This window comes from Chionomys nivalis, chromosome 15, assembly GCF_950005125.1.
Source record: "Chionomys nivalis chromosome 15, mChiNiv1.1, whole genome shotgun sequence".
Classification (NCBI taxonomy): Eukaryota; Metazoa; Chordata; class Mammalia; order Rodentia; family Cricetidae; genus Chionomys; species Chionomys nivalis.
Genome location: NC_080100.1, coordinates 44,921,408 through 45,057,660, shown reverse-complemented (window position 1 = coordinate 45,057,660; position 136,253 = coordinate 44,921,408). Strand labels below are relative to the sequence as shown.

The 136,253-nt window shown below is 43.6% G+C and overlaps 5 protein-coding genes across 17 annotated transcripts; 3 read left to right on the top strand and 2 right to left on the bottom strand.

The window, feature by feature from the left end:
* Positions 1–30,257: 30,257 nt before the first annotated feature.
* On the bottom strand, positions 30,258–48,548 carry Marveld2 (MARVEL domain containing 2). Of its 4 annotated transcripts, none has more exons than XM_057789688.1 (7): positions 48,506–48,548; positions 44,140–45,291; positions 40,599–40,634; positions 35,249–35,394; positions 34,815–34,986; positions 32,652–32,702; positions 30,258–32,246 (listed from the first exon to the last, which is right to left on the bottom strand). In XM_057789688.1, exons 2-7 carry the CDS (start codon positions 45,274–45,276, stop codon positions 32,124–32,126), a joined length of 1,665 nt encoding a protein of 554 aa, XP_057645671.1. In that variant the 5' UTR covers positions 45,277–45,291; positions 48,506–48,548; the 3' UTR covers positions 30,258–32,123. The 4 variants fall into 4 exon arrangements, with proteins under 4 accessions (XP_057645671.1, XP_057645672.1, XP_057645673.1 ...); XM_057789689.1 differs by lacking the exon at positions 48,506–48,548 and adding an exon at positions 48,232–48,279; XM_057789690.1 differs by lacking the exon at positions 48,506–48,548 and adding an exon at positions 48,126–48,188.
* A 289-nt stretch (positions 48,549–48,837) lies between these two features.
* Rad17 (RAD17 checkpoint clamp loader component) lies at positions 48,838–76,279 on the bottom strand. 7 transcript variants are annotated; one of them, XM_057789453.1, is made up of 17 exons: positions 76,135–76,279; positions 74,827–74,930; positions 72,301–72,558; positions 70,837–70,920; positions 65,330–65,486; positions 63,565–63,701; positions 63,156–63,208; positions 62,903–63,028; positions 62,599–62,668; positions 60,740–60,851; positions 57,030–57,212; positions 55,537–55,622; positions 55,279–55,425; positions 53,775–53,924; positions 52,197–52,317; positions 50,745–50,802; positions 48,838–49,563 (listed from the first exon to the last, which is right to left on the bottom strand). In XM_057789453.1, exons 2-17 carry the CDS (start codon positions 74,866–74,868, stop codon positions 49,296–49,298), a joined length of 2,052 nt encoding a protein of 683 aa, XP_057645436.1. In that variant the 5' UTR covers positions 74,869–74,930; positions 76,135–76,279; the 3' UTR covers positions 48,838–49,295. The 7 variants fall into 7 exon arrangements, with proteins under 7 accessions (XP_057645436.1, XP_057645435.1, XP_057645438.1 ...); XM_057789452.1 differs by lacking the exon at positions 76,135–76,279 and adding an exon at positions 75,640–75,781; XM_057789455.1 differs by lacking the exon at positions 76,135–76,279 and adding an exon at positions 75,393–75,633.
* Ak6 (adenylate kinase 6) lies at positions 75,950–92,347 on the top strand. Its single transcript, XM_057789461.1, has 5 exons — positions 75,950–76,136; positions 78,179–78,271; positions 88,755–88,813; positions 88,921–89,066; positions 91,666–92,347. Exons 1-5 carry the CDS (start codon positions 76,109–76,111, stop codon positions 91,856–91,858), a joined length of 519 nt encoding a protein of 172 aa, XP_057645444.1. The 5' UTR covers positions 75,950–76,108; the 3' UTR covers positions 91,859–92,347.
* Taf9 (TATA-box binding protein associated factor 9) lies at positions 76,089–80,083 on the top strand. The gene is made up of 3 exons (XM_057789460.1): positions 76,089–76,136; positions 78,179–78,271; positions 78,976–80,083. Exon 3 carries the CDS (start codon positions 78,993–78,995, stop codon positions 79,782–79,784), a length of 792 nt encoding a protein of 263 aa, XP_057645443.1. The 5' UTR covers positions 76,089–76,136; positions 78,179–78,271; positions 78,976–78,992; the 3' UTR covers positions 79,785–80,083.
* Positions 92,348–94,587: 2,240 nt separating the features above from the next.
* Ccdc125 (coiled-coil domain containing 125) lies at positions 94,588–133,740 on the top strand. Of its 4 annotated transcripts, none has more exons than XM_057789622.1 (13): positions 94,588–94,741; positions 109,119–109,228; positions 111,535–111,871; positions 116,849–116,907; positions 118,163–118,249; positions 119,985–120,062; positions 121,348–121,433; positions 122,496–122,578; positions 125,035–125,150; positions 126,920–127,027; positions 128,125–128,296; positions 130,563–130,693; positions 132,122–133,740. In XM_057789622.1, exons 3-13 carry the CDS (start codon positions 111,571–111,573, stop codon positions 132,431–132,433), a joined length of 1,533 nt encoding a protein of 510 aa, XP_057645605.1. In that variant the 5' UTR covers positions 94,588–94,741; positions 109,119–109,228; positions 111,535–111,570; the 3' UTR covers positions 132,434–133,740. The 4 variants fall into 4 exon arrangements, with proteins under 4 accessions (XP_057645605.1, XP_057645604.1, XP_057645603.1 ...); XM_057789621.1 differs by having other exon boundaries at positions 109,116–109,224; positions 111,531–111,871; XM_057789620.1 differs by having other exon boundaries at positions 109,116–109,228.
* The last annotated feature ends 2,513 nt before the right edge of the window (positions 133,741–136,253 follow it).

The window sequence follows — 136,253 nt, the reverse complement described above, 5'->3', positions numbered from 1 at the left end:
TTTAGCTCTTGTTATTTACCTATCTGCATCGAAGATGAGGATTTAAATTTCTTAAGTCCTGCTTCCTTTTGTGTTCCGATCTTGAATGTCTGCATTGCCCAGAACTTTCCTTCCTATCCCTTCCTCTTCTCTGCCTCTGATTAAGTAGCTAGAGGTGTGACGCTCCTTTCCATCAGATCTTAAGGCACAATTCGGTACTTCAGGAAGTAAAAATTTAAATGACAGCCTTAATAGATTGCTAATCTAATTAGTAATTTTTCGTGAAGTCATTGCTATAATTATTTCATTGTGACTGTAGTTTTTGAGTGATGCAGATTAAATTCATGTTAACAGTAAGGAAGTCAGGTTAATCCTCTTAATGTTAGCTGTCAGATTGCTAAAATCTCCGCACATTCCAACCCAGATTGTAATTAAACAAGGGAACATTTCCTAATACCCCATCGTTTGTAAACACCTATTATAATGCATTTTGCCGTGTTCTGAAGAGGACTTCATAGGAGGTTTTTGCTGTTGTTATTTTATACTTAAAAATAAATACTATGGGTTGACTGGGGGCGAGGTGCATTTTGTCCCTGGAACACCTGCCTGCCATGTTTGAGGCCCTCTGGTTCCATCCTTGGTTCGCATACCAAACATATGTCCTTGTAAAGTGTTCGCTCAGGGAGTGGTTAAAAGCAGTGACTGCTCTTCTGTTGGGCTTCAGCTTCCCACTCCACAGGGTGTCTCACAAGCCCTGTAGCCCTAGTTCTGGGGACTAGGACGCCCTCTTCTGGCCTCCTTGGGCAGTGGGCACTCAAGTGGTGCATAAACATACAGGCGAATTACCCATACACTTAAGATAAATATTTTAAATAAATATTTTTTTGTTTTGTTTTGTTTTTCGAGACAGGGTTTCTCTGTGGTTTTGGAGCCTGTCCTGGAACTAGCTCTTGTAGACCAGGCTGGTCTCGAACTCACAGAGATCTGCCTGCCTCTGCCTCCCGAGTGCTGGGATTAAAGGCGTGAGCCACCACCGCCCGGCCTTAAATAAATTTTTTTTAAAAAAAATATTTATTTATTTATTTATTATGTACACAATATTCTGTCTGTGTGTATGTCTGGAGGCCAGAAGAGGGCACCAGACCCCATTACAGATGGTTGTGAGCCACCATGTGGTTGCTGGGAATTGAACTCAGGACCTTTGGAAGAGGAGGCAATGCTCTTAACCACTGATCCATCTCTCCAGGCCTTAAATAAATATATTTTTTTTTTATTTTGGTTTTTCGAGACAGGGTTTCTCTGTGGCTTTGGAGCCTGTCCTGGAACTAGCTCTTGTAGACCAGGCTGGTCTCGAACTCACAGAGATCCGCCTGCCTCTGCCTCCCGAGTGCTGGGATTAAAAGCGTGCGCCACCACCGCCCGGCTTAAATAAATATTTTTAAGAATAATGTGTGCATGTAATAATTTTTTGCAGTCACAGGTTGTATAACCATTGCCACCATTTCAAAAGAAACCAGTACCTACTAGTCATTTCTGTTTCCCCCTTGCCTTCCCTAGCCTCCGTTACTATTAATAGGTTTTTTTATGGTTTTTTTTGTTTGTTTTTAGTATTTTGTTTTTGTTTTTTTGTTTTTTGGGGTTTTTTTTAGTATTTTTGAGACAGGGTTTCTCTGTGTTACCCAGGCTGTCCTGGAACTAACTTAATAGACCAGGCTGGATTCAAACTTACAGAGATCTGCTTGCCTCTGCCTCCTGAGTGCTAAGATTAAAGGTGTACCCCACCACTGCCTGGCATATTAATGTGTTTGGTTTCTTTTTGGTTTTTTTGTTGTTGTTGTTGTTGTTGTTGTTGTTTTTTGTTTTTTCGAGACAGGGTTTCTCTGTGGTTTTGGAGCCTGTCCTGGAACTAGCTCTGTAGACCAGGCTGGTCTCGAACTCACAGAGATCCGCCTGCCTCTGCCTCCTGAGTGCTGGGATTAAAGGCGTGCGCCACCACCACCCGGCATTAATGTGTTTTCTATCTCTATTGACTTGCCTATTCTGGACTTTTTTGGTGGGGGGGGGGGTTAAAACAGGGGTTCTCTGTGTAACACCCTTGGCTGTGCTGGAACTTGCTCTGTAACACAGGCTGGCTTTGAACTCATAGCGACCCACCTGCCTCTGCCTCTTGAATGTAAGGAGTAAGGATATACAAAACCACCACCGGGCTATTCTGGACATTTTATACGAATGGGTAATACAATTTATGACTTCAATGTCTTTTACTTAGTATACTCCCTTCACAGCTCATCCATGCTGACCCATGTATTAGTACCTTACTTATTCTTTCTTAAGACTAATACCCCATTGCATGGATATGCCACATTTTATTTACCCTTTTATCAGTTGGTGGAAATTGAGGTTGTTTCTCCTTTTGGGCTATTATAAAGAATACTATTTGTGAACATTCATGCATAAGTTTGTGTGAACATATGTTCCCCAAACTCTTTAGTGAGCTTTCAAGTAATTTTTTTTCATTTCAAGAAGATAACAGCCGGGCGGTGGTGGTGCACGCCTTTAATCCCAGCACTTGGGAGGCAGAGGCAGGCAGATCTCTGTGAGTTCGAGACCAGCCTGATCTACAAGAGCTAGTTCCAGGACAGGCTCCAAAGCCACAGAGAAACCCTGTCTCGAAAAACCAAAAGGAAAGAAAGAAACAAAGAAAGAAAGAGAGAGAGAGAGAGAGAGAGAGAGAGAGAGAGAGAGAGAAAGAAAGAAAGAAAATAACATACACATGGTATTATTTTCTTATTCTTACCTTAAATTTAAACAAAAAGGTACCTTGTGTTTGGAGGAAGGTCGGTTCTTGTCATTTCTTTACAGTCCTCCTGCCTCTGACTCCCAAGTGCTGTCTTACAGCCGCACCACACCCTCCTGACTGTTCTGTTCACTTGTCCACATCACTCATTCAAGAAGACTACTTCTCCCTCTTTGTCATCCTCTTCCTTCCCCTCCCTTCCTCTTCCTTCTCCTCCCAGTTCTTCCACTTGTCTATCAGGGATGGAGATTGAACCAAGAGCCTCATCCATGCCTAAGCTCATGCTCTACCACTGAACCACATCTCCAGCCTCACTGTTTTTCTGAGTCCTTACTCTGCACAGCAGGATAAAGCCCTTATTTTAATTAAACTTGCCTTCTACTTACTACTGATTATGAATGTAAAAATTTTAAAAACTAAGTTGAGCTATGTGAAACTGGCAATAGTTGATTATTTTTCATTGTAAAAATGTCGACTTTATCTGTTTTCTGTTAAAATACTATATGCTGTTTTCATTAGATTCAGATTAACTTTCGAAACAATATTGTAGCATGCAAAGATCTAAGCCTGTTTTTTTCCACTGCTGCCTAATATTGTGCCTACTAGGGGTAGTAACTGAAAGGGTCTACAGAGAAAATTCAGCCTTATGCACATCATTCCTCGATACTAAAACAAAACAGATTGGACACTAAAGGGAGCCATGCTGTATTTAATCACTTATATAATCATAATTTGTAGCAGAGTAAAGTTTTTAACCAAAGAATCCTTTTTGGCTACTTACCATAGTATTATGTAGTATTATCCACTCTTGAACATTATTCAATCAAAATTCACTCTACTCCAGAAACAATAAAACAATGACTTTTATTAATAATAAAACAGTATGATTAATAATTAATAATTTTATTATTTATTAATAACAAACCAGTGTGATTCATAATAATTAATAGAAACAGTAATTGTTTTTATTAGAGGATCTATAAGTAGATTTTCCCGCAAATCATTAAGATTTATTTTTTTTTTTTTATTTTTTATTTTTTTTGGTTTTTCGAGACAGGGTTTCTCTGTGGTTTTGGAGCCTGTCCTGGAACTAGCTCTTGTAGACCAGGCTGGTCTCGAACTCACAGAGATCCGCCTGCCTCTGCCTCCCAAGTGCTGGGATTAAAGGCGTGCGCCACCACCGCCCGGCTCATTAAGATTTAAAAACAAGCCGGGCACAGGCTCCAAAACCACAGAGAAACCCTGTCTCGAAAACCAAAAAAAAAAAAAAAAACAAGCTGGGCAATGGTGGCGCACGCCTTTAATCCCAGCACTCGGGAGGCAGAGGCAGGCGGATCTCTGTGAGTTTGAGACCAGCCTGGTCTACATGAGCTAGTTCCAGGACAGGAACCAAAGCCACAGAGAAACCCTGTCTCGGTGGGAAAAAAAAAAGGAAACAAGAAAGGAAGGAAGGAATCTATGTTCAAATCTCAGTATTGCAATTTAGTAACTGAATTAGATTAAAGAAAAAAAGTATAAAAGCCTTCACCCCATTTAAAGGCATAATAAATAGTACCATCTTGAGCTACTCAGGAGGCTGATCAAAATGATAACAAAGTCAAGACCTGCATGGGCAACCTCCTAAGCTTCTGTCTCAGAAGTGAAACAGGGATAGGTGAGGTGGCAGGGTTTCCTGGAGCTCAGGATAGCCTGAAACTTGCAATGTATCTCCTTGTCAACAAGCATGGCAACCTGAGATGGAGCCTTGGGTCCAGTGCGGCAGAAAGAGAGAACCAGCTCCCACAAGTTGACCTCTGACTTCCACACAAACCAAGGCATGAGTGTGGGCACACACATACAGACAAAATAAATACAATTTGTAGAATGTCAATGCAGGCCAGACATATACCTCAGTGATAGGGGTGTCCACTGGTATTTGCAAGACCCACTCTCCTTAGCATCGCATGAAAAATATAAATAAAATTAGAACTCTATTGTAGTTTGGGAGAGCATGTCCCCCCAAACATACTGTATTCTGAGGCAAAAAAGGAGTCTCAATAAATGTGACAGCTTATTCTTATATCCCATTACATGTTTGTTACACTACTGTGGAATAATTAACACCTAACCAATAGTTCCAAACCCAAGGTCCCTGCTGAATCCCTGCCACCTGCCGCTATGAAACCAGCACATTTCCTTCAAGGCTTCGATCTCTAGTACCAGGGTTTAGAGGGGGGGGAAGAAGGAGACATTAAGATTTTTCCACTCAGTCTAGCGAAAGAATTCAATGTCTGGTGTTTGCTTAAGAGCACCTCAGTTGGAGTGGCTTTCCGGCTGCTGTTATACCAGCTAGTAACAAGGAGGGAGGCGCCCTGCGCACAGAAGGCAGTTTCCAGGACACAGTCGTGGAAGAATGTGTGGGGCAGTTTCTCACAGGGTGCCTGTTCTAGGTGAGTAAGCCACAAGCTGCTCCATGATTGTGTATGAAGTAAGAGCTTCCTGGGAGGGATCCTGGGGAAATAAAGAGCCCGGTGAGTGCTTGGGTGTCAGCACCTAGAGCCTCAGCGAGCAGAATCATTAATAACAACCGCCATCCCGGCCATCCCCGCCATCCCCGCCATCCCCGCCATCCCGGCCATCCCGGCCATCCCGGCCATCCCTGGCCCGGGCCTTCTGCACTGTGAGCTCTACAGTTTGGTCTTCACGAAACTGACAGCTACTGTTGTGTTCCTCATTTTAGGCCTTGGAAGACTCAAGTTCAGAATGGTGCCATCATTTCCTCTTTATCTGCTAAGCCAGGACTCAATCACAGGCTGTCTGATTCCTGAGCTAATTTATGTTCTTAACATTCTTTCTGTGTTTTTGAACTACTAATTATCACTAGGCAAGATTCCATGGTTGATAAATGCTCTGTTCCTTCCTTTGGGTGTAACTTTCTTTTTAATTCCTACACGGCTGTTTACCTTATAATAGCTTATTAATGGTATGTTTTATGCATTCCTTTGTAGGAAAGATTTTGTATTTTCCCAGAATTTTTTTTTTTTCCGAGTCTTGCAGTATAGCTCAGGCCAGCCTTAAACCCACAGTCCTCCTGCCTCTTCCGGCCTGTGCTGGGGTTTCAGGCGTGTGTCTTCATGCCTGGCTGATAAACTTCCACTAAGACTTAGAGGCATTGTTAGAGATGGTTGGCCACCTGTGTGCAGCAGGTGTGCAGGGAACAGTCCTCACCTACCAACAGGAAATAAGTTTGTAAGGTCAGGGTATGTCCCAATCCTATGAGGATATATTTTATATAATATATATATGAGGATAACGTAAATGGGTTTAGTATAGGATGGGATATATTTTATATAATATATATATGAATAATATAGACAGAGATTCCAGTTGACTTCTTAATTTCTTCAGTGTCAGTTATTCATTGAGTAAAAAATTGGCCTCCTAGCTATTTTAGGACCTAAACTTCCTAAATCTTTTTGCTTTCATTTTTCAAGTTAGGGTTTCTCTGTGTAGCCCTGGCTGTCCTGGAACTAGCTCTCTATATATAGACCAGGCTGGCCTCAAACTCACAGAGATCCACCTGCCTCTGCTGCTCAAGTGCTGGGATTAAAGGTGTGCGCCACCACAGCTCTGCTCCTTTCTGAATTTTTAAAAAGGTTTTATTTTAACTTTCTGTGTGTATAAGTGTTTTGCCTGCATGTATGTATTACACTACATTCATGCCTAGTGCATATGGAGGCCAGAAGAAGGTGTCAGATCTCCTGGAACTGGAGTTGTAGCCAGCTGTGAGCACCCTTGTGGGCAGTGGGAATTGAACTCAGGTCATCTGCAAGACCAGCAAGTGCTCTTAACCGCTGAGCCATTTCTCCAGCCCCTCCAGAGACTTTTAGTTCAAAAGAGAAAGGAGTATAAAATAAACATTAACCAAATACTGCAAATATTTTGTTTACATATCTAAATTTAACTTCATAAGACTGTTGACCTTCTATGTTTCCAAATTTTAATAAATAATAATTTTAAAACCTTATAATTTATCACTTAAAAAATCTAGCTTTGGCCGGGCGGTGGTGGCACACGCCTGTAATCCCAGCACTTGGGAGGTAGAGGCAGGCAGATCTCTGTAAATTCGAGGCCAGCCTGGTCTACAAAGGGAGTTCCAGGACAGGCTCCAAAGCTACAGAGAAACCCTGTCTCGAAAAACAAACCAACAACAACAACAACAAAAAATGTAGCTTTGCCAGGCAGTGTTGGTGCACACCTTTAATCCCAACACTCAGGTAGAGAGTGGATAGTAAAGGAAGCGTTTTGTGAGTTCTAGGCCAGCCTGGTCTACAAAGTGATTTCCAAGACAATCAGAGCTGTTACACAGAGGAACAAAACACACACACAATCTAGCTTTAGGAAAAACCACTGCATTTGAGTGGGTATGAAATGGGTAACAACTTGAGCTGGTTGTGAGGGACAGTTCTGATTTTTATCATCAGAACCTCCACAGGCCGAGTTTCTGGTTTTTGGTTTTTGAGGTGCTGTAGGAGCCTGCAAAGGAAAGTTCACTCTGGTTCTCGTCGACAGAAGGTTTGGTCCTAGGGACACATATGGGAGATTTTATTCAGACACAGTGTTGATTCAGAGTTGGGGAAACAGTTCTGTGGCAGAGCCCCCAAGTTTGATCCCCCAGCACAGCAAAAATAAAAATATAACTAAGCAAATATGTAATTTGTGCGGTAAGTCCTGGAGATCCTGTGAGCTCAGGATAGATGGGGTCCCTTGCTGAACCTGGGGTGGGGAAGACACCCATTCGGAAGGACTAATCTGAGAAAGAACAAGATCATTTCAGAGTGACCGGCAGAATGAAGAAAGCAAACAGGCTAACTGGACAGGGGTGACCAGGAGGCCAGGTTGGAAGCAGGTCCCTGGGAGGGGAGTCACCAGCAGCTCCTCCAAGAGGGACACCTGAATTGGAGCTTTAATAGTGAGGGAGCTAGTTATGCAGAGATCCCCGTCACAAACACCCTGAAGTTGGAACCCGGCCCCTTTAGAGAGTCAGAGTGAGGCAGGGTAGAAAGTGTTGGGGGTTGGGGGAGAAGTTCCTCTCTCTGGAATCCAGTTACAGCCTTTGCTGGCGGCAACACAATTAACACCTGCCTAAGGCCTTTTCCCTTCCTGGCCATGAACCTGCGATTTTCTAGGAATCTCACCAGAAACCTCATCCACAGGGGAAAGTCATGTATGGGACACCTTACGCAATACTAGTGGCATCTGGTTTTACGTTATCAGATAATTCCACCCAAGGTATCTCAGGAGTACCTCCAAGACAAAAGGGACAAAAGACAAGGAAGCAAAAAAAAAAAAAAAAAGTGAAACCAAGAATCCTGGTTTTTCATGAAAGCTTATGAATTTTATGGAGTTTTGAATGTCTAGCTAAGCATTTTCCTATTTTCTAAATAATATATATTTTTTTTTTTTTGGTTTTTCGAGACAGGGTTTCTCTGTGGTTTTGGAGCCTGTCCTGGAACTAGCTCTGTAGACCAGGCTGGTCTCGAACTCACAGAGATTCACCTGATTCACCTGCCTCTGCCTCCCAAGTGCTGGGATTAAAGGCGTGTGCCACCACCGCCCGGCTCTAAATAATATTTTAGATAACGCAAGCATTTTCTCTCTAAAGTTTGTGGCTTCGCATAGAAAGGATTAAAGTTGAGGAAGAGCTAAGATGCTCTGAGAGCATCCTGTAACTCCCATGTCTTCCCACCTGAGTGTTAAAGACAGAAGCTGGCCTTGGGTGGAAGAGACCCTGACACAGGACTCAGGAAACACTGGGCAGGAAGATGTTAGAAGTTCTGCCCTAATCACAGGATTCTCTTATTTTTAAAGACTAGAGAAAGAAAGCAAATGTTTTTTTATCCAGGACAGGCACCAAAGCTACAGAGAAACCCTGTCTCGGAAAAGAAAAGAAAGAAAGAAAGAAAGAAAGAAAGAAAGAAAGAAAGAAAGAAAGAAAGAAAGAAGGGAGGGAGGGAGGGAGGGAGGGAGGGAGGGAGGGAGGGAGGGAGGGAGGGAGGGAGGGAGGGAGGGAGGGAGGGAGGCAGGCAGGGAGGGAGGGAGGGAGGGAGGGAGGGAGGGAGGCAGGGAGGGAGGGAGGGAGGGAGGGAGGGAAATAGCATGTATAGCTGTTTATCAAAATTCACAGTATATTGTGAAATGTTTACTTTCTCACACATACGTATTTATACATAGAACACTTTTTATGCCTAATTTTTTGTTTGTTTATCTTCATTTTTCAAAACAGGGGTTTTCTGTGTAGCTTTGGAGCCTGTCCTAGAACTCACTCTGTAGACCAGGCTGGCCACGAACTCACAGAGATCCGATTGCCTCTGCCTCCTGAGTGTTGGAATTAAAGGTGTGTGTCACCACCGCCCAGTTTACGCCTAATTTTTTTATTCTAACACGTACATTTGGTTGTTTAAGCTTTTCTGTGTGTGTGTGCGCATGTGTGTGTGTGCACGTGTGTGTGTGTGTGTGTGTAGGTGTGCCCTGGGAATCAACTCCAGGGACTTGCACATAATTGTGCTTTACCACGAGTTATATCCTTGGGCTCCAAAAGTAATTTTAGATAGCCTGCCTAAGTACTTCAGCATATCTAACCGTCTCTCGAGAACCTGGACCTTCTCTTACGTGCCCAGCTGTGCCATAGCATACTTCCCAAATGAAACGTTGTTATGAGATCTTATCTCATTTATATTGTTCTGGGTCCTCTAAAATCCAACTGCCAATTAGAGACAAGTCCTTGCATTTCTTTGTCATGACTCTTTAGTCTTAAATTTTGAGCAGTTTACTTTTCAGGACTTGGTTCACAGTTCCGATTAAAGCAACAGCAACAACAATACAAATTTGTGAGATGGTGCCATGGCCTTCCTAGGACATTACCTCACAAGGGCAATGGGATGAAGGATAAATTTGAGGGCGTGGTCCTCTTTATAACTACTCTTTATTCTTTGGGACAATACACTGATTCTCCATTCCTGATCCCTTTTGGAATCCATTATTTCATTGATTATAACAGTAGTCATTCTCTAAAACTATAAGATATTATTATCGATAATATCCAATACTGCCGAGGAAAAGAAATTTTTTTTTAGGCAGGGTCTTATAGAGCTCAGGCTAACCTTAAACTTGTGAATCCTTACATGACCTTGAACTCCTGACTCCCCTGCCCCTACCTCCCAAGTACTAGGATTATAGGAATGTACCACCATGCCTGTTCCCATATGTGTGTGTGCATGTGTGTGTTCATGTGTGTGAAGAAACAGAATACCACACATCCTACTTCATTAAAGCATTAATGGATTTTCACCACTTAAGTTTTTTTTCTGATGACCTATCTTCTATTCACCTTTAATGAACTGATCAGTCCCTTCCCTTACATAAGATATATGTCCCTTATTTACTTCCTGTCCTGTCTGCTCTTCTGCTGCTGCGATAAAACACTGACCAAAACCAGATTGGTAAGGAAAGGGTTTATTTGGCTCACAGTTTGCAATTCGTTATGGAAGGAAGCCAAGGCACGAGCTCAGGTAGAGGCCATGGAGGAGTGCTGCTCGCTGGCTTGTTTCCCTGCCTGTCTCACTCAGCTTGCCTTCTTAGACAACCCAGGACCATGGGCCGAGAGTTGGCACTCCTCACGATAGGCTATGCCCTCCCACATCAGTCCTTAATGAAGAAAATGACGCACAGAGATGCCCACAGGCCACTCTGATGGCGACAACCCCTCAACTGAGATTCTTTCATCCCAGAGAACTCTTGCTGTGTCAAATTAAAGAAAATTAACCAGCACCTTACGAAGGAGGGTAAGGGTTTAGGGTGGGGGGGTATCAAAGCAGGCTTTTCTCTTCTGTAGGCTTATAAAATGAGTCATGCTCATAGGACTATTGCTGGGTGAGCAGTGGAGATAAGGACCTCAGCACACCCTCCCTTCCTGATAGACCTGCTTAGCTGCCTGCACAGATGCCCCTCTCTAGGACTTGCTCTTTGTTCTTACAAATTCCTTTGCCTGCAGTGTTCTTCCTCCTCTGTGTTTGGAGGTCAATATTCTAGAATCAGGTGCCTCAAGACTAAGTTGAAGGGCTGACTCCTACTTTTGTTTTCTTTTGTTTTGTTTTTTGTTTGAGATAGGATTCCTCTGTGTAACAGTCCTGGCTGTCTTGGAACTTGGTTTTGTAGTTCAGGCTGGCCCTTGAACTCACAGAGCTCCACCTACCTCTGCCTCCCAAATACTGACTCCTATTTTTTTTTTTAAAGGAAGGCCTTTAACTTTTTTTTTTAAATATTTATTTATTTATTATGTATACAATATTCTGTCTGTGTGTATGCCTGAAGGCCAGAAGAGGGCACCAGACCCCATTACAGATGGTTGTGAGCCACCATGTGGTTGCTGGGAATTGAACTCAGGACCTTTGGAAGAGCAGGCAATGCTCTTAACCACTGAGCCATCTCTCCAGCCCCCTGACTCCTATTTTTTAAGCTTTCTTTAATTTTTTTCTAAACAGTGGCTTCTCTTAATTCTGCACATGTTCCCAAACTGACTATAATCGCTTAACTGTCTGACACAAAATCACTTCCTTTCTTGACTTATATAAGTATGTGAAGGTCTCTCGTCCTAGAAAGTGTATTTTCTCCATTTGTCTCTGTCCCTCATACTTTGCACTGCTGTCACTGTGAGTGAGTGGCTAGCTTTCGGGGTTGTAATATTACCCTCAAGCACACAAGAGTCGAGTTCCCCTGGTAATGGCTTTGATGAGAAACTCTGCCCTTTCCTTCTGTTTGTTTTTTCAAGCATGTTCCCCACAGGAGGGGGTTAACCAGGAAGTTTCCTTTACTCCCTTCCCCCAGACAGAAGAAGAAGAAAAAATAAATAAATAACAGGAAACCAACTCACAGAAAACAATGAAGATGAATATCAAGTATTTGTTCCTTTCGTGCTAGAGCGGTTCTGCATGGCATGGCCTTGGGTCATCTTGGTAGCACGCTAAATAAGCAAAGTTGCTTTGAGCTCTAAGAATTTCCAGAACCAATTGGCCTGTTTTTATAGAAACTCAGGGGTTAAAATACATACAGCTTTTAAGAAAAATAATAGGTATTATTCCAAGTGCCCACAACTATCATCTGGAAGCTGCTTAGGACCCTTGTGATACAGGAACCTGGTCTGGTGCCACAGGTAAATTGGTCACTTCCTCGCTGTGCTCCTACAACCTTTGGACCCTGGGAGAAAAAATAGATTATTAGAATAATGAATAGATTATTAATAAAAATATTGTATAGATTATTATTAGAAAAATAAATTACTATTATCTGTGTGTCACACGATGTTTCTGTAAGTATTATTTGAAACATTCCAAGTTAAATGCCGGTTTTTGTGGTAAAAGAAGCTGAGTTATATATGTTGAAATTTTATTTTCTACTTCAAGACAGGGTTTCTCTGTGGTGAGTCCCCCGTAGGCTTTACAGCAGGCGGGGGTGGGGGTGCGGTGGGGGGTGGGGTGGGGGGGTGGGGTGGGGGGTGGGGGACAAAATGAAACTTGGCTCAACCCGATTTTATTGTAACTAGTGCTGGACCGGGACTTCTAGAATCTAGTGCAAATCATTTTACTTTAAGCCATATTTAAGCACAGCACAGTTTTTGTTTGTTGGTTTTTTTTTTTTTTGTTTTGTTTTGTTTTTTTGTAGACCAGGCTGGTCTCGAACTCACAGAGATCCGCCTGCCTCTGCCTCCCGAGTGCTGGATTAAAGGCGTGCGCCACCACCGCCCAGCTAGCACAGCACAGTTTTTGAAAAAGGTGTACGGTTTAACAAAGAATTCAGTTCCGAGTGTACAGTTTGACATGTTTTTCATTGAAATTCTTTTTTTTTTTTTTTTTTTTTTGGTTTTTCGAGACAGGGTTTCTCTGTAGCTTTGGTGCCTGTCCCAGAACTAGCTCTTGTAGACCACGCTGGCCTCGAACTCCCAGAGAGTAAAAAATAAATTCTGGGAGATATGGGCAGAGCCTGTCCCACCAGACAGCAAAGGATCACCAGGCTGTAAAAGTACATCATTCCAAGCCTCCCAGGAAGAGCGGCTATGCTCCTCATTCTAGTGAAGAGGTGAGCTGTGTGCTTACCTTCCTGGCTTCTCCAGTGCTTATCTGTGTGCACAAGGCCTTCTGCCCCCTACATTTCTCTGCCTAACAGTCCTGGCCGTCCCTGTCCTGGAACTTGATTTGTAGACCAGGCTAGCCTAAAACTCACAGAGATCCACCTGCCTCTGCCTTCCAAGTGAGCGTGCCACCACACACAGCTATATGTTGAAATCTTGTCCCAAATTTCACAATTAGAAATGGGTGACACTGGGGTTCAGAACCCCATATCTCTTTGTTCCACAGACCCTGTGAGATTGCACTGCACTTTAGGTAACTGCCTCCTACAACTGAGAGATCCTGGTGCCCACACCTGCCCCCAATGCTTGATACATGGATGTTGACTATCTCTTTACCTCCTTCTTCCTAGGGCACCAAATGCTAATTTTAAGCTTATATTCATTTCCCCCAGACAGCTGGATGGTTACGTGGCTGATCCCACCTTCAGATCCAGGAGCAGTTTCTATTGGCCACTGAGTCTTAGTGCCCTTTGGTGATTAGACCAGGACTGCACTCCTAAGCCAATCAGCATGCAGATGAACATCCTGCTCCAGGGCTGCTGGTCTCCAACTATAGAGCACCCATGTAAGGATCAAATCCACAGGGAGAGGAGACAAAGCTGAAAGAACTAAAAAAAAGTTCAGCCCCTGCACTAAACCAAAATAATCTTGATATGCAAGTATGGTACTTACTAAATGACCATTAAATGGTATTTCTTTTGTGCCAGGACTTAAAATCTATCTATCTATCTATCTATCTATCTATCTATCTATCTATCTATCTATCTATCTATCTATCTATCTATCTGTGTGTGTGCATATATACACACATGTATATGGATATATATGTGTACATGTATGTATATATACATGTATCCATATACATACACACACACATACATTTATCTCCCAGGCTGATCTTAAACTCTGTGCCACTGAAGATGACCTTGAATTGCCGACCCTCTTGACTCCACCTCCCAACTGCTAAGATTACAGGTGTGTACCACCCTGCCCCTCACACTGCGCTGCTGGAATTCCAGGCTCTTTGAGCTTCTTGTGGCTAGTACTGGTTATCAACTTGTCATGGTTTTGGATCCAGGAAATAACCTTCTGGGAATGTCATAGAAGGATTATCTGGATTTGGTTAGCCTCTGGGTATGCCTATGAGGAATTACCTAGATTAGGTTATCTGAGGTGGGAAGACACCCCACCCCCTCCCATCCCCCCATCCCCCCACCCTCCCCACCCCACCCAAGGCCAACTGAGGATGGTGCTATTCTATGATCCAGAAGCTTGAGTAAATACAAAGGAGAAAAGCATAAAAGTAGTTTCCTGACTGTGGCTGCACTGTGATCAGCTGCCTTACACCCCGCTGCCGTGCCTTCCTGCCGTGATCGGCTGTGCCCCAGGAATGTGAAAGTCAATAAACCCTTTCCTTTCGTGGCTTATGTCAGGGTATTTGTCACCAATATGGGAAAAGTAGTCAAATACACTAGGCAAGCACTCTGCCAACTGAGTTACATCCCAGCCCCAAGGAGTCTAATCTTGCATACAGCTTTACACAATCTTTGCCAGGTGGAAATTAACATCATCCCCATTTATAAATTAGGAAATTTTGGGTTTTCTGTTTGTTTGTTTGTTTTTTGTTTTTTGTTTGTTTTGTTTTTTTCGAGACAGGGTTTCTCTGTGGTTTTGGTGCCTGTCCTGGAACTAGCTCTTGTAGACCAGGCTGGTCTCGAACTCACAGAGATCCGCCTGCCTCTGCCTCCCAAGTGCTGGGATTAAAGGCGTGCGCCACCACCGCCTGACTTATAAATTAGGAAATTAAGCCTCAGAAAATTGTGATTTACCACCAAGTTAGCAAATACTGAATTTTTTTTAAAAAGTAATTTTTTTTAATTTATTTTGTTTTTTTGAGATAGGGTTTTTCTGTGTAACCCTGGCTCTCCTGGAACTCACTCTATAAACCAGGATGGTCTCAAACTGAGAAATCCTCCTACCTTCCAAGTGCTGAGATTACAGGCATGTGCCATCACCACCCAGTTTATTTATTCTTTAAAAGCTTCATGTGAGGGGGTATGTGCATGTGGAATATGTGTGTGCACACATGCTCATCTGTAAGGGCGTATGGGTCTGTGTGTGCACAGAGGCCCCCATGACATTAGAGGTCCTGCTCTACCACGATCCACTTTATTCCCTTCAGGCAGAGTCTCCCACTGAATCTGGAATGCACCATTATTCCAGAGATTCTCCCTTCTCTGTTCTCCCCTGCCACCAGTGCTAGGTGTAATGGTCTGTCCTGTCCCTTTAAGAGACAAGCCCCGCCCACTCCTACTCCCCCACCACAACCACCAAGGCAGGCAGATCTTCCTTTCTGCCTGTTTCCCAAGTCCTTCCCTTCTGTCTCTCTCCCAAAGAGGTAGCTGCTGCTGTGGCTCCTCTCCTCTACCCCCCCTCCTCTCTTCCTCTCGGCTCTTCTCCCTTCCCCGTTTCCCTGTATAACCCACTAAATAAATATCCAACCTCACTCTGCATGGCCTGCCTATATGTTTCTGTCTCTCACCTGCCACCGTGTGGCTCCCTGCCCGGGACCAGCTGCCTTAGGGACCTGCTGCATGGTCTCGTGGTGTGCCAATCTGTCTCTGTCTCTCACCCACCATGTGGCTCCCTGCCTAGGACCTGCTGGCCCTCATGGCCCGCGGACCACTTGGGGGGCTCCCTACCTGGGACTGGCTGCCTTCATCAGGAAGGTAGGCTAAAGTCTTTGTCGTTATTCCCCCAATGATGAGGAGTAAACCCAGGGTCTCTTTCGTGGTGTTCGAGGACTCTATCACTTAACTGCATCGCCAGCCAAGTCAACTGGCTTAGAGCTTGCTGTGTAGCTCAGGCTGCCCTTGAACTCTCCATCTGCCTGCCACCACACTTGGCTGGTTTGCAGTTTAGAAAAACATTTCAGAGCCCATGGGAAGTCATGCTTGTGGTTCCATCACTAGGGAGGTTATAGCTTACCATGAATTCAAGGTCATGTGAGATCCTGTTTCAAAAAAAAAAAAAAAACAAAGAGGCCAGGTGTAGTGAGACTTAATCTCAGTATGATCTCAGTATGATCCCAGTACTCAGGAGGCAGAAGCAGGAGGATCACTGTAAGTTTAGCCAACTTGGGCTCTGTGGTGAGTTCAGAGCTATATCATGAGAGTCTATCTTTTAAACACCAAAATTTTAAAAAATGTGTATTTTTAAAAATATTTTTATTATTATTTTTTTATTTTTTTATTTTTTTTGCAGGGGGGGGGGTTTGAGACAGGGTTTCTCTGTGGTTTTGGAGCCTGTCCTGGAACTAGCTCTTGTAGACCAGGCTGGTCTCGAACTCACAGAGATCCGCCTGCCTCTGCCTCCCAAGTGCTGGGATTAAAGGCGTGTGCCACCACTGCCCGGCCTATTTTTTTTATTATCATTATTTATTTATTTATGTATTTATGTATTTATTTATTTATGTATTTATTTATTTATTTATTTATTTATTTGGGGGGGGGTTTCGAGACAGGGTTTCTCTGTGGTTTTGGAGCCTGTCCTGGAACTAGCTCTTGTAGACCAGGCTGATCTCGAACTCACAGAGATCTGCCTGCCTCTGCCTCCCAAGTGCTAGGATTAAAGGTGTGTGCCACCACTGCCCAGCCTTCTTCGCTTCTCTTTCCAAATGGCAGCATGGTGTCACCACACAGGTGTTCCAGCTTCCTGTCACCATGACAAAATACCTGGGATAATCTTTTTATCAATTTTTAAAGTTTATTTCTTTGTTTGGTATGTATGACTGTTTTGTCTGCCTGTGTAGCTGTGTACCATGTGTATACCTAGAGCCTGAAGAGGTCAGAGAGGTCATCAGATGCCCGAGACTGGAGTTGCAGATGCCTGTGAGCTATAGGTGTGGGAGCTGGGAACCAAACCTGTGTCTTCTTAAAGAGTGCCCAGAGTTCTTAACTGCTGAGCAATCTTTCCAGCCTTTGAGATAATCTTTTTATTTTATTTTGGTTTTTCAGGACAGGGTTTCTCTGTGTAGCCCTGGCTGTCCTGGAACTCACTCTGTAGACCAGGTTGGCCTAGAACTTAGACATCCTCTTGCTTCTGCCTCCTGGGTGCTGCAATCAAAGGCCTGAGCCACCACTACCTGGCATAAGATAATTATTTTAAAAGAAGTAACAATATACTTTGGTTGCAGATGCCAGAACTTGCAATCTATGGATGCTTGGCTCTGTTGTTTGGGGGCCTGAGGTGAGACAGAACAACCATGGCCAGTATGAGGGTGTGTTTTAAGTTTAAATTACTGTGCTTAACGATCTAGGAAACAAAAATGCCTCTAACCCATAAGCTCCATTTGCCTAAAGACAGATAACTTCCTGGAATGTGGAGGGGGCCATCGTTCACATATACTAACAAGTCACGTGTGTTTGCATCTGTAAACAACCATGGTTGCCCCAACTGCATGGGATGTGCTTGATCACACGGGAAGTATGTCAGGATGTCTGCTTGCTCCTGATTGGACAAAGGCAGTTAGTGTGTAGCCTGGTGGGTCTTGGCTTTATCAGCCCTGTCTAATGTAATTCAATGCCGTCTGAGAATACCGGGTTTGGACCTGGTCAGTGTCCATCGTCCTGGCAAGTATTTGATAGAGCTTGCTTTAAATGTGGCTCACAAATTGAAGTATTGAGCCAGGCGGTGGTGGCACTTTAATTCCAGCACTGCGGAGGCAGAGGCAGGTGGATCTCTGTGAGTTTGAGGCCAGCCTGGTCTACAGAGAGAGTGAGTGCCAGGACAGGCTCCAAAGCTACAGAGAAATCCTGTCTCTGGAGGAATAAAAATTGAAGTAATGATCTTATTCTCACCAGTTGGGAATAGTGGGGGAAGAACAAGGATGAGATGGAGGAAAAAGAGGAGGAAGATGGGAGCAGAAGGGGGAGGAGGAGGAAGAAGAGAAAGGGAGAAAATGGTGAGGAGAGGGAAAGATGGGAGCTGGGCATAGTGGCACTCACCTGTAATCCCAGCTACATGGGAGCCGAGGTAAATAGATTTCAAGTTTGAGACTAGCCTGGAAAACTTTAAAGATCCTGTCTCAAGAAACAAACCTAAAACTTACAGGGCCCTGTGTTCCATCCTCAGTACTACAAAAGAAAGTGAGACGGATTCCGGACATCCCCTCCAGGGGTGTACTCCTGCACGAGTCTTTAGGAGACGTCTGAGCTCCAAATCATCCTCCAGTAGGTGGTAAGCTGAGGAATAAATGGATAGAGGCCTGAAGGTAGGGGTCTTGAGTCTACGTAGGTGTGGTACGTAGGTAGTAGGAAAAGCTGGATGCTGCAGACAATAAACTAAACACAGGTTCCTGACAGGGGAAAGCAGGAGACTGTTTTTCTGCCTGTACATTTTATTTGGTTGGGTGGAGCTCCTGTGGCCTTCATATTTTAAAACTTCTTCACTGGAGGACAATTCCAAAGTCTAGATGTAGGCTCAGGAAGGACGGAAGAATCAACTCCACCCCAGTTTTGTTTGTTTTAAGAAGAGGTCCTACCAGGCGGTGGTAGGGCACGCCTTTAATTCTAGCAGTTGAGGCAGACGTAGCTGGATCTCTGTAAATTCAAGGCCTGCCTGGTCTACCAAGTGAGTTCTAGAACAGACAGGGCTATAGAGAGAAACCCAGCTTTGGGGTAGAAGGTAGGGGAGCGCTGAGTTGCCCAGAGTGGCCTCATGCTCCCAGGTGCACACATCGCTGTACTCAGCTGCCAAGTCTTTTTGTTTGGTTGGTTGATTTTATTTTTGTTTTTAAGTTAAGGGGGAAATGTGCTTCTGGAACCTCTGCAGGCTCCTCCTTACATAGCCACAACTGGAGAGGGATGTCCCAGAATGGGCTAGAAGACAAACAGGAAAGTCCGCTTCTACGTGCTCCCAGTCAAGAACACAAGGATTTCGATTTCGTAGAGAAGACAGCAATGTGCCTGAGTGTCCACGTCCTTAGATATCCAGGGCCACAGGTCAGTGTCACAGACGCCCCTCCTCCTTCCAGGATTAAAAATAATAAAGAACTTAAGCATTTCTAAATTTTCTATTCCTGCCACAAAGTCACTAAGAGTTGTGATGTCATATCCGTTCCTTATCCCTGGGAACTGGTTATTGCTGTCCGCAGCTTTTTAGATGTGTAAAGAAAAGGAAGGAACACCCACTGGAGCCTTTTGAACTGGCTGGCTGTGCCCGCTAATTCACACACAGGAGCCTGGCCCTGGAAAGGAAGGGTTTAACTGTCAAGGCTGAGCCCAAGCCCAGTTGCACTATTCTGGCTGGCCTGGTCCTTCTGGGCCCAAGTTATCATCTCGCCTTCAGCCTCCCATGTGGCTGGAACTACAGGAGCATGCTACCACACCTGAGTCTCCCCTACTTCACAGAAGAAAAAATACCCCAAAACTAAAGCAAAGGAAGCCCTCCAGATATATATAAACATAGATATAGATAGACAGATAGATAACCGACCTCTCTGCTGTTGGTTTTGAAACAGTCAGGTTTTCTTAGTATGGACTTTGGCCTTTGTACTCTTTTTTTTTTCTTTTTTGAAAAGGTTTCTCCATAGCTTTTTGGTTCCTGTCCTGGAACTAGCTCTTGTAGACCAGGTTGGCCTCAAACTCACAGAGATCCGCCTGCCTCTGCCTCCCGAGTGCTGGGATTAAAGGCGTGCGCCACCACTGCCCGGCTAAATAATATCAAAAACATCCAAAGCTTGTATCTTGTCTTGGGCCTTGTTAAACTGTCTGCAATAAAGGCAAAGGTCAAAGCATGGAAGCAAATATTTGGAGTTGCTTAGAAGACCTCAGCCCTGGGCAATATTCCCAGGAAACAGTATTGCTGAAATCGACAAAGAGAAAAGCATATGAGTTGGTTAGTAGTCCCAGGGTTTACTTTTGTTTTTTTTTTTGTTGTTGTTGTTGTTGTTTCTTTTTTGGTTTTTCTAGACAGAGTTTCTCTGTGTAACAGCCCTAACTGTTCTGGAACTAGCTCTTGTAGACCAGGCTGGCCTCGAACTCTCAAAGATCCGCCTGCCTCTGCCTTCTGAGTGCTGGAGTTAAAGGTGTGCACCACCACTGCCCAGCAGGAATTTATTTTAGATTACACTTTATATTCTTATTACATTTATTTATTGCATTCTGTGTGTGGATGTGTGCCCACGTGCTCGCAGGTGTGCCACCTTGTGCTTGTGGAGGTCAGAGGACAACTTTGGGGCACGTTCTTTTCTTCCACCACGTGGGGCCTGGCAGTGGAATGCAGGTTGTGAGGCCGCACCATCTCCACCACCCGCTTTCATATTCTTTCCCTTGGTATTTATCTTTCAACTTCCACTGTCCCAATTTTACCCCCACGACTCACAGCGTTCTTGACAGATATATCCTACTTTCTTTAAAGATCCTTTGACCTTAGAGGTCTCAAGGTCAAACTGGAGTTTTCATTTCCCACTACAAGCCCAAAGCAATTGACTGGACGTGGTGACAGAGAGAGGCACGTGGGTCTTTACGAGTTTCACCAGCCTCAGCCTCTTCTACATAGCAAGTTCCAGGCCAGCCAAGGCTACATTTATAGTGAGAATCTGTCTGAAAAATAAAATACAACAAAAAGACTGTGGAGCAAATCCGTTCCATTTCCCACTTGGTTTATGGCTTCCCAGGCTTGACGTAAGGAGGCCAGCAGCAGCCTCAGGAACTACAGCTGCAGGTGCATGCAAAAGATCTCTTGGATGCCGGGTGGTGGTGGCGCACGCCTTTAATCCCAGCACTTGGGAGGCAGAGGCAGGCGGATCTCTGTGAGTTCGAGACCAGCCTGGTCTACAAGAGCTAGTTCCAGGACAGGCTCCAAAACCACAGAGAAACCCTGTCTCGAAAAAAACCAAACCCCCCCCCCAAAAATATATATATTAATATATATAAATATATATATATTTTCTATATATATAGAAATGAACTCTGTAACCAAAAACAGTCTAATTTAAAAAGGCACAAAGGCCAGTAGTGGTGGTGCACACTGGTAGGATTTGCTGAAGGAGGCAGAGGCAGGAGGATCATGAGTTCGAGGCCAGCTTGGGCTAAACGTTTTTTTTTTTTTAAAAAAAAAAAGGGCACAAAGGGCCGGACGTGGTGGCACACCTTTAACACCAGCATCTGAGTTCAAGGCCAGCCTGGCCTACAGATCAAGTTCCAGAACAGTCGGGACTACACTGGGAAACCCTGTCTTGAAAAGCCAGAAAAAAAAAAAAAAGACAAAAAAGGACTTAATTGGTTTTTCTTCAGAGAAGACAGACGTATGACCATCATCCTCAGAGAAATGTACATCAAGACCACCACACTAGAGAACTTCACATACACTAGGGTGACTGTTACTAAAAGCACAGCAGAAGAAAGGAGAGAAAGAATTGGGAAACAAGCCGGGCGGTGCTGGCGCACGCCTTTAATCCCAGCACTGGGGAGGCAGAGGCAGGCGGATCTCTGTGAGTTCGAGACCGGCCTGGTCTACAAGAGCTAGTTCCAGGACAGGCTCCAAAATCACAGAGAAACCCTATCTCGAAAAACCAAAAAAAAAAAAAACAAAACAAAACAAAAAAAAAGAATTGGGAAACATTTGGAGAAATTGGCCAAGTGTTATGGTGGCATGCTGGTAGTCCTAGGTTACGCTGGTACTCAGCGGGTGGGGCAGAACGGGGAGTTTAAGGTCAGCTGGTCTGTGTTAGGTTCTGCCTTACAGAACAAAACAAGATGTGGAGAAACTGGAACCTTCACGAACTGCTGATGAATATCGCAGAGAGGAAGAATAGTTTATTTGTATGTGTGTAAATATGGTGTATGTACATGTGTGTGTGCGCGCGCGCACTGGTTTTTAAGCATGTGGAGGCTAGGAGAACATGGGAGATCCTCCGTCACGCTTTACCATCTTCCTGGAGAAGGGCGTCTCTCTGAACCTGGAGCCCAACAGCATGCTTCAGTGATCATTCCGTCTCCAGTTCCCTCCCAGTCCCTCAGTACTGAGGTTACATGCTAGGCTTTTTACAGGACCCTGGGATCCGAACTCAGGTCCTCGTGTTTCTGCAGCAAGTACTCTTACCCACCGAGCCATTTCTAGGCTCTTCACTTCCTCCCTCCCTCTCTCCCTTCTTCCCTCCCCCCTTCCCTCTGTTTCCTCCTTTTATCTGTCCTTCCATCCTTTGCTCCTGTATTAGGGACGGAATATCGGGCCTCCTGCACACCAGGCAAGTGCTCTACCTTTGAGCTGTATCCCCAGCCTGGGAGCAGGGATTTTTTTTTTTCAGTATCTTTAGAACAGCTTCCCATCGACAGCCCAGCAGTCCCTCATGGACTGCTCGTGGACACAGGACGTACAGACATCCGTTGTCTTCGTTGTTCCTGCAGCGAGTATGCAATCCCTGTTCTCTGATTTCAAAGGCTAATTCATGTTTCTAAGGAAATCCCTGGCTGTCACCAACAAGTACATGAACCACAGCAGTTTTCACCTCCTGATGGCTTCTAGTGCTGAGTCACATGGCAGGCCTGGAAGTGGGGGTTCTTAATGGCTTGACTTAGGTTTGCCCTTTGGCAATAAAAATTCCCAGAGTACCCTTGAATACCAACAACACTGGCAGGCGTTCAGGTCACAAGAAAAGTTTAAATGGGACAGAACTGAATATTTTACACTTCGTTAACAAGCAGCTCTTTCCTCACCTGCCACTCCTTCCTCTGCCTCCTGCCTCAAACACAGGGAGTATTAGGACAGACGTGTTAGAAGGAGTCAGGTGGTGGTGGCGTGCACCTTTAATCCCACACTTGGGAGGCAGAGGCAGGTGGATCTCTGTGAGTTCGAGGCCAGCCTGGTCTACAGAGTGAGTGCCAGGACAGGCTCCAAAGCCACACAGTGTGTTAAGAGGAGTATAAGTCATCTGCGGGTCCCTTCATTTTCTGGCTTTCTGTCTCATTCAGTTCTGCTCACGGAGACAGAGAGGAGAACACTCTCGGAACTTGCCACCTTGGTTGTGAGGTCAGGCTCAGAGTCTCAGGTGCATGCACACATACACATATGGACGCAAGTTTCAAATATGACGCGTGAAACCAGCAATTATCAGATAGTTGTGCCACCCCAGCTACAACTCAGTAAATGTCCTTCTAAGATCGCTAGGCCGCAACGAAGCTCATTATTTTATATTCAAGCTTAAAAACAAAATAGTAATTAAAAAATCATGAAAACACTACAGGCAGTTTCCAGTTTATGAAATGATTATTTTTCTAAATTTACTTTGGTCTTTTTATTTTAAAACAAAAAGACTTATTTTTACTTTACGTGTCTGAGTGTTTTGCCTGCACACATGTATGTGTGCCATATGTGTGCACTCTGGAGGCAGAGCAGGCAGGTCTCTGTGAGATCGAGGTCAGCTTGGTGCACAGGGCGAGTTTCACGACAGCCAGGACTTACTCTTCTCCAAATGTATATAATTGTTAAAAATGAAGGTATAGAGCTAGAAATATGGCTGTTAGTAAAGAGCTCGCTACACAGACGTGAGGGCCTGAGTTCAATCTCCAGAAACCGTGTCAAAACCTAGTAATGGGATTAATCTGACCAGGGAGCTCTAGCCAATGATAGGTGGCTTAGAACAAGGGAATAACTCCCAAGGAAGGACACCCATGGTTGCCCTCTGGTTTCCACATACACCTATGCACGCATGTGTGTGTGTACACACACACACACACACACACACACACCTTATATACGCTCAAATTGAAGTAGAATGCATGTACACTAGATAGCACTGGTTTTTAAAGGTTTAGTGTAATGAATTTTTGAAAAAATACATATATTCAAATCAGCCAAATCAGGGCATATAGTATTCAGAAGTCTCCCTAATTCCTTAGGGCCTCTTCTCAGACAAAGTCTTCTAGGATGAATGCAGCCCCTATCCTGAGTAAAGATTTTGTGGAGGGTTGAGACAGGGTCTTGTGTAGCCCAGGCTGGCTTTGCTCTTACTGTGTAGCTGTCTTCACCTCCCAAGTGCTGGCATCACAGACAACACGCTCAGCTTTAGTTGTTGTTTGTGTGTTGTTTTCTGTTTTTTGAGACAGTGATTCTCTGTGTAACAGTCCTAGCTGTCCTGGAACTAGCTCTTGTAGATCAGGCTGGCCTTGAACTCACAGAGATAGAGATCCACCCGCCTCTGTCTCCCCATTGCTGCGATTAAAGGTGTGTGCCATTACTTCCCCTCACATTCTGTTCCTTTTTTTTTTTTTTTTTAAGATGTTCTCCTTTGCATTTAATTGGGGTAGGGCTTATTTATTTGAGCAAAGTCATTTTACCAGTGCCTACAAAATCCATGACTCCCTGACTCCAGCAGCCGTTAACTACAGCTTTAGATTTGTTTTGGGGGTGTGTGTATGTGTCTGTGTGTCATGTGCATATGTGTGGATGGGTGTGTTTAAGTGCATGTGTCTCTGTGTGTATGGGAATACGTGTGCATGTTGTGCATATGTATGCATATGTATGTATGCACCTGTGGGCCCATGTGTGGATGTGCGTGTGAGTGTATGCGTGTGTGTGTGTTGTGCGTATGTATGTATGCACCTGTGGGCCAATGTGTGGATGGGTGTGTGTGAGTGTGAGTGCGTGTTGTGCGTATGTATGTATGCATCTGTGGGCCCGTGTGTGGATAGGTGTGCTTGCTTGTGAAGACCTGATTTTGGTGTCAGGAAGGAAACCGTCCCCCATTTCATCTTATTTGTTGAGGAAGGGTTTCTCAACAAGCCCAGGGCTTGCCTCTATGGGTACTCTTGCTAGCCAGCGTGTTCTGGGGATCCACTGGCCACCAGGCCCACTCAGCAGTTAACTGGTTCTGGGGCAGAATATTTCTGACCCCTAATCTTCAAGCTTGTGGCAAGTACTATAACCATTGAGCCATCTCTCCAGTCCTGTGCAGCCTTCTGTTTAAAATTAAGTTTTTTAGTGGTATGCAATAAACATAACACACAGATGTTAAGTGCACAAAGTACTTGCATCTCAAGAGTGCAGCTCGGTGTGGTGCTTTGAATGAGAAATTCCCCCAGGCTCAAGTATCTAGACATTTGGCCCTCTGTTGGGGGTGCTGTTTGGGGAAGGATAAGAACATCTATCTATCTATCTATCTATCTATCTATCTATCTATCTATCTATCTATCATCTATCTATTTTTAGATGTATTTATTTTATGTGTATGAGTGTTTTGCCTGCATAGATAGATAGATTACATACGTGCCTAGTGCCTATGGAGGTCAGAAGAAGATGTCAGATCCCCAGGAACTGGAGTTACAGGTAGTTGTGAACTACCGTTTGTGTGCTGGGAACGAAACCCATGTCCCCTGGAAGAGTAACAAATGCTCTTCCCTGCTGAACTGTCTCCAGATGGAACATTTAGGAGGTGGAGCCTTCCTGGAGAAAATGTGTCACTGGGGCAGGCTCTGAGACTGTAGCCTTGGCCTGACCCCCTCTAGCTCCCTCTCTCTTTGCTCTGTGTCCTGGTGTCCTGCTTTGACCACCTGCTGCCTTCCCTGCCTCACATTACAGACTCTCCTCAGGAAAAGCCTTTTCTTCCGTAAGTGGCCGTTGCTCTTGGTATTTCGTCGCGGCCACACAGTTCACACTGGAAGCTTGGCGTGCTGTGTCAGCACGGCGGTGGTACTGTTAGGTAGGCTCTAGTACAGGTCATTGGATAACTGGAACTCTGCCCCTAGGGAGTTAGGGCTGACCTTCACTAGCGACTTATTCTTGTTAGGCTACGTTGTTAATGAGCTACTCTTCTCGCCCAGCCCTTTCCCCTGCCACAATGCCATGTAGCCGAGCCATCTCACCAGGGTCAATCTTCCATGTTATTCAGTACTTCCAGCACCAGAATTCTGAACCAAGTAACTCTTTTATTTATTTATTTACTTACTTACTTTTTTATTGGTTTTTCGATACAAGGTTTCTCTGTAGCTTTGGAGCCTGTCCTGGAACTAGCTCTTGTAGACCAGGCTGGCCTCCAACTCACAGAGATCCGCCTGCCTCTCCCTCCCGAGTGCTGGGATTAAAGGTGTGTGCCACCTCTGCCAGGCAGCTCTTTTCTTTTTAAGGTACTAAGCCTTGGGTATGTTGTTATGGTAACTCCCAACTAAAGACTAAGATACTGATATAACCGCCACCCGGAGCATTGCCTAGGTCAGTTCCAACCATGAGAAGACACCTTCCTGTCCCTTTCGCTAGTCCTTGCTCTCCACGGCTTCCTCCTCCGCTGTGCTGACTTAAGTCACTCCTGATTAGTTTTGACACTTTTTTCTTGTGGATTTTTTGTTTTGCATTTTTGAGACCCTGGCTAGCCTGGAACTCTCTACATAGATGAGGCTGGTCTAGAACTCACAGAAATCCACCTGCCTCCGCCTCCTATCTCCAGAGTGCTGGGATTAAAGGTGCACATCACTATGCTTGGCCTTTTTTCCTTTTTAAATGTTTTTTTTTTTTAATATTTATTTATTTATTATGTATACAATATTCTGTCTGTGTATATGCCTGCTGGCCAGAAGAGAGCACCAGACCCCATTACAGATGGTTATGAGCCACCATGTGGTTGCTGGGAATTGAACTCAGGACCTTTGGAAGAGCAGGCAATGCTCTTAACCTCTGAGCCATCTCTCCAGCCCTCCTTTTTAAATGTTAACATACATTAGTTGTGCAATGTGATAAGTTTCCTTATTAAATTTTCACACGTGTGTGTACTACACTTTGATTGTGTATCGTCTTTTGTCCCCCTTCCCTGGTTGCTGTGTTCTAGGCTTTATATAAAGTGAATTGTACAGAATGCCCTCATCTGGCTCTTGTGGAGACCACACCACCCTCAGACAAATATGTCTATTCTGTGTGATAGCAGCTCATTTCTGTTATACAGTCTTAGCTCGGTTTATTTCTCATTTCTTTTGATCTGCTGTTGATGGGCTAACAGGATTAGTTATTGCCAATTTGGGGTTATTATGAGTAAAACTTGCTATTGTTGCCCATTCTTTTTGGCGAACATCTGTACTCAAATAAAACAGTAAAGGTGCCTGGTGTAGGAGGTCCTTCTGTCTTTGTGCTGCTTTCATTGATTAATGAATAAAGAAAACTGCTTTGGCCTGATATGGCAGAACTTAGGTCGGCGGAAAAGACAGAACTGAATTCTGGGAGGAAGAAAGCAGAGTCAGAGAGAGCCGCCATGGAGCTGCCAGAGTCAGACACGCTGAATCTTTCCCTGTAAGTCACTGCTATGTGGTGATATACAGATTAATAGAAATGGGTTAAATCAAGATGTGACTGGGCAGGATAGAGACTTCCATCTACAGGGTGCCCTGGGTAAAGAATAGCCTTGTGTGAAATAATCCAACCTGTTTTGGTTAATGTCTGTCACGAGTCCCAGACTTTACTGTAACTTAGTTCCTCCAAAGCCTCTACATGGCCAAGGAATTAAGTCTGGAAGTTCATACCTGGAGGAGGGGTGCCTGAAAGCTCCTTATATCTGGGGCCCTTTGTCCTGTTATTCACTTTTATTTCAGCAAACTAGTGTTTAGTGAATATACTTTGAGTAACAAAAAAGAGATTCCCATATCAATCTCCATGTTTGTTTCATGCACGTATATACCCAGAGCCTGTTTACAAGGACATCAGAGATAGAAGCCAGAAGCCTAAGGGCTACAAGAAAATCATTTATCTTAGCTGGGTATGGCAATCCAGCATTTACTCCCAACACTTGGGAGGCAGAGGCAGGCAGATCACTGTGAATTAGGGGCCAGACTAATCCAGGTAGTGAGGACCCAAATAATTGTTTTAAAAATTGTTACTAAATAAAGAAAAATATTATTTAAGCTAGCACACAAGCTAATGGGCTTTGTTGTGGTATTCTCATCCATGTTGTCTTACTTTGCTCTTATTGGTCCTCCTCCCACGTTGCCCTCCCCCATCTCTCCTGTGGTTCTTTTTCCCACGTGTGCCAGCGCACCTGGCTGTGGAGTTCAGAGAACGACCAAGGGTGCTGTCCCTCGGGCTTTCGTTTGAGACAGGTTCTCCTTGGCCTGGAACTTTCTTTTTTTTTTTTTTTTTAAGATTTATTTATTATGTATACAACATTCTGCCTCCATGTATGCCCGCACGCCAGAAGAGGGCGCCAGATCTCATTACAGATGGCTGTGAGCCACCATGTGGTTGCTGGGAATTGAACTCAGGACCTCTAGAAGAGCAGCCAGTGCTCTTAACCTCTGAGCCATCTCTCCAGCCCGGCCTGGAACTTTCATAGGGTGAGCCAGCCGGGCAGTGGGCATCAGGGATCTGCCTGTCTGTCCTTCCTGCCTTTGCTGGGACTGCAAATGCACTTCGCTGTCATACCTTTCTGCTTGGATCCTGGGGACCCAACGCAGGTCCTCATGCTTAGGACACAAGTGCCTTCTTGACAGCCATCTCCACAGCCACCTAACTTCCTCATAAAGAAGGAACCGAATCTTTGCCCTGTTACCAGAAAATGTCCCGGGTCCCAGCCCGCTTCTCCCCTTTCACGGTGACTAACTAGTACACTGTGGCTTTGGTCTTTGTGAATCGCTTCTGTCTGAGTATATGAATGTCACTGTGGAGATAACAGGCTGAGCCCATATACACAGCCCCCAGAGTCCTGATTACACGATGAGATCATGCCTCCCTTCATTAACAATGAATTATTCTTTGACTCAAGGGAAAGTTCTTACCAGTAACCTCACTAAGCCAACTCTATAAAACTAAACATCAGGATATTCAGGCAGTGACAACATGGCTGTTGAACTTTCTGTCGCCTGATCTCATTGTTCAGTCAGGAAGACTTGATGAGGTCATATAGCTTAGACCTAATTCTCATTCCTTGTTCTCTCCATCATCTGACATGAACATCAAAAACCTTAAGACAATAATATATAAAATTACATTAAAATGAAATAAGTGATAAGCACAAAAATGTGGATTTCAGAAAAATTACCTCATCTAACTTTAACCAAAAATAAAAGCAGAATCATACAAATCTAGGTTTTTGTATTTTAGTGTTTGAGACTAAACATTTAGTGTTTAGTGTCTGGAACTCAGTAGACCAGGCTGGCCTCAAACTCAGAAATCCACCTGTCTCTGCCTCCGAAGTGCTTTTCCCACTAGCCTGGGTCTTGCCAAGTCACCATATACCAGGCTGGGTTCTCCCTGTCTCTTTCTCCAGAGCCAATGGCCCAGTTTTCTGGGAACTCCCCGACTTTCCTAGCTTGTTTTGTTGTTGTTTGTTTTGGATTTCAGCCCTAGTGGGTCTGGAACTTTCTGGGATCCTCCGACCTCTGACTGGGTGCTAGGATCCAAGTCCTGAGCTCACAGGCATGCATTTCTAGTGGTGTGACCCACAGTTTGCTCAAACAGGATAGGAGACAATATTAAGTCACCTGAGCACTGTGACCTACAGGTATTCATGACTTTCCAGTTTCTTTTTAAGAAAATAATTATTAGCTGGGCAATGGTGGCCCACGCCTTTAATCCCAGCACTCAGGCAGAGGAAGGCGGGTCTCTGAGTTCAAGGCCAGCCTGTCTACAGAGTGAGTTCCTGGACAGTCAGGGCTACACAGAGAATCCCTGTCTTGGAAACAAGAACAAAAGATTTGTTTTTATTATCTTTTAATTACATGTATGATGTATGAGTGTGTCTGTGTGGGTATGTGCAGTGCCAGGGAAGGCAAAGGTGGCAGGTACAGGTGATTGTCAGCAACCCGATGTGGGTAATGGGAAGAGGTCACAGGTCCCTTGCAAGAGCAGTGTGAGCTCTTAACCAGCCCTCCAGTTTATTTTCTGATTAAGGAAAGTACTTTCAAAAACATTCTTGCCGGGCGGTGGTGGCGCACGCCTTTAATCCCAGCACTTGGGAGGCAGAGGCAGGCGGATCTCTGTGAGTTCGAGACCAGCCTGGTCTACAAGAGCTAGTTCCAGGACAGGCTCCAAAACCACAGAGAAACCCTGTCTCGAAAAACCAAAAAAAAAACAAAAAAAAAAAACAAAAAAAAAAACATTCTTTTTTTTTTTTTTTTTTTTTTTTCGAGACAGGGTTTTCTCTGTGGCTTTGAAGCCTGTCCTAGAACTAGCTCTGTAGACCAGGCTGGTCTTGAACTCACAGAGATCCGCCTGCCTCTGCCTCCCGAGTGCTGGGATTAAAGGCGTGCGCCACCACCGCCCAGCTTCAAGAACATTCTTGGTGAACATAGGAATGTTTGAAAAGCAACAAAGAACACACACAAAATAGCAGGTAATTGACATTTTAATGCATCTATGCATTGATATAACATTAAAAAAGAATCGGTTCTACAGCATCAGTCTTAAAAGATTAACATTTATAATACAGTAAAATAAAGTTTCACAAAGTTAAATGTCCTTAACATTTAATTTTAATGTTAAGCTAGATATTTTTAAATGTACAAAATGAGAATATCTCACATTTAAAAACAAAACAAGACAACAGAGTCTTGCTTTGTAGCCCAAGCTGGCTTGAACTTGACATCCTTCTGCCTCAGCTGCTGAATGCTAGGACATTGTGCACACCACCATATTTTATCGACTTATTTATTTACTTATTTGAATTTGCAGATGTACTGCCCGTCACTCAGAAAGACAAGTTAGGTCATGTAGAAGCTGGAACTTTCTGCCTGTTCCATGTGTTACTCTGGTTTCTCCACTATGTAAAATCCTTTGGACATTAATCAGTTATCTGAATGGAAGCTATATGAGGCAGAAACCATAATTCTATCAGGGAAATAATTGGCTAGATCCTGCTGAATAGAGAGAAACCAGAAGTAGTGTTTTTTTCTTCTCCATCTTAATTTTTTTTATTTTTTTTAATTTATTTTTATTTTTCAAGACAGGACTTCACTTAGTCCAGGCTGGCCTTGAACTCACTGTGCAAAGGTTGACTTTGAACTCCTTATCTTCCTGCCTCCCAGGCATTAAACACAATGCACTGTTTATGCAGTGCTGGGACTGAACCTTCACACAGGCTGGGCAGTTGTTCTATCAACCCAGCTACATCTTCAGCATCTTAAAAATTTTATTTATTTATTTGTTTGTTTTTCAAGGCAGGGTTTCTAGAGCCCATTCTGGAACTCTTGTAGACCAGGCTGGCCTTGAACCCAGAGATCCACCTGCCTCTGCCTCCCAAGTGCTGGGATTAAGGGCCTGCACACCACCACCGCCTGGTTAATTTTCTTTTTTTTTTTTTTTTTTGACGTTACTAGGGATCAGGGTTTCTTCTAAGCCTGCCAGGAAAATCCTTGACCACTGATCTACATCTCCTGCCTGCCAACAATTTCTTTAAAAAAAAAATAGTAAAACTTTTCTGATGAATAAAACGTCAACCAGGAGGTTATCGGTAAGATGAAGTGTGCTAATGAATCTTGGAGAGAACCAAGTCAATAAAAGGTGTCATTCCCATGTGCACAAGACAGGCTAGGCGGGGGACTTGGGGACATATGCATGGTCACAGACAACAGCGAGACATCTACTTAAGGCACAAAGACAATCTTTTTTGGTTAACCGCTGGTTAAAGACTGTTCCTTGAGACACATCCTAGGTAGCTCACCCATGCAGCAACACGCCCGCAGCACTTCCCGCACAGATGCGCTGCTCTGACTGCCCTATGAGGTAGGTACCACCCTACTTCCATCTTACAGCAGCAAAGGGCACAGAGGCTTAATCAAGTGGCCCAAGATCACAATGTGTGACAACCGATCTTTGCTTCAAGTCCTCGTGACTTCCCTAGGAAGAGTCTCCTAAGAACTTCTCTTACGAAGAGAAATTCCTAGAGAAACTGAAGGAAGCAGCCTGAATGAAGGAAAAAGCAAGATCAGAACTGGGGGTTCTGAGCTCGCCCCTCCCCAGAGACGGATATCTAAAACGGCAACACATTTTAATGAGAAAAACATGAAACTGGAATCAGGTGAATACACGGTTTCGCCAGTCTCAGGAAAGGCTCTAGGTAGGTCTGAAATGTCTGAGTAAAATCACAGCGTTTAACCTTGGATATTAAACCAAGCAGAAACTGACCTGGAAGAGCCCGCTTCTCACCCATGAGCCCAGCATATAAAGGCAGTGAAGAGACAGTTGGCTATAAAAACAGTTTCAAACGGGCTAAGAATAACCTTGCGTATCCCAGTTCATTACTTTATCATACTCTTGAATTCTTTGCTTTATGTGAGAAAGTTTGTTCTTGAGGTAATCACAACGCTCCTTCTTTTCCAGAAATGAAGGGTCCTACGAAAGAAACAGTTATTAATTCAGCTTTCCTCCGTGACCGACAGACACGTCCTCGCACAGAAAGCAGCGGGGTTACCCGGCAGATACGATTTGATAATTAGAACACTCACGCTCTCTGTCAACACAAGACAACCCGTGCTTTAGGGTCACAGGAAAACTGAGGGGAATATGGAGAGCAGAGAGGAACCTTTAGTCGTCAACATATATGAAGAGCAAGTGTGGGAAATATGAATAAAGGTCCCTCCCGGATTTTTCCCAACTCCGCCCTTTGCGGAATCTCACAAGTCAATAGAGACTCCATGGGAGACATTTCATAATTTAGCGTAAAAGAAACTGGAGGTCTACCAGTTATCACCAACTAATGGAGACGCGGACGCGGACAAAGACAGCTCATTTACTCACATTCCTTTTCTTCCTAAACTCTTCATGGATTCTTGAAATTCTCTCGTGTTCCTAAAATTAATATATTTTTATCTTATTTTAGTTAAAACCTGCATTTACTCAAATCATGTCTCAAAGCACACTGGGAATTGGAACAAAAAACCTATTTTTTGCCAAGCACGATGTCACACGCTTGCAATTCTAGCACTTGGGGGCAGACGTCGGACCACTCTGAATTCAAAGTCAGTCTGAGCTGACAGAGGGGGACCCTGCCTCAAAACACAAACCTCCCTGTTTTTTGCACAAAGCTAGAATGAAAATAGCTACACAAAATATAATTCACAAACATTTGCAACTAATTCCCTGCCAGGCAGTGCTCTTGGCCCCGCCAAGTGTTACAAGCAGCCGTGTGACCCTGGGTGAACCGTCTGTCCTAAGATTCTTCCCCCACCACAAACAATATCCATAACCTTCAAACGCTTGTCAGGAGGTTCACTTATTCGCAATGATCCTGATAGAGAGATAAATAAAAACCACCACATTGGCCCTTTCCCTCATCTTCATCCTCCCTGGACAGCTCTCCTCGTGAGTCAGGTGTGCTCCAGGAAGAGGCCGGGACTGTTCGACTCCTGAGAAGAGCTAGTAGAAGGTCCCTTCTAATTTTATTATACATTTTATACTAAACATAAATATATTATGTAATCAAATAAGTATTATATATAAATATAATTTATATATTATATAAATAGAAGTAAGACAGAGGACTACAGAAATATTTCCATTTCTCCATGAATGCCTTGTTTTTCTTACATGACTTCTTTTTCTACACAACTTCTTTTGAGACAAGATCTCACAACGTTCCCCAGGCCTAGAACTCCTGGGTTCAGGAGCTTCTCCTGCTCAGTTCCCAAGCAGCCGGCCCTGCAGGCTTGGCCAACAAACACGGCTCTTCTTGCACACCTCTGAAGACCTCTAAACTTGGTTACCGTTTTGCACCCATTGGCCTTGAGTATTTCCCAAATGGTAGTGCCTGACCCACTAGTTCAGTGTTTGCTGGGTTTCTCCTGCTTCCTAGAACACAGACAGGGTCTCACTGTGCAGTCCTCAGAGACCTGCCTGCCTCTGTCTCTTGAGTGCTGAGATTAAAGGCGTGCGCCACCCAAGCCTAACCATCTTTTATCTTTTTTTTGGGGGGGGGGTTCAAGACAGCTTTTCTCTGTGTAGTCCTGGTTATCCTGGAACTAGTTCTATAGACCAGGGTGGCCTCAAACCCAGAGAGCCGCCTGCTTCTGCCTCTTCACTGCTGAGATTAAAGGCGTGCGCCACTGCTTCTGGTTTACCCCGTAGCATTTTTCAAAGAAGGTTTCAGAGAAAATGTCCTCTCATTCCCATAATTATCATCTCCCCCATGGCTTTTGTCTTTGCTTTAATCCTGTGGTCACTCGGTTGTGGCTGTCTAGGGCTTAGCTCTGCTCTCAGCACCCCCACAGTGCCCTCTTCCCTTGTGACTGAGACGGGTAGGGAATGCCCTGCCCATAGCCCCCCTCTTGTTACCCTGCTCTGACTGCACCATTTGTGTCCTTCAACACTCTGGCGGCACATATCTTTGGCAAGTTCACATTTTACTTAAATAAGAAAATAAAGTGTTTAATAACTGAAGGTGGGGGGCTGAGAACGGCAGAGTGCTGTCTGTCACACCAAGACCCTTTGATCTCCAGTGCCAGATAAAAAGACAAAAAGAAGCCGGGAGGTGGTGGTGCACGCCTCTAATCCCAGCACTCGGGAGGCAGAGGCAGGAGGATCTCTGTGAGTTTGAGGCCAGCCTGGTCTACAAGAGCTAGTTCGAGGACAGACTCCAAAGCTATATGGAAACCCTGTCTCAGAAAACAAAACAAAACAACAACAACAAAAACAAGAAAAAAAAACAAAACAAAAAGAAGGCAGCAATGGTAAAACATTAAGTTATAAAATTTTTACAGTTCTTTTTTTTTCTTTCTTTTTCTTTTTTTTTTTTTTTTTTTTTGGTAGCGATGGGATCAAACCTAAGGCTCTGCACACAGTGCTCTACTGACAGGAATAGAAATGCTGCCTAGTGACCTTGCTCAAACACTTTGATAGACAGCAGATAGGCGTTCGGGACTACCAACACATGGCAGTCTCCTCTCAGCAGGGGTGGCCACTGACCTGGGGGTTTTCAGCATGACGTGGCAGCCTGCTCATCACCGCATCCAGCTCCTCGAACTTCCTCAGGATGGCCTGCACTTCCGCAGACAGCTCTTTGTACTCTGAGAACTGGTCTTGGAACACAGCTTTGTAACGTTCTCGATCGTCATCCGTCCGAATCACAGGATATTTTCTGAGGAAAATCACAAATCAGGGGTGACAACTTTACCTGCAGGAGGTCTCTGGTGGCACTTCCCTAGCAGGCTCAAGACCCTGGGTTCTATCCACAGAGTGGGAAACGCAAGCTGAATAGCTGAATCGGGTCGGCTCACTCAATGCCCAGGCCTGGCGAACCTTACCCTGGATAACAAACGACCGCTCACATAAATTACTTTAAACACAGTGCTGGCTTGATGACAAACTAGAAGATACTAGAAAAACCGGGATGGACTCACGCCACGTAGTCAGGCATCACGATGGGCTTGGGAATGTAGCCCGGAGGGATGTGCCCGCTTTGAAGCTCAGGGGTCGTTTTCACTGTTCTCGACTCCTTGAGATTAACTTCTTGGTCTCTCTGTCTGTCACTGGTGGCCACTTCGCACTGCAGGAAAAGAGATAAAGAATCGACTGTACGAGGGAACAGGGAAAGAGTCCACCCAAGTTACTGGGAGAGAACGAAGCGGGAGTAGGAAGACGAAACGTGAAAAAAACAACTGTTGAGAGTTCCGTGTCTTAAACACACAAAGATGGTCTCAACGCAACAGCTGAACAGAGTCACGTCGGGAAACGGCAGCGCAGAGACGCCGGCGTCTCCCGCTCCTAATCAGCATATTACAAAGCAATAAAAAATATTACATATTCAGGAAAGAAGAAAAATGGCTGCGAAGGACTGGGAGAGGTTTCTAACAAAGCCAGCAGACGGGACACATGAATGGAAAATGCAGAGGAATCTTCTAGAACACGCAGTCAAAGGTAGCTCAGCATTTAACTGCACTGCACCCAGAACACCCAAGGCGGGTAGATGCAAGAAGGGTCCGATGCATAAGGTAAGGTTCAGAAAGGCTAATTGAACCCTCCAAGGTCACACAGCAACTAATCCGAAAAAACCCAACTAAATTCTGCAAGTGTTTGATTTTTGTGATGCTAGAGACTGACCCCAGAGGATTTGAGCATGCCAGGCTAGCTGTGTTCCGCCAATGCACTGTACCATAACCCAAGATTCCCTGACACTTTATATGAAAAAGATGCAGAAAACCTATTTGATTAAATGTATATTGTTCACATGCTAAAGCACCCTGAAGTTCCAGATGCATACTGGAAACAAGCCTAATGAATAAGGCAGGCAGTGCCAGCCACAGCTACAGGAAAATGACGTCCCGATGTAGAAACTCCTTTCTTCTCTACATAATACAAACAAAACAAAAACCAACAAAAGAGCGCAAACACACAATGAAGGATTCTGAAGCCTTGCCCTCCATTGCTCTGGCAGCTTTTAAAAGTCCTTTGTCTCCCCACCTCCCTGCTTCCGGACTGGTCTTGAGGTTTGGTTTAACTTTAGCTCACTGTCAAAGCCACCAGCTCTTACCTCACCAAATGGCACAGGCCTGAGCTAGTGGAAGCTGTTAACCTGCCCAAGAAAAGGAACCAGGAAAGGAGAAGCTCCAAGCCCACAAGACTGATGGGAGGAGATCACATCACAAGCCTCGGGGACCCAAGGCAAACAAGTGGGGACAGAATAAGGAACAGAAGCAAGGCGTCTTACTGATGTTGTCGGCATGACAACGGCCCCTATGGCTCATATGTTTGAATACCTGATCCCCAGTTGGAGGAACTGCTTGGAAAGAAATTACTGGAGGAGGTGTGTCACTGGGGTGGGCTTTGAGGCTTCAAACACCCATGCCATTTTCAGTGTGTGTGTCTGTCTCTGCCTCCTACTTACTTGGGAGGCAGAGACAAGTGGACCTCTGTGAGTTCGAGACCAGCCTGGTCTACAGAGCGAGTTCCAGGACAGGCTCCAAAGCTACAGAGAAAGCCTGTCTCAGCAATCTTTCCAAAAGCAATCTACAGATTCAACACAATGCCCATTAAAATCCCAGAAAAATTCTTCAAAGACCTCAAAAGAACGGTACTTAGCTTCATATGGAAAAGCAAAAAACCCAGGACAGCCAAAACAATCCTGTACAATAAAAGAACTTCTGGAGGCATCACAATCCCTGACTTCAAACTCTACTACAGAGCTACAGTACTGAAAAGAGCCTGGTATTGACATAGGAACAGACAGGAGGACCAATGGAACTGAACAGAAGACTCAGATATCAATCCACACATCTTCAAACACCTGATTTTTAACAAAGAAGCAAAAAATATCAAATGGAAAAAAGAAAGCATATTTAACAAATGGTGCTGGCATAACTGGATATTAACATGTAGAAGAATGAAAATATACCCATTATCTATCCCCATGCACAAAACTCAAGTCCAAATGGATCAAAGACCTCAACATAAAGCCAGCCACACTGAACCTTATAGAAGAGAAAGTGGGAAGTACACTTGAATGCATTGGCCACTTCCTAAATATAACCCCAGCAGCACAGACACTGAAACAATTAATACATGGGACCTCCGGAAACTGAGAAGCAAAGGACACGGTCAAGACAAAACGACAGCCTACAGAATGGGAAAAGATCTTCATTAACCCCACATCAGACAGAGGTCTGATCTCCAAAATATACAAAGAACTCAAGAAATTGGACACCAAAAGAACACATAATTCAATTTTAAAAAATGGAGTACAGACCTAAACAGAGAACTCTCAACAGAGGAATCTAAAATGTCTGTGAGACACTTAAGGAAATGTTCTATATACTTAGTCATCAGAGAAATGCAAATCAAAACAACTCTGAAATTCCATCTTACACCTGAAAGAATGGCCAAGATCAAAAACACTGATGACAACTTATGCTGGAGAGGTTGTGGGGAAAAGGGAACACTTCTGCATTGCTGGTGGGAATGCAAGCTGGTACAACCCCTCTGGATGTCAGTGTGGCCATTTCTCAGAAAATTAGGGAACAACCTTCCTCAAGACCCAGTAACACCACTTTTGAGTATATATCCATAGGATGCTCAATCGTGCCACACGGACATGTGCTCAACTATGTTCATAGCAGCATTGTTTGTCATAGTCAGAACCTGGGAACAACATAAATGCCCCTCGACTGAAGAATGGATAAGGAAAATGTGGTACATTTACACAATGGAGTACTACACAGCAGAAAAAAATGACAGCTTGAATTTTGCAGGAAAATGGATGGAACTAGAAAACATCATTTTGAGTAAGGTAACCCAGACCCAGAAAGACAATTATCACATGCACTCACTCATAGGTGATTTTTTTTTTTTTAGATTCACTTTTTTATTATGTATACAACATTCCTTCCATGTACACCTGCACATCAGAAGGGGGAACCAGATCTCATTACAGATGGCTGTAAGCCACCATGTGGTTGCTGGGAATTGAACTCAGGACCTCTGGAAGAGCAGTCAGTGCTCTTAACTGCTGAGCCATCTCACCAGCCCTCATAGGTGGTTTTTAAAGATAAAGCAAAGAAAACCAAAAAAAAAAAAAAAAAAAAAAAAAAAAGCCTACAAACCACAATCCCAGAGAACTTAGACAACAATGTGGACACTAAGAGAGACTTACATAGATCTAATCTACACGGGAAGTAGAAAGTAGAAAAAGACAAGATCTCCTGAGTAAATTGGGAGCATGGGGACCTTGGGGGAGGGTTGAAGGGGTTAAGGGAGAGGCAGGGAGGGGAGCAGAGAAAAATGCAGAGCTCAATAAAAATAAAACAAAACAAAACAAACAAACAAAAAACCCCAAGAAACCCTGTCTCAAAAAACCAAAAATAAAATAAAATATAATATAAAAAATAAGGTTCAGCCTACTCTACAGCCCAAATGATGGACAGGAAATTCAAGTTCAGAGAAGATAAGTAATTTCCACAGGATCAAAGGGCAAGAAGGAAGCTGCACCAGAGCCCTGATTCAGAGCAGCCTAATTGTAAAGTTCATCAAGGTGTCAGTCACTCTTTCTCCCAAACCGGCCCTCACAGGATTCAGGGGAAGGCAGGTGAAATAAATCACACCCATGGAAAGCCGGGTTCTAGAACTTTCTATCTCATTGGCTAAGTCCAGCTGATTAATGTGATTGAAATACCCCTAAGCTATTTCTGGATTCCATCTCTCGAGAGGTCTTTAAAGGGATATGTTTTGGCTAGATAGTGGTGCAGACCTTTAGGCCCAGCACTTGGGAGGCAGAGGCAGGCGGAGTTCGAGGCCAGTCTAGTATACAGAACAAGTTCCAGGATAGCCAGGGCTATATAGAGAAACCCTGTCTCAGAAGAAAAAAACAAACAAACAACAACAAAAAAAAAGAACGGGCATTCTACCATCATTCTTAACTATTTCAGGGCCTCCTGGACACGCTGTCTGGCTCTAGGCAGACTGAAAGCCAAGTCCCAGAACTCTCTGGCAGATCTTAATAGTCCCATCTCTGCATCCCATCCAGCGGGGACCCGACTGCTGGATACTGAGGGCTGCTTTCCCTTGCATCTTCCTGGCTTTTTAGGTTGACTCTGTTCTGTACTGAAGTCCATTGGTAAATCCCACTGCCTTCAGTGGGAATGACCACAAAGTCCAGACAATTCTACCCAGGACAAGAATAATTAGTGTTACCACATCACCGCCATACTGCAGCCCAGTGAGGTGACCCTGTCCTTCCTGGTACTGGGAAGTAAGCAACTGCAAAGGCTATATAGAGAAACCCTGTCTCAGAAGAAAAAAACAAACAAACAACAACAAAAAAACACCTTTAAATGTCCCCAAAGATGATGGATGGAGGGATGGACGGATGAATAAATGGAAGGATTTCAGGGATGGGGATTAAACCCAGGGCCTCAAACACATCAGGCAGGTAAGCATTCTACCACTGACCTTTATTCCAAATACTTAGGATATTGTGAATAGGCTTCCAAATGTTAGCATTCTGCATAATTTTGATACTAGGTCTTGACATTATCTGTTAACGAGTGCTGGCATTATAAAATAGATTTCCCATGTCAAATGTGTGTGTATATGTGTACACTGCTATGCTTAAGTATCTGTCCTGACTTTTCCCTTCAGGGACGGACTGATGTGCGCCCAAGTTGTTTATGGTACTGGTGTTTTATCACAGCAATAGAAACTCTAACAGACAATGACCTTGAACTTCTGATTCTCCTGCATTCACCTTCCACAAACTAGGATTACAGCCATGGGCCAGGATGCTCAGTTTGTACAGCGCTGGGTGGGGTGGGGGGAGAGAATCCAGGGCTTCATACATGCTAGGCAAGCAGTCTACCAACTGAGCTATACCCCAGCCTCAGGAATAATGATTTCCATTGAAGAAAATTAGCCAGGCATAGTTGGTAAGTCAAGAGTCCCATAGCACAGGAGGCAGAAGCAGGTGCAGGCAGCATGCATTAAAGGCCAGCCTGGGCCACACAGCAAGAATTCACATCAAATAAACATACATATAAGGAAGACCAACCATACTCATTACAAAAAGTTCATGTAACAAAATGAAAAGGGGATCAAGGGAGAACTGCCTAATCCGGTCCTTACAGTGTAGAAAAGAGCCAAAAGTCTTCATCCGAGTGTGGCATCATAGTTTCATGCATGGATGAGTCTATTGTCAACAAATATACACAAGAGATAAATGTTTAGCAAATCCACAGATACAGGATAACTTAATGTTGCTCTTACCATTCTCCTTTTTGATGACAATGATGGGTCATTTATCTGAAACAATAATAACACCAACAAAAGAGTTAAAATGACTTCTCAATAGCTCAACAGTCTGGAGTGCTTACTGCTCTTGCAGAGACTCACAACTGCCTGTAAATTCAGCATCTGGGGATCCCATGCCCTCTTCTGGCCCCCACATGCAAGTGTACATCACACACACACACGCACACACGCACGCACGCGCGCGTGTAAAATATAGAAGCTAATTTTCTTTTTTTAAAAGACTTATTTATGTATACAGTGTCCTGCCTGCAGGCCAGAAGAGAAACCAGATCTGATTATAGATAGTTTTGAGCCACCATGTGGTTGCTGGGAATTGAACTCAAGACCTCTGGAAGAGCAGTCAGCACTCTTAACCGCTGAGCCATCTCTCCAGCCCTAGAAGCTAATTTTTCAATGTTTCCATCCATTTGCACTTCTAACCCAATCTCAATGTCTGGGAGTTGACTCTCTTCTTGATGTCTGTTCTACGTACTTGTTCACCTATGGACCAGTAGGGAACCAGAAGATGTCAGGTGACTGTGTTTCCCTGTTAGTTAGCCGGGAGGATTTGGAGATGTGGGAATGGTGGTTACTATTAGGTAGGTTGCTTGAATTACCTAGATTTTATTTATTCCTGGTTACTTTATCTTGGGTGATTATATTGTTATTTTGTTTTGTTTATGAGATATGATCTTGTTACATAGCCTAGGCTAGCCTACAACTCACTATATAATTAGGCTGGCCTTAATCTTGCGGCTGTCTTCTTGCTTCTGCCCCAAGTGCTGGGATTACAGATGTGACTTACCATGTCCAGCACTTTGGACAATAGAAAAGTTAATACAGTCACTTTATAAAATTAATTGAAGAAAAACCGCCAAAGGCTGTAATATCACCTTCAATAATTCAAGTTTAATCAAATATTGTAAAAAAAATTCTTATATAAAGTTTTTAAGATGAACACACTAGCTTATGCCTGAAATTCTAACTCTCTGGGAGGCTGAGGCAGGAGGACTGTGGTAAGTGGTAAGTCATCCTGGGCTATATAATCAGTTTGAGTCCAACCTGGGCTACATAATAATACCTCTTCTCAAATAAAACAAAACTAATTGTTGGAGTTTTTGCATAAGACAGGGTTTTCTGTGTAGCCCTACTGTCCTGGAACTCATTCTAAAGACCAAGCTAGCCTAAAACTCAGAGATCAACCTGCCTCTGCCTGCCAAGTGCTGGGAAAAGGAGTGTGCCACCACCACAAAATACATTTTTATTGAAGGAAAAACATTATGCTAATAATAATTATATTAATGTAGTAGACTTATGAAATTTAAATAATTAAAAATTAATATTAAGCTAGCAAAAACTTATGAGGAGGAGTCTAAGTTTTCCTGTTTTGAATCCCACACATTACAATTAAAAGTTCTTAGGTGGGGGGCAGAGGCGCATCCCTGTAACACCAGCACCTCAGAGGCTGAGCAAGGTCAGCTTGATACACAGTGTCAGGCCAGCCATAGCTGTATAGTAAAATCCTGTTCCAAAACCAAAAGAAAACTCGTAAAATTCTTCAATTTATACATAGAGACTTAAACTTGAGCAATACCAGGCCAGGCACTGGTGACACAAACCTTAATCCCAATACTAGGAAGGCAGAGGCAGGCAGAGCTCTCTGAGTTTGGGCCAGCCTGGTCTACAGAGCGAGTTCCAGGGCAGTCAGAGGCGCTAAACAGAGAAATCCTGTCTTACAACAACAACAAAAAAACCCACAACAAAACAAAAAAAAACCTCAAAAAACAAAAAACAAAAAAAAAAAGAAAAAAGAAAGAAAATACTCTTGAAGGGCTAAGGTACAATTTTTTTTCTTTTCTTTCTTTCTTTGGTTTTGACTGCAGTGATAATTGAACCCAGGGCCTGAAGCAAATTGGGCAAGCACTCTAAGACTGAGCTACATCAGCCCTTTTCTCACGCTTTATTTTGAGATAGAATTTGATAAAGTTGCCAAGACTGCTTTTTTTTTTTTTTTTGTTTTTTTTTGTTTTTTTGAGACAGTGTTTCTCTGTGGCTTTGGAGCCTGTCCTGGAACTAGCTCTGTAGACCAGCCTGGCCTCGAACTCACAGAGATCCACCTGCCTCTGCCTCCCAAGTGCTGGGATTAAAGGTGTGTGCAAACCCTCCCCCCCACCAGCTGAGGTACACTTTTCAAAGTAACTTTGTAACAATAGAAGTACTTTCACAGATTCACTCTAGACCATTCAAAGTTTCTTTTTTTTTTATGATTTATTTATCTTTATTTTATGTGCATTGGTGTGAAGGTGTCAGATCCCCTGGAACTGGATTTTTCAGACAGTTGTGAGCTGCCATGTGGGTGCTGGGAATTGAACCCGGGTCCTCTGGAAGAGCAGTCAGTGCTCTTAACCGCTGAGCCATTTCTCCAGCCCCATCCAAAGTTTCTTGATTACCATATACGTGTTATAAAAATCACTTGCAGGGCATGGTGGAGCACACCTTTGATCCCAGCAGAGGCCGAGACAGGTGGAGCTCTATGAAGTCCTGGTCTATATAATGAGTTCCAGGCCAGCTAGGACCACACAGTGAGACCACGTCTCAAATAAACAAACATGTATCACATTCATAAAATGTGCTCTTAAAGGGACAGGGTTTAATCTTTATTTTTACATGTGCAATTATATAGAATCTAGGAAGCCTTGGGGAAAGCAGGAATGGAAATGCTTACAATAAGGTCGACTTAATTAGGGACAAATTTAAGGCAAACTAATTTTCTTTGGAATAGGAGATTCCACGGCACCTACTGGAAAGTGTAAAACATCAACATATCTCAGGGCAGACCGGAAGTAGCACAGCAAACCTAATGCTTGCTACTGTCAAACTCAAATACTTTCAAATGGGACTTTTTACATGATCTTGTCCATTACATAGCACCATCACTTTTTCCTCTATATTAATCTCATTACTTATTATTTTTATTGCTATTTTTAATAAGTAAAATTCAAGTGAGAAAAATAAACGCGGTACTTTCTTATTTTGGAATACAGACCTCTCCAAAATAATGATGAACCATTACAAGCCAGTAGGTGACCTCTATGTTTACCACAACTCAGTCATTCAGGGTTTGTTTTTTAGGCAAAGTCACCGTATGCTTTTCTGTTTTTCCTTTTTGAGACAGAGGGTTGAAAAGGAGCTCAGGCCTCAAACTATATGGCCCAAGCTAGACTTGAACTCAGAATTGTCCTGTTTTAACTTCCCAACAGCAGGGGTTAAGGTTAAACCACCATTCGCATTAGCCATACTCTCGTGTGTGTGTGTGTGTGTGTGTGTGTGTGTGTGTGTGCGCGCGCAATAACTGTGGGTTATCCCAGTCAAAGCAAGGACTGAGCAAGGACTCTTAAAATTTAGCTCAATTAAATACAGATCCAGATCCAGAAAGACCTTGACAAGGATGCTGTATTTTTTGCAGCAACAGAAAAACAAAGCAAAGCAAAACAAAGGTATTGAGAAAGTCACCTACCTCCTGCTGCTCCATGAATTCCCTATGCCTCCGGGCCGCCTCATGCCTCCAGAGCTTTAGACAGACCAGGGCGCTGAGGAGATACACTATCATGGTGACAAACAGGAAGATCATTGCAGCGATCTGACCTCCTTCTACCCGGCAGAACACTGCATTCATCGGCGTGTTAAATAATGGATAGTAGCAGAGTCCACCTCTGTTGGTGTCATTCACATAGACAATGGCTGCGGCCATGTACAGGATAAACAAGGCGACGTTCACGCCAAACTCCGTCAGGGGCCACCAGTTAGAGTCCAAAAGAATGGTGCGGTAGTACATGGACATGCCCAGCACCAGAATAATAATAGTGGCGATCCAAGCCAATCCAGCCACCACGAGTACGAAAGGGGTCTTGGGGCCACTGTAGTAATAACCCCCATAGGTGCTGCCCAGACCTGCCGTGCCATAGGGCTGTGTATATCCAAACAAGTTGTACCACTCGTTGTCCTTGTGGATGTAAGCCGTGACACAGGCGAAGACGCCAGCCCCCAGAAGCAGTTCAGCCACACCCAGAATTCTCAGCAGGCCTGCCCACGACTTCATGTAGGCATATCGCATATTGTACTCCTCCACCTTCTCACTGTAGGTCCGCGCCGTCTGTGTGCGCCGGTCTAGGGATGAGTAGGGGTCCTGGGGAAACATGGCATCTGCCCCCCGCTGGGAGTTGAAGGCACCTTCCGACCCTCCAGAAGGATCTTTGTAAGAACTGGGTGGGAAGTGGTTTGGTCTCCCTGGAGAGGCCGGAGGTGAGCACTCCACACCATCCGAGATGTATCTGATATCAGACACTGGCTTATCCCATTCTGGATCCTTTTTCTTCCCTCTGAAGAAGTTCTTCCAGGAGTCGGGGACAAAGCGCCTTACCGGCTTGAGGTCTGGTGCTATGGCTGGGTCCTCTGTGTCATCTGAGGAGAAGCTCGGGCCGAATGGTGGCTGTAATGGGAGAGGGGGAGGCGGCAGAGGATCTGCGCTCAGAGCCAGCTCACTGCTCTGAAGGGACTGGAGGGTTCTTATGGTACCATCGGGACCAGGCATGTCCCCTGGAACCTCACTGTAGCCCCTGTCCCGAATCCTGGACCTTCCATCACTTGACGACATTTGGGGTTTTCACACCTGTGGACAAGATTAAAGTTAGAATGTCTAGTTACTTAATCCTCCATAAATAAAATCCAATTATTTTATAAATCACTTAGTTACAAAAATGATTCAGGGGGCAGACATAATTATATCCAAGTATTATTGTATGTAAAATGATAAACACATTTTAAACATATGTAACAATTAGATTATCCAGAAATATATTTAAGTATTCTATGCTGAACATTTGGAAATCCTAAGGCATTATTTTATCTGGTAAAATGGAGGAGACCCATTAGTCAACAATGACTGACTGAAAACCTTGATAAATCAGGCACATTAAGGCTGTATTTAACTTTCCCACTTTTGCGGAACTAAAATCCCACTGTGAGCAGCAGGTGGTAAGTGAAATGCATAATGCACTAAGGATCAAAGTTGGGTTTTTTTTTCGGTTTGTTTTGGTTTGGTGTTTTCGAGCAGGGTTTGGAGCTGTCCTGGAACTCGCTCTGTAGACTAAACTGGCCTTGAACTCACAGAGATCCTCGTGTCTCTGCCTCCCAAGTGCTAGGATTAAAGGTGTGCAGGATTAACGTTTTAAAAGAGGAGTAGGGAGCACACTGCAGGCAATAGGCTTTCATTTTAGCACAGCCAGGGGTCTTCACGGAGAAAGTGACAGTATGGAAATAAAGGAGAAGGGGAAACCAAGCAGACGCCTGGAAGGAGCGCTTCAGGCAAATGAAACAGCTACAGTGAAAACCCAAACGCCCTTAGGGATTGCCTAACATGCTAGGGAAATGCCATGTCACAGAGCTCAGCAAGGCAGCGGCAGAAGGAGACGCAGGACAGAAGGGAAGCTGACTGATTCACCAGAGACCTTAAATCCACTGGCTATTAGGGGGTGATGAGCCAGAAGATTCAAAGTTGAGGAGTGGTGTGATCTGGCTTGTTTTAGTAGGATCTTTGTGGATGTTTAGAGCACCATGGAGAGGGGAAGGCTAAGATAAGGACGCTAATATACAAAGCATCACAGTGCTAGCCACAGACACAGTGAGGCCTTGCATTCTAGACATAGCAGATGTAAAATATGTAGCTACCGAAAACTTTTATTAAAAAATATTTATTTATTAAGCATACAATGTACTGCTGCAAGGAAGACACCAGGTCTCATTTTTTTTTTTTTTCTTTTTGGTTTTTCGAGACAGGGTTTCTCTGTGGTTTTGGACCCTGTCCTGGAACTAGCTCTTGTAGACCAGGCTGGTCTTAACTCACAGAGATCCGCCTGCCTCTGCCTTCCGAGTGCTGGGACTAAAGGCGTGCACCACCACCGCACAGCCTTTTTTTTTCTTTTAAAATGTGTGTTAGTCATTCATGTTTCTTCTTTTGAGGATTCTGTTCAGTTTCTTAGGCATATTTTGATGAAGTTGCTTTCTTTTCTTTTTAAAGAATGTTTATTCCCAGCACTCGGGAGGCAGAGGCAGGTGGATCTCTGGGAGTTCGAGGCCAGCCTGGTCTACAAGAGCTAGTTCCGAGACAGGCACCAAAGCTACAGAGAAACCCTGTCTCGGAAAAAAAACAAAACAAAAAAAACAAACAAACAAAAAGAATATTTATTTTATGTGTATGAGTACACTATCTGCGTGTATGCCTACAGGCCAGAAAAGGGCATCGGGTCCCACTATAGATGGTTGTGAGCCACCATGTAGGTGCTGGGAATTGAACTCGGAATCTCTGGAGGAGCAGTGTGTGCTCTTAGCCGCTGAGCCATTTCTCCAGCCTTTAGTGGGGGTTTCTATTTCTGTGATAAACACCATGACCATAACCGGGGGAGGAAAGGGTTTATTTCAGGTCGCAGCACTCAGATCGCACTCCATTGCTGAGGGAAGTCAGGACAGGAACTTGGAGGCAGGAGCTAACATAGAGGCCATGGAGAAGTACTGGTTACTGACTTTCTCCTCTTGGCTTGCTTAGTTTGTCTTCTTATAGTGTCCAGGACTACCAGGCCAGGGATGACACTACCAATAGTGAGCTGGGCCCTCCAACATCAATCATTGACAGAGAAAATGCACCAGAGGCTTACCCACAGGCCAACCTGTCAGGGACAGTTTCTTAACTGAGATTCCCTCTTCTAAAGGGGCTCTAACCTGTGTCAGGCTGACATAAAACCAGTCAGCCAACAACATTTACCTTTGTTGTCCTAAGTTTCTATTCAACACATGCCTAAGAATGTAGACGCAAAGCCCACTGGTGGCACACACTTTTAATCCCAGCACTTTGGAGGTAGAAGCAGAAGGACCTCTGTGAGTTCGAGGCCAGCCTGTCTACAAAGTGAGTTTCAGGACAGCCAGCACTGTTTCTGAGACAGGAAGCCTATCTCAAAAGAAAAAAAAGAAATCAAAACAAAAGAATGTAGAAGCAAAAGCACAACAAACAAACTGAACAAGGTTTGAAGTGTCTAGGGTACGGAGGGTTTACAGGGCATCCTGCTGGTTAATTTAACTCACTGTTAAAAGTGTGACTCTCTGTAACTGGTTCAGCTCATCTTCACCTGTGGGAAACGTCTCTGAAATACATCATTTTATCATTTAAATAAACAACAAATTTAAATGTGTCGAAAGGAATGGTCAGTGGTATTTTACCACATCTTAAACATATAGAAACTCCTGACGTCTTACGGGTTGCTCCAGAGCCCCCTAGACTCCATCCAGGTCGTTGAGATCGCAGGTCTTTGTTTGGTTGGGGCCAGGGACTTAGGAATGCCACAGTCCTGGCCAGAAAAATGGTTCCCTGCACGTCACAGGAATCAAGCCTGATTATCTTTACACAGGCACAACCGCCCCTTATAGTTTTGCCGCCTCCAGAAGGTGGACTACCTCGGGATTTGGGGTGGGGAGCGGCGAGCCGCAGCCGCCTCTGACGGTCACCAGAGTTCTCGCGGGGCTCTCCCATGCAGCCTCCCGGTTCGACGGCTGTACCCACCGGTGCGCCTCCCGACTTCGCCTTCTTCTCTGGAAAATCCACTCTGGCTTCCGCCCCAAGGTGGCCGTTGTCCCGGTCAGGACAGCCGGGAAAGTGGCGAGGGCGGCGCCACCCGGCGCCCGGAAGGAGGCGGTCCAGCCGGCCGCACCTGTCGCTGCAGGGAAACCCTCCCGCCGCCCCCAGCCGGCTCGCCCACATGCTCGGGCTTCAGCCTGGCTACAGGGTTAAAGCCCCCCACCCCACGGGCGCAGCGTCCCATCGCGGACCCACTCACCTGGCCGGAAGAACGCGACTCCCAGAGCCTCCCTCCGCGGGCACCGAAACTGGGATTGGGATCCTAAGGCGTGGTCGAGCCACAGCGCCCCGCCCGCTCTCCTGCCCGCCCGCCAGTCCAGATCCCTCCTGCCGGCCTCACCCGGCCTCACCCGCGCAGGTTCCCTACCCAGCCCGCGGCCAGCCCAGATCCTGCCAGGAAACGAGTACGGTGTAAGGCGCTACCTGCCCCGTCCATCTTTAGAACATTTGTTCTACTTTCGCCTGGACCGAAGGAGACAATGCGCGGTAGGCAATGTTAAAAGATAAGAAAAACACGATGAAAGCCAACATTTTAATTTTTATATAAATTATGTAAATATTTTCCAGAAGTATCTAAAATATTTCACTGTACAACATACCAAACGGTATCTGAGAAGCTACATGCAAACTGTAAATAAGGCACAAAGTTTATTTATACTCATAAATTGTTTTGCAAATCAATTTACAACACCCCATAAAGTCTATATTCTGGATTACTCCTTCACATTTTCTGATATTTAAGCAGGACATTGAGAACCATACTTCACACTGTGACCGCTGCTCCCTAAAGCTTTCACAAGACTAAATAAATACTAAAGACTTCGTACTTGAGCCCTGCTTTACTTCAGGATGACTCAAGTCAGCGGCTTGGAAGGAACTCTGTGACAACTGAGCAATCAGCAAACTGCTTGCCATGCGCCAGAAGTGTGTTAATGCTGTTCAAGTACCAATTTCTGTAGTCCTGAATGACTTTGATTGACAGGTGTCTTCTATGTCCCATCACTGTCATAGTCCTCTATTATGATGTCCTCCTCCTCCTCTTCCTCCATGTCCACTCTGGAGGAGAAGGGCTGCGGCTGGCTAGCAGGCAGGTCACTCCCGCTGTTCTGACTCAGGGGGAGAGACCAGGGCTCTGGGTCAGCAGTCTGAGAGGCTTCACCCTGAGCATCCTGTGCAAGCCTCCCTCCAACACGCGGGAACTCATCCTCGCTGTCGGGCTCTATGAGCTCTCGCTCAGTCAGGGCTTCCATTTTCAACCTGTGGAATTCACAGGGCAGACGTCAGTAGTTACCAAACAGGAGAGTCCTTTCAATTGCAACCTAAGAGGTCTTTCCACTTACACAAAATGCAAGGTGAATGAGAAACTGTGAATAAACCCTACTGCCTACAAGAGGGTTAATGTCTCCAGCAGAGTTCCTATGCACTAATGTTTATATATACATTAAAAATGAACAGAAATTTCAGGAAACATGAATAGGACTACATTTTATATTATTTAATTTATAATTAATTTATAATTTTAAAAATAGAAACTAAAGCTGGGCATGGTGCTCACACCTTTCATCCGAGAACTCAGGGGGCAAAGGCAGACACTGGACTGAGTTCCAGGCCAGCCAAAGCCACATAAAGAAACCCTGTTTTAAAAAAAAAACAAAAAAAAAAACAAAAAAACACTAAAACTTCAGTCAGGGATGGTGTGCAGCATGTAATTCTAGCACTTGGGAGGCAACAAGAGAGTGAGAAGTCCTGAGCTGAGCCTCAGCTACATAGTGAGACCCTCCCCACCTCAAGACAACAAAGCTGCAATACCTTCTTTTTATATATTTTTATTTCCTATAGTTATCTGCTAGAAATTGGAAAAAGATACTTTATTCACTTTTATGTTTATAGGAAGTCAGATACCGTAGCCACAGTTACAGGCAGTTATAAGTTGCCCAGCGTGGGTGCTGGGAAACAAACTCAGGTCCTAGAGGAACAGTCTGTACTCTCAACCAGGGAACCCTCATCTCTCTAGCCATAGTTCTTTTTTAAAATAATTAATTAATTAATCAGAGTCAGGATCTATCTTCAAAGCTGTGGCTAGCAGAAATCCACCTGCCGACATTTCCTCCGGTCTGGAATTAAACGTGTCTGCCACCAAGCCTCCAGCTGTTCTGTAAGCTGTTCTGTATTTACTGACTGTATGCAAATACATTCAGTGGACATTTCAGAAAGAATTCTTTACTATTTTTTTTTTTTTTTTTTTTTTTTTTGGTTTTTCGAGACAGGGTTTCTCTGTGGTTTTGGAGCCTGTCCTGGAACTAGCTCTTGTAGACCAGGCTGGTCTCAAACTCACAAAGATCCACCTGCCTCTGCCTCCCAAGTGCTGGGATTAAAGGCGTGCGCCACCACCACCCGGCTCAGAAAGAATTCTTTAGGAATTAAGATGATCAGCTTACCTTCCAAAGTTTCGTTTCAAAGGAAGTCTTCCAATATCTTGGATAAAAGAAATCTGAGCTGAAAAACACATTTTAATAAAGTTTTAAACACCATCATTCAAAAATTACTTTTGCCAACTGGTGGCACATGTCTTTAATGCCAGCACTCAGGAGGCAGAGACAGGTGAATTTGAGGCCAGCCTGGTCTACAGAGCTAGTTCCAGGACAGTCTGGGACACAGAGTGGTGGCCCTCTTTTGAAAAACCAAAAAAAAAAAAAAAAAAAGAAAAAAAGAAAAAAATTGGTTTAGCTATTCTATAAGGTATACATACACACATAAAAATGTCACATATACCATAAATATATACAGTTTAAATTTGTCAATTAAAAATAATTTTTTGGGCAGATTGTGGTGGTACAGGCACTTGGGAGACAGATGCAGACAGATCTCCGTGAGTACAAGGCCAGGCTGATCTACAGAGTGAGTTCCAAGATAGTCAGGGTTACACAATGAAACCCTGTCTCGGATTTAAAAAAAAAAAAAAAAGAAAGAAAGAAAAAAACGGTGGATAGTAGCTGAGGAACAATACCTGAGGTTGTCTTCTGACTTCTATGTGCACATTCACACACTGACATACATAAAAAGTACCTATGCGTATAATGATCACACAAGAAAATACATCTAGAAAAATGGTAGGCAATTTCATTATTCAAAGGGGGAGGTATATCTGGAATATATTTCAGTGATACAAATTCATTTAGCTTGCACAAGGAAGGCCCTCAATTTGATTCCAAGTATTTGTAATCAAAGAAAATCAAGTCTGGCCTCCAGCCCTACAAAACAGTAACAATCACAACAAACAGAAATACAGATACGGAAAGGGAAAGGGTTAGAATAAACACTGTCGGGCTAGGTAGAAACTACATGTTCTATTATGGACTTAGGTTATACACACAAATTTGTCTAGCTTTGTTTTATAGACAAAGCTTAGAAATGACACTGGGTTTCCAGAGAGATGGCTCAGCTGTTAAGCAGGTTTACAGTAGAGGACCCAAATTGGGTTCCCAACATCAGGCAACTCACAACCACCTGTAGCTCCAACATCCTTTCTGCCCTCTGACTGCATTTACATCCATGTGCACATACCCACACACAGACACATACACATAATTAAAAAATAGTAATAAAAAGAAATAAAACCACAGCTTAAAGCAGCATCAACTAGTCAATTGTGAACAATCTGAGATCAAAATGATAGTGAGGAGCTGCAACTGAAGATCTCAGAGTCTTTATCAATAGATACCAAAAATGAAAACCAATGAAAAAGAATCAAAGCTATTCCTCACAGTACAATTCAGACAAAAATATAGAAGGAATGAAAACCAGATGTCAGTCCCTATAGACTAAGCATCGTCGGCGTGGATGCTACAACTAACAGGTAACAAGTTATCTACAGGAAAGAAACACGTTACCTGTATTTCGCATTGGAATGGTCAGCAGAGCAAGATACGGCAAGAGCTGAGTCTGAAGACACAAAGCTGGTAGGCAGAAGTCAAAAAAGAGGGCTTTTGCTGCCAGGCAATTTTCTCGATACTGTATGGGAGAAAGACAATGAAAGGAAAATAAAATTTTAAGATGGTTATACGTGTGGCATGGTGATTAATTCCAGCACTCAAGAGGCAGAGGCATGCAGATTTCTGTGAATTTGAGGCTACCCTCATCTTCATAACAAGTTCCAGGCCAGTCAGAGCTACACAGTGAAATCCTGTTTCAAACAAATGCCAATTCTAACTGTATATAAGTTCATTAATACTTTGGGTCTGGTTAATTTGATGTGTGATATTTTTATTTATCAGTAAGTTTATCAATAATAAAGTTTAATAAAAAATTTAAAACCAAATCAAAAAAAAGTGGTTATGAATTCACAGATAAAGTTTATTATGCCACAAAGACTAAGTTTATGTACCATAAAGATACTTTTTTTTCATGCAACTAGGTTGGTCTCCAAATAGGATTCCTCCCTCTGAGTGTATAAACATACTTTAAAGCATTTATCTGAGGCTGGAGAGATATAAAGGTGTTGCCAAGCCTGAGACCTGAATCCCTTGAATCTCTCAAGTTGTTGTCTTTTGATCTCTATGGTCTTCTCCCCAGCACACAGACACACAATTTTAAAAAGTTATGTAAGTAGCAGTTTATAATTGTCCTAGCATTACCTCACAGTATCACATTACCCCGCAGCAGCCTCACACATGTGCATTTACCAGATGTTTTCATGGAAGGGATGGTCCTTGCTCAATGTTTGACCTGTATATACAATTTGGCCTGTCTGATGAGAACACCGATAATGGTTACACAATGGTAAAACTCAGTAAGGTTCTCAGGCTGCGTCTCTGTACCAAGTAATGTGTGACTGTGCATTACTGTAATCACCATAACTAGTGTAATCGAGGGGCAGTGCAACACACCGCAAATCATTCTGTAGACCACGCTGACCTCAAACTCACAGAGATCCGCCTGCCTCTGCCTCCCGAGTGCTGGGATTAAAGATGTGTGCCACCACTGCCCTGCTCTTTACTGAAATTTGTATCCTAAGGTTTAATTTGGTAGTTTATTCAATTTTAGACTTTTTTATAAAGATATATTTATTATGTATACAATGTTCCGTCTGCATGTATGTCTGCAGGTCAGAAGACGGCACCATATCTTATTACAGATGGTTGTGAGCCATCAAGTGGTTGGTGTGTGCATGTGAGCGCGTGCACACACACACACACACACACACACTTTAGTTGTTAAGAAAATAAGCTTGGCAAGGCAGCACAGGATAGAAGGATCAGGAGTTGTTCAGGGACAACTAGTGATACACAAGACTAACTAAAAACTGAACCAAACAAACCAGACTTCCGCTTGGAGATACAATGCATACATAATGAAGTTCACAGTATATAGAGTCTATGTAGTTAGCCCAGGTGGACTTGAATTCACAATCCTCTCACCTCAGCCAGCAGTGTTGAGATTATAGCTTAAAAATGTACTTTTTTTTTTACCTTTTTATGTATTAGGAACCACTGAGGTTTATGTAAGGGTCGAAAGCTTGAACCTCCTCCTTGGCAATGAGCAAATCCCCGGGATTTATTGGAATGCATCACACCTCTCGTAGCTACAGATGTACTATATTCCCTGAGTAAAGAGCGCGTCTAGCAGGAGAGACAAGATGTGAAACAATGCATGAAATACTACTGTTGGTAGTACTGACACAGATTAAGACCCCCTATGCTTAGTTGCTTTGCATATGTTTCCCAATATCCTCAAAGCCTTAACAGGGAAACAAATGTACTGAGTAGACTTTGGTGGAGTTGGGAAAGGCTTTGGTAGGTCAGGAGAAACATTTTGGGGGCAACTAGAAAATAATAATAACAGCCAGAGGTGATGGTGCACACCTTTAATCCTAGCATTTGGGAGGCATAGGCAGTCATATCTCTGAGTTCGAGGCCAGCCTGGTCTACAGAGCGAGTTCCAAAACAGCCAGAGCTACAGAGTGACACCCTGTTTCGGGGGGGATGAAGAAAAAAAAAAAGAAAATGATAGCATATTACTAAACTATTTTTGTCTTGTTGGTTTTTAAGACAAGGTCTCCTAAGTAAGCCAGGCTAGTCTTAACTTTGATACCTCCTGCCTTACTTTCCTGAGTACCAGAATTACAAGTGTGTACCATTATGCTCAAGCTAAATTAATAGTAACTAAATTAACAGCAACTTTATTAAGTGTGATGATACTGTGGGTTTAATAAGAACCTACAAAAAAGTGGAAAGAGAGCACTGACTCCACAGAGCTGTCCTCTGCTGCCCCCCCCCCCCCCCGTTAATGAGAAAGAAATGACAGGTGACTTTCTAGTATGGAGGGTCAAATCCGGGCTTTGTGCGCCTAAGCATATGATTTACCACGGAGCCACACTTCCAGCTGATACACATTTTAGAGTTATTTTAAAAACAAAAATCTGTTTTGTCAGTGACTGACTCCTTAAGGAGGGCACTTGCTGCTACTCCAGAGGACCTGAGTCTGGCTCCCAGCACCCAGACCCACGCAGTTCAGAGCTGTTTGTAACCCCAGCCTCAGAGTGCACATATACGCATGAGGACACATCTATACATATTAAAAATAAGTCTTTTAAAAATGGTCTGAGTATATGTTAACTTTAAAATTAGAAAACAGAGGCTGGAGAGATGGCTCAGTGGTTAAGAGCATGTGTTGCTCTTGTTGAGGTTCACAACCATTTATTACTCCAGTTCCAGGAGATTTAATGTTTTCTGACCTCCATGGACATCAAGCTCATAGACATAAATAAGTAATATAAATAAAATTAGAAAAGAATATCAGAAAAAACAGTGCTTTCTATCATCATAAAAATCAAATAACCTGAGATTTTATTATAAACACTGGCTTAAATAATTAGATCTAGCACAGGAGGAGAGTCACAACATATATGAAATAGAGATAAAATTCAACTTTTTCCTGAAGAAATACAAAACTATTTAAGTCAAATGATCTTACATTCCAGTCACCACCGAGGACGTCTGCAAAGCTCAGAAACTCACTGGCTCTCACAAGATCATCCACTTCCACGAAGAAATCTATGTAGTTTTGGTGAAGGTATAAATTAAAAAAGTCTCCTGGCATATGTGACATTTCCACTATTTCCTATAAAAAGAGGCATAAATATATAAATTTTGGTGCAAATGCAATGAACAGACGCTTAGACAATAGATAACACATATTAAGCCAAGTCCCAAGTGTTACAAAAGTCCTTACCTCGGGCTGAACAAGTAAGGTGTCCCGCTCATGCTCTGAGAGGTGGGCAGGCAAGCGGGGTGAGTCCGATTCTGTTAAAGGTGCTCCTGTAAGAAAATCTCTGGGGTTACTAAAGCTAAAGTCTTTCCAATCACTGCGCTTTCATGACCTGATTTTCAATACTTTAGGTATATTAATTTCAAAACAAGAAAGTTGTTAAAAACCAAAACATCAAAACAAACAAGTTTAACTACCATCACTAATAAGGGCAAAATTCAGAATTGTGATGTTTAAATTATGGATCTTGTTTTTTGTTTTGTTTTTCCAGACAGGGTTTTTTTTGTGTAGCTCTGGCTGTCCTGGAACTAGCTCTGTAAACCAGGCTGGCCTCAAACTCACAGAGATCCACCTGCCTCCACCTCCCAAGTGTTGGGATTAAAGGTGTGTGCCATCAGTCCAGCTGGTATGGTTTTCCTGAACTTAAAAACTGACATGTCTCAAAGTACTTCCCATTTCATCTTTCAGTTCCGGGTTGTCTTCTCCCTTTGCCTTCTGTCAGGATGGAAGGCTAAAGTGTAGTATTTGCTGTGGAGGAAGAGGCTATTCCACCTCAGGAACAGGAAAGCTAGGCCCCAATGCAGAGGTTAGAAGTGAACACTGGGAAGGAAGAAATGGTGGAAGAAAGGAATTAGGTGAGAATGGGCACTGAGGCTGGAAGGAAAGGAGGCCAAGAGGCAGATGAGTATTTTCACCAGACTTCCCTTACACGGCATTTCCACTTTGGAATCAGTCTCTCCCTTCAGAATCCTATTGGTATTTAGTATATAGAGAACGAAGTCTGGATTTTCCTGAAAGGAGGGAAAGTTTGAGAGGGTAGGGGAGGAAAGGCTAAATGGAACAAATAATACAGAAGACAGATGAGAGCAATGGACACCTGCGGTTATGAGGACAGCAAGTTAGTGAAGAGAAGCCAAAGAAACCTGAAGCTACTTAGCCCCTGGTCAGGACCCAGTATTTGGAGCTGAGTATTACAATTGCTTTGGGCTACCAACTTTTACCACTAAAGGTCTAGAGCACTGGCCCTCAGCCTTCTTAATACTGCAACCCTTCAATATAGTTCCTCATGTTGTAGTGACCCCCAACTATAAATTTCATTGTTACTTCATAACTGTAGTTTCACTAGTTATGAATCATCATGTAAACATCTGTGTTTTGCAATGGTCTTAGGCGACCCCTATGAAAGGGACCCTTCTCACAGACTGAGAACTGCTCTAGGTGGACTGGCGTCCTCAGGGAACTCACAGACATGACTATGACCTATAGTTGTAGAAAATGCTCCATACAGGTGAAAACATTTTCCTGTTACATTTTAGCACTGGCTCTGCAATATCTGGCAGGGTCCCTAGGTCCTTCCAGTAACAAAACAAAATACAAGGCATTTCAAAACACATAGTATCTTATTTCTGAAGTGAGAGCAGTACATATAATGAAAAAAATGCAGAAATGTTTCTTACTTTTAGAGTACAGAATTTTCCCCAAAGCTCTGAAGAGAAAGAGACAAACATCTTTTCCACCAATAGCTTGGATCTCTTGATTTTCCAAAGCACTATTACATTTCTTTCTTTGCTTTGATTTCGATACAGCAGCATCCGATTTCACTGACATTCTTTTTTTCTTTGACCATAAACTGTTCTCTCCTAAATAATACACATCCAAATGACATTTTAAAAAATCAAAATATAAAAACTAAGACTATTTCAGATACCTATACTCAATATTCTAACCAAAACTTTTTCTAACAAGCAGTAACTTAATATGACCTTAGTGAAAAATCCTATTTGTTGCTAACTATTAAAATGGAATAAATGCCATTTAAATTCTTAGGAGCTGGAGACATTGCTCAGCAGTTAAGGTTTGATTCCTGGCACCCACATGGCAGCTCATAGTCATCTATAACTCAAGATCCAGGAAATACGATGCCCTCTTTTGGTGTCTATGGGTGCCAAGCACATGTAGCACACAGACACACATGCAGGCACAACACCCATACACATGAATTCTTAATTTTTTTTTTTGTCTTTGCTTTTCGAGAGGGTTTCTTATAGCTTTAGAGCCTGTCCTGGACCTCACTATGTAGACCAGGCCTTGAACAAAGATCCACCTGCCTCTGCCTCCTTAGTGCTGGGATTAAAGGCGTGCACCACCACCACCTGGTTTAAAAATAATATTAAAAAATAAAATATTTTATAATCCCAACCCCATAAAAATAGTATCTCATGACATTACAAATTTCCAGAAACTTAATAACACAGTACTATAACCATATCACCTCATTTTTCACAGTGTTTTATGTAAGGTGCTGTTTTTGATGGATGCTACACAGTAACTAATTTTACCCTCATAGAAATTCTATGGCGGCAGCAGATAGCTATTATAGGCATGCTAAGTAAGCCTGAGAGCTTCAGCTTGATTCCAGGACCCACACGGAGGGCGAACTGACCCTTCAAATCATCCACTAATGTCCATTCACACACCATGACATGATGTGCCAACATACATACACATGCCCAAATAAATCTATGTAATAAAAAAATGAATTTTAGGGCTGGCTGCTCTTCCAGAGGTCCTGAGTTCAATTCCCAGCAACCACATGGTGGCTCACAACCATCTATAATGAGATCTGGTGCCTTCTTCTGGCCTGCAGGCATACAACACTGCATACATAATAAATAAATCTTTAAAGAAAATAAATTTTTGCCGGGCGGTGGTGGCACACGCCTTTAATCCCAGCACTCGGGGAGGCAGAGGCAGGCGGATCTCTGTGAGTTCGAGACCAGCCTGGTCTACAGAGCTAGTTCCAGGACAGGCTCCAAAACCACAGAGAAACCCTGTCTCGAAAAACCAAAAAAAAAAAAAAAAAAAAAAAAAAAAAAAAAACCAAAAAAAAAGAAAATAAATTTTTTAATTGCTCCCATAAATCGTGGTAAACATTATTTTCCTCTTCTCTTAAACTTTCTGAGTTCAGAACAGCAATGTGTTAATGACCCAGGATCTCAAACTGTCCCACATGAGATTTCTAGCATCTAATTCCTATACTCAATCTAAGGATTTATACTCCCACAGGAATAGGCTGCATACAGACTAGTTTTAGTTGTGTTAGGGTTCCATTTTTCTATGGTTATTAAGCACACAAAGAACAGTTGTGAATAAATTGAATAACAAGTTGCTACAATTGTGAATAAGAAAACCAGGATTTTAGATGGATTTTGAGAGATCAACAGATAGTTTCTATTTTGAGGTCAATTCTTTTTTTTTTTAAAAAAAAATATTTATTTATTTATTATGTATACAATATTCTGTCTGTGTGTATGTATGCAGGCCAGAAGAGGGCACCAGACCTCATTACAGATGGTTGTGAGCCACTATGTGGTTGCCGGGAATTGAACTCAGGACCTTTGGAAGAGCAGGCAATGCTCTTAACCACTGAGCCATCTCTCCAGCCCTTGAGGTCAATTCTTTTTTTTTTTTTTTTTTTTTTTTTTTTTTTTTTGGTTTTTCGAGACAGGGTTTCTCTGTGGTTTTGGAGCCTGTCCTGGAACTAGCTCTTGTAGACCAGGCTGGTCTCGAACTCACAGAGATCCGCCTGCCTCTGCCTCCCAAGTGCTGGGATTAAAGGCGTGCGCCACCACCGCCCGGCGAGGTCAATTCTTTAATGCCATGTGAACAGCTTGTTAAATGCTTGCAGTAAGTACTATGCAGTCTTTTATAATTACTAGAATAAAAACATAACTCATCATTATTAGTGGATCTATGCTTTACTATGTCACTAGACAATCCTTTTTGTCTAGTGGAGGGAATAAAGTTATTAAATATAGAAATTATTATGAAAAAGTTCAAAAGTAAATGTAATGAAGTACAATACTTTAAAACCTATGAACAGGGCTATAGAGACAGCTCAGGAGTTAAGAACACTGGCTGCTCTTCCAGAGGTCATGAGTTCAATTCCCAGCAACTACATGTTGGCTCACAACTATCTGTAATGAGATCTGGTGCCCTCTTCTGGTGTGCAGGCAGAACACTCTATACATAATAAATCTTTAAAACAAAACAAAAACACAAAAAAGAAAACCTATGAATCATGTATAGAGGTCCTCATATGTATCAAGCACTATGATAATCAAATATTATTTCATTTAACCTTAACACAACCCCTAAGTAAAAAGCAAGAAGATGAAAGCAAAAAGATGTAATCATTCATATTGCCCAGCCAAGACTTTCCTGAGCCACATTACAAATAATTAAGATGGGCTGGAGAGATGGCTCAGTGGTTAAGAAAACTGGCTGCTCTCCCAGAAGACCCAGCACCCATGTGGCAGTCACAACTGTCTGTAAGTCTGATTCCACGGCATCCTCACATAGGCAAAACACCACACCAAAAACAAACAAACAAACAAATAAGGAAACTACAGTACCAAGCCCGTATGTAAATGAATCATGTTTTGTCTTGAAGCAGTTTTTAAACAAATATTTGTGTGTGTGCCTGTGTGTGTGATGAACACATGCACATGCCACAGTAAGCATGTGGGAGATCTGCACTCCACAGGTCCTATACTCAAGTAAATATATCCATCCACACAGAGACAGATACACATAATTAGGAAAAAACTATTAAATCTAAAAATACCTATGCTGTAGGATTTGCCTAGCTAAGCGTTACAAAGTGAGAACCAACTTGGAAAGTTGTTCTGGTCTACACCACACACACACACACACACACGCCAGAGATGACTGGCTTCCCAGGATGGACAACAGAATTCTTTTCTGTTTTGTCACAGAGTCTCTCTGCATAGCCCTGTCTGTCCTAGAACTCACTCTGTAGACCAGGCTGGCCTCAAACTCTGAGATCTGCCTGCCTCTGCCTCCGTGTGCTGGGATTAAAGGCGTGCACACTGGAAGATCTTGTCAGTAGTCAGTAGAATGTAAAATGTAAAAGTTATGACTTAATCTACTTCTAGAATATTTTATTAAAATTTTCAGAGAGTTCTGCCGGCAGGCAACTAAAGTACAGATAAGGAGGGACCACTACATGTCTAGTCTGGGCTGAGAATAGAAAGTTCAGTGGAATACCTGTCCACCATAGGGAAGTCCTACACAGAGGTTTAATCTGACTGTTAAGAGAAAGTAACCTATCATTGTTCTATCAATGTGTCTTCTAGTTAGTTACCCTTTGAAGAAGAAAACTGCAGGCTATTTATTGCACTTCGGATATCACCAGAACACCCTTGACAGAGCAACTCCAGGGACGATTTATCAGGAACAACAACTCTTCCTCCATTCTAAAATGAAGAGATTCAATTTAAACTGTTTTGCCAAAACATAAATACATACATGCAAACTAAAGCCCATTTTGAGAACTTATATACAAATTAGATTTTTTTCAAATTTGAATGTCTAAAACCTTGCACAGCCCAGGTATGGTAGGACATGGCTATAGTCCCAGCACGTGGAAACCGAGGCAAAAGAATCCTAAATCCTGACCCATATGGATTACCTAGGGAGATCCTTTCTCTAAAAGAATCCTAAATCCTGACCCATATGGATTACCTAGGGAGATCCTTTCTCTAAAAGAATCCTAAATCCTGACCCATATGGATTACCTAGGGAGATCCTTTCTCTAAAAGAATCCTAAATCCTGACCCATATGGATTACCTAGGGAGATCCTTTCTCTAAAAGAATCCTAAATCCTGACCCATATGGATTACCTAGGGAGATCCTTTCTCTAAAAGCAATGTTGACTATTCATAGTCTATTGGACACCAGATCTTATAAAACTAATTATCATAGAAAATAGAACTATACTACAGTCCTTAAATTTACACATTCTCTTTATTAACCAAAGGTGTTTCAAAAATTATTTTTTTCAAATGTTATTTTATTTTTTACATTTTATGTGAGGTTTTTTTCTGTATGTACGCATGTATGGTATGTGCCTAGTGTCCTCAGCAGTCAGAAGACCACATCTGCTCCCCAGACTGGAGTGACAAACAGCTGTGAACTTCCATGTAGGTGATGGGAACTGAACCCAGGTCCTCCGAAAAAGCAGCCAGTGCTCTTAAGCATTGAGACATCTTTCCAGCCCTCAAAAATTCTTTATGAAAATTGTTTGTCTTCACAAACCAAACCCTGTCACAGAAATGTAGTATCTTTCCATACTTTCTGTGTGCTTCTATGAATATATTCAATATCTCTAAGTCTAGGCAAATGTGCAGAGTTAATATTTTTTGTTTTGAGGTTTTTGTTTTGTCTTTTTGAGACAGGGTTTCACTATCATTACTGGCTGTCCTGGAATTCACTTTATAGTCCAGGCTGGCCTCAAACTCATGAAATCCTCTTGCCTCTACCTTCCTAGTGCTGAGATAAAAGGCAATATGCCACTACTGCTTGGCAGAGTTAATATTTTTAACCTAGGCAGACTTATAGTATTTGTTTTCAATAGGTTTAATTTCCTACCTAATACCACTGAGGTGATTTTTAAGTTAGTAGCTTTAAATCTATTTCATTATTAAAATGTTATTTATTGAAGGGCTGGTAAGGGTCAGTGGGTAAGGGACTTGCTGCCAAACCTGATGACCTAAATTCCACCCCCCAGAACCCACATGATAGAAGAGTCGACTACTGCAAGTTGCCCTCTGATCTCCACATGTGCCCCGTGGAACACTTTCCCTCTCCATAAACGAATTCACATGAACACAAAATAAATAAAAGTATAGCAACATTTTAAATAATGTCATTAATATCCTCTGACAAAACAAGTATTTTCCCCAATAAGGAACAATTATTTTGATGTCATGGTCCTGTATACAACTTTTGGCATTTTGGCAGGTTTGGGGATGAAACCAGAGCCTTTCACAAGCTAGGCAAAGACTATATATACCAGGAAGCTGGTCTCCAACTGTTTCCAACTTCTCACATGCATGCACACAGAAACAGAGAATGCTAAGACATGTATTTCTATAGCAGTAGTGTCCTCCATCTAAGCTGTGTTTTCCATAGCTACAATATAAGTTTTAAATTAGACTTACCTTACTAGCTTCGATAGTCATGATTCTATTAAGAAATTTCATCATAATTGTTGGTGCCACTGGGTTGAAACTGTAAAAAGAAAAAATATGGTGCTTAAATTATTAATTTAAAAATAGTTTAAACTGGGCAATGGTGGCACACGTCTTTAATCCCAGCATTCAGGAGGCAGAGGCAGGTGGATCTCTGAGTTCTAGGACAGCCTGGTCTACAGAGTGAGTTCCAAGATAGTCACAACTACATACGGAAACCCTGTCTCGAAAAAACAAGACAAAAACAAAACAAAGCATAAGAACAATTTCTTACCTAATGTTTGAAATAGAACACTCCTCTTGAATCTTTTTGGGAAAGAGTAACCGCTGATTGTTATCTCCACTGACGCTGTCAGAGATTATGAATACAAGAGGACACCGGCCAATCTGCACATATTTCCTAAAATAACAAGATGATGCTGAAATTCAAGCAATTTAGCTGTTCATGCCAGACAAATGTTCTACCACTGAATTACAACCCCGCCTCTAATGTGGAGTTTGGAACACTGGTTTCCAATGACACTCACCTTAGAATTTCATGTAAAGCAGGAGAATCCCGATAAAACTGGTTAGGTAAATCCTGTTGAACATAAGGGACAAGTATTAGCTCAGTGATATTCCATTGCATATTTATTTTTAAACTTTTATTTGTCAAGAAAAAACATTACTTATTCAAAGTATTTTGATCACAGTTTTCAGAGAAATTAAAGGACATTTATTGTCACCGAGGAAATTAACTTTCCATAGATTTCCTTTGCTTTTCTATACCGATGGCATTGCAGTTGAAAGCTATGCTATCATACAGCTCCTCTACTGTAACCTACACTATTCTGTTGAGTACTGAAACAACCTTCAGGCCTCTGCTATCACAGATACTAATGTATCTCACAACTGTCTACACGAGAGCTCCAGCAGCACTGTAAAAGCTGTCCTTACTTCAACCAGAATTATCTTCTTATCAGTTGTCAGATCATCTCCGAGCATCTGGAGTTTGCTATACTTGGTGGCTCTCAATAGAAAGTCACTGAAGACTGCTGTCTGAGATTGGTATGGAACTACGTAGACTTTTGAATCTGAAAAGGAATACATTTATTACTTTATTTTCAAATTACATACACTAATATTATACAAATATTGCACACATAAAATTCATTTAAATGATACAACTTGTAGTACTGAAGACTATCTTTCAATTATTTGAAATGGTTTAAATTTAAAATAAGATATCATTTCAAAAGATTAGTGTGATGGCCAACAATAAATTTTTTTCTATTCCAATGAAAGTATCACAAAGGTAACGGACTTAAAAAACAGCTGTTGGGCTGGAAAGATGGCTCAGCAGTTAAAAAAGCAGCCAGTGCTCTTACAGCTGAGCCATCTCTCCAGCCCAAGAAAACATCTCTCTCACCCCTCCCAAGACTCAAGAACCATCATGGAAGAGGGAAGGAAGAAAAGGAGTTGTAATGCTATCTTCAGATCATGATATCACTACTGTATCTTTGTTTTGTTTTATGAGAGAGGGTCTCTCAACGTACACAGCCCTGGCTGTCCTGGAATTCACTATGTAGATGAGTTGGTCTCGAACTCAAAGAGATAATCTGCTTCTACCTCCCAATTGCTGGGATTAAAGGTATGTGCAGCACTTGGGAGGCAGAGATAGGTGGATCTTTGTGAGTTCGAGGCCAGCCTGGTCTACAAGAGCTAGTTCCAGGATACCAAAAAAAAAAAAAAAAAAAAAAAAAAGTGCCACCACTGCCCAGTAATTTTTTTTAAAGTGGAGTGCTTTAGTTTAGAGACAGGGTCTCACTGTGCAGTCCTAGATGGCCTGAACTATCTAGACTAGGCTGGTCTGGAACTCACAGAGATCTGTCTCCTAAGTGCTGGGATGTAAGCTATTTTATTGAGAGGCAAGTTCCTTTAGTATGTAAGACTTGACTGACACTGAAACAGAAGACCTTACAGTGTGGAACTCCATAAATAATGAAAATCTGAGATCCTATTAATCTAGTGTGGTGCCACATACCTATAATCCTAGCGTGTGGGAGGCGGAAAGCAGGAGGATCACAAGTTAGGGCAAACCAAGGTACATGAAACACTGTCTCAAACAGCATAAACTGAGCAGGCTCAGAACCTACAGTGGAAGGAGAGAACTGACTCCCCAAAGGAGAGAACTGACTTCTGCGTGAAAGCCATTGCATGGACATGTTTGCGCATGCACACATGTACATACCCATAACATACACAAACATACAGTCAATAAATAAATGCAAAATATTAAAAACAAACAAAAACCCCACAAAAATCAGCTTGTTATCTTAAAAGAGTTTAAATTTAATTTTCTAAGAACCCCGCTCTACTCTCTATCGGCGCCTTTCTCAGTTTCTCCTCAAACTGATGAGTATAGGAGAAACATGCGCTCTTACTACTTGACCTGCAAGTTTCATTAAGTAAAGCTGTCTTTGTAACTCCAGCACCTTTGCAACAAAACTTACCTAAATTGCCGGGCGATGGTGGCGCACTCCTTTAATCCCAGCACTCGGGAGGCAGAGGCAGGTGGATCTCTGTGAGTTCGAGACCAGCATGGTCTACAGAGCTAGTTCCAGGACAGGAACCAAAACCACAGAGAAACCCTGTCTCGAAAAACCAAACAACAACAACAACAAAAAAAATAAAACAAAAAACAAAAACAAAAAAAACTTACCTAAATTAAGTAACTCCTTGAAATCATCTTTCTGGAAGTCTGGTAAAACGGGATTAACCCATTCTTGTACTTGGATCCCATGCTCCTTTGATAGTATTTTTAGAGTAGTTGTCTTCCCACATCCTGGAGGACCTGTTATTAATAAAATAGACCCACCCTAAAACCAAATACAAACATGAATTAAAACCACAATGACTAGAATGCGACACAATTTAAAAAATTTTTCTTAGTAGTTATTATTCCTACAAAGGTTTATTAAATACGTAATATAAACACATTTTAAAACTAAATTACAGATGAAATGAAACAATTATTTTCTTCTGAAAATTCCTAAAGTCCTATTGTATATTTTCAAAAACAACTTAGTAACTAAATTAAAACAATTAAATTTTTGCTACAAAGGGCACAGGGTTCTTAAGAGGTTATCTGAATTCATAAAATTCAATTACAGGGGATAGAGAGTGTTCAATCAGGAAAATGATTGCTACACAGCATGAGGACCTGAGTTGGACCCCTGGCACCTACAGGCTGGGGCTGAGTGTGAAGCTCACTAGAACACCTATTTAGTCTGTACAATACCCTGGTTTAATTCCCCTCCTCATAAATCTAAAACACAAGCAGAATGAAATGAGAGTCTGACAAAAAGCTTACAGAAATTCTGACTAGAGGCTTATAGAAATCTACTCTTGTATTTTATTATTATTATTACTATTACTTTTACTATTAGATGTGCAGTGTTCTGCATGTATGCCTGCAAGCCAGAAGAGGGCACCATATCTCATTATGGATGGCTGTGAGTCACCATATAGCTGCCGGGAATTGGACTCTGGAAGTGCTCTCCATGCTCTTAAACGCTGAGCCATCTCTCCAGGCCCCTACTCCTGTATTTCAATAGGACAATAGTTTGATATTTTCTAACTTAGCAACTTTACAAAGCACAACCACCGAGAGTACTGAGTACAGATTACACTTTTTTCTTCCTTTTTTTAAATTTTGCTTTTGGAGACAGGGTTTCTCTGTGTAACAGCCCTAGCTGTCCTGGAACTTGCTTTTTAGACCAGAATGGCCACAAACTCACAAAGCTCCACCTGCCTCTGCCTCCTGAGTGCTGGGACTAAAGGCATGTGCCACTACCGCTTGGCTCCTATTACAAACAGATCAATTAAAATAAAGAGGTAGCTCATGTGTAGGAGATAGTGTGTTTTTTCATGAAATATAGTCAGTGCCTAGATTCTAAAATACTAAGTAGAGCCACATTCTAAAATTCTGTTCCCAGTAAGAGAGTTAGAGGGTAGGTTCTCAGCAGAATCTCAAGTCAGAACAGCAACTACTCCATCAATTAGTGGTACACAGCTTTAACATGTTTTCTTTTGGGGGGGGGGGGTTGAGACAGGGTCTCACTATGTAGTCCTGGCTGGCCTCAAACTCAGAAAGGTCTGGAATTAAAGACCTGTGCCATCATGCCTGGTTGCTTTACCATATTTTGAATGAAAGATACCATGAAAAACTAAAATGTAGCCAGATGGTGATGGCACCTACCTTTAATTCCGGCACTCATGAGGCAGAGGAAGGATCTCTGAGTTTGAGGCCAGATTTGTCTACAGAGTGAGTTCCAAAACAGCTAAGGCTACACAGAAAAACCTTGTCTTAAGCCCCCCCATAATAATAATATTAATAATAAGTAATTTGTGAATGCTTACAACAAGACTTTCTCTCCAAAATTATTCTTATTTCTACGCATATGTGTTTACATGCCACATGTATGTGTGTCCACAAAGGCCAGAAGAGGGCACTGGATCCCCTGGGGCTGGAGTTACAGGCAGTTTGTGAATTGCTTGATTTGAGTGCTGGGAACCAAACCTGGGTCCTCTGAAAGAGTAGCACATGCAATCAACCACTAAGCAGTATTTCTTTATGGCAATTTTTAAAGGTAATTTAAGTTTGGCTAAAATATCTATAAATTACCAAGTTACTCTGTGAGTTCGAGGCCAGTTTGATCTACAGAGTGAGTTGCAGGACAGTCAAGGCTATACAGAGAAACTCTTGTGTCAAAAACCAAAAAACAAGCCGGGCGGTGGTGGCGCCCGCCTTTAATCCCAGCACTTGGGAGGCAGAGGCAGGCGGATCTCTGTGAGTTCGAGATCAGCCTGGTCTACAAGAGCTAGTTCCAGGATGGGCTCCAAAACCACAGAGAAACCCTGTCTCGAAAAAGAAAAAAAAAAAAAACAACAAACAAAAACCAAAAACAGGGGCTGGAGAGATGGCTCAGAGGTTAAGAGCACTGACTGCTCTTCCAGAGGTCCTGAGTTCAATTCCCAGCAACCACATGGTGGCTCACAGCCATCTGTAATGACATCTGGTGCCCTCTTCTGGCCAGAAAGCATATAGACCGACAGAACACTGTATACATAATAAATAAATCTAAAACAAAAACAACAACAAAAAAACAACAACAAAAAAACAAATTTAAAAAAACCATTGCTACAAGAGGTATATCACAGCCAGGTGTGGTAGCTCATACCTAGAGGCTGAATTGGAAGGACTACTGAGTTTAGGCCAGTTTGAGCTATATAGTAAGCCCCAGATAAGCATGGGCTACAAGGTGAGATCATGTCTCAAACTTTAAAAAAGGTGGGAGCCCTCTAGGATAAAAACCATTTACATACAGCACCACACACAAAAATGAGGAAAATCTGTTCCTTTCAAAACAACTAAAACATCAACTTTTTCACTCTGAAATTGAAAATTAAAAGGAAGCCCTAATTTAAGCAATAGATGTAGCCTGTTAAAGACAAGTCAATGTAAGTTCATCAATATTAATACTAACAAATGCTCCACTTGGTGGGGAATGTTAATAGGGCATAGGGTACAGAGAAATCTCTAAGGTTTCCTATGAGCTTACAATGTTGTTTTTAAAAGTCTATTTAAAAACTGGGCTGGAGAGATGGCTCAGTGGTTAAAAGCACTGAATTCTCTTCAAGAAGACCTGGGTTCTACTTCCTGTAACCACATGGTATGGGTTACAACCATCTATAACTCTAGTTGGCCTCTGTGGCTATCAGGCAAAACACTTATACATGTAAAATAAAAATTAATCTTTGTAAAAAATTAAAGGATAAAATTAACCTGATTTTCAGAGTTAGAACTGTCTTTTTTTTTTTTAGAACTGTCTTTTATAGAAAGCTATCTGCTAATTGTAGAAATAACTGAATATTTTGAAAATAAACATCTCACAGCCTTCCTTAATCAGTAGTTCAGGAAAGGACTCTAAAGCATGTAGGATAAAGTTCACCAGGGAGCTGTGCTACCGATGCACCTCCCCAAAGATTATGTGGCTGCTGAAAGAGAAAAGTACTCTATAATGATCGTGTGAGACTATTTCTTCCCTACTCTAGTGACCAAACTCAATATCAAACATAACAGGAGAGCTTGGTGCTATGCTCACGTCTGTGGTATCAGCACTCAGGAATTCAGATCTAACCTGGGGAATGTAGTGAAATCCTGTTGTGGGATATCTGTTTACATTGTGGGAAGATGTGTTGCTGTGATCAGTTTAAAAAGAAGCTGAAGAGCCAATAGCTAGGCGGCAGAGAACAGGCAGGATTTCAGGCAGAGAGAGGAACTTAGGGGACACTAGGCACATGGAAGATGCAGAGGGAGTCGGCCACACAGAATGGAAGAAAAGAGCCACATTGCAAAATGTAATTAATAGAAACGGGTTAATTTAAGATATAAGAGCTAGTGGGACAAGCCTAAACAAAGGTCAAGCTTTCATAATTAATAATAAGTCTTCATGTCATTATTTGGGGGCTGGCAGTTCAAAGAAAGTCTGACAAAAAAGTCCAACTCCTGTAATAACAAAGGTCTGAGGATGTAGCTCTGTGGTAGAGTACCTGTCAGGCTGATTAAGACCATGATTGATTCTACCATGGCAAAGAAGAAAGCAGACCCATCCACTTCCTGATACATCATAAATATAAAACACACATGACAGACGCCTCATACTGAAATGTTCTATCTGAATCTAATTAATCCTATAAACCCAGTTACTCAGGAGGCTGAAGTGGGAATATTTAAGCCCAGGAGTTTAATTATAAACTGGGCAATACAGTGAGACCACATATTAAAAGGGACAAAACAAAGATTTGGAAAATACAAACGTGGGAAAAGTTAACCAGAATCAGAGGAAACAAGTCAGTATCCACAAATTCAGAGACGAGGCTTTTATTGTCAACAGGCCTGATCGCTTCAATTAACTCAATGTCTTATAGAAAAACTAAAAGATTAAGAAAGAGAAACAAAGACCAAAGAGACACAGCAATCAAATGCAATGCCTGGTTCTTGTTTTGGGTCTAGCTCAAACAGACCAGCTGTAGAAGGCATTTTGAGGACAACAGAATAGGTAACACTGGGCACTGTTGTGAATTCTTAAAAAGCAGAATATGGTATATATAATAAATTAGGAGTAAAAGTCTAAAGTGATGCCCAGAGCACTCAAAGTAATAACACAAAAGGTTAAGGTGAGGTATTATGTACTATCTCAAAGTCTGCCTGAAATGTCAGGGTTCTCTGTCAGGGGTTTTTGTTGTTGCTTTCCTGAGACAGGGTTTCTCTGTGCAGCCCTGGCTGTCCTGGAACCCACAGATCCTACTGCCTCTGCCTCCTGAGTGCTAGGATGAAAGGCGTGCGCCCCACGGCCTGCCTGTTGTTGTTTCACTACTGGTGTGGCTGGCCGAAGTTGCCGTGGAGGACAGCCTGACCTTGAACTCAAGAGATTCTCCTGAGTCTGCCTCCCGAGTTCTGGGATTAAAGGTGTGTACTAACAAACTTGGCTGAAATGTGGAGTACATTGAAGATATGAGCTCAAACTTTCAGAAAACAAAGAGGAAGAGAAAATAGTGTACCTTTTATTGAAGGGCTAAGAATAACTGTGGAATAAGGAAGCGAAACAAAACATCAGGTTAATATTATTGAGGACTAAACAGGTTTAGTTATAGTTAGGTTTTTTAAAAAACATTACTATGTAAATTGCCTGCTGCCTTTACTGTGAAATAATGAGATGTGCTAAAAGCACAATCACCTCAACTGACTCACTATATGAATTCACCCACTGAACCATCTCCCGGCCCCTCGAAGAGGCTTTCAGAGGTTGGAAATAAATCAGGAAGCTTCTGTTGAAGGTTAATATGAAGACATATAAACAGAGTGATCATAAAAAATTAGCTTCTTGTCAGGCATGGCGGCTCATGTTCTAACCCCAGAATTTGGATGAACTCAAGGCTGTACGATCAGTTCCAGAGAAGCCTGAGCTACATAGCGAGCACATATGTACCCAGCATTCCAGGGACAGTGGCAGGCAGACTTCCGTTAATCTGAGGCCAGCCTGGCCAGCCATGACGATATAGTGAGACAGTGTCTCAATAAAGAGGAAGAAAAACAGATTAACATGTTGTAAGTCAGAAAACACATGATGCTAAATATTTTAAATGCATTTCTTACTTAATTACCTGTTTTGGCTTTATTTTTAAGACTTCAGCTTTTAACCAGGCTTCAACCTCTTCAATTTTCTTTTTATGCACAGCAAGTTCATGCTAAGATAAAAATTTGAGGTTAAAAATGTTTTAAAACATTTTAAGCCTACCAGCACCTTTTATTTATTTTTATTTTTTTTAATATTTATTTATTATATATACAATATTCTTTCTACGTGTATGCCTGCAGGCCAGAAGAGGGCACCAGACCTCATTACAGATGGTTGTGAGCCACCATGTGGTTGCCAGGAATTGAACTCAGGACCTTTGGAAGAGCAGGCAATGCTCTTAACCGCTGAGCCATCTCTCCAGCCCCTAGCAGCACCTTTTAATATGAACATTTTAGTAAACAAAAAGTGCAAAACAGGAGCTGAAGAGATAGCTCATCAATTAGAAGCACTGGCTGCTCCTCCAGAGGACATGACTGATTCCCAGCAATTACATGGTGAGTCACAGCCATCTTTAACTCCAGTTCCAGGGGATCCAATACTCTCCATCTCTATAGGCACCAGGCACACAAGTGGTGCAAATACATACATGGAGGCAAAACACTCACACATAAAATAAAAAATGAATTCATTAAACAGTAATTGAAAAACAGTAAGGTGCTGTTATAAAACAGGGTCTCTTGATTATACTTAAATTTTTATATATTCTTTACATTTATTTGTTTTGGGGAGGTCGCCAACAGCTTGCAGGAGTCTGTCCACTCCTTCCAGCATGTGCCTGCCTTATCAGATCATTCATTTCTATTACTCATTTTATATGTATGGGTGTTTTACCCACTTGTGTATATCAATGCACTATGTCTGGTATCCTCAGAGGGCATCAAATCCCCTGGAACTGAAGTTACAGATGGTTGTGGATACCTGGAATGAAATCTGGGTCCTCTGGAAGAGCAGTCAGTGTTTTAAACTGCTGAGCCATCTCTCCAGACCCTCAATTTTTATGTTTTTATGGAAAAACCCTATCCTCATGCTGATATGTTGTATGGCAATTTTTTGTACATCTGTTATCACGGAACTTTTTAAAAATCCAGCATTATATTTTTTTGGGGGTGGAGGATACATCTGTAAATTCTAGTCTGGGTCAAAGACAGAGAAAAGATGGTATAATTACAGAACAACTTGGTCATATCACAGGCTTTTAACATATACATACACATGCATGTGTGTGTCTCTTCTACTTCATTTTACTAATTTCTTTTCTTCTCTTTCTTTTTTGTGACTGGGTCCTTCTTTATATCCCTGGCTTTCCTAGAACTTGCTAGCATTGAAGTCACTAGGTCTGCTAGCCTCCTGGGTAACAGGATTAAAGATGTGAGGCACAATAGCAAGCTAAAAAGATTCTTATAAATAAAACATCTGAAAACATCTTTGTTATCCATATTCATCCATCCTAAAATGACATAAGCATGTTTGTATGATATCCAATGCATACCTGAGTTTCCGGTTTATATTTATCCACCCACGGCTCAACATCAGACAGATACTCTTTTGAAGTTTCTACACCATAGGTCTGCTCTAAAGAAAACAGCTTTCCTCTTTTCCTAGTCGGCAATCTGTTACTGTCTAATGTGGAGGGCGATTTTTTCCTTCTGTGACTTGAATTATTCAAACCTAAAGACGAGGCAGTGATAGTAGTGATGGCAGTAGTCGCTGAAAAACCATCAAATGATGGGTCTACCCAGTCTGTGACCTGCAAACAAACAAAACTAAAATTACTACAAGTTTTATACCTATTCCTTATGTAACTGAGCTACTTTAGAAATATGACTATAACCCTTAAAAGTCCTACAAATTATGTATCTACTATGAGTATTTTTTGAAACAGGGTCATGCTCAGGTTGACCCAGAACATACTATGTAGCCAAGGATAGCCTTGAATCAGAGCTGCTCCTGTCTCAGCCTCCTAAGTACACTCAGTACTTCCTCAACTTTTCCTTTTCTCTTTTTCTTTTTTGAGACAAGGTTTCTCTGTATAGTCCTGGCAATCCTGACTCAGTCTTTTGACCAGGCTGGACTCGAACTCACAGAGATCAGCCTGCCTCTGCTTCCTGAGTGCTGGGGAGAAATGAGAACCTGTATTAAGTGCCAGATTAGTCTTCAGACTTTATAAAGACAGGAAATGCTAATGCTCTAATGCTGTGCCTGGCACTTACAGCTGTAATGGAGCAGTTGACACTCTCAGTGAGACAGGCTTTCTAGGGAAGGTGCTATCTTATTCACAGAAACTTTAGGAAAAACCAGCAAATTCCACGCATTCCAGTCCATGTTTTCTGGTCTACAGAAACTGCTAGCCTCTCCCTGTTTCCTTCCGCTACTCCCTTTTCTTTAATACCTTAGGTAAAAGCCAAGCGGTGGTGGGAGGCAGAGGCAGGTGGATCTCTTTGAGTTTGAGGCTAGCCCAGTTTACAGAGCAGGTTTCAGGAGAGCCAGGGCTGTTACATAAACCTTGTCAAAGAAAAAAAATACTGAATTGAGCAATTTCAACCTAAAATAACAGCACTAAAAGGGGTTTCCAAATAATGAAATTTTCTTAAATGTCTGGGTGTGGTAGCACAAGATTCTCAGCCCTGCAGGGAAGAGACAAGAGCAAGAGGATGGCCGCAAGTTTGGGATAGCCTGCTCTACTCTATAATAAATCTAGAAAAAAAAAATCTCATTTGTCACCTGGCTTTGAAATGTCCTGCCTGACGAATGAGGGAGAATCAGATTCAAGGATACTGCTTGGGTCAGGCCGTTGCTCAGCAGTGGAATGCTTGCCCACATCACTGGGCCCTGGCTCCAGCCTTGACCCCTACGATGACGGAGTGATACAACAGTGGAGGGGACTTAATTACAGTTGGGAACTCTTCTTTAGATAATGCTCCTCTCAGAGATAGAGCCCAAAACTAGAGGTGGAAACAAGGCTTCTGGGAAGAAATGTGGGCTGATAACTACTTTATCAATCCTAATTATACTTCACTCTTAGGTCAGAAGGTTAGGAATATTATCAGCAGTAGAAAAAGAAAGTTGTGGAGAAAAAACATGGTCATAATCAGTTGATTAATTTTTTCTGTACTAAAAGACAGGCAATGTTACTATAAATTTTTTCATTTTTCTGTATTTAAAAGTGCATGAAAACAGTTCTATGCTAAACTTACTGACAAAAATATTGATTTGTATATTATTTATACATTTTGTCTTTTTATTTCTTACTTCTATCTACCATGAAAAAAGAAAAACAACAAAGCTACATAATTTACTTGAAATCAAAAAAAAGTTGGAGCCACCTGTAGGGAAGTGGTTCCCAGTTCCCTTGCAGATGATAACATCTGGACACCCCTTGCACCTAAATTCCTATCTTGCTGGAAAACGACACACTGAACTTTGTGACTTCTAAGAAGTAGAGTCCATGGTTAAGCTAACAGGTTACCACAAACATACTGTCTCTTCTATTCAAGAGTGCTCACGCTGTGTTACTGGGACTACAAATGCTTTCTCAAAGCTGGGCAGTGGCTTGAGCCTTTAATCCCAGCAACTCGGGAGACAGAGGCAGCCTGATCTACAGAGTAAGTTCCAAGACAGTCAGGTCTACAAAGAGAAATTCTGTTTTGAAAGATTTAAAAAAAAATTTTTTTTTTCCAGAATTAAGGTTCTGGTTGTTTTGCAGCTTATTACCAGACTTTTAGGTCGCTAATCTCAACAGACATTGGACCATCACTACTCTGCTAGGATTAAGTCACTGAGAACAAACAAACAAACAACCTTTTGCCATTGTCTTTTCTTGGGGGGGGGGGGAGTCAAAGAGGTGGGAGGGGGCCTTGCGACAGGAAACCATTCTGGCTGTCCTGTAACTCACTCTGTAGACCAGGCTGGCTTAGAAATCAGAGATCTGCCTGCCAAGTGCTGGGATTAAAGGCGTGCACCACCACCATCCGGCTTTGTCACTGTCTTAAGGCAATCACTACACAGCCACTCATACCTTTGTGGAAGAAACCTTTGGTCTAAGGAAAGTTTCTGACATTATAAACTTTAATAGTTCCCATCAGTAGTATACAGTTCGGAGTACACTGAAGTGTAATTCACCTGGGAAAAAAAGAAAAAAAATTCTCAAGTTAGGAAAAACTGTAAATACAGAATTATAGTAATCGGTTTTTAAAATACACAATCAGCCACATAATAGGGGCTCGAGAACTAATGAGAGAAAATTAACATGTTAAAATCCTAAAGCAAAGTTTAGTTTAAATGACTACAATTTTATCTAATAACCAACCTGTAGTGGTATAAGTTTTTCACAAGCCCACACATTAAAGTTTCCCACCTAACAAAACAAATCCTCTTCCCTGATATAATTTAGGATTAGAGCCTGAAGTTTCAAAAGGGCACAAAAACATCTACTCAAGAAAATATACTTGTCGAAATACAAGACGCTCAAGTCCGTTACTGGTCAGGACTCTTTGAAAACAGACTGGCAATCTCCTCCTCCAATAAACAGACAACTGTCTCAGATGCTGCCAGGCTCGTGGACTAGCTGGAGAAAAACGAGACCTTCAGGAAGCATCCCCAGCCGATCCCCGCACACGCTGCACAGGGCTCACACTCAGCTCACACAACAGTCCTCGGTAATTCCGCAGAGCTGACACCTCACATCACGGCTCGGGGCTCGTCACCCACATCCTACAGCAGTCCATATGGGAGGGCGGGTCGGGAGGACAGCCCAGGTAGGCGGGAAGACGAAGCTAGCCTTACGCCTCTAGGACATTAATAAACACAGCCGAAGCCGCCGCGGCCTTACTTCCCGGGAGCCGGAGCCGCGTCCCCTCGTGGGCGGAACGAAGAGAAGGAGCCCAGGATCTCCTCCCTGTGGGAAGATAGCAGCCCAGCCTCCCAACTCCGCCGCAGGCTTCCAGGAGGTACCGCCTCCTGGGGACCTTCCTGAGCTCCGGCGCTTCCGCGACGCTACCAAAGGGGCGGGGCGGACAGCAGAGCGAGTCGTATAGGCGTCCGGTGTACTGCCTGACCCAAAACACCGGCCGGGGTTGCGGCCCGGGTTCCACCGTTCGATAGAAGCGTAGCACCGGATACCGGGAAGTCATCGGTGCGTGTCAAGGGCTCCTGAAGCGCGTCGGGAGCCCCGAGTGGGGCCGGGAGGAAAGCGAGTCGCGGGCGCACACGGCCACCCGCCCGTCCGCCCTTTCCGGCTCCTCCCTGGAGAGCGCGTTGGGCGCGTGAGCCGAGGCGCTGGCGGCCTGGGAAGGAGGACTATGAAGCTTCCGAACATCCTGCTCACCGGTTAGGGCGCGCGGCGGGGCCGGGCCGGGGACGCCGAGGGGCCGTGAGGTCCGGGGGAGGCAGGAGGGGGTCGCCTCGGGCCGCGCGGCGTGGCGTGTGGCTGTCGCGTGAGGACCCGGCGCGCGCGGCCGTTGGGGGGAGGGGACGGTAATCCGGGTGGCCGGACGCGGCGAGGAAGGAGAGCGGCGCCGGTCCCGCTTCGCTGCCCCGCCCGAGGCTTGGTCTTTGTGAATCTGGTATTTCGCCCGGAGAGCGGGCAGGGCTGCGGGTCCTTTGTCGAGGTTGGGCTCGGGGTTTCTCCATCCAAGTGCGGTAAAGGCGATTTCTAGCTGATAGGAGATGGGATGATGGTGGGTGCCTCGGTCCTTGGGCCTTCCTGGTCGTGATTTTTTTTTTTTTCTCTTTCCCTTTGCTTCTGCCTAAAAGATTTCGGTAAATGCTTTGGATGTTCATGAAGAGACGTGACCGATTAATGGTTCCGATCGGTTGGAGTCATAGGCTTTGTCGTTGTTCGGTGTGAAAGCTGAGCCTATGTGGCTGTTGGTGCCGTGGAATGTTAGATCTGGAGCTGTTCGTGGGTGGGGCTCTTCTGGATCTTCTAAGCTTTTACTGGAAATATTAAGTTGTAGCGTTCTAATACCATCGTAGGCCAGTCGTACAAAAATTAAATGGGCGTAGATGCTATTCTTTTATACAAAAAAAAAATTAAGATCCTGTTTGTGGAAGCAGGGTTTTTGTCCGTTAATGAACCATAAGCAAATTTTAGCCATTAAGAGTCCTTAGGAGGGCCGGTCGGTGGTGTTGCACGCCTTTAATCCCAGCACTCGGGAGGCAGAGGAAGGTGGCGGATCTCTGAGTTCGAGGCCAGCCCAGTCTTCAAGAGCTAGTTCCAGGTACAGGCTCCAAAGCTATAGCGAAACCCGGTCTCGAAGAACCAAAAAAGGATAGTCCTTAGGAGGAACATTTTACAATATCTGATTTGCTTGGACAGGCAGTATCTTGGGGTTTCTATAAGGCATTGAAGCTAGTAGGCTACAATTTGAGGCCCTGGCGGATCCCCACGACTACATAAACTGGATGGCATAATATATGTTTGTTGTCCTGATACTAAGGAAAATCAGAAAGGCTAGCCTGGAATGCACAGCTCCCTGTCAAAACAAGAGCTACACCATAAGAAGTCAGACTAAAATAAAATAACCATGTTGAGTTCAGAGTTCACACAAGTTGAGTCAAGGCTTCAGACTGCTGTACCACAGTAGAAATGTTTTTCTAAATACATTTTAGAGGCATGATTTATCAGGGTTACTTAAGTTTGAACAGCTTTAATTATGTTTTGATTGTTCTATAATTGTGTTAACAATAAAAGGAGAAAAGCAAAGGACAATGTATAGGATATCAGTGCTGTGTGTGGATATATACAGTGTGTGTATGTGTGCACTTGTTTAAACGCATATCAAGCAGGACGTTATGTCCCTTAGATATCACAAACACAGAAAGCTGAGAAAGACCTGGTTTATAGTAGTTCCCTCTGGGGAAGTTACCAGAGTTAGGGGTGAGGAGTAGTGACATGCTCTCATGCCACCTAAATTTCTTCATTAAAGCAGTAAGTGATGGCAGTTTATTTGAGGTGCCCAGCTTTAGGCTGGAAAGGTTCATGTTGTTGCGGGCAGAATTTGCATCAAAATTGCTGAAATCCTACCCTTGGAAATTAGGATACAGAGACTGACACCGAGTCATTTCTGAAGAATGTTTTGTTTAGTTGTTTTGGTTTTGAGACAAGGTCTCTCTGTGTTTCCTTGGCTGTCCTGAAACTCACGATGTAGACCAGGCTGGTTTTGAACTCACAGAGATTCATCTGTCTCTGCCCCCCTGAGTGCTCACCACACCAGACTCTCTGGGAAATTTTTATTAGATCATGGTCTATATTCATATATGATTGCTAATTAAGAAAATTTTTGTGTCAGTTAAGACCCTTCAGGGCAGATCAACTGACATCTAATAAATAGCATTTGAACCGTGTTTTTCTGTGACTTCTTTTACAGGTACACCCGGGGTTGGAAAAACCACACTAGGCAAAGAACTTGCGTCAAGATCAGGACTGAAGTACGTTAATGTGGGTGATTTAGCTCAAGAAGGTAAGGTACACTCTGATGTTGGGTTTATGTTTTTAAATCAGGTAGTAGAGTGTTAGTACTAATTGGCTAAGTGTTGCTAGAGGGGCCAGAAAGCAGAAAGACACCCGCAGTAAGCAATTTGTGTTCTGCTAGGACACAGAAAATAAAAGACAACATGCCGAGTATTGTTACATAGTTATTTTGGACATTTTCCCCTTCCCTAACCCAGTGTTTGTGAACAGTAATAATGGGGACAGCTTCTGTGAGGGGTTGGATAGATAAAGTCTGAATATGAAGAAGAGGGAAAATGCTGTGGGTGGTTTTTAAACATGTGTGAGAGTTTATTGATCTTTCATGAAGGACAGATTACTGTGGACTCAAGCAGTAGGATCTTACTGTTATTTTTATCAGTCACTTCAGCTCTGATAGTTGCCTGCCCAGACTCTGCATATAGTCTGAAGTGGTATTTTTACTGATTTTACCGTTTTCCCCTAATCTTTTATTACTTAACTATTTGTGTCATCTTTTTATATTCCACACTCAGAGAAGGATCTCAGTATTTTTAAGCAGAGGGAAGTTTAGTTATACAGAGATTGCTGTTTTACATTTTAGATAGAGTTTTGAAAATTTTAACACATTTGAAAATTTTAAATTCCTAACAGTTGCTACTAAAGTAACTATTTCGGTTTGATCTAATTTCCATATTTTTTTTAAATGACCTAAAGTCTGATCACCGGATATCATGGAGTCTGGCAAGATGGCGTCTCCCAAGAGCATGCCGAAAGATGCACAGATGATGGCCCAAATCCTGAAGGATATGGGGATTACAGAATATGAGCCGAGAGTTATAAATCAGATGTTGGAGTTTGCCTTCCGATATGTGACCACAATTCTAGATGATGCTAAAATTTATTCCAGCCATGCTAAGAAAGCTACTGTTGATGCAGACGATGTGCGATTGGCAATCCAGTGCCGGGCCGACCAGTCTTTCACTTCTCCTCCCCCGAGGGATTTTTTATTAGATATTGCAAGACAGAGAAATCAAACCCCTTTGCCGTTGATCAAGCCGTACTCAGGTCCTAGATTGCCACCTGATAGGTATTGTTTAACTGCTCCAAACTATAGGCTTAAGTCTTTGCAAAAAAAGGCACCTACTCCTGCAGGAAGAATCACAGTTCCGCGATTAAGTGTTGGCTCAGTTTCTAGCAGACCCAGTACTCCCACACTAGGCACACCAACTCCACAAACCATGTCTGTCTCAACTAAAGTGGGCACCCCAATGTCCCTCACAGGACAAAGGTTCACAGTGCAGATGCCTGCTTCCCAGTCCCCTGCTGTGAAAGCTTCAATTCCCGCAACATCAACAGTTCAGAATGTTCTGATTAATCCGTCGCTAATTGGGTCCAAAAACATTCTGATTACCACTAATATGGTATCGCAAAATACAGCCAATGAGTCAGCAAATGCACTGAAAAGAAAACGGGATGATGATGATGACGATGACGATGATGACGATGACTATGATAATTTGTAAGCTAGTCTTGATGCATGTAACATGTATACTTGGTCTTGAATCCATTGTACTGAAATTAAGCAAGCATGTTAGATGTTCTAAAGCTGTATTTTAGAAAGTGGTATTTAATAAGTATGCTTTCCATGCTTTTCAATTGAAATGTTGAGTTTTAATAGAGCTAGTAATGGTTTTTCATCAACCTTTATGCATAAAAAATAAAATTGTCATTTCTTGGTATTTTGGCAATTATGTTTTCAATTTTCCCCTCATCTTGAAGTTGTTACTGTTATTATTTATAAACATGTGGTGGGGGACTGGTCCCAGGAGAGGCAGCAGTCCCCCAGGGCCTTGGCGGGTGGCAGACAGTGGGGGGGTAAGAGACAGACAGACATGCCATGCAGAGAGTGTGGGTATAGAGTTTACTTAGTGGATTATGGAGGAGAAAGGGAAGGGGGAGAAGAGGGGAGGAGGGAGAGGCATTAGTTACCTCTTCAGAAGAGGGACAGAGGGAGCAGGCTGGAGAAGTGTGGATGGAGGGTGGGGTGGGGAGGGGACTTGTCTCTTAAAGGGACAGGGTTCTCGGGTGACAAACCAGGCCAACAGATTACAACAGTTAGAGCCTTTGTTATTATATCTGCTGTGCTACCTACCTCTGATGTCTGCTGATGTTTTAATTATTTATTTATTTTAAGGCAGGGTCTCTCAGAGTAGTGCCAACTGTCCTGGAACTATTTTGGCCATACTGGCCTTAAATTTACAGAGTTTGTCCTGCCTCTTCCTCCCCAAGTGCTGGGATTAAAGGCATTCCTTTGGTCATATTTAAGACTCTTGGCATTTCTTACTTTCTACCTCACTTTTTTCCAATTTTTTATGTATATGGGTGTTTGTATGTATGTAAGTGCACCACACATGTGCCTGGTGCCCATGGAGGCCTGAAAAGGGCTTTGGATACCCTGGGACTGGAGTCACAGACGGTTATAAGACAGATGGGTGTTGGGAATTGAATCTGGGTCCTCTGGAAGAGTGGCCAGTACTCTCGGCCATTGAGCCATCTCTAGATCCCTGCCTCACTTCTTAAAGTTTACAACTTTTCTTCTTGCTCAAAAGATTCTCCTGACTTAGCATCTCAGTACCATGATTGTGTAAGATTGCTTATATTATTATCCCGTATCCCCTCACATTGCTCTCCCCGTAATGTTCTTTCTCATATACAATTGTTTTAGTGTTTTTAGCATCCTTAATTTCCCTACCCCCAGTTTATTAGTCTTTAACCCGATGAAGGCTAACTCCAGGGTACCCATAGGTCTGGGACTGGTAGAATAATATAGCTCATTGAATTTATTGCAGATAGAATTACATTCATGCTAAGCATACACTACCACAGCTACTTGCCCAATAGATAGAATCTTGGTTTGTCTCAACTCAGGAGTTGGCAAGCTCCTGCTAGATATTTCCCTGAGCTAAGGAACACTAGACACCTGTTATGCATAACTGTTTAAACTTCTAAGCACACATCTCCAAATTAGCGTATTTAAAGAGCAGGACTAAAATCATCTTTGATTCTTCTTACTACCTCCTGGTTCTAATTTCCCACACAAACACATTCTCTGCACAGTTCTACTTGGTCTTTAACTTCTGCTAGTTTCTCTGGGGAAAATCTATATAGTCCTCCTTTCCCATCTCCCTGGCCATTGGTACTGTGCCTAGGGTTTTTGTTTTATTACTTACTCTGTATGTTTGTACTGGTGTGAGTTTGTCGTGGCACACATGGAGGTCAGAGCACAATGTACAAGAGTCAGTCCTCCCTCGCCTTCCACCATGTGGGCCCTTGTAGTAGGGAGCTGCGGGCCTCTTCCCACAGCCCGGCTCATGGTTGCCTGGCTAGCTTATGCCCCAAAATAATGACACACAAACTCTATTCATTTAAACACTGCCTGGCCCATTTCTATTCATGTATGTAGCACCCAAGGTGCGCTTACCGGGAAGATTCTAGCCTACGTCCATCCTGGGTTGGAGTTTCATCGTGTCTGCCGGGGAGAGGGGAGCATGGTGCATGGCGTCTGCTCCAGAGAGCAGAGCTGTCGAGTCTGAGCTCACTTCCTCTTCCTCCCAGCATTCTATTCTGTTTACTCCACCCACCTAAGGGGTAGCCTATCAAATGGGCCAAGGCAGTTTGTTTATTGACAAATGACCTTCCTGCATCATTTCCCTTTTACGAACCCACGACCCTGAGATTAAGAGTCTCATGCTCTACCGACTGAGCTAGCCGGGCAACCATAAGCCGGGCTGTGGGAAGAGGCCCACAGCTCCTTACTACAGGCCCTGGGGATCAAACTCGTGGTAGGGTGGTAAGGCAGGAAATACCTTTACTTGTCGAGCCAGTTTTGTTTTGTTTTGTTTTGAATAAGGTCTCATATAGCTTAGGCTGACCAACTACTTAGTGCATAGCTAAGAATAGTCTGTTCTGGTGCTTCTGTCTGTCCTTCCTTAGTGCAATTACAGGTATGCATCCCGACATGTGGTTTATTTGGTGCATGCCACCTTAGGTGCCAGCCCATATGTGAGAAATCTCAATCTCTTAATCTCTCACTTCTCTCTCTTCTCTCTTTTTTTTTTTTTTTTTTTTTTGGTTTTTCGAGACAAGGTTTCTCTGTGGTTTTGGAGCCTGTCCTGGAACTAGCTCTTGTAGACCAGGCTGGTCTCGAACCCACTCTCACTTCTCTCTTGATAAAGAAAAGGTGAGAAGTAGCCGGGTGGTGCAGCCGCACACCTTTACTCCCAGTACTAGGAGACAGAAGCCAGGGGGATCTCTGAGTTGAAGGCCAGGCTGGTTTACAAAAGCAAGTTCTAGCACAGCCAGAATTGTTACACAGAAAAACCCTGTCTCAGCCGGGCGGTGGCGCGCACACCTTTAATCCCAGCACTCGGGAGGCAGAGGCAGGCGGATCTCTGTGAGTTCAAGACCAGCCTGGTCTACAAGAGCTAGTTCCAGAAACCCTGTCTCGAAAAACCAAAAAAAAAAAGAAAAACCCTGTCTTCAAAAACAAGACAAAATCATATATATGAACAACTATAGGATCAGCTTCTTCTTAATGTTCTAAACTGTATGGTTTCTTCTTTTGAAATTTGAAGTGAATTTTAAAATCCATCTCTACTGTCACCCTCAGTACATACTGTAGTGACTGATTACCGAGAATTCTAAGTTCTTCATAAAGAATGCCTGCTGCTTCCAGATTTGGCTCCAATTCATTGTTTACTCAGAAAACAAAATGATCTTTTAAAATGAGAAGTGAATCACTGTATTCCATGTTTAATATACCTTTTCTTTCCTTGATCTAAACTCTTTATGCAGTCTTACAGCCTTTTTGATCTGACTTTAGCTTACTTAAACCCTTAAACTATTTTCTGATGGTTCCCTCCTCCGGTCCTTAGGCATTCTCTTTGATTATCTTGCTTTCTTTGGATTAAAACGGTCTGCTCAGTTCTCTCTACCCCATCTCCAGCTAACTACTTCAAATCTTTGCTTGAAAATTACTCCTAGGAGCTGGGGGAACTAGCTCAGTAGATAAGAACTCTGGGTCTGGAAGCACAAGGTAAAAAGCAGGGAGATGCATGCTGCACGTGCCTCAGTGTTGGTGGGTGGAACCAGCAGATGGTAGGAGCTTGCCGGGCAGCCACCCTATCCCAGACAGTGAGCCCTGTTTATTTAGTGAAAAGCCCTGTCTTGAGGCAGTCAGGCCAATAGCAATAGAGGAAGACACCCAGTGTCCTGCTCTGATCACTACCTTCGTATGCATGCAACACACACAGTTACACACACACACACACACACACACACACTACTTCTGAGCCTCCCCTAACACCTTGAGGTTATGCTAGGTACTCATCCAATTCCTCCTCTAGCAATACAGTCCCATTTCCAGACTTGCCGTCATCTCCAGTTTACTATAAGTTCTTTAAGGGAAGGGATTGTAGTTGTCTATGTATCTTGTTCACTAGTGTGTCCTTATTATCACTTCAATCACTGGTACATCCTGTGTGATAAAAGTTTTGTGGATCCTGGACAGTGGTGGTCCATGCCTTTAATCCCAACATTCAGGAAGCAGAGGCAGGTGGATCTCTGAGTTTGAGGCCAGCCTGATCTACAGAGCAAGTTCTAGGATAGACTCCAAAGCCACACAAAGAGACCCTGTTTCAAAAAAAAACAAGTTTTATGGAAATGAGTATTTGAAAGTTTGTATTACACTTGTTATATTAAAATATGTTGGCATGATTTAAAATATCCATCAGCCAGATAATGATTATAGAACACTTAATTCTAGCACTTGAGGCAGATCTGAGTTTGAGGTCAGCCTAGTCTGCAAAGTGAGTTCTAGGACAGCCAGGGCTACACAGAGAAAACCTGTCTTGGAAACAACATACATACATACAAAAGGAGGCCAGTGAGATGACTCAGCATAGGTAGAATCACACATGTGAAGACTCAAGTGCTCATTAATTGTCTACATATTCTCCTACACATACCATGTACACATACAATAATAATAAAAAATCTTCGTTTCTATATCAAAGGAGGCCTGCGGGAGCATGCTCTTCACCAAAATGCCTCTCTTCAGCCCCATGGTCACGTCCCCAGACGGTGACAGAGGTCCTGGGGGCTATCCTTGATGGTTCCTGTCTCCCTTCTTCCTGGTTTGGACACCATGTGAAGTAGTGGCAGCTGCAGGCTCCCGCCACCTTGGACTGAAGCAGCTCTGTCCTGCCTTCTCTGCCACAAGGACGGACATCTCCTGAAAACAAGTCTCAGACTTTTGCTCCTGCTGTGGTGGGTGTTTGCCACAGGGGTGAGAAAGGGAACCACTGCATATGGAACAGGAATGGGGTAGTTCCCAAATACGACATGGCTGCTGCAGCCAGTGACCACAGATGCTTGTTTGTGTGGTCAAGGGTGCCCTCTATTTTTTTTTTTTATTTAATTTAATTATTTATTTATTTGGTTTTTCGAGACAGGGTTTCTCTGTAGCTTTGGAGCCTAAACCGGAACTAGCTCTTGTAGACCAGGCTGGCCTCGAACTCACAGATTCACCTTCCTCTGCCTTCCGAGTGCTGGGATTAAACGTGTGCGCCGCCACCACCACCTGGTCTAATGCCCTGACTTTCACAACTGCTTCCGTTATTTTAAACTTACTGACAGCACTTGGTGTTGGTTTATGAGTTAGCTCGTATTTGGCAAGGAAGCAGCAGTGTTGTTTATCGAATCTTTGCCACACCGAGGCAGTTTAGCTTCTTAGCCTGATACTGTTTGTGCTAATGGAGCATTTATCCCATGAAGACAAGTCACAGCAGGTGCAAGGGGGCTCATTCCATTGACTGAATTTCAGCCTGTAACAAAATATAGGAGGAATTAGGTAAGAAATCGACTAAGTACTGTGCTTCTGGTGGCTAAAGTATGACTAAAGTCTAGATTGTAGTGAGGGTGAGATTTTCTGTCTTACCTCCTAAAAGAAAACTCAAGCCAAGCGGTGGTGGCGCACGCCTTTAATCCCAGCACTCGGGGGGCAGAGGCAGACGGGTCTCTGAGTTCGAGGCCAGCCTGGTCTACAGAGTAAGTTCCAGTACAGGCTCCAAAGCTACACAGAAACCCTGTCTTGAAAAACCAAAACAACAACAGCAGGAAAAAGAAAAAAGAAAACTCAAAGCTTCAATCCCAGCACTTGGGGAGGCAGAGGCAGGCGGATCTCTTGAGTTTGAGGCCAGTCTGGCCTACAAAGTGAATTCCAGGATAGTCAGAGATACACAGAGAAACCCTATCTTTGGGGGAAAAAAAAACAGAAAAAAAAGAATACTTCTCTTGAACCTGTGAATTGTTGAAATTTCTAATGTTGAAATTCCCTAACCTTTTCTTCCTTTTTTTTTTTTTTTTTGGTTTTTCGAGACAGGGTTTCTCTGTGGTTTTGGAGCCTGTCCTGGAACTAGCTCTTGTAGACCAGGCTGGCCTCGAACTCCCAGAGATCCGCCTGCCTCTGCCTCCCGAGTGCTGGGATTAAAGGCGTGCGCCACCACCGCTCGGCTTTCTTCCATTTTTTAATTCATGGCACGCAGCAAACACAGGCCATGCGCATGTTAGGCGAGCACTCTCCCACTGAACTCTATTCCTAACAGCTGAATTTGCCTCTCTGTGATTGTGCTTGTCGCTTTGGTTGTTCTTATTTTGAGACTGGAACTCTTCTGTCCCAGGCTGGCCTATAACTTGTTAGGTAACCGAGAGGGCCTTGGACTCCTGGTCGTCCTGAGTACTTGGATTCTAGGCATGTGATTTTACACCTGGCTTATTTAACGCTGACACGCAAACCCAGGGCTCCTGCACAATAGGCAAGCCCTCTGCCAACTAAGTTATTCCCACTTTTTTTTTTTTTTTGCCTACATATTTGTATATGTACCATGTGTATGCCTGGTGCCCACAGAGGCCAGAAGAAAGTGTCAGACCCCTTGGAACTGGAGTCACAAACAGTTGTGAGTCACCATGCGAGCTCTGGGAATTGAACCCAGGTGTCCTCTGAAAGAAGAGCAAGTGCCATTAGCTGATGAGCTGTCTCTCAAACCTCTGCCTAACTATGAGATTGGCCTTGTGAATGATAAGCAAGTGCTCTCTCCGTTGAGCTACAGCCACAGGCCCAAGACTGTCTAGCTCAGAGAAATGGCTTTTTAGTTTTGTTTTGGAGTTTTGGTTTTTGGTTTTTCGAGACAGGGTTTCTCAGTCCTAGAGCTCGCTCTGTAGGCCACGCTGGCCTCGAACTCACAGAGATCTGTCTTCCTCTGCCTCCCAAGTGCTTGGGATTAAAAGGTGTACACCACTATCACCTGGCGAGAAGAATGGCTTTTGGAGATTCTGAGAAATGATGACGTTGACTCCTCTTCCCCAGTCCTTAAGAAAGGGTGAGATCAGGGAAGGGGGATAGATCCATCTAGAAGCAAGAACCTGAGATTGCTTGGAGTAAGTTTATATTCTTTTTTGTTTCTTGGTTTTTTTTGTTTGTTTGTTTTCTGAGACAGGGTTTCTCTGTATCTCTAGCTGTTCTGGAACTCACTCTGTAGACCACTCTGGCCTCAAACTCAAAAGATTGACGTGTATCTGCCTCCCAAGTGCTGGGATTAAAGGTGTGCGCCACTGCCACCTTGCAAGCACCAGCAAGCTTATATTCTTGACCTTCATCTGGAACCCAATCTTGCTTTGATTTAGTTTGGGTTTTGTTGTTTTGTTTTGTTTTGTTTTGAGACAGGGTCTCTCTATGTAGTCCTAAATGTCCTGGAACTCACTGTGTAGACTAGGCTGTCCTCAAACTCCCAGAGATCTGCCTGCCTTTGCCTCCAGCATGCTGGAATTGGAGCCCACCCAGTCTTACTGTGTGTGAGAGTGTTTATATTTGTCTGTTCATGTATTCTCTTTTCCTACCAATCAATAACAACAAAAATGTTATTTTCTTGCACTGATAGCCCCACAAACTCTGGTGTTGTTGGTCCCCTCCCCTTGTTTAAAGTTATTTCAATTTTGCTGTTTAAAAATTTCTGAGAAAGGCTGGAAAGATGACCTAGACATTAAGAATGCACACTGCTTTTGCAGAGAACCCAACTTCAGTTCCTGCATCACATTGGATGGCTCACAACTGTCTGTGACTGCAGTTCTCTGGAGATCCAGCAACTCTGGCCTTTGCAGGCACCCACACGCATGCACATAACAAGACTCAGACATACACGTAATTAAAAATAAGTCTTCTAGCCAGGTGTGCTGGCTAACGCCTTCAATTCCAACCTTTATGAGGCAGATGGATTTCTGTGAGTTGAAGGCCAGCCCAGATACACACAGCTAGACCCTGTCTTAGAGGGAAGGAGTTGTAAAAAAGCGAATCTCTTACTAAAAAATTATAGCTGGGGGTGGTAGCAGTGGTGCACGCCTTTAATCCCAGTACTCAAGAGGCAGAGACAGGAAGATCTCTGGTAGAGGCCAGCCTAGTCTACAGATCTAGTTCTAGGATCACCAAGGCTATACAAAGAAATCTTGTCTCAGAAAAAAAAAAAACAAACAAACAAACAAACAAAAACTGCATTCTGCTCTTGTGGAGACCAGAGTTCAGTTCCCAACATGTATCTTGTGGTTTACAGTCAGCACCCTATAGCACAAGTTTCGTGGGTTCAACACTTCTGGCCTCCTCAGGAATCTGTACTCACTGACACATGCACTCACATAAGTAAAAATAAAATTTTAAGCGTTTGCTTATGTATCTTATGTATACAAGTGCTTTGTCTACACACTAGAAGGGTGCACTGGACCCAGCTGTAGATGGTTGTAAGCCACCATGTGGTTGCTGGGATACGAAATCAGGACCTTTAGAACAGTAGAGCAGTCAGTGCTCCTAACTGCTGAGCCATCTTGCCAACCCCCAATAAAATCTTAATTTAAAAAAAGAAAAAAGTAAAGGTTTTGGATAAGCTGGACATAATGAATGGTATGTACCTGCGATCCTAGAAGTAGGGATTAGGATTCCTAGTTTGAGGCCAGGGTGGGCTGCATGGTGAGACCCTGACTCAAGATCACACAGCAAAGTAAGTTTAAGATATGTTGCTGCCAGGTGGTGGTGGGACACGCCTTTATTCCTAGCACTTGAGAGGCAGAGACAGGCAAATCTATGTGAGTTCCAGGGCAGGCACCAAAACTACTGAGAAACCCTGTTGGAAAACAAAACAAGATAACATAAAAGATATGTTAAGATATGTTGCCACCCAGGTTTCCTTCTAGATAAAATTCCAGTTTTTCAGCATTGCTTTATGTGTTTGCCGACCACATCATGGTGGTTATGCGTGTCTCAGCTGTTGTACTGGTGCCCTTTCTTGCATCTGAAAGAATCATTGATGAGTTTCCACAAACCTAGAGTCAACTGAAAATCAGTGACAGCTACTTAGGAAATGTTAGCCAATTGATGTTATCTCTTCCAGGGCAGTTGTATGACGGCTACGACGAAGAGTACGGTTGTCCCATTTTAGATGAAGATCGAGTAAGTATTACTGGACAGACGAGCGTGCATTTCTTAACTTTCTGGGAATGTCAGTTTCCGTTTTTCTTAGGGCCATTATTCATCTATCTGTTGTGTGTCCATTGCAGGTCGTTGATGAGTTAGAGAGTCAGATGAGCGAAGGCGGCGTTATCGTTGATTACCATGGTTGTGATTTCTTTCCTGAACGCTGGTTTCATATAGTTTTTGTGTTGAGAACAGATAATAGTATACTGTACAAAAGACTTGAAACACGGTAAGGAAAAGAAAAAACACTGATTTTGGTTTGGATTTTTGAGACAGGGTTTCTCCTGGCTGTCCTGGAACTCACTCTGTGTACCAGATTAGCCTTGAACTCAGAGGTCTGCCTGCTTCTGCCTCCCAACTGTTAGAATTAAAGGCGTGTACCACGACTGCCCAGCTTCAACTGAAAATTTGATTTAGTAAAATAAAAGAGATAGAAACCCCCAAATAGCCAGGCGGTGGTAGCACACAGCTTTAATCCCATTTAATCCCAGCACTTGGGAGGCAGAGGCAGGCGAATTTCTGTGAGTTCAAGGTCAGCCTGGTCTACAAGAGCTAAAAGAAAGAAACCCCCAAAATAATCATGCTTTATGCTTGATACAAGGCCTTTCCTACAAAAAGAGTCAAACAGGGCTGGAGAGATGGCTCAGAGGTTAAGAGCATTGCCTGCTCCTCCAAAGGTCCTGAGTTCAATTCCCAGCAACCACATGGTGGCTCACAACCATCTGTAGTGGGGTCTGGTGCCCTCTTCTGGCCTGCAGGCATAACACAGACAGAATATTGTATACATAATGAATAAATAAATATTTAAAAAGAAAAAGAGTCAAACAATAATATTTTTAGTTTGAACACTACTCATTCAAATTATCCATACATCAAGGGGGAAGTTTATGAAGATTAGCAAGATAATAGCATTTTACAATCATTAAAATATATTTTGGGGACTGGAGAGGTTAAGAGCACTGGCTGCTCTTCCAGAAGTCCTGAGTTAATTCCCAGCAACCACATGGTGGCTCATAACCATCTATAATGAGATCTGGTGCCCTCTTTTGGCCTGCATGGATAAATGCAGAACACTGTATACATAATGTATATATTTGTGTGTGTGTATGTATGTATGTGTGTGTGTATTGGACCTACCCACATAGAACATTAGATTTAACCAGAAAAGGGAACTTGGGAGAAAACTTTTTTCTGATATCTTTTGATCCAGACTGTAGGCAGGTGGAGAGTCTAGAGGGAGTTAGCGGACAGTATCAGACAGAAAAGCTCCAGAATTTTGTCAAATCTAGGGTCAGAATGGCCAGCTCTGATTGGCCACTGGGATGCGTGTAAAATCCTTGCACAGAGGACAAGGAGTAAATATATGACAAATTAGGCTAAGCAAGATCTCAATTTCCATCTTTTTCTTTAAATACTGAAAACCATTATAAACCTTTTTTTAAAAGATTTATTTATTTAAGCATACAGTGTTCTGCCTGGGTGTATGCCTGTGGGCCAGAAGAGGGCACCAGATCTCATTATAGATGGCTGAGAGTCACCATGTGGTTGCTGGGACTTGAACTCAGGGCTTCTGGAAGAGCAAGTTTAGAGAGTACATGGCCATATTGTCAAAGGTCACAGATTCCTGAAGCTTAGATGTTAAGGAGACATTATTATTATTCCTGTAGACTCAATGATAAAGACCACTGACCCAAATTATGGCCAAACTAAAGCAAGCTTTATTCGTGTTCATATCAAGGCAGGATTCATGAGACCAGCCTCAAGCCAATTTCCCATACCCTTCCCCCTTTTAGGGCAAAACTGCAAGGTGGGGGATTTCCTTTTTTTTCCAAGCAAGTGTGGTTACAGAAGTGAGACCAGGCAGGTAGAATTTTACAGAGCAGCTAAAGAAATTGTCCTGGAGCATTTGTTACACAGAATATTTTTTTAAATACTTATTTATTTATTATGTATATAATATTCTGTCTGTGTGTATGCCTGAAGGCCAGAAGAGGGCACCAGACCCCATTACAGATGGTTGTGAGCCACCACATGGTTGCTGGGAATTGAGCTCAGGACCTCGGGAAGAAGGAGCAGTGCTCTTAACCGCTGAGCCATCTCTCCAGCCCTATACAGAATATTTTATGATTGGGAGTGAGGCGTAGCCCTGGTCTGAAAAACAGAAACTTAACTTAGCTACAAGTACAAAGTGGCTTCTAGGAACAAAATGGAGTTACGCTGGCTCTTCAACTGCCATCATTGTTTCTCTCTATTGCTATCAAAGGCTCCAAATGACCTCAGTGGCTTTTTAGCAATTGAGTGCATGGATGCCGTGTCTAAGGGTTCTCTGGCCCCTCAGCTTTTTAACTGGCTGTTTAGTTGATTATTTTATATACTGCCTAAATATTATATAAATTCTTTTATTATCTTTGGGATTAGTAAAATACAGATAACATTTTTATGATGAATTATCTAATCGGTGTATGATATTCCATGTTCTCCTTTGTGTACACTGTCTGTCTTTCATAAATTCTTGCTATGGATCCTTTACTCCTATCTGAGAATCTGACTTGAGGTGGGTACTTGTTTATTGACTGATTGATTGGTAATTATATGAGCAGCTAATGAACTAGCAAGGGATTCAGATAAACTCAAATGTTAGTGTCATAACTCTTACTTTAGCTCTCATGTCAAAGAAGTCTCGTGCAGCTGCTAGTCCATTTCTCTAGGCAAAGAGATTGTGAGAAGTATCTTAGGTAATTGCTGATATATTCACAGTGTCCAATTTCTAACTTGTTCCCAAAGCCATATTTAATACCATTCTGTTTGCTTTACTTCTCGCCTTCTAGGGGTTATAATGCGAAGAAACTACAAGACAACATTCAGTGTGAGATTTTCCAAATTCTTTATGAAGAAGCCAGAGCGTCTTACAGAGAAGAAATTGTGCACCAGCTGCCCAGTAATGAACCAGAGCAGCTAGAGGATAACATCAACCAGATCTCAAAATGGATTGAGCAATGGGTCAAAGATCATAACTCTTGACCTAGAGGAGGTTAGCCAGGCCTGGTGGTGCACACCGTTGATCCCAGATCCTGGGAGGCAGAAGCGGTTCCACATAGTGAGTTCTAGGCCAAGCAGGACTATGTAGTTAAGACTCTGACTCAAAGGGAGTGTGGGGGAACCAGCCTGGCCACTGTATAGCTACCCTTGTTGATATCACTCAATCACATAACAGAATGACCAAGGATCAGCAGAAGAAAACTATGTTGCAGCTCTAGCTGCTGCCTGGATTTCTTTTTCTCCATGAGAAAGCTTAAAGAATCTCAGATAGTAATATAAATTACTTTATTAAGGATTAAACCTAAAAAATCAAACTCAGTGGATAATAAATCTGGTCAATGGGTACATATCTTTTAAATTTACTAAAATGTAGGTGATCTCTCAAAATAAAAATGGAAAACTAAAGATTCTGATGAGTATTGCTTTTTTATTTTAAAAATCAGAGGGGACTGATGAGATGATTGAGTAAATAAAGCACTTGACACCAAGGCTGAGGACATGAGTTCAGCGTCTGGGACTCGCATGATAGAAGGAGAGAACCGACATCCCACATACACACGTGCATACACAAAATAAAAGTGGGAGATGGCTCAGTGGATGAAGTGTTCACCGCGCAAGCACGAAGCCAACTACTGTGCCTGTAAACAGCACTGGCGGCAAAGACACCCCTTGGGGCAAGCAGGCAACTAGACCGGCTGGAATGACTCGCTCTGGGGTCAGCAAGAGACTGCTTCAATAACATAATGATCAAGGAAGACAATTTAGGGCTTCCACATGTGTGTCCCCAAGGGTGCCCACACATACAAACATGCTCTTTGGCCAACCTAGCCTACTTCATGGGTTACAGGCTACGGTGTTTAAGGAATGTCCAAGGTGGTTCTCTGGCCACACACACACACAAAATGACATCATGCACGTTATTCTGTATTTTATGTGAGGATTGTATTATCTTAGAAAATACAGACTCGCAAGGCAGTGGTGATGTACACCTTTAATCTCAGCTGTCGGGAAGCAGAGGCAGGCAAATCTCTGTGAGTTTGAGGCCAGCCTGGTCTACAGAGCTAGTTCCAGAATAGCCAGGACTACACAGAGAAACCCTGTCTCAAAAAGCAAAATATAACAAAAAGAAAATAGCTCTTGCTGGGTGGAGATGACGCATGCCTTTAATCCCAGCACTCGGGAGGCAGAGACAGGCAGATCTCTGTGAGTTAGAGGCCAGTGTGGTCTACAGGAGCTAGTTCCAGGACAGGCTCCAAAAGTTACAGAGAATCCCTGTCTCGGGGGGGAAAAAAATAGCTCTCAGTTGTTTTTTAGATACTTTTTACTATCTTAAAATTCCGGTTTTAAAATCTGATGTATAGTTGTTGTACGGGTGTGGCTCAGCGATGGCATGCATGATTAGATGTATGAAGCATGTCTTGGTCACCTCCATTGCTGTGAAGAGACACCATAACCACGGCACTTATAAAAGAAAGCAGTTTGCTTAGTTTCAGAGGGTGAGTCTGACCAGGCAGGGAGCACGTTGGCAGACAGGCAGGCATGGCACTGGAGCAGTAGCTGAGAGCTCACATCTGATCCACAAGCAGGAGGCAGAGAGACTGGTCTGGTTAGTGCTTTTGAAACCTTAAAGCCCCACCCCCACCTCGTGACACACCTCCAAAAAGGCCACACCTCTTAACCCTTACAGCAACTAGGAACCAAGCACTCAAAAATATATGAGCTTATGGGGGTTCTCATCCGAACAACCACAAGGTACTACATACAATCACCAGTACCCTACAAAAGATAAAGTGTACAGGTCACCTTTGTTAAAAGGTGTGTGTGTGTGTGTGTGATACATATGCTTATATGTATTTGCAGATTACATGAATGCAGGTGCATGTGTGTTTATGGAGTCTAGGTTTACACCAGGTGTCTCTCCCCCCCCCCAAATTTCAGGACTTAACCTAATCTCTTAATTTGAGTCAATCATTTCTCTGGTGGACATATGTTTACAGATTTTTACTATCACAGACACCTGGATGATAACATATTACCACGCCAGGCAGTCTTATAAAAAGAGAACTCTGAATTTGCACAGCCACCCCTAGAAGTAATTCACTAGTTTCAATTCAGGTAATGGAACCAAGTACAGAAACTAAGTCGGGTTTTTTGCATACCTAAGTAACTAGGGACAATACAGACGGGCTCTGGAGAAGAAATGAGAAGATTATTACTGCAAGAGAAAGATCTGATCTGTTCTTAAACCAGAGTATTATTTAAGCCTAGGAAAGTGTTTGGCAACCGCAAAGCCCTCGGTTATAACAGGTGTGGGCGCAGAGAATTAGCACACGATCATTTTAACAAGGTAATGAAGCTGGTCCAGCACGTCGGATGGAAGCGTCTGAGATAGAAAAATGAACAAAGCAATCTTGCCACCAGGGCTCTGCAAGCATTCCCTCCTGCTGCGCCTTTGCTCCCGCACTCCCAATGGCCCAAGCTGCCTTCTGGGTTTCTAACTGCTGAAAGCCTGCATTCCCAAATCTGCCTTTCCCCGGGAACCTCACCTGGGGCGCATTTTTCTCTTACGGGGTTCCTAAAGTCCCAAAGTTGGGACCAGTTAAGTCTGCGTGTATTAACGCTCACTGTGTCCTAGGCGGCTCTAAATCTCAGGTTTTTTATTTGTCCATCCGGCTTTGGAGCTGAAGTTGGAGGAGGGCAGCTTACATCCGGTTGCAAGGAGGCACGGACACGGGGCTCAGGAGGAGTGGCGCGCCGCTGGCTCACCTGGACCTGGCGACCCTTCCCGGTTCCTGGCGGTGGTCGTGCAGTCACGAGGCCTGAGGACGCGCGGCGGTGCGGGGTGAGCCACTGAAAGGGCTGAAGGTTCGATCCTTGGGACCGGTGCGCAGACGGCCCTTCTCAGGCCAGCGCCCTGGGAACCTGCGGTGGGGAGGGTCGGGAGCCCGGCTTCTCTGTAGTGGAAACTGCAATTGGTGGTCAGATTAGCAAACTGGCTCCTTTTCCCGTACAGCCAGCCATTAACGGCCTCGTCTGACAATAGGGAATACCGATCTCAAAAACTCCGTTCCCTGTTTCTTCCTGCTATTATTTATTAATTTTGAGCCATGGAGCTGCAAAGCACCGAACGCTATGCAATATCCTGGTTTCGATCCTGAAACCGAAAGGAACGAACAAAAATCCTCGAGAAAAACAGGAAATCCACGGAAGTCTGTGGTTTAGTCGGTAACTGCACCGGTGGCTTGCACTCAATTTTTGATAAATGTACCGAATGCTAACCTTGGAGGAATTTGAGTGGAAAAAGTATAGGTCTAAGTCTTTGCAACTTAAAAATCTAAAATCTTCCTAAGGTTAAAAGTTAGCATATAAAGCCCCACAGCAAGGTGAAGCGGCCGAGGCTCGCTGATGAGGGCTAAATTAGTTTTCTCCCCAGCAAGACGGGAAATAGTAGGTAGTGTCTGTTTGATCAACTTGTTTGCTGAAGCAGTTGTCGGGCGAGTGGGGGTAGATCCTGCTGGCCCGTTTTCCCCCTTGGAATTTGTCCTCTCTCAGTTCTCTTCAACAAATACCTTTTAGCCGGGCGGTGGTGGCGCACGCCTTTAATCCTAGCACTCGGGAGGCAGAGGCAGGCGGATCGCTGTGAGTTCGAGACCAGCCTGGTCTACAAGAGCTAGTTCCAGGACAGGCTCCAAAACCACAGAGAAACCCTGTCTCGAAAAACCAAAAAAAAAAAAAAAAAAACCAAATACCTTTTAGCATTTGTTAGGTGTGAGCAAATGAGACACATCCTTAAACTAGTGGGAGCCATGGCCGTCTTAGGGTCAGAAAGGGACATCATTGGGTCTGTTTTAAAAGTATTGACTCGGCAGCGATGTATGTGTACGGTGGCTTTGTAGCCCAAAAGGAATCAGAAATTCAACCAGGAAATTGAAGTGGAAAAGATAGGATTTGGGAAGATTTTTGTGAGTCTTGAAGACCTAACAATTGAAAGTATTCGAAGATCAAAGAAAAAAAGAGGGAAAAATGTATTCCAAAGTTTTTCACTTAAGGGTTTTGGAACATGGTTGACACATTTTAGAACAAAGAGAACTCCAGAAGAGACCTGGATTCGGGGAGTGGGAAGAGAAGGAACTTGCTTTGAGCTGTATTTGAACAAGCCAAGTACTGAGCTGGAAATAATGTGTTTAAGAGCAGTAAAAGCAAGGACAGACTATACAGAAGGAACCACGGAAGGCAGCTGTGTGACCCTCTTGACAAAAGAGAGCTGCTTTTTTATTTATTATGTATACAATATATTGTATTATATATGTATAATACTATACACACACACACACATTATGTATACAACATTCCTTCCATGTATCCCTACACACCAGAAGAGGGCACCAGATCTCATTACAGATGGTTGTGAGCCATCATGTGGTTGCTGGGAATTGAACTCAGGACCTCTGGAAGAGCAGTCTGTGCTCTTAACTTCTGAGCCATCTCTCCAGCCCCTGAGCTGCTTTCTTGCTTGGTTGAGAAATCCAGGTATCCCAGAGACCTGATGTGAAGTTAAAGATTAATATCTCCTACAGACTTGGAGAGAGAGGCTCAGGGGTGAAGCTAGGTCTAGGAGATAGCGCTAGCAGTTCTCTGTTTTTCAGAGTTATTTTAGTGAAAAACAGGAAGATTGCCAGCAGTCCGTTCATGTGTCCTTTCTCAAGTATCCAGAGGACTGGACAGGGAGCCAGATATGATTTCTGGTTCTGGTTATACCCACTGCCTACCTGTGTTATTTGGTCAAGTCATGTATGATTGGAATAGGAAAATAGTTCTCAGTGAAAACAAACGAACCCTTTTATTTCTAAAAATACGAGTAGGGTGGAGAAGTACCCTTTGCAAAATGCTGATACAGAAATAGACGTATAATACTCCAAAGAAAAAAATTCCAAGCCAGTGCTTGGAAGGCAGAGGCAAGTCAATCTCTGTGAGTTCAAGGCCAGCCTGGTCTACAGAGTGAGTTCCAGGAGAATCAAGGCTACACAGAGAAACCTTGTCTTGAAAAAACAAAAACTTATATGTAATCTCATTCAATAATTAGGTATACTGGCGCACAAATCCTTCCTTTGGGGGCATTTAAGCAATCTTTCTTCCTCAGTCTCTTGAATACTAGGTCAGACACCACCAAGCTGGCTTGATACTCAATTAATAAAATTCAGATTATTTATTTGACTCGTGTAGCTGATCTCAGATATATACCCAATGGTGCTCCAAATGCCCCTGTCCAGTCATTCTACTTAAACTCATTTTGGAGCCAATGACTCAGTCAGGATCCGAGATCAGCAGCTAAGAATTTGTGCTCAGACTCCCAAGGCAGCACTTTCCCTATTCCACATCCTGCTGTCGCACCAGTTGATAGCAAACATATTAAACTCACTAGAAAGCTTGTAATTCTGTAGACGGATTTTTCCTTGATCCACCAGCTCACAGAAAATGACACAGATACTTATTATTAATTATGAAAGCTTGGCCTATAGCTTAGGCTTATCCCACTAGGTCTTATAATTTAAATTACCCGTTCATATTAGTGTACATTTTGCCTTATCGCCTTTTACATCTCTTTCATCTTGCACCCCCTATTTCCTCTCTGTCTTCTAGCATCTCTCCTGTGCCTAGATTCATCTCCCCTTCTTTTTTCTCTGTCCAGAAATCCCGCCTACCTCTTCCTGCCTAGCTATTGACCATTCAACTCTTTATTAAACCAATCAGAAGGCACATCTTCACAGTGTGCAAAAAGATTATCCCACAACGTAATTCTAAGAAGTAATGTGGAGCTAGTTCCAGGACAGGCTCCAAAACCACAGAGAAACTCTGTCTCGAAAAACCCAAAAAAAAAAAAAAAAAAAAAAAGAAGTAATGTGTCCCCAAAGTAAAGCTTGATTTTTCCTATCACATTTAATGATAATGCCCATCAAAGTTACATTTAGAAAAAAAACATTAGAGGACTGGAGAGATGGCTCAGAGGTTAAGAACACTGACTGCTCTTCCAAAGGTCGTGGGTTCAATTCCCAGCAACCAACCACATAGTGACTCACAACCATCTGTAATGAGATCTGGCACCCTCTTCTGGCCTGCAGGCATGCATGCAGACAGAACATTGTATAATAAATAAATAAATAGATAAATAAATAAATAAATGTAAAAGAAAAAGAAAGAAAAAACATTAGAGCCAGAAGGTGTTGGCACACACCTTTAGTCTCAGAACTCAGAAGGTAGAGGCAAAGCAGACACATCTCTGAGCTCAAGACAGCCTGGTCTACAGAGCGAGTTCCAGGATGACCAGGGGCTAAACACAGAAACCCTGTCTTGGGGCAAGGGCATTAGAGAGGGATATAGTGTAGTGGCAAAGCCTTTACCCTTTATGCACCAGGCTTTGGGTTCAATTCCCCTCGTCAAAACAAAACAAAACCCCCACCAAAGCAATAGCATAGATAGAAAAACTCATTATATTCAGCAAGACAATTCACTCTGTATGAATACATGGGGTACATTAACAGATGTTCTCGAGCTGGTGAGCTGGGCATGGTGGTACTCTCCTATAATTCTAGGAGTTTTATCAAAAGTTTAAGGCCACCTGAGCTACATAACAAGTAACCAGGCCAGCCAGAGCTACATAGGAAGAGCCTGCCTTGAAAAGAAAAGAATCTTGCCCGATATGGCCAGGAATGATTGCAATTCCAGCATTCAAGAGACAGGCTAAGACCCCAAGTTCAAGGTCAGCCTGGGCTGTGCAGAAATCTAAAACACGTCTCAGAAAACAAAAATCACAGCAAATCCTTAAACTGAATGTGTTGATACACACCTGATGTGTTGTGCACACTGGATGTGTTGATGCACACCTGATGTGTTGATGCACACCTGATTTGTTGATGCACACTGGATGTACTGATGCACACTTGGTATGTGGTGCACACTTGGTGTTGATGCACACTGGATGTGCTGATGCACACTCACTTGATATGTTGACGCACAGTGGATGTGCTAATGCACACTTGGTGTGTTGATGCACACTTGGTGTATGATTGCACACTTTGTGTGTTGTGCATACTTGATGTGTTGTGTACACTTGGTGTGTTGATGCAGTACTCAGGAAGTAGATTCAGGATGATTGCAAGTTTGAAGCCAGTCTGTACCACACAACAAATTTGAAATCAGCCTAGACTGTATTAACAGGATCTTATCTCAGAAAACAAAACACCTTGTCTTGCTCTGTGGTTATCCATGATTTACTCTCAGAGACTTCCTTTCCCCCTTGTGTCGACCACTTCTGTCTTCTTTGTTGCTAGGCAAATTTTCTATCAGTGAGCCTCATTCTTAGTGAAGGCCCAAGAGTGCATTTATCAAGCAGGACTCTATAGTAGGGGTAAATGTTGTCTCCCAAGACATTATTCTTTGGTTCAATAAATAATTTCCCATCTATCTTGACGAGTAGGTTAAAATATATTAAAAACAAGACAAAAACACACTTGTGGGTGTCAGAGGATGACCTTAAACCTTTTTTTTAAAATATTTATTTATTATTTATACAATATTCTGTCTGTCCGTATGTCTGCAGGCCAGAAGAGGGCACCAGACCTCATTACAGATGGTTGTGAGCCACCATGTGGTTGTCGGGAATTGAACTCAGGACCTTTGGAAGAGCAGGCAATGCTCTTAACCACTGAGCCATCTCTCCGGCCCTGACCTTAAACTATTTAGAAAATAATTTATTTTCATTTTATTTGCATTAATGTTTTGCCTATATGCATGCCCGTGTAACGGTATCAGATCTTGTAGTTACAGACAGTTGCTAGCTGTCATGTGGATGATGCTAGGAATTAAACCCAGGTCCTCTGGAAGAGCAGTCAGTGCTCTAAACCCATGAGCCACCTCCCTAGCCCTGACTGTAAATTTCTGTTGTTGCATTTTTTTATTGTTTTTTTTGAGACAGGGTTTCTCTGTGTAACAGCCCTACCTGTCCTGGAACTACTTCTTGTAGACCAGGCTGGCCTCGAACTTGCAGAGATCCGCCTGCCTCTGCCTCCCAAGTGCTGGGATTAAAGGCCTGCACCACTACCACCTGTTGACCGTAAACTTCTAATCCTCTTGCCTCTACCTCTTGAGTGTCATGTACCACCACACCAGAATCATTGAATGTTGGGAGTCCAGCCCAGGTCTGCTGCACACTATCCCAACAGTCTGCCGCCCAAGCAGCAGACCCCATCCCTGAAAGACCCCCGCAAAGGATGTCTTTCTTCTGGAGAGACCCCCTACCCAAGGATCAGTCGAGACCACTCGTGCGGATGCAAACAGCAAGAGGATTTTTTATTCTGTCATGACAGGGTCCCTCAGGTTCGGGATATGAAGGACATCCACAGCTCTTACAGCCCATCTTTTAAAGCAAAAAACCACAGAGACGGGGGGGGGGGGGACCTGTAAGACCTGTAACTTATTGGATTGGCTTATTCAAAAAGGCTATTACCAATAATTAGCTGGAGAGTGATTGCCAGATCAGATGAGGTGAAGGGAAACTTCTGAAGGTCACTTTGCCCCTTCCCAGGGACTAAGTCAAAACATCAGTAACTGAGTCATAACCTAAGGGTTATCATCATGCCCCTATTCAGGGAGATGGAAAGTTTCCAACATCTCAGTACGTGCATGCATAGCTGTTATGTCCTTGGTTCCCAGGGGAGGTGGGGAAGTACTGAGAGTCATCAGAAATGGCTTTAGATTTTTCTTAAAGTTTTACATTTTCTTAGGGTTGAGGGGGCTTACAAATGCATTTAGAGTCTTTCATTCCCTCCTCTTGTTTTGTCAAATCCCAATCTTGGGATTTTCTGATGTCTCTCTTGAGAGCCTGATACTTGTGTGTCAGTACTAAAACTTGGGTAATACTGAGTTTAGGGAGGGAGCTCGGAAATGGCAGGGCCTTAGGGTTTAATGTGGTGCTTAGGCCCCTGTAGGAGGGGGCTAGTTCAGCGCCCCCCCCCAACTTGTCGGGTTTGCTTACATACATACATACACATACCGTAGACAAATATATCAGTCACAATGTCTACATGCAGGATAAGAGTCCCGGAGAGTTTGTTTGGTATTTTTTTTTAAGAGTCCTTTGTTTAGCTCTCCGTGTGCTGAAGCTTTTATCTGGAGGGTCCTGAGTCGTCCTGTAGAGGTGCTGGCTTTACATGAGATGCATGGATCCAGGCTGCAATGTTGTCTACTTTGAGAGCGGTGGGTGTCATCAGGATTATAACAGTCTGGGAAGAACAGCATCAGGATTATATACCTCATTTGTCTTAGTGAGCAGTGGCAGCTCTCATACAGGATCTTATAAGAAGTGAGTTTAAATCGCCCCAAGGTGTTTTGAACCCAAAACAGGACAGAGGGAGGGAGGTCTATCCAGTCATTTTGCCGGTCTCTAGGGCCAATTTTGTTAATTTGTAAAAATTTTCTTTTAGAATTTTATTTATCCTATCTATCTGACCTGAGCTTTAGGGTTGGTAAGCACAATTTAATCTTTAATTGGCCACGCACTAACTTACCTGGGCAACAAAGGCAGGTCTATTATGAGACACAATTATCTTGGGCATCCCAAACCTTAGGATGATTTCCTTTATGATCTTCTTAGCCATTACATTGGGTGTCTCAGTCCTGGTCAATGTATGATGGCTATTTTTTTTGGCAAATGTGTGGCCTCCTGGAGGCTCAAAATTTTCGCAGATGTCAACAGTCCTCTTTGTCTGTATATTGTTCTGTGTATATGGGTGGTGGCAAAAGCATACCTGCTGTCAGTATAGACGTTCCCTCTGCCATCTGTACAGCTTGTATCAAAGCCACAAGTTCAGCTTTCTGGTAGGGCCGATGTCCCTGAAGGGAGGCTACTGGCCCAGATCATTTGCTTCCTGTCCACCAATGTTGCCCCCGCCTTCTGCTTACCTTCAGTCTTGTGTACCTGCTCAGCTCGGACCCCCAGCCTTGTGCCCCAGGCAAGCTTCGCCATCATTTCCAGCTCTTCCTGGCACAGCTCAGCCTGCCATTCTGCCAGCTGCCTGTCCTTTTTGCAGATGCTGGTAGGATCCGTAGTCCATCGACGTGAGCAGGGCACAGGAGCAGCAGCCCAGTGCAGGAGGGCACCTGTGGTAGCATTATGAGCGCTCTATCACAGTCTGACATGTGTGAGGGGAGCGAGACTGCAGGGTGAGCAGCCAGGGCTCATGCAGGCTTTAGAGAAAGCGCAGCACCAAGGCAGTTGCTAGGAGGCAAGGATTTCTCTGGTGGTGAAGGCAGGGGGAGGTGGTCATCCTAGTGAGGAGGGCATGGCAGAGGCATAGGCAGACAAGCAGCCTGCGTCTCCTGCAGAACTGAGAACTGCAGGGAAAGCAAAGTCCCTCATTTGGTCAACAAACGGCTTTGATCATACATTCAGGGGTGACCAGGGAGGAACAAGTCATTTATTTGTCCTTTTCCCAAATTTATAGTTCGTAAGGTGTCCAGTTTGTTTAATGGTTGTTTTAACACAGAGTACTCAGTTCCTGTGTCCCTTAGAAAATCTATAGAGATATCTACTTTGTCTTGCTGTAAGCACATTGGCCTTTGTCCAAGGAGTGCCTCTGTCCATCTTCATTTGTCTTTGATCTTCTGTTGCCCAGGTTCCCTATCTGTCTGAGTCCTTCTTGTTTATGATCCCTCTGGTTTTTTTCTTTTCTCTGCCTCCCGCCTTTCTCTTTTTTTCGCTTCCCGCCTCTCTCTTTCTTTCGTTTCCCGCCTCTCTCTCTTTTTCTTAACACTTTCTCTGTCTCTCATTTAACATTTTCTTTGTTTCTCATTTAACATTTTCTCTGTCTCTCCTTATTCTGCAAGCTATCATCTTGCAGCCTATCTACTTGCTGTAACTTTCTCCTTATTATCCTACGACGGCCATGGCTATTGCTGCCTGCTGACCTTCAGAGGTTGTGTAAAATGCCTATAAACCTCCATTAAACATCTAAGAAACACAGATTTTAACTGGCCCCTGGAGAACCTCTTTTACCTTGGCCGAATCAGTGGGGTGCCTTGCCCCTGAAATTTGCCATGAGCCCGGCATTTTGACTGTCAGTTTCTCCCTTTACAGAATTAATTAGACATAGAAGAATGAAAATAGATCCATATTTATCTCTATGCACAAAACTGAAATCCAAACAAATCAAAGACCTTAACATAAAACCAACAATATTGAACCTCATAAATATATTTTTAAACATGGCCTCAGTGGCATAGACATTGAGAGAAACAATCAATAAACAGGATCTCCAGAACCGAGAAGCTTTTTGTATAGCAAAGGATATAATCAACAAAACATAAAAACATATAAGGAACTTAGAAACTTATTCCTCATCTAGTGAAATTATGTTACAGACCTAAACTGTAAACTCCAACAGATGAACTTAAAATGACTGAAAGATATTTAAAATTTGCTTAAAAATAACATCCTTAATCATTGAGGAAATGCAATTCAAACAACTCTGAGATTTTATCTTATCCCTGTAAAAATGACCAAGATTAAAAATATTGTTTGACAATTTATGCTTAAGAGAATGTGAAATAAAAATCCTTCGTTTTTGGTACAAATACACACTGATACAGCTATTTTGAACATTAGTATGATGAATTTTCAGAATTAGGTAACATATTACCTTAAAACTTAGCAATATCCCTTTTGGGCCTACTTTACATAGCAGAATTATTTCATCATAGACAGAATCTGAAAACAACCCAAAATGTACCTCTTTTATATCAATAATAAATGAGAATCTTTGCCATGTTTTTAAATAGCCATAAACATTATAAAGAGTCAAAAGGGCCATTTTAATTCAACCTCATCACTCAGTAACACCCTCTTTGCCATTGTAGTGGGGTGAGAGGCTTCAGCAGATCTTCACCATGTGGGGCAACTCAGGGCCCCTACCTCATCACAAACATTGCAAGCAGTCAGGTATCAAATTTAGATCTAAACATGGGCTGGCTTAGAAGCTCAGCTGGGCTGTTCACATGGCCCTGGCCCGGGGTCACAGGGCTTTTACAGCAATAGTTCTTGAAGACAGCGTATTCCTGTATCCATCTAAACAGAGTTGGGAATTTAATTTTTTTATGGGCACACTGCATAGTAAGAAATATAGAAACCAACAATCTGTAGGTTTTTATAAGCACATTTTTTCAAAGTGACTCAGCTTAACTTTTTCCCCATTTTTAAACCAGAAGCTTTACCCTGAACATGGCACGTGATGACTAGAACAGGGCATCCCTAGGAGAGAGATGCTATCAGGGCTGCGATGCCCTTCTGATGTTGGCTTGCGGTACTACCTGTTGCTCCTGAATCCACATTTGCCTTTTACCAAAAGCCACAGGGATACTTACTTGCAATCTCTCTATCTGCTGTCATACCCAGTCCTGGCTGCCAAAATGAAGAGATCCAGGTTCTTTACGGAACATGTGCTTTCTAATAGGGTATCTGAGCCCAGAGAAACAGCCTACTGCTGCTGCTTCCCAGGCTTACTGGGTCCTGTGGGGGAGGAATTAGCACCAGCTTGGATCCCGCTGGCATGTGTGCCTTCTGTTTGGGAAAAGAGACGGGGGAAGGTCAGACTGCTGTTATCAAAGTCAGAGGGAAGCCGGCCTTGGTGCCTGCACTGTGCTCTGTAACAAAAATGGTTTTTTATGTTGATTTTTTTTTTCAATAACAAACAAGACACTGAACAATCCAACAATCAGACGCGCTGCGCGGCTTCGGCGCAAAACCGAAAGCAAAAATTCAGACGGAGATCGTGAGGAGGGTCCGGATTCCTTGTCTCCCAGAAAAACCACGTACCCCTCGGACATGGGCGGAGCCCCAAAAAGTCCTACTCTGGTCGTGGGATCAGACAGATGAGACCCGAAAAATCGGGCTCCAGACACCCGTGGAACGTCTTCCAGGGCTGCGGGGAAGAAGTCCGAGCTCGTCAGCTCCTTCTAAGACCCGCCAGATACAGACTGACTCAGCTGAATTGCACAGACAGAATACAGATTCGCAGCGCAACAATTCAAACAGACAAACAGACAAGAACACAAGCACACAAAACACACAAAGACGGCTGGCCAGCTTACCTCCCGAAGGTGGGTCGGTGGTCCCTGAGTGGGGGCCTCAGTTTCCCGGCCAACGCACCAAATGAAAGACCCCCGCAAAGGATGTCTTTCTTCTGGAGAGACCCCCTACCCAAGGATCAGTCGAGACCACTCGTGCGGATGCAAACAGCAAGAGGATTTTTTATTCTGTCATGACAGGGTCCCTCAGGTTCGGGATATGAAGGACATCCACAGCTCTTACAGCCCATCTTTTAAAGCAAAAAACCACAGAGACGGGGGGGGGGGGGGACCTGTAAGACCTGTAACTTATTGGATTGGCTTATTCAAAAAGGCTATTACCAATAATTAGCTGGAGAGTGATTGCCAGATCAGATGAGGTGAAGGGAAACTTCTGAAGGTCACTTTGCCCCTTCCCAGGGACTAAGTCAAAACATCAGTAACTGAGTCATAACCTAAGGGTTATCATCATGCCCCTATTCAGGGAGATGGAAAGTTTCCAACATCTCAGTACGTGCATGCATAGCTGTTATGTCCTTGGTTCCCAGGGGAGGTGGGGAAGTACTGAGAGTCATCAGAAATGGCTTTAGATTTTTCTTAAAGTTTTACATTTTCTTAGGGTTGAGGGGGCTTACAAATGCATTTAGAGTCTTTCATCCCCAGATGTCCTTTTAAAGAAAATAACCATGCCTTTTTATAAAGGGGCGGTGACTGTAAAAACTGGAAAAGAATGAAGCTAATAAGCTGCTTTTGGTGGTTCTCTGCTTCACTGCTCTGGGTTTTTATTCTGGTTCTGCAAGTTCTTGTGTATCGTTTGATACACAAGAGTGGAAGACTTGTCGCCAGGCTGGAGGCTCCAAAGACCATCACTACCTCTTGTCTGCTGCTCACCATAAAAGCCCTGTCCTTCTCTAAGGAAGTCTTTTGTGAGAACAAAGTTCTCTGAGGAAAGAACTTCGGCTGCAGAAAGCTAGCCTTCCCTGTTGAGCACCGTGACATTTTGGTTCTCATTTTGTTTGTTTGTGCTTTTTTTTCTTTTTTCTTCCCTTTTTTTCTTTCTTCCTTTCTTTCTTCTCTTTCTTTCTTTCTTTCTTTCTTTCTTTCTTTCTTTCTTTCTTTCTTTCTTTCTTTCTTTCTTTCTCTTTTCTTTTTTGGTTTGTTTTTTTCAACACAGGGTTTCTCTGTGTAGCAGCCCTGGCCTTCCAGTCCTGGAACTCTCTTTGTAGACCAGACTGGTCTTGAACCCACAGAGATCCATCTGCCTTTTCCTCCCGACTGCTGGGATCAAATCCTGCACCACCACCGCCTGGTGACATCCTGTTTTTTTTTTTTTTTTTTTTTTTTTTGGTTTTTCGAGACAGGGTTTCTCTGTGGTTTTGGAGCCTATCCTGGAACTAGCTCTTGTAGACCAGGCTGGTCTCGAACTCCCAGAGATCCGCCTGCCTCTGCCTCCCGAGTGCTGGGATTAAAGGCCTGCGCCACCACCGCCCGGCCCGACATCCTGTCTTTTTTTTTTTTTTTTAAAATATTTATTTATTTATTATGTATACAATATTCTGTCTGTGTGTATGCCTGAAGGCCAGAAGAGGGCGCCAGACCTCTTTACAGATGGTTGTGAGCCACCATGTGGTTGCTGGGAATTGAACTCAGGACCTTTGGGAGAGCAGGCAATGCTCTTAACCACTGAGCCATCTCTCCAGCCCCCCCCCCCCCCCCCGACATCCTGTTTTTAAAAACTGCTTTCAGACCTGGTGACATAGATTAGTAATCCCAGCATTTGGTAGGCTGGGGCAGGAGGATCTAGAGTTGAAGACCATCCTAGGCTGTGTAATTGGTCCAGAATTTTTTTTTTTTTCTGGGAGAGCCCAACTAATTCCATGTATCTCAGTCCAATTTTTCTTGTTTTTTTTTTTTTTTTTTTTTTTATTTTTTTTTTATTTTTTTTTTTTTTTTTTTTTGGTTTTTCAAGACAGGGTTTCTCTGTGGTTTTGGACCCTGTCCTGGAACTAGCTGTTATAGACCAGGCTGGACTTGAACTCACAGAGATTAGCCTGCCTCTGCCTCCCGAGTGCTGGGATTAAAGGCGTGCGCCACCAACACCCAGCTCTTGTATGTTTTATGTTTTAAAATGTTAGACTATTACTGAAATAAAATGTACATATAATAAAACATGACAGTACAAGTATACAATTTGGGAACTGGGGAGATGGCTCAGAGATTAAGAGCACTGACGGCGGGCACTTCTAGAGAACCGTGTTTAATTCCCAGCACCGATATGGCAGCTCACAACTGTCCAGTTCCAGGGTATCCAACACTCACATATATATGTATGTATGTATGTATGTATGTATGTATGTATGTATATGTATATATACATGTATATATGTATATATGTGTATATATAGGTATATATGTGTGTATATATGTATACATGTAGGCAAAACACAAACGTGTTTAAAATAAAAAACAAAAATTTAAAAGGTACAAAAAATAAGTTCATTATTTGTTGAGTTTTGACAAACTACCACTCTGGTTAAAATATAGGACTATTCAGGATGGGCTTAGTAGTGCACGCCTTTAATTCAGGAAGGAGAGGCAGGTGAATTTCTGTGAGTTCAAGGCCAGCCTGGGCCACTACCACCAGAGTTATATAACAGAGATACAAAAAAAAGAAAAAGAAAAAATAGAACCATTCCATAATTACCCCAAAATTTCCTAGTGATCTTTGATATCAACCTTCCCATTCCAGGCAATTATTAATCTATTAGCTTATAATTTGGAAAATTCAGAATAAACCAGTTACTTTGGCCACCAATCAGGTTACCAGAACTGAGTGTTGAACTCAGGGCTTTGTGCATGCTAGGCAAGTACTTGACCATTGAGCTACATCCCCAGCTCTGCTGTCGCTGTACATTAGTTTTAACGAGGTCTCATATCTATTTCTTATTAGCATAAGGTCTTAAATGCACCCCGTTGTTGCATGTCCACCAGACACCATAATAAACTAGAGTTTGGTTTCTTGAATTCTTGGTTTTGGTTGGTTGGTTTGGGAGACAGGATCTTGCCATTTAGCCCAGGCTATGTTGGATCTCACTGTGTAGCCCTTGCTGGTCTCAGGTTTATGATTCTCCTGTTTAGCATTCTAGGGATTACATATTACATGTGTGTACCTCATATGCCGCACTTTGCTGTTGTTATTGTTATTCCTGCTTTTTTTTTTTGTTTTTGCTTTTTTTTTTTTTTTTTTTTGATACAGGGTTTCTCTATGACTTTGGAGCCTGCCACCTGCCTCTGCCTCCTGAGTGCTGGGATTCAGGCATGCGCCACTACCGGTAATATTCCTGTTTGATTTTTAGAAAAGTCTTTAAGTGTAGTCTAAAGCCTTTTTAGATATTATTACTAGTGTAGTAATATCTAACTAGCTTGATATTTATGACGGCTCTGCTCCTACTTCTGAGTGCTAGGAATTGAGTCCCACCATACCTGGCTATGGGATTAAATTTATTGCTGAATATTCAGTTGTGTGGTCATTTCTGGAGATGGACATGGGTTATCTCTAGTTTTTGTTTCTCAAGACAGGGTTTCTCTGTGTAGCCTTAGCTATCCTGGAACTCCCTCTGTTGACCAGATTGGCCTCAGATTTACAGAGATCCACCTACCTCTGCCTCCGGAGTGCTGGGATTAAAGGCCTGAGCTGCCACCACCACCCGGTTTAGCATATGGGTTTAAGAGTGAAAAATAAAATAGCACAAGCCTTTAATCCCAGCACTCAAGAAGCAGAGGCAGGCGAATCTCTGAGTTTAAGGCCAGCCTGGTCTACAGAGCGAGTTCCAGGACAGTCTCCAAACCTACACAGAGAAACCCGGTCTTTCCCCACCAAAAAAGCCATCTCAGCAAAAAGTCAAAACTGGTTCAGTGCCTTGGACAGTCCCAGTAAGCATCTGCTTAAGCAGTGAGATATTTGTATTCCTAGTCTCATCTGAGGCTTGTAACTGGGATTATTTTATTGCTATTACTATCATCACCATCATTATTATATTTTCTTCTCATTGAATTGAAACTTGACACTGGACTCTTTAACTCATAGTTGTGTTTAAAGTGAAACATTTCTACACTGTTGCAGCAGAACCGCCGTGTTGAAATGCCCGGTGTTGAAAGCCGGAGTTCACCGCACTCCGTCCTGAAGGAAGGAGGCTGAGTGTCTGCAGCACTTGCTCCCTGCGCGTGACCGAGTAAGTGACCCCAGGGGCGGGGGTGGAGGGGGCTCCTCGGCCTTGCGTCCTCCAAGATGCTGTTTCTAGAAGACATTTTCTTCTGGAAAAGAAAGCAACTCTTGCCGGGCGGTGGTGGCACACACCTCTAATCCCAGCACTCGGGAGGCAGAGGCAGGCGGATCTCTGTGAGTTCGAGACCAGCCTGGTCTACAAGAGCTAGTTCCAGGACAGGCTCCAAAACCACAGAGAAACCCTGTCTCGAAAAACCAAAAAAAAAAAAAAAAAAAAAAAAACCAAGATCTCTGTGGGTTCTATCCATCCCACATCTGGCTTCCTATGTTATTTTGTTTTTGGTTTTTTTTTTTGTTTGTTTGTTTGTTTTTTTTTTTTTTTTTTTTTTTTTTTTGTTTTTCAAGACAAGGATTTCTCTCTGTAACCGTGACTATCCTAAACTAGCTCCGTAGACCAGGCTGGCCTCTTCCTCTAAGTGCTGGGATTAAAGACATGTACTACCACTGCCTGGCTATTTTCTATTATTTTAAGGCTTGCTGGTCTGTGTAGCCCAGGCTAATCATAAACTGGCTTCTTTCTTCCTCTGCCTCTATGTGCTAAAGTTACCAGCCTGTGCTACCACAGGCAGAGGAGTTGGCAATTCTGTTCATTTTATTTTGCAGTGTTGGGGATGGAACTTACGGCCTCATACGTGCTATGCAAATACCGGAGAGCCGTGCCTCCTGCCTCCACCCTTGCTGCTTGCGATTCAGATAGCCAAGAAAGGTCACTGAGAAGGTGACAAACACTGAAGTTATCACTCAAAGAGGCTGAGGAGCCAGGTGTGCGGCATCTAGGGGAGGAATAGTCCAGGTGGCACAGAGCGCTGGGGCGAAGAATACAGTCCATACCAGAGCAGCTGAGAGCCTGGGCGTGAGGAGAGGCAGATGGAATGTGGGCCCTCTGGCTGTTGCACAGGCTTTGGGTTTTACTTGAGTTACACAATAGTGGGAGAATTTGAATACAAGTGTGACAGTGTGATTTGAGGAAGGAGAGGGAGGAAACTGAGAGGGACACCTTCCTCTGCCTGTTCTCCATCCCCGAGCCAATAGAGCCCAGAGTTCCCTTAGCCCTTGAAGTAAGGGATGGAGCAGAGACAACAGCAGGAGATGGAGTCCTTCTGGAGCAGCATTTGTGGTGGGAAGTCATTTCACACTTGTCTGAATCCGCGCCACTCTCAGACTTGTAGAGACAGAGCCATCCCTTTGTAAGTTTGCCTGTTACAGTCTTCTGTCACCTCAGTGACTGGTCTGCTCTACCCTGATCTGTAGGGTACCGCATTCGCTCCTCAGCCTCCGCTGACTTCCCCACAATTCATGTTGCTCTTTGAAGTAAGAGCTGGGACCCTTTCCTGTGGAAAAAGACCTGAGGTGTTAAACACTTCTAGTGAGGAGTGCAAAGGGCACTTGTGTGTTAGGGATTGTCTTCTTTCAATTTTAAACTTTACTTATATGTGTGTGTGTGTGTGCATGCGCCTGTTTGTATGTACACCAGATGTGTGCAGGTACCCTTGGAGGCCACAAGAGGACAGAGCATCCCTGCAGCTGCAGTTACAGGCAGTTGGCTGCTTGATGTAGGTGCGGGGAATCAAACTCTGGTCCTCGGTAAAAACATCCAGTACTCCTAACTGCTGAACCATCTCTTCAGCCCCTGTCTTTCTTTTGTTGTTGTTTTTTTCAGACAGGGTTTCTCTGTGTAGCCCTGGCTGTCCTGGAACTCACTCTGTAGACCAGCCTGGCCTCAAACTCAGAGATCCAACCACCTCTGCCTCTGGGATTAAAGGTGTGTGCCACCACTGCCCAGCTCTATCTTTTCTCTCTCTCTCTCTCCCTCTCTCTCCCTCTCTCTCTCTCTCTCTCTCTCTCTCTCTCTCTCTCTCTCTCTCTCAAGATTTATTCATTTATTATGTATACAGTGTTCTACCTGTAAGCCAGAAGAGGGGTCCAGATCGCATAATAGATGGTTGTGAGCTGCCATGTGGTTGCTGGAAATTGAACTCAGGTCCTCTGGAAGAGCAGCCAGTGCTCTTAACCACCGAGCCATCGCTCCAGCTCCCCCCTCCCCCCACGCTTTTAGCACTGAATAATACTCCACTCCGTGAATGCACACACATTTTCTTTATTCATAGCTTGGCAGCTGTAAATTAGTGACAATGAGCACGGATGTATAGGCATCTTTTTGACAAAACCTTTCATGTCTTTGGGGGGAAAAAGCAGAAGAGGAATCATGGCATCCACTTACTGGTTTTTAATTACTGCTTCCCCTCACTACAGGCAGCCTGTCTTCCCTTATGATAAAAGCCGCATTTGGCTGATGAGCAAAGTGACGAGGTCGCCGAGTGAGACTGAGGACATCTGGAAAACGGAGGAGGATGACATGACGGAAGGTGACCTAGGGTATGGCCTCGGAGGAAGACCCGGCGGGATTTATGAAGTTTCCTGTTCCATTACATCTAAGAAAAGGTCAGATGGAAGGAACCTGAGCCCCCCTCCGTTTCCAAGAAAGGGGGAAGAAAGAAGCGGAACCAGTTTTCAGTATTCCGGGACTGAGGGCTTGCGGGATACGTGCGCTCACGGTCGCAGAGCGTCCGGCTACAGGCGGCAGAGCAGCGCTGGTGAGAACTCCTCCTCCTCCGCCGCTTTCTCTCCTTCCTTCCCTGGTGGAGATTATCAGTGCTCTCACCTGGCACACGAAAATCAGTAACCGCAGGAGATTTTCATCTCTATCTCTTTAAGACTATTTAGATTAAATTTACTTATTTACGTGGGTGGGGTGAGCACATGTCAAGGTATGCCCCAACTTGAAGCCAGTTCTTTCCTTGCACCGTGCAGGTCCCAGGGACCCAGCTCACGTCATCACTCCTGGTAGCAGGCGCCTTTTCTTGCTGAGTCACCTCACTGGTCCACGTCTTAGTCTCTTAAAGGAATGTAGGGAAGAGTTCAGAGGTAGCTGATGTTTTGTTTCTGAGTATGGTAGGATGCCAGGGACCAGCCTCAGCAGAGAAGTGGGTCTCGAATCTGGGATGTCTGGAAGGCTAAGTGAGTACACGAACACAGGATTCTAATGCAAGCTGGCAGGCTCTCAGCTGCAGAGAGGGTTCTTCTAATCCTCTCTCCCTCTCACTCTTATTTCTTTCCCTTGCTCTGTCTCTCTCTGCCCCGAGCTTCAAACCTCAGTCTTTCATTGTGAATTTTACAAAAGGAACTTGGATTTTTTTTTCTTGTCCCAGGTTAATCATTTCAGGAACAAAGCAGTTCACAGAAAGTACAAAGATTCTTTGAAATCAGAACATCATCATTCATTATGTCGTTTTCCCAGTTCCCAAGACCCATGCCAGCCACTATATTCTTAATTCTTAGTTGAGTTAATTATTAAACAACTTCTGAGGCTTTTGCCTCAGAGGCTAACTACCTGCAGTTTACAGAAGCGTAGTTCATCGGGTTTTACTCCATTGTCGTACCTTTCCCGTTGTTGTTCCTCACAATTCCAATTTTGATTTATAAGGCCAAAGGCAGTCATCCCCAAAGCACTAGGTTCTTCAGAAACTTTATTCATCATAGCCAGTACCTTTCTATTTCAGTATAATTCTTTTACCAAGTGTCATAATCAGGCAAGAACAATTTCTTCATTTTTCCCCAAATTTCCCCAATTCTTTTAGTGAAAGAGGGGAGACTCTCACTCAAGTCTCGGGATAACACAACCCCCCAGGAACTCATGTGAGACCGTCCTTGCTGCAATCACACGAGGTTTATTGACAGGAACCAGCTGGGACCAAAACTCATTTCCCACACAGGGGTAAAGGAGTTTGACCCCAAGTAGCTGGGAGAAGGGGTATTTAGGGGAAGAAACCACAGCCCAAAAGGGGTAGAGAGGGCGTCATTGGAAAATTCTGAAAATACTAGTGATCATTACAAGGGGGTAGCTCCCCATTTTTCAAGATTACTCTCAAGATTATAATCTAACTTTATGGTCAGCTAGTTCCTGGAACAGAGTCACTGAACCGGCTAACCTAGATTTTTGGTTCTTCTCTCCCTGCTAGATTTTTTTTTTTTTTCGAGACAGTGTTTCTCTGTGGTTTTGGAGCCTGTCCTGGAACTAGCTCTGTAGACCAGGCTGGTCTCGAACTCACAGAGATCCGCCTGCCTCTGCCTCCCAAGTGCTGGGATTAAAGGCGTGCGCCACCACCGCCCAGCTTCCCTGCTAGATTTTTGGCTCTATTTTTCCTGCTAGATTTTTTTGGCTCTATTCTTTCTGCTAGAGGGGTCTGGATTTATCCGGGTCTTTCATCAGTGCCTGCCCGCTCGATCAGATCAGTAAGATTCGTATTAACGTACAGTACATCCATATTTTCAGAAGCCACTGGCGTGGAAGGAAAAAAGAACATGAAGAACAAGTCACTAGATTTGTTATAACCAGAATCACCTGTAATGTTGCCAAATGCACATGCAGATGCCATAAAAGCGGTCCTCGGGGCACACAGGTGTTTTCTCCTTGGCCCTCAAATAGCATCATTTATTGCTGCTGGGTTGCCTGGAGGGCGTTGCTTCCTGTCTCTCCGAACTGCAGTGGAGGGGGGCTATCCTTTGCCGGTCCAACATAAGTAGAGTCCAACATACAGGTGTGACTCTGGTGGCTACTTAATGCCTTTTCCTTTTGTTACACAGTCTTATACCCCACCCCACCCCCAGTCCTCTAGGTGCCAGTTACCCAGGTCTAGGTTCTGGGAATACTTTGTGTTCTGAGTTACTCGGGTCAGTCAAAGAGGGAGACTCTGCAGGATCCCGTAAACTTTAGCAAAAGCAGCAGGAAAATCAGGAGGGAAAAGGACCAACCAGAGAAACACACTCTGCCCCTGGAATCACAGTCAGTGAAAGAAATATGCCCTGGCCCTGAAATTAGAGCCAAAGGGCTAAAAAGTGCCAGTGAAAGAAACATACCTTGGCTCCCAAACCAGAGCCAAATCTGCCCCTCACTGGCTAAGCAGAAAGCCAAGCAATCTCTGAGCGTGGAACCTGACCAATTCCCACCCAGAAAACCTCCCTGGAAAATGTCGTCCCTAAGAAACTCCTGTTCAGTTTGCTGCCGCTCTTCCACCCCGGCAGAGGCAGCCGCTCTCCTGGATTCTTCCCTCCCGATAAACTCTTAAATGAGGTTTGGGTGAAATGTTCTTTTGCAGGAATGGAGCGGAGGAGAAAAGTAACAAGTTTTTGGTGGAGCAGGAGCAGAGCAGGGCTGTAACAACTTCACTGGGGAAACCTACTAGAACGGAGTTGTTTTTTAAAGATTTATTCATTTATTATGTGTTACGCCCAGGTCGTAGGGTCCCCCAAAAGCCACCACAGAGGCTTGGGCTCTCCGCCTGTCTATCTGTTCGATTTGTAGCAGTTGAGAGCAGAGAATCCCAAGGCCAATCTGGGTAGGGTTTTTATCATAGTAGAGGTTGGGGTGAGGGGATTTACAAGATTCAGGACCTTGACTGGCTGATGTTTGTCTGGGGATCTTTGCTAAAGGTGAGTCCTGGGCTCAGGGACTTCCGGTGGTCTTATCTAATCTTTTCTAATGGTTAGAACGTCAGGTACTTCCCTCCCTGGGTGGTGTCAATTTACAGCTTTTCCTGGAATCCTGTGCTGCCTGCGGTGGCAGGCTGTGCATCCAGGGCATCACCTGTGGCCAGGCTACCCAGGGCCCCACATTGCTTGGGCCCCATTATGTGTGACTAGGTTGCCCTGGGCCCATTTCATATACAGTATTCTGGTCTGCATGTATGCCTGCATGCCAGAAGAGGGCGCCAGACCTCATTATACAGCTACCATGTGTTTGATGGGAATTAAACTCAGGACCTCTGGAAGTACAGCCAGTGTTCTTTTTTTTTTTTTTTTTTTTTTTTTTTTTTTTTTTTTGTTTTTCGAGACAGGGTTTCTCTGTGGTTTTGGAGCCTGTCCTGGAACTAGCTCTTGTAGACCAGGCTGGTCTCGAACTCACAGAGATCCGCCTGCCTCTGCCTCCCAAGTGCTGGGATTAAAGGCGTGCGCCACCACCGCCCGGCTTACAGCCAGTGTTCTTAACTGCTGAGCCATCTCTCCAGCCCAAAGGGCCAAGTTCCAGGGGAGCAGAGCCGAACTGTAACAACTTCGCTGGGGAAGCTCTCTCCCGCCAGAGCAGAGCGGGAGAAACCTTTCCCTAGAGCAGGGCTGTAAGCTGTTCTGCTTCTGTGGTATTCCTCGACTCCCCACTGCCAGGTCCCTTTCCATCTGAGCTGCAATGCTTACAAAATCAGTCTCCATAAGGAGAGTGAGAGAGAGAGACTGCAGGAAGTGGTCAGCTTTAGCACAGGAAAATCAGTCTTCATGAACTGACTGCCTAGAAGCTCTTTTATTGACACCAAAAGGCCTTTTAGCAAGTCAGTCCCTGCGTACCAAAAATCTCTTATCCGAACTAGAAGTTGTCTTAAGGAACCATGACCTAAGCAAACACAATCATAAGAATTCCAGGTGGTGCTGCACCTTTAACCCCAGCTCTTGGGAGGCAGAGGCAGGTGAATCTCTGTGAGTTCGAGGCCAGCCTGGTCTCTAGAGCTAGTTCCAGAACAGCTATGGTTGTTATACATAGAAACCCTGTCTCGAAAAACAAACAAACAAAAAAAACCAAAACAACAACAACAAAAAGGCCCAAATTTGCCAGAATGTCATGACTGAGGTTATGCTAAGGTTCAGAAATTCCCAAGAAAGAGCAACCCCATAAATTTCAGATAACAATCTCTGATTATTTACCAGGGATTATTTAAAGACCTATGTGGCCATCGCTCCAGAGTAAATGCCATGCAATGGCCCTTTGAATATCCCACTACAAGTAATAATCACCAAATATGCAATTAAAGCTACAGAAGACCACCAGATAGTGGTGATGCATGTCTTTAATCCCAGTACTCGGGAGGCAGAGGAAGGAGGATTTCTGTGAGTTCAAGACTAGCCTGCTTTGCAGAACAAGTTCCAGGATGGACTCCAGAGAAAAAAGCAGAGAAAGCCTGTCTCAAAAAACAAACAAACAAAAAAACCAACAACAAAAAGTTACAGAAGAACTTCAGTTAGTTATTGTTCTTAGAAAGAAAGTTTAGTTCCTAGGCATTGTTATTGCTACTTAAGACAAACATTAAAATCCATTTATTCGACTAGAACATTCATGTGTTTCTACACATTTGTGTGGCAGCCAGTTCATCAATACATGCTTCATATCACAGTCCTTTAATGCTGTTTTTTCAAAGCCACTTTTCTTTTAACTTTACATATTTTTATCATTAGTTATCATACTATAATTTTGTCTTCATTTTGCAATTTAGAGAAAATACATATTTGATACTTATAATCAGACACCCAGTATTTTGCAGAGGGGTGAGGGCAGGGCATTGGAGACAGGGTTTTTCTGCATAGCCCTGGCTGTTCTGGAACTCACTATGTAGACCAGGCTGGCCTGAGGCTTACAGAGATCCACCCATCTCTGCCTCCCGAGTGCTGGGATTTAAGGAGTCTGCCACCATGGCCAGCTAAATGCCATGTATTTAACTAAAGAAACTATTCCATTTTTCCTCCAATAGATTCTAACTCAGAATTGTCAAATGAACAATTAAGGCAGCGTCTTCATGAAACTTTAGAGGTATGTCCTGCAACTAAGTGAGCCTTGCACCCCCATTCCTCTAGACCTTCCCTTCTTCCCTTCATCTCTTGGGTGCCTACTTTTTAACAGGCTCCCTTATTCTCTCCGTCTCTCTCTCTCTCTCTGTCTCTATCTCCCTCCCTCCTTCCTTCCTTTTCTTTCTTTGTTTATGTTTGTGCAGACACCTGGGCACAGCACACATGTAGACATCAGAGAACAACTTGCTGGAATTGGTTCTCTCCTTCCATCCTGTGGGTTCCAGGGATTGAACTCCGGTGGTCAGACTTGGTGGCAAGCTCCTTAACCTGCTGAGTCATCTTGCTGGCCCTGGTTCTTGCCTCTTAAAGTCCTCTTGTATAAGCACACCCACCCCTTCAAGCATGCCCGTTGTTTCTCTATCCGGCTTCTCTAAACCTATCTAAACTAAAATTGGCATTGCTTCCTTGTAGATGCCATATCTCTGCCTCCCAAGTGCTGGGATTAAGGGCATGTGCTGCTATGCCCGGCTGAGAATATAGCTCTTTGAGATCCTTTGTCAAACAGAACAACACAGAGATTTTTCTTTTCCTTATGAGAGATCCTTTATTAAGCAGGGAAGAAAAGGTTAATTGGTTGCTTTCTGACAGGCAGAAAAACATCAGAAAATGACCTCGCAGGTGTAATTTTTAAGAAGAAAGGGGAGGTCTGTGTTAGAATAGGGTAGGATGCAGTAATAAAGGAGATGGGGATGAGGGAGAAGGGGACAAGGGAAAAGGGGCAGGGATATTTGTCCTGGAGGGACAAAGGATAGAGAAGAGGCACATGTGGCCCATAGGAAATAGCAGTTTATAAGGGTAAAGGGGGAAACCCCGTGTTAGGAGGAGGTATTTCATTTTAATTGGGCATGTTAATTAGGTGAGCCAAAGGCTTCCGGTTGCTGGACTTCAATGGTAGTCAACATCATGGGGATGAAGTGACCAAACAAGGGGATAGACTTTGGTGGCTGGCTTTAGGACTGTAATGTAATGGTTTTTAGCAAGGCAGAGGACTGGGGAGAAGGACAAGGCCTGCCAGAGCCACATGCTGGAGTGGGCTGCTGTCCCATCAGACTGGAGCTTGGTAGTGAGGCTCTTGGTCGTAGTCTGGCAGACAGGCTCCCTGCGGCGTCTCTAGGGACTCACAGCCCTGTTTAAGGGTAAATGTGGACTAGCCATGTTGACAGTTCAGGAATTGCATGCCTTGCAAACGGGAAGGCTTACTGTATTTCTGTCCTCAGGAAGTAGAGATTTTAAAAACTGAACTTGAAGCCTCTCAAAGACAACTTGAAGGTAAAGAGGAAGCATTGAAAATCCTTCAAAGCATGGTAAGAATTTATTTCTGAAATTTTTATCACTTAACACACTTCAGTAACGAGTGGGATTATACTCCCTGCACTCAGGAGGCAGTGGTAGGAGGATTGAGAGTTCAGGTCCAGGCCTGGTTACAGCCTGAGACCCTGTTTTTGGAAACACACACCACCACCACCACCACCACCACCACCACCACCACCACCACCACCACGACCACCACCACCACCACCACCACCACCACCACCACCACCACCACCACCACCACCACCACCACCAGCAACAACAACAACAACAACAGTAATTAGGGATGTTTTTACCTTGTAAAATAAAAGAATCGGTGTTTAATATTGTTGGGTTTTTGAGGTGCCGTTATTTTTTATTAACTACTGAGTTGTATAGGTATCACTAGAACCTAATTTCAGAGCAAACATTTGCAATATTTTTTTTTTAAAAAGAAATCAATTTTGTAGGGGCTGGAGAGATCATTCAGAGGCTAAGGGCATTGGCTGCTCTCCCAGATGATCTGGGTTTAATTCCCAGCTCACAAACATCTGTAATGAAATCTGGTGACCTCTTCTGGCACGCAGGTGTACATGCCGACAGAACACTGTATATAAAATAAATCTCAAAAGAAAAAAAAAAAAACTTAAAAAAAGTCACCCACACATTTTTTAACAGATTTGTCTTTTCACCTTTTCTCTTTCAAACAAACATAACCAAGCAATTTGTGTAATTGTTTGGTTAGCATGTTTTTGAGGTCCAATCATGTTAAAGTATGTGTCAATACTGAAATTACCTGGTGCGAGTCAGAAGGAAACGCAGAACACGCAACAAACCCACTTAGGAGTTTATTAAGGGAGTGTGTACAGGCCTGGTGGGGTCGGAGATAGCGCTTCCAGTTTTTAAAAGCTGCCTAGCGCATGTGCACAGGGGGTTGACGTGACTACGTCATACGCAGATGACGGGTATCATGCATGCGTGCAAGGGCTTAGCTGAGTCATACGTGGATAATGCAGCCACACGCATGTGGATCACGGGCCCTTTAACATCCCCGGGGCCATTAGCACTTCTCCCTGAGGGCTTGTTTGCACATGCGTGGCCCCAGAACCCGGAAGTGCTAGCCTTATTTTATTTTATTTTATTTTTTTTTGAGACAGGGTTTCTCTGTGGTTTTGGAGCCTATCCTGGAACTAGCTGTTATAGACCAGGCTGGTCTCGAACTCACAGAGATCCGCCTACCTCTGCCTCCCGAGTGCTGGGATTAAAGGCGTGCGCCACCACCGCCCAGCTAGTGCCAGCCTTATTGTGGCTGAAATCATAACACTTTCTCCTTCTTGCTCCTCCTCCTTTTTAGTTTATTGAGACAGGTTTCTTTGTGTAGCCCAGGCTGTCCTAGACCTCTCTCTGTAGACCAGGCTGACCTCAAACTCAGAGATCTGCCTGCCTCTGCCTTCCAGTCCTGGGATTAAAGGTGTGTGCCACCACCGCCCAGCAATACTTTCTTCTTTCATGTAGCTCATAACTGCCTGTAACTCCAGCTCCAGGAGATCCGACACCCCCTTCCAAAAAGGCGCCTCAGGCACCAGCACGCACATGCACACATTTATATGCAGACACACGGACATTGAAAATAAAGTATGTGTATTGAAAATAAATAAATCTTTAAAAATAAAATATGCATATAGGAATATGCTCATATATTATGTAAATAAGTTTAATTTTACTGATCATATTTTTATTTTTTCTTAGGCAGTGCTTGACAAGGCCACAAGTCACACACAGACAGTGCTTCAAAAAACCATAGAACAAAAGAGATCTCTGGAGAAGGTATTGCAAATGTAGCATTGATGCGCTCAATCTGATAATATTTAGATAGAATTTTCTTATTTATTTATTTATTTATTTATTTAGTATACAATATTCTGTCTGTGTGTATGCCTGCAGGCCAGAAGAGGGCACTAGACCCCATTACAGAGGGTTGTGAGCCACCATGTGGTTGCTGGGAATTGAACTCAGGACCTTTGGAAGAGCAGGCAATGCTCTTAACCTCTGAGCCATCTCTCCAGCCCTAGATAGAATTTTCTTAGGCTCGGTGTGGTAACAGGTGTTTCATTTGTGCTTACTCTCCTGCAAGGAGTTCTGCAGTCTCTGACGGTTTTCCCTTTGGTCACTGACATTTTTTTTAATGATTTATTTTTATTTCATGTACATTGGTTTACATGTACATGAGAGTATTGGCTCCCTTGGAACTGGAGTTATAGACAGTTGTGAGCGGCCATGTGGGTGCTGGGAATTGAACCAGGGTCTTCTAGAGCAGCCAGTGCTCTTAACCACTGAACCATCTCTCCAGCCCCTGGACACCTAAATTTTAAAATAGAGTGTCACGCGGGTAAAGTGTGGCCTTTCATGGCAGCAGGTCTTTTATATATATAAATACATAATATATGGCAGCAAGTCTGACAATTTAGCACTTTTTATCTTTTTCCTTTTTTGTCCTCTGCCCCAGGCAGGGTCAGCGTGTTTCCGAACACCTCACTGGACGTGGAATTAGGATAATCACAGATGTCATTTTTTTATTTAAATCGTATTTTCCCTTGATGGGGCCATTTGGGTTAAGACTCCAAGAAGTAAATTTAGTTTCTGGTGTCTACATGGGCAGAAGTGGACCCTGAGAAATCTGGGCTCACTATAACCAAATTTTGAACATAAATAATTTGAAATTTCTTTGCTGTGTTCGGTGAGCTTTATCAAAGTGTGTCTGAGAGCTTTAAAAAAAAAAGGCCATTTGTTGTGTGTTTTTTGTTTTTTTTTTTTAATGACAGGGTTTCTCTGTCTAACAGCCCTGGCTGTCCTGGAACACACTCTGTAGATTAGGCTGGCCTTGAATTTACAGAGATCTGGCTGCCTCTACCTCCCAAGGGCTGGGATTGGATTAAGGCAAGTACCACCACTGCCCAGCCCGATGTATTTTTCAAATGCCATAGACTCTTCCAAGCACATAAATAAATGCCTTTCACCCATTCAGTGTCTCAGAAAGATTTATACTAATAATTTTCCACAAAATGCTCTTTCGTTTTTTTTTTATCTGAAGGTATTATTTCTCTTTCTATAGGAAATAAATGCCTTGCAGTGGGAAATGGAATTTGATCAGGATAGATTTAAAAATATAGAGGAATCGTGGATCCAAAAATATGACAGGTTTGTATATTGATGGCATCGAAAACTAAACCTAGGGCCTGTGCATGCAGTGTGATTACGTCACAACCGAGGCCCATCCTCCTTGGCACAGCCGAGCCCATCCTCAGCCTGGGTAGGTACAGTATATAGTCCACATAGGTAGGTATCGTCCATAATTTTCCCAAGGAAAATTTTAAAATGCATGTCATTCAAATGCAATTTTAGGCTTTCTTCTTCTTTGAGAAAATTATAAATAAAATTCTTATTGCTGATCTACTTACCATTCCCATGTTTTTCTGTTGTTTTCCTAGTACTGTATATATAGTAGAGCCAGGCATTGTGGCAGGGCACATACCGAGGATGCTGCTCAGTGGTAGAGGGCCTAGTTAGCATTTGTAAAGCAAAAACAGCAAACAAAGCAGCCTGGGGAGATGGCTCAGTGGGTAAAGTGTTTGCCTCACAAGTGTTAGGACCTGAGTTCAGATCCCTCGTACCCCCCCATGCACAGCTTCCTGTCGTCAGTCCCCTCATTAACTTAGCCCAGTGGTTATGAACCCCATACCTACTCAGAACTGACCAATATCCAAGGTTTACTTGAGGACCTGTCTTGGCCCAAGCACAGCGTCAGTGTCCAAATGGTTATTAAATTAAATTAAAATTATATCAATGTGAAGCCAGGTGATGGTGGCACACCTTTAATCCCAGCACTCAGGGAGGCAGAGGCAGGAGGCAGTGTGTTCAAGGCTAGCCTGTCTACAAGAGCTAGTTCCAGGACAGCTAGGACTGTAACATAGAGAAACCCTGTCTCAAAAAACCAAATAATAATAATAATTGAAGGTTGGCGAGATGGCTGAGTAGATAAAAAGCATTTGCCACCAACCCCAAAGACCTGAGTTCGATCCCACCACCCACATAGCAGAAGGAGAGAACCCACTACCACAGGCTGCCCTTTGACCCCAATATGTGCACTTTTAAAATGTCCCACAAATAAAATAAATAAAATGTAATCAATTGTAGAAATAAAGATATTTCGTTCATTGAGGTGTTAATACTTTAATTATTTAGTTAAGTTTCCCTTTGCAGACTAAGCTGTGACAATGCTGTCCTCAGAGAGAATCTGAAGGTGAAAACAGAAGAAATTAAAATGCTCAAGTCTGAAAATTCTGGTGAGTAATGGATTTTAATGATTCTTTTAAAACACGTTAGCGTGGGGTGGTGGCGAATATCTTTATTTCCAGCACTTGCAGGAGGCAGAGACAGGTGGCTCTCTGAGTTCAAGGCCAGCCTGATCTACAGAGTGTACAGCCGGGGCTACACAGAAACCTTGCCTCTAAAAAAGTAATAATAAAATATGTTTAAAGACAGCAAATATAGAATATACTACAGCAATATAGACAGAGTGCTAGTATTTTTTTTTTTTTTTTTTTTTGGTTTTTCGAGACAGGGTTTCTTTGTGGCTTTGGAGCCTGTCCCGGAACTAGCTCTTGTAGACCAGGCTGGTCTCGAACTCACAGAGATCCACCTGCCTCTGCCTCCCGAGTGCTGGGATTAAAGGTGTGCGCCACCATCGCCTGGCAAGTGCTAGTATTTTGAAGTAATATAATTTAGGGAAAATAAAAATGTATCGTTTAGATTTTTTTTCTTTTTCTTTTTCTCTGTGGTTTTGGAGTCTGTCCTGGAACTAGCTCTTGTAGACCATCGTTTAGATTTTTTAAAAGATTTCTTAAATAAGACTATCAAGGTGAAATCCATACAACATCAGATTAATCCTTTAATTGTTTAAAATAAACAATTGGGCAAGCCGTGGTGGTACTCACCCCTTAACCCCAGCACTCGGGAGGCAGGGGTCGGTAGATCTCTGTGAGTTTGAGGCCAGCCTGGTCTACACAGTTTAACAACAGCCATAGGCTACATAGGAGATTGTGTCTCAAGAAAACAAACAAAAAGCAGCAATTGGGAGGTGTTGGTGGAGGGAGTGGGAGGTGAATATATCAAAGTACATTGTGTACATGTCTGAACTATAGTTCTTTTTTTTTTTTAATGATATATTTATTTAGTATGCATAGTGTTCTGCCTGCATGTGTGCCTATACACCAGAAGAGGGCACTAGATCTCATTACAGATGGTTGTGAGCCACCATGTGGTTGCTGGGAATTGAACTCATGATCTTTGGAAGAGCAGCCAGTGCTCTTAACCTCTGAGCCATCTCTCCAACCCTGAACTATAGTTCTTGAAAACTCTAAAGTAAAAGCGGTTAATTCAGTAGTGCTGGAAACTGTGTGCGCACGCAGTTAGTGCCCTCGATCATTCTACAGTTTTCTGAAATATTCCAAAGTAAAGGCTGTGCACAGTTCCTCTCCACCATCCCTTTGGTCCAGTTTGGGAGGCTGAGGCAGGAGGATTGCCATGAGGTAGACACAGTCTGGGCTCCACCGCCCGGCCGTGTGTGTACTCTAGGTGTAAAGTCTGTTTGTTGCACAGCCCGTATACAATGAGCCACCTTATGGTCAACATTGGAAGAGCCCTGCTTGTACTGATTTTTGTAACAGATTTTTAAGAAAAGATGGTAATTCCTCCCCTCAGCAGAAACTAAGTGACCGTTTGAAGGGAATAAACCCTGAATCAGCGTGACTCAGAGGCTCCTGGTGCTCACGCAGCGCCCAGATGAGATCTGGACTCACATGTGTCTGAGTATCCAGCTGTACCTCTGGTAGTCTAGGGCAGAAGGTTCCAGAATCACAAGCCCCCTCTCTCTCTTCTTCCCCCTTGCTCACTCTGCCTCGAGAGGAAGGTTACTGTTCTCCACTGAACAGGTTCCCTTCCCTTTCTTTCTGACCATGGTGAGGACCTCTCCTATGAAAACTGTTTTGTTTCTTGAGACAGGGTCTTACTAGGCAGTCCCAGCTGTCCTGAAGCACTCAGTGATCAGAGCCTCAAATCACCATCGCACCCGGCCCTCTGTGGAAACTCACTGCTGCTGTTCTTTTTTCCCCCGACAGGGTTTTCTGTGTAGCCCTGACTGTCCTGGACCTCTCTCTGTAGACCAGGCTGGCCTCGAACCCAGAGATCCACTTGCTTCTGTCTCCAAGTGCTGGGATTAAAGGAGTGTGCCACTACACCTGGCTGGAAAACTCTTAATAGAAAAAAAGTCCAGTTGGTGGCACACACCTTGATTTTTTTTTTCTCCTCCCAACCCCAGATGCGCCTGCCTCTGCCTCCTGAGTGCAGGAATTAAAGGCATAGGCCACTACCGCCTGGCCAGCACACACCTTTAATCCCACCTAGCATTTCAGGCAGAGGCAGAGGCAGAGGCAGGAGGATCTCTGAGTTCAAGGTTAGCCTGGTCTACGGAGTGAGTTCCAGGACAGCCAGAGCTGTTAAACAGAGAAACCCTGTCTTGAAAAACAAAACAACAACAAAATGGAGCTACTAGGAACTATCGGTATCTCTTTTCTCCCATGCTACTTCCTGTTTCATCAGATAGGTTTTCTGGATGGAGCCCAGTCTTGTGTGATGGCTGATAGGTGTCACTTAGAAGTGAGTGTGTGGCTTCTGTGTGACTCCATAGAGAGGCTGTAGTTGGCCTTAGAGAACTCACAGTGTCGTGTGTGGCTCTTCCTAGTTTTGAACCAGCGGTATTTGGAGACCCTTGCCATGCTTGATATCAAACAGCAGAAGGTGGCTCGCGAGAACATGGCTCAGGAGGCCAGTGCCTTTACAGAGGTATCCGGACTCGAGGTACGTGTGCACCCGGGAAAGCCGCATGGCAGGGACAGCTGCTTTCCTATTCCCTGCAGCCTGCTCAGGACAGCGTACTTAGCGCCTCAGACTCGGGTGCTAGAGGCCCGTGACCGCCCAGGTCGCTTCTTGCCAGCTGCTGCTACCATGCCCTTTGCAGCGGGCACTGCTTGAGCCACGCCTCTCTGCTGGGTGGGACTGGCTCTTTCCGAGGGCTGCAAAGGGGTGTCATGGAACTAAGGCCGGGTGGGTTCAGGGATTTTTCTCACGGTGAAAAGGGAACCTCCAGTTTACCCAGGCTCAGAACAAAGATCTGCCGATGTGTTGTCCGTGGCTTACCGTGTGGCAGTTTAGTTCGTGAGGGCCAAAGGGTCTTAGGGTCTGAAGCGAGCATTCCACACAGTGGAGAACACAGGAAAAAAGAGAGCAGCTGCCACCAAGAACAAGCACTGGACTGCCCTTCGCCGGTGTCAGGTCTTCTAAGACTGACAAATTGAACCCTCACGCTCTGACTCAAGCTCCACGTCACACACAAGGGGAGACAGGAATGAGGGGTGATTTTTTCTGTCACATTGCTAGTGACTTACACCTAGGCAGACTGGAGTTAGGTAGTTTTATAGTAAATTCCTTAAGAAACTTCAGAACGCATGGTACAATACTACAGACGACCTCTGCTAAATTAGTAAGTGTGCCTAGCCGCTATCATGGGCGGAAAACAGAAGGGAGGTTCTTGCTTTGCTTTCCTTTTTTCTTTTTCTTTTCTTCCGTGAATGACCCTGCTTCTTCATTTCAGCTTTAGTCAAGTTTTGAGGGGCCGGGGCTACAAGTGACTTCATTACAGTCACTGATCAAGAAATATATTTATTTTTGATTGATTTTTTTGAGTGCTCTATCTGCATGTACAACCGTATGCCAGAAGAGGGCATCAGAGCCCACTAGAGATGGTTGTGAGAAACCCTGTGGTTGGTGGGAATTGAACTCAGGGCTCTGGAAAAGCAGCCAGTGCTCTTAACCACTGGGCCATCTCTCCAGCGCCACAGAGTAATTTTTTTAAAAATATTTCATTTATTTATTATGTATACAATATTCTGTCTGTCTGTCTGCAGGCCAGAAGAGGGCATCAGATCTCATTTCAGATGGTTGTGAGCCACCATATGGTGCTGGGAATTGAACTTAGGTCCTTTGGAAGAGCAGGCAATGCTCTTAACCACTGAGCCATCTCTCCAGCCCCTACAGAGTAATTTTTTTAAAGAATGGAGCCATGATTGCTTTCCCCAGGGTAAAATAAAATTCATTGTTCATTCTGAGCACAGTCTTGTTGGAGGAGAGGGACACAGGGAATGCCGGCTACAAGGCCATGCCTACCACAGGAAGCACTCACTTTGGGTGTTAGTATTAAAGACTTGGTTAGGCTAAATTCTTGCTGCACATCCAAAGCTATTAGAGATGAATGCCAGGATTAAAGGTTTTGAGATTGAGAAGGAAGGAATGTAAACTCTTTGAAGTGTTTGTTGCAAGAAATGATGTCTCATTTGTGGCCATTTCCACTCAGATCGTGAATTCCTCACCTGCTTTCATATATATATGTATATTACATATTTATATTATATATATGTAATAATCATATATATATTACACACACTCACATATACACTGTCCACTTTATTGAATCAGAGGCTTGACTAGCATGTGCATGGCTGTGTGGTGGTGTGTGTATGTGGCTCAGTCAGCGTGACACCTGGTAACGGGCAATGCCTTTGGGTTTCAAGCTTGCAGTCCTTGGCGCCTGCCTGTGTCGCGGTCCTGGAGGGAACCCCTGTTCTTGTGCCAAAATGGCAGCATCCACTCGGAAACTGGTTCTTCAGCTCAGACATGAGGTATTTATCAGATGCCTTGGTTCAGGCCCTTTATTAGCGGGAGGATAAATGGCAGGATTTGCAATAATGAGTTTTATCTTAGGAGTCACTGGCTGTGGAAACTACGTTTGGTTTTATGTGCTAGAATTAACTTGTGCATTAGATTTCGTTTACCTGGTTCCAAAACACACATAGTACATTGCATGAAATCTGAAGCCAGGTAAAGTCGTTTGGCTAAGTGTGTAATTAATATTTCTTAAATTCATATTTTCTCATTTCTACATGGCCTTCAAATCACAGTTAATAGAAGGAAACGGTGTGTTTACATTAAAATAAGTAGAGTTGACCCTGGGTAGCGGGGGGAGGGGGATGACTATGGAGCTTCTCTGACATGGGAGGACGCAGACAGACTTGACCAGTGGTGCTGTCCGTGTGGCTGTGGGCAGAGTGAGCCTCATCCTCTCATAGGTTAACAGGATGACAACTGTCTTGGAGGAAATAGACACCATGTTTATCATCAACAGGCCAGGCATTTAACTAGCTGACTTTAATTATGAATGTTTATGTGTACAAACCAAATTTATGATTTGGCTGTTTTGAGACAGGGTTTCTCTGTGTACCCCTGACTGTCCTGGAACTAACTCTATAGACTAGGCCAGCCTTGAACTCAGAGATCTGCCTGTCTGTGCCTCTCCAGTGCTGGCATTAAAGGCATGTGCCACTATGCCCAGCCACTGGTTTACCTTTTTTGAAGACAGAGAATTGAAAGCCTTTAGATCACTTAGGAAGGCTAACAGCTACACATTAGCTACTCCCAAAGAACAGCATAGAACCACATGGATCAGACTCAAGCTCAGCTAGGGAGGTTCACAGCCTTAGGTGCTTTCCTCCTTTTCGGCTGTGCCCTTCCTCCAGGACAGGCACAGGGCCCAGCAGGGGTGGTGAGTTTCAAGAGCAGGGGGGTTGGTACAGGGCGGACTGCTGGCATCCAGAGTGCCGGTAGAATGGGCAAGCGCTGACTTACGCAGACAAGCTAGAGGGAATAGAGGCTAGGAGCACAGCGATTTATATGAAAAACGGTTCGTTTCACTTCTCATGGCTCCCCAACTCTCTTTAAGCTGGAAATTCTGCAGAAAAGTAAGGAAGAGGCTCATATAATGGCAGATGCGTTCAGAATTGCTTTTGAACAACAGTTAACGAGGAAAAACGACCAGGCGCTGAGACTGGCACACGCGGAGAAGTGTAGACGAGCAGCAGTGTGGACCAACAGGCAGCACCTGAAAGACGAGGGTAACTACGGAGAAGGGGGTGTTAGCTGCTTTGGGATCTGGTCCAAGTCGGCACAGGAAAGAGGTATAACTGGAGCTTTCCATGTAGCTGCTATTCGTTTTCAATTTAGCAAGTGTCGGGGCTAAACCGATGGCTCAGCACCTAAAGGGCCTTGCTACTGAGCCTAACAACTTGAGTTTCATCCCTGACCCCAAAAGTGGAGGGTGTGGGGTGTTGTGTATTTCGAGGGTCAGTTGAAGACAGGGTCACTCTAGGATGACTCTCGGCTCTCTGGCAGCAGGGAGGAGCCGTTTCTATGAACTGAACGCTGAGCAGCGTACAAAGGCGTATGTACTTATATTACACTACAGGTGCTTTTTTGGGTAAAACAGATTCTTCATACCAAAGCCCCTGATCTAATCTTTATGCTCTCTGAAGGAGAACATCACACCCCAGCAACCTTAGCCCTTATTGTGTACTGTGTGCAGCACCAGTAATTCAAGATACCCAGGTGTGCCAGCACCGTCTTGTGACCAAAGTCACGCGAAGGCTGGACAGCTCCTTCAGAAAAACAGCTCCGTAGATAACAGTTTTCCGCTATGACTTCTTCAAGGTCTAAGTACTTCTAGAAGCAACTGTTCATGCTGATGTTTATGGTGAAAACAAGTATTTCATTCTAAAGCTTATCCCAGACACTTTGCTGCTTCCTAGTGGCTGGCTGGCCCCTGGCATCTCTTTTCTTTCTTCCTGTCTCTGTCAAGCCTGGATTCCTCCTCTTGCTCACTCTCTCTACCCTGCAGTCCTGCCTAGTATTAGCTTTTTATTAGACCAATCAGGTGCCTTAGGGAGGCAAGGTGAAACAAATGCAACGCATCTTTATATAATTAAACAAATGCAACATATCTTTGCATAAACAAATATTCCTCAACAGCCTGGGAAGACCAGAAGAGGGTGCTGGGTTCCCTGGAGCTGGAGTTACGGGGGTTGTAATGAGAACTGAACTCAGGGCCTCTGCTGAGCTCTTTGTAGTATACTCTTCTACTTCACTAAGGCAGGACTGTGGTTTGTGGGAAGAGACAATGCAAGTGCTCTGATGAGCTGGGAATGGTGGTGCAGGTTTGTAATCCGAGCTCAGAAGCTGAGGCAGACGAATGGAGGTACTAACTCAAGAGACTCTAATGCCAAGAGGAAAGTAATACTGAAAATAGCATTTAGCTGGGCATGGTGGCGCACACCTTTAATCCTGGCACCGGGCAGGCAGAAGCAGGTGGGTCTCTGAATTCCAGGCCCGTGTGGTCTGTGTACAAGTTGTAGGCTCATCAGGAATACCTAGTGAGATCTTGTCTCAAAAACAGAAAAAAAATGCATTTAGTTGGGCATGGTGCACATGTCAGGAACCACAGCATTCAGGAGAGGAAGGAGGACCAGAAACTCAGTCCAGCCTAGGCTTGAGTTTAAGCCTGGGACCCACACAATGGAAGGAGAACTGGCTCCCCAAACTTGTCCTCTGACCTCCATATGCTGGTCATGGAGAGTTATGTGTGTCTATCTGCCTCCCAGGGCTGGGATTACAAGTGTGTGCTACCACATCTGGCATTTTCTACACATTTTGTCTTTTGGTGATACATCAAAATATAGAGAATTATGTTGTATGCTAATACTGGGCTAGGTGTTTTCAGTTATGTTTCTATGATGATAAAATGTCCACAAAATCTACCATTTTAACCAAGTTTAATACGGCAGTGAGTTGTCTAAGCACCATCTGGCTTCATAATGTCTTCTCAAACTCCCCCAGCTTGTGTACAGAATGAAATGCTGAAGATGGCAAACTTTATGGATATTTTGTCATCATCAGAAATGACAATGGCAAATGGGAAGGCAGTGCTCCCGATTCAGAGGACGGGGGAAGCTCAGAAAACGCATCTAAAGCTTAGTGGTTAAGAGGCGAAGAGAGGATCCCGTGCAGGACCTTCTGGCTGTTTGCATGGATGGGGCTACAGCGGCCTGTGCCTGTTGGGCCTCTGCGGTGTTTCTGTGGTTAATGATCTCACACAGACCTGGATTTCTGCTGCTCCGGAGGACTGTGATGACCTGAGGCCTGAGTTTCCAACAGCGTGCCTCCCTCTCCAGGTCTCCACCCACCCACACCTGAAATCCACATTCCCCCATCATGCTGTGCAACCAGCAACACTGGTCCTTGTGGTTTTGTGAGAATGACTCTGGCTTTTACTGCAGTTAACATCAGCGAGAGTAATTTTCTCAGCTGGACTCTCCCACTCCATTCCAGGATATGCGTCCCAAAGGAGAAAGAAGACCTTAGGGCAGCGACTGCTGGGGATGCTCCCTTCAGAAAACAGTTCGAAGAGGACTGAAGACCAAGACAGCCCACAAGAAGTCCTTAAGATGCTAGTAGACTTGGTTAGTGCCAGACCGTCACTTGGTTTTGGTTAGGGACTGCAGGTCAGCTAATCCATGGGCTCCCATTCTAGGCCTCCTAAACCCTTTTCTCCACCAGGCACCACGCCCCAGTATCTCCCTGCCGGCTCTCCCCACTCCTGTGAGGATCCCTTCTGTGCAGGTTTAAGGCCCCACAGCTGACAGGGTCTGTGTGTCAGTGACTGGTTCCAACCAGCTCAGCTCCCTGCATTTGTGTGCGGCCTGCACTTAAAGAGTTCCAGACCCTGCCGGGCGGTGGTGGCACATGCCTTTAATCCCAGCACTCGGGAGGCAGAGGCAGGAGGATCTCTGTGAGTTCGAGGCCAGCCTGGTCTACAAGAGCTAGTTCCGGGACGGGCACCAAAGCTACAGAGAAACCCTGTCTCGAAAAACCAAAAAAAAAAAAAAAAAAAAAAAAAAAAAAAGAGTTCCAGACCCTAAGCCAGGCGGTGGTGGCGCACCAGACCCTTTGTCACCAACACGACCTGACGTCAGTCCTGGCACCTTCCACAGACGGCTGCGAACAAAGACACCGACACAAGTGCTCAGAGCAGACACACGTCAACTCTGCTGACATTTATTTGTATATGAATGCATAAAAAACAATTCAGATACAGCTTTAAATATTTTTCACAAGTCAGTACACGTTGCGATTACACACAGATATACAATCTTCCCCATCTCTAGGTAACTTACAGGGTTACAGAGAAGTAACACTAACAATCCTTGGATTGTTTTAAAGAAAGTTTTATTATCGTTGTATGTATATATGATGTATGTGTGAGCACGGCATGCCATGGCACATGTGTAGATCGGCTCTCTTTTTCACCTTTATGTGAGTTCCAAGGATTGGACTCAGTTAAGCAAGCGTGCATTGTGAGTACCCTACTTAATGAGCCCCTCACTACTGCCCTTCCAGCCCCTGGGGCTGGAGAGATGGCTCAGTTTGGCTCCTCAGTTAGGAGCATTTACTTCCATTCCCAGCATGCAAATTAAGTAGTGGCTCACAACAACCTGTAAATCCAGTTTTGGAGAACCTGACGCCCTCTTCTGGCCTTCTTAGGCACCTGCACACACGGTACATATACATACATACGCATAAATGAAAGTTTAAAATAAAAAGCACGATTTCACCCATCAAGATTGGAGCCTGCTGCCAGGCCCTGAATTTGATTCCAGGACACACATACTAACTCCTCAAATTCTTCTCCAACACCCACACATACATCATGGCACAGATATAAACATGCACAACAAATAAATTTTAAAAATTCACTTAAATCCCCCAGCATTTGATTCAAGATTATCCTAAAATATGACCAATTTAAATTTAGAATGCAGTCTTCTGATAAAATGCAACACTCCTTTTCCTGACACACTAACTGGTACATCCCTAACTTCTGCTTACAGTTGAATGACAAAGAAGAAGCACTGGCTCATCAAAGAAAGGTCAGTTACATGCTTGCTCGGGCACTGGAAGACAAAGACATTACTGCCAAGAAGAATAAGGACAAAATTCCCATGAACCAGAAATCCCCATTCACAGCCCCCTGGCAGGAAGCTTCAGGACCCTGTGTTTTGTGTGATCCAGCACACTCAAATGTCCATGTTTCTGATCCTGTGGGTTGTATTTGTTCAGTCCACCATCCCCAGAGAGATTCAGACTGCTCAAGGACTCTTAAAAGATCCCATTCTTTGCCATCAAATATATTTGAGAAATAAACCAGTTGGAATCAGAATTAGAGCTGTTAAAAATTAGGTTCTGGAGCTGGAAATGTATCTCAGAGGTAGGACACTTGGTCAGTGTGCATAAGGCCTTGGGTTTAGCACATGGTGGTGCACACCTTCAATCCCAGCACTCAGGAAGCAGAGGCAGGCAATCTGACTCTGAGTCCAGCCTGATCTACAGAGCAAGTTCCAGAACAGCCAGGGCTCCACAGAGAAACCTTGTCTTGAAAAACCAACCAAACAACCAAACAAACAAAAAACCAAAAAGACCTCAGGTTTGATGTTCAGCACTGCAAAGACTTCAAAAGACAACCCAGGGTATGGAGGATCCTAACTTATAAATCCCAGCACTTGGGAGCCTGAGGCAAAAATATGATGGAGGAGGGTCATCTGTCTATTGGTTAATAAAGAAACTGCCTTGGCCCTTTAATAGGACAGAAAATTAGGTAGGTGGAGTAGACAGAACAGAATGCTGGGAGAAAGAAGCCGAGTCAGGCAGTCGCCATGATTCTCCCACCTGAGACAGACACAGGTTAAGATCTTTTCTGGTAAGCCACACTTTGTGGTGCTACACAGATTATTAAATATGGGTGAGAATTAGCCAGTAAGAGGCTGGAACTAATGGGCCAGGCAGTATTTAAAAGCAGTAAGTTCGTTGTGATATCTTAATACATGTATTAACAATGTATGTGTTTAACCACATCCCTCCCTTTTAGTTTTAGGATGCAGCTTAAGTACTCAAACCTTTAACACGTGTTCTATAAGAAATGTATTAGTACTGTACTCTATATGTACTATGTTGACATTTTATTTATAAAGTGCTTTTCATATTGACAGTTTCAATGACAAGTATTCTTGGGAAAAATTCAGTTATTTGTGGAGCTGGGGAGATAGCTCAGTCGGTGCAGTGTTCCCTTGTTAGCATGAGGCTGAGTCCGATCCTCAGCAGTCACAGGAAAAGCCAGGTGCAGTGGAGCACACCTGAACACTGGAGATGCAGAGGCAGGTGGATGCCTGAGGATTCCAGACCAGCCAGACCAGCCAGCCCAGCCTAATAGGAGAGCCCCAGACTCTAGCAAGAGACCCGCCTCAAAAAAAAGGTGGACAAAACCCAAGGTTGACTTCTGGTGAGCACATGCATACACATGTGTATACACACACACACACACACACACACACAATTACCGACTGATGAAGTAATTTTTCTGTTGGGTGTGGTGGTACATCTCTGTAAACCCAACACTCAAGAGGCTTCAGGCTTGCAAGTATTAGGAAAGCCTGGATGCAACCCAGCAATAAAAATTGTCTCAAAAACCAAAACTAGAGCTGGTAGCATGGTTCAGTGGGTAAACATGACTTGAGTTAGGAGAGACCCAACTCCCAGGAGCTGTCCTCTGATCGCCACACTTCCCTGCGGTTTATACTTGTCCCTACATAAATGAAACCAGTTGGGCATGGTGGTGCACACCTCATCCCAGCACTCAGGAGGCAGAGGCAGGCTGATCTGAGTTCGAGACCAGCCTGGTCTATGAAGTGAGATCCTGTCTCAAAAAACAATCAATCAAAAAAAAAAAAAAACATAAATAATAAAATAAAAATATTAAAAAAAAACCTTTACTAACATAATAGTACTAGCATTTATTTAGGATAACTATATGGGTCTTAGGTCAGATAAATATCAATAAACAATACTTAGGTCCAACTACTAAAGAACCCTTATCTGCCATTTTCAGAAATTTTTATCTACCATTCCAAATTTTAAAATGATTTTCTTGTTCTCTTCAGTAATGTTATGGTGGGATTTTAGCAATATTTTCATACTAATCGCTAGTTCCTTTCAGTGCAGTTTTTTGGTCAGTAGAGACATTCTGTAGCCAAAGCTGACATTTAACTCAGCAGCTCCATTCTGTCCTGGAAGTGACGTAATGGGCCCAGAAAAGGTCTCAGCTGAAGTTGCCTGAGCCATGATAAAGGCTACGTTTATGCTTCTGCCTGCCATGTTTTGTTTTGGTCTTTTTTTTTTTTTTTTTTTTCAGACAGGGTTTCTCTGTGTAGCCCTGTGTGTCCTAGAACACACTTTGTAGAGCAGGCTTTCCTGGAACTCACAGAGATCCGCCTGCCTCTGCCTCCTGTGTGGCTGGATTAAAGGCATGCGCCACCACTACCCACCTGCCTGCCATGTGATTTTAATAAAAGAGTTGGACATCAATCAAGTTACTGAAATCACTGGAAAATGGTGTGAACACTTCCACTCTCAGGTTATTAAGTTATATACTATATATCCACACTGTGGTCAACAGGCCACACATACAGCAGTGGCTCCATTAGACACGGCCCAGTGATGCTGGACTGTACGTACACAACCTGGAAAATGGCAAAACCCCCTAACTGCTTTTCTCAGTGTATGTCCCTGCCGGTTGAAATGTAACAGACTTCATTATGAAACACTGAATATTAAAGAGAATACTTTAGCTGTCCCTCCCCAGTGGACAGCGTATCTCATGATACAGTTTAAGAGTGACTACGACGTTTCTGGTTCATTTAGACTGTGGATGCAGTAATCTTACCTGAAGTCATGGACAGACGTGTTAGACAGGTAAAGGGAAAGTACAGTCATCACATGACTCTGAACCAGCAGTGTACTATCATGGATAGGGAACTACTGAGGGATGACAAAACTGGGGTGACTTAATGCCTATGACCCCAGCACTTGGGAGACTGAGGGAGGATTGTCAAGAACAGCCTGGGCTACACTGTGTGTCTCTGTCCCAAAACAAAATAAAACCTCCAATCAGAAGGACTTGGTAACAGTCTTGCTCAGTAACTTATGTACGTCTACTTCAGCAGAGAGTGACTATTTCACACTCATTCAATTCGGATTTAAATAACGAGTCCCAGCCGGGCGTTGGTGGCGCACGCCTTTAATCCCAGCACTTGGGAGGCAGAGGCAGGTGGATCTCTGTGAGTTCGAGACCAGCCTGGTCTACAAGAGCTAGTTCCAGGACAGGCTCCAAAACCACAGAGAAACCCTGTCTCGAAAAACCAAAATAAAATAAAATAAAATAAATAAATAAATAAATAAATAAATAACGAGTCCCACAAAGGTCGGGTTAGTGCTTGCACAAGTGGAAACATGGGACGAGGTCACATCCTTGTCCGCCCATCGCGGCAGGCACAGAGCAGTAAGGCATATCCACGCCATCTGTGGGGCTGTGGGGAACAGTGAAGCACACCTACAGCCCTCACGAAGCAGCTCCTCAAGTGGGCGGTGACACGTGTGTTCAGGGAGACACTCGTACTAACACATCAAACACAAGTGCACAACACAGAAAAGTCACACAATTTCTCCGACAGGAAGTACATAACAGGGTGGAAGGCATGAAACAGGAACACTGTATAACCTCTACATTTAAATTTCTCTGCTGGACAAATTCTACAAATGAAGGAAAAATAATTATAAACAAAAAGGCATATGTGTTTTACAAGTTGTTTTTTTCTAAAAGGTTAAAAATCTGCAAAGCTTGTATCTGATCCAGCTAGGATCTTACCCTGCACACAGGCAGGAGTGCTTGCAGGTGTGTTAAGGCTAGTACAGGTATCTTAAATGGTTATCGAGGCTCTAAGCAATACAGAAGCCCATTAGTAGCCTGGTGTGGTAGCGCATGCCTGTAATCCCACTTGGGAGGCAGAGTTTGAGGCCACTTTGGGCTATATATTGTAGAGCCCCTGTTTCAAACCAAAAGGCATTAAAACCTAAGTCTGCAGTGGGATGGCTCAGCTGGTGAAGGCGCTTGCTGTCAAGCATGACGACCTG

Bases quoted from the DNA above. Each gene is read 5' to 3' on its own strand.
- Taf9 (XM_057789460.1), top strand. From the start codon at position 78,993: ATGGAGTCTGGCAAGATGGCGTCTCCCAAGAGCATGCCGAAAGATGCA.
- Ccdc125 (XM_057789622.1), top strand. From the start codon at position 111,571: ATGAGCAAAGTGACGAGGTCGCCGAGTGAGACTGAGGACATCTGGAAA. The intron at 118,250-119,984 runs GTAAGAATTTAT...ATTTTTTCTTAG, and splicing joins TGAAAATCCTTCAAAGCATG to GCAGTGCTTGACAAGGCCAC. The intron at 121,434-122,495 runs GTTTGTATATTG...TTCCCTTTGCAG, and splicing joins TGGATCCAAAAATATGACAG to ACTAAGCTGTGACAATGCTG.
- Ak6 (XM_057789461.1), top strand. From the start codon at position 76,109: ATGAAGCTTCCGAACATCCTGCTCACCG. The intron at 88,814-88,920 runs GTAAGTATTACT...TGTCCATTGCAG, and splicing joins CCATTTTAGATGAAGATCGA to GTCGTTGATGAGTTAGAGAG. The intron at 89,067-91,665 runs GTAAGGAAAAGA...CTCGCCTTCTAG, and splicing joins TACAAAAGACTTGAAACACG to GGGTTATAATGCGAAGAAAC.
- Rad17 (XM_057789453.1), bottom strand. From the start codon at position 74,868: ATGTCAGAAACTTTCCTTAGACCAAAGGTTTCTTCCACAAAG. The intron at 63,209-63,564 runs GTAAGGACAGCT...TATGTTCAACAG, and splicing joins AGAAGATAATTCTGGTTGAA to GATTTACCTAACCAGTTTTA. The intron at 62,669-62,902 runs GTAAGAAATTGT...TTCTTTTTACAG, and splicing joins TGTTCTATTTCAAACATTAG to TTTCAACCCAGTGGCACCAA.
- Marveld2 (XM_057789688.1), bottom strand. From the start codon at position 45,276: ATGTCGTCAAGTGATGGAAGGTCCAGGATTCGGGACAGGGGCTACAGT. The intron at 40,635-44,139 runs GTAGGTGACTTT...TTATTGTTTCAG, and splicing joins AATTCATGGAGCAGCAGGAG to ATAAATGACCCATCATTGTC. The intron at 34,987-35,248 runs GTGAGTCCATCC...GATTTTCCTCAG, and splicing joins GTGATGCCTGACTACGTGGC to AAAATATCCTGTGATTCGGA.